The sequence below is a fragment of the Oncorhynchus keta genome, chromosome 17 (assembly GCF_023373465.1).
Source record: "Oncorhynchus keta strain PuntledgeMale-10-30-2019 chromosome 17, Oket_V2, whole genome shotgun sequence".
Lineage (NCBI taxonomy): Eukaryota > Metazoa > Chordata > Actinopteri > Salmoniformes > Salmonidae > Oncorhynchus > Oncorhynchus keta.
This window is the reverse complement of record NC_068437.1, coordinates 47,096,004-47,240,182: the sequence shown is the minus strand read 5'-3', so window position 1 is coordinate 47,240,182 and position 144,179 is coordinate 47,096,004. Positions and strand designations below refer to the sequence as shown.

General features: G+C 42.9%; 1 protein-coding gene and 2 long non-coding RNA genes across 3 annotated transcripts; 1 reads left to right on the top strand and 2 right to left on the bottom strand.

Annotated features, from left to right (window-relative positions):
* Positions 1-27,735: 27,735 nt before the first annotated feature.
* On the bottom strand, positions 27,736-95,391 carry si:dkey-106n21.1 (solute carrier family 23 member 2). Its single transcript, XM_035790292.2, has 12 exons — positions 95,258-95,391; positions 88,367-88,522; positions 81,046-81,203; positions 74,837-75,008; positions 61,440-61,621; positions 46,492-46,609; positions 41,915-42,071; positions 36,675-36,928; positions 36,245-36,409; positions 32,591-32,699; positions 28,307-28,402; positions 27,736-28,151 (listed from the first exon to the last, which is right to left on the bottom strand). The coding sequence occupies exons 1-12, from the start codon at positions 95,327-95,329 to the stop codon at positions 27,973-27,975; spliced, it is 1,818 nt and encodes a 605-aa protein (XP_035646185.1). The 5' UTR covers positions 95,330-95,391; the 3' UTR covers positions 27,736-27,972.
* Positions 35,947-36,845, top strand: LOC118396188 (uncharacterized). The gene is made up of 3 exons (XR_004828155.1): positions 35,947-36,032; positions 36,251-36,465; positions 36,712-36,845. It is a non-coding gene; the product is annotated as an uncharacterized LOC118396188 (long non-coding RNA).
* A 40,681-nt stretch (positions 95,392-136,072) lies between the features above and the next one.
* Positions 136,073-142,136, bottom strand: LOC127908318 (uncharacterized). The gene is made up of 2 exons (XR_008066806.1): positions 141,919-142,136; positions 136,073-136,678 (listed from the first exon to the last, which is right to left on the bottom strand). It is a non-coding gene; the product is annotated as an uncharacterized LOC127908318 (long non-coding RNA).
* Positions 142,137-144,179: the final 2,043 nt, after the last annotated feature.

Sequence of the window (144,179 nt, the reverse complement as noted above, 5' to 3'; positions counted from 1 at the left end):
CTTTCAGTGCAGCAAACTCTCTCCAGAAGTTCAGTGAGGATCTCTGAATGATACAATGTTGACCTAAATGACTAATGATGATAAATACAATCCACCTGTGTGTAATCAAGTCTCCGTATAAATGCACCTGCACTGTGATAGTCTCAGAGGTCCGTTAAAAGCGCAGAGAGCATCATGAAGAACAAGGAACACACCAGGCAGGTCCGAGATACTGTTGTGAAGAAGTTTAAAGCCGGATTTGGATACAAAAAGATTTCCCAAGCTTTAAACATCCCAAGGAGCACTGTGCAAGCGATAATATTGAAATGGAAGGAGTATCAGACCACTGCAAATCTACCAAGACCTGGCCGTCTCTCTAAACTTTCAGCTCATACAAGGAGAAGACTGATCAGAGATGCAGCCAAGAGGCCCATGATCACTCTGGATGAACTGCAGAGATCTACAGCTGAGGTGGGACACTCTGTCCATAGGACAACAATCAGTCGTCTATTGCACAAATCTGGCCTTTATGGAAGAGTGGCAAGAAGAAAGCCATTTCTTAAAGATATCCATAAAAAGTGTCGTTTAAAGTTTGCCACAAGCCACACCAAACATGTGGAAGAAGGTGCTCTGGTCAGATGAAACCAAAATTGAACTTTGGCAACAATGCAAAATGTTATGTTTGGCGTAAAAGCAACACAGCTCATCACCCTGAACACACCATCCCCACTGTCAAACATGGTGGTGGCAGCATCATGGTTTGGGCCTGCTTTTCTTCAGCAGGGACAGGGAAGATGGTTACAATTGATGGGAAGATGGATGGAGCCAAATACAGGACCATTCTGGAAGAAAACCTGATGGAGTCTGCAAAAGACCTGAGACTGGGACGGAGATTTGTCTTCCAACAAGACAATGATCCAAAACATAAAGCAAAATCTACAATGGAATGGTTCAAAAATAAACATATCCAGGTGTTAGAATGGCCAAGTCAAAGTCCAGACCTGAATCCAATCGAGAATCTGTGGATAGAAATGAAAACTGCTGTTCACAAATGCTCTCCATCCAACCTCACTGAGCTCGAGCTGTTTTGCAAGGAGGAATGTGAAAAAATTTCAGTCTCTCGATGTGCAAAACTGATAGAGACATACCCCAAGCGACTTACAGCTGTAATCGCAGCAAAAGTATTAACTTAAGGGGGCTGAATAATTTTGCACGCCCAATTTTTCAGTTTTTGATTTGTTAAAAAAAGTTTGAAATATCCAATAAATGTTGTTCCACTTCATGATTGTGTCCCACTTGTTGTTGATTCTTCACAAACAAATACAGTTTTCTATCTTTATTTTTGAAGCCTGAAATGTGGCAAAAGGTCGCAAAGTTCAAGGGGGCCGAATACTTTGGCAAGGCACTGTATGTATCTACCTCTATCAATCCAGTATCCCTCCACATTGTACTATCATGTTCTTCTTATTTCTCAATGTTATATCTTGTGTGTTTTTGTTCTACCTTGTTATTTTTAGTACTACATTGATATTGATTACTGCATTGTTGGGTTTAGAGCTGGTAAGAAAGGCATTTCACTGTACTTGTGCATGTGACATTACAACTTGAAACTTGGTACGTGTGGCTACTTTCCAACATATGCACTGTGATTATATGGCCAGAAATACATATACTGTATGTCTAGATGCAGGACAACCTAAAGCTTTACCAGACCCTTTAAAATGGATATATCCGTTTTGAAGAGGCTGCACTGTTGTGAACTCCCAAGGTAAACAATGTTCAAGTACTGAATTAAAGATGAGTTCGCCTAAAGCAGACCGATTGGTTAGTGTGAGAACTCGGAAAACAGACAATTGCTAGCAAAAAGATAATGACAGAGAGCCAATGGTGTAATACTCAAGGAAATAGGACTTGTTGCCTTCTCTCTGAATACTTTTTCTACTCTTCAAGGTTTTTTTTATTTTAAATTAATTTTTATTTCACCTTTATTTAACCAGGTAGGCTAGTTGAGAACAAGTTCTCATTTGCAACTGCGACCTGGCCAAGATAAAGCATAGCAGTGTGAACAGACAGCAGAGTTACACATGGAGTAAACAATTAACAAGTCAATAACACAGTAGGAAAAAAAGGGGAGTCTATATACATTGTGTGCAAAAGGCATGAGGAGGTAGGCGAATAATTACAATATTGCAGATTAACACTGGAGTGATAAATGATCAGATGGTCATGTACAGGTAGAGATATTGGTGTGCAAAAGAGCAGAAAAGTAAATAAATAAAAACAGTATGGGGATGAGGTAGGTAAAAATGGGTGGGCTATTTACCGATAGACTATGTACAGCTGCAGCCATCGGTTAGCTGCTCAGATAGCTGATGTTTGAAGTTGGTGAGGGAGATAAGTCTCCAACTTCAGCGATTTTTGCAATTCGTTCCAGTCACAGGCAGCAGAGTACTGGAACGAAAGGCGGCCAAATGAGGTGTTGGCTTTAGGGATGATCAGTGAGATACACCTGCTGGAGCGCGTGCTACAGATGGGTGTTGCCATCGTGACCAGTGAACTGAGATAAGGCAGAGCTTTACCTAGCATGGACTTGTAGATGACCTGGAGCCAGTGGGTCTGGCGACGAATATGTAGCGAGGGCCAGCCGACTAGAGCATACAAGTCGCAGTGGTGGGTGGTATAAGGTGCTTTAGTGACAAAACGGATGGCACTGTGATAAACTGCATCCAGTTTGCTGAGTAGAGTGTTGGAAGCTATTTTGTAGATGACATCGCCGAAGTCGAGGATCGGTAGGATAGTCAGTTTTACTAGGGTAAGCTTGGCGGCGTGAGTGAAGGAGGCTTTGTTGCGGAATAGAAAGCCGACTCTTGATTTGATTTTCGATTGGAGATGTTTGATATGAGTCTGGAAGGAGAGTTTACAGTCTAGCCAGACACCTAGGTACTTATAGATGTCCACATATTCAAGGTTGGAACCATCCAGTGTGGTGATGCTGGTCAGGCGTGCGGGTGTAGGCAGCGAACGGTTGAAAAGCATGCATTTGGTTTTACTAGCGTTTAAGAGCAGTTGGAGGCCACGGAAGGAGTGTTGTATGGCATTGAAGCTCGTTTGGAGGTTAGATAGCACAGTGTCCAGAAATACATCTGATATGTGTGACATGTAAGACTACATTCTTCTGATTAGTATAGGCCCTTGACTGAATTCAAATTCAAATTTGTTTTGTACTGTGTAAGTATTGTTTTGTAGAGTAAATGTGCTTTCCTGCTCTCCACAAACAAGGTTGTTTTTCCACATTCTTTTTATAGGCTTTGATTCAATAAAGTAGTGTACAACCAACAGTCCCTTTATTAATCTATTTACAGTTAGGTTCACTCAGTGTGCTCGGATCAATGCAAATGCCCATGTACACAGAATTTGAACAAAATAATGACTTGTACACATTTGCACATTGTAAAATGTTCTTAATGACCAACATATACCAGCGATTTCTTGTATGGTAATTTATGAGTGCTTGTCAAATGGTCAACTTGTGAAGGATGTTTTCTTTTGTCTTGTATTTTATTAGGATCCCCATTAGCTGTTGCGAAAGAAACATGACATAATACATTAATTTAAAACAAAAGGACAATTTCTGTTCACACATTGTGCTCTCTCTGATCTAACCAAAACTCAATGAGCATCGTTTTGTAATGAAAGTAATAACTTGTACACAGTGTCAAGTCATGCAGTTCTTAACGAACAACATACAGGGCCTATAGAAAGTCTACATCCCCTTGAACTGTTTTCACATTTTGTTGTGTTACAAAGTGGGATTCAAATAGATTTAATTGTCATTTTTTGTCTTTGATCTACACAAAATACTCCGTAATGTCAAAGTGAAAACAAGTTCTACACATTTTTACAAATGAATACAATTAAATAAAACAATAGTTGTTATAGTTATTCAACCTCTTTGTTTAGGCAAGCCTAAATTAGTTCAGAAGTTACATTTAGCTTAACAAATAACATAAGTTATATGGACTCACTCTGTGTGAACTAATAGGGGTTGACATGAGGTTTTAACTACCTCTTCCTCTGTCCCCCATACACACAACATCTGTAAGGTCCCTCAGTCAAGTATTGAATTTCAAGCACAGATTCAACTACAAACACCTTGACAGAGCTTGAGGAATTTTAAAAAGAATACTGGGCAAATATTGCAAAATACAGGTGTGCAAATCTCTTATGAGACTTACCCAAGAAGACTCCAAAGGTGTTTCTTATTTGTATTGACTCAAGGGGGTGAATACTTATCTAATCAAGGTACTGTATATTAGTGTTTTATTTTTTCATTAATCTTTTTTGAAAAATGTTAGAATTTTTCTTCTACTTCGACATTACATAGTATTTTTGTGGATAGTTGACAAAAGAGACAAATCCCTTTTAATCCCACTTTGTAACGCAACAAAATGTGAAGGAAAAAGGGGTGTAGACTTTCTATAGGTGGTTTAGGCCCGAGATTTCTCCACCAGTGTATGTGGTAATATATGCAGGTGTGTCAAATGGTCAGCTTGTGCTTCAGGATAATTTTCCTGCTCCATGTTAGGCTGTGAGCTTCAATGCTCTCCGAGGAGCTATCAGTCCAGGAGAATCTATCATCGGCTGATGTGTGCTGACCTTGCTACCTCATTTATAAGCTGAATCATAGCCTGGTTCCTCTCTAGGTTTCTTCCTAGGTTTTGGCCTTTCTAGGGAGTTTTTCCTAGCCACTGTGCTTCTACACCTGCATTGCTTGCTGTTTGGGGTTTTAGGCTGGGTTTCTGTACAGCACTTTGATGTGTCAGCTGATGTACGAAGGGCTATGTAAATACATTTGATTTGATTTGAATCATTCATTTGTTGTCTTTAAACCTAAAAATAATTTATGACATGAAACGGACTACAGACATGTCCTTGTTTGATGGAAACCTGAATCTCTCCGAACTTTCTCCCTCGCTCAAAATTCTCTCTCCCCTTACCTCTACAGTATGTGATTTAAGTCCTCATTCGGACCTACCAAACAACAAGATATTTGGGTATAACTTATGAGGGCTGTGAAAAACAGGTGTAGTAGACAGTACTAATCAATGCGTATGGGCAGATACTAGCGTGTGAAGGTTTTGGGAGGCGGTAAGAGATTATAGTGTGAATGTAAATCACTGAAACTGTTGGAGCAAAGCCAGATAACATTGTGCCTCTAGTGAAGTGGAAAGTTTCTATTCCACTGGGTGCATGCCAAAAGCCCCGCGTCTATGACACAGAGTGTGTCCCAAATGCACCCTATTTATCATTTAGTGCACAACTTTTTTTTAAACCAGAGCTCTATTGGCCCTGGTGAAAAGAAGTGCACTACAAAAGGAATAGGGTGCCATTTCAGATGCATACCATTTGTGCTGGATGGGTTAGCATTGATTTACAATTGCCCCGAAGTCTAATGTCTTTAAGGTGATGGTAACACAGCTCGTAAACTACGTTAATGTCTTGACACAAGGAGAGATAGTGGAAAGAGTTGCAGCTGGATTTATAGACCCAGTGCAGTCAAAATTCTGTTTTTCCTGTGTTATATATCCTATTGTACAACAGTTGATGAAACTAACACTGTAAAAGTGTGAAAAAAAAGTGTGTCAGTGTTATTTCCTGATAGTTTATGGTTGAAAATACTATATACACAGGTACTTGTAATCAGCTTCGCATGGGCGGGAGGGGCGGGAGTTTCAGTTTTCCATGGTGACATCACCATGCGGTAAATTGGTTAATTTCCCCTTCCCAACTCAGACCTCTCACTATCAACATTCTTGCTTGAGAAATAGTTTTTGGTACTTAATTGTAACCCAGAAGTGATTTGATATTAATACTTATGTATGATCTTAATTGGAGCCAGTTTTCTACAGCAGGAATAGAATCCTGCTGCAACAGGAAATGTGGGAATGTGGATTTTTAGTAGAGGTTGATTATTGTTTTGTTAACAGCAAATTAAGTCCAATATGGAAATTAAACTTTAGAAACCTGTTTAAACCTCAAATAAACTACAAGTTAGCATTTCCTCTCAGCAACCAAAAAAATGCCTTGTTAAATAAAGGTTAAAAAAAAGTAAAAAGAAAAAGAAAAAAAGTGACCTTACTGGTTTAATGGAATGCGATGTACAGTGTAGTTTTTTTAACACGCACATTCAACCCTTGGATTACTCCTTTGCCCTCAGTACACTGGATCAAGGGTTAATTCCATTTGTATGTTGGTGTTCATCATGCACTCTGTTACATCCAAGACTGTAGACTAGATGTGGGTAAAGTAAGAACAGGCAAATCTTGGAGATCTGGTGCATTCCCAAAAATGTAGTCAAAGAAAATGACATTAGCGACATTAATGACATATTCTGTCCCCCGCCTCCCACCAGCTTAAACTTTTAGAGCTTAATTATTGCCAGCTACCTTTGGAAATCCCCACATTTTACATGTTCACATTTTACTCGTTCCGTATAATACCCGTTCTTCCTTTTGGTGAACAGTGGAGTTTTGTCCTCTGCCCAAATCTAATAGGATCACTTACAGACAATTGAAGCCATGCCAGGAGCATCATGACTCGTTTAAGGAAAAAATTCCAGCTGCCAACCTCCAGGCCAGCGGGCAGTAATTCAATATGATGTACCTTTGGGCACAGTAAAGCTGGATAAAGGTGCTTAACATAGCCCAAGAGGTACAGTAGTTAAGCAAAAGCAGCCCAATGTTTTAAGAGTTGTTCTCCTGCCCTGTAAATATGTTGTTAACCTGCATTCGATGGCAGGTTGTCTTTCTCACTGTGGTTTTAGAGACATGTGTAATATGGTTTATGTATGAACTCCTATTTGAATATTTATGAAATGCACATTCTTATAATTGGCAACACGTTTCTTTTTACTTTTGGCTCCAGACCTACTGTATCGCTGCACTAAACGGATGTGGGTGGAGCGATACCTCCTTATGGGTGCAAATAAGAAACACTCAAAAAAGCTCAGACGAATGCCAAGAGGCTGACACATACATTTTTAATAAAATAAGTGATACTAGTAAGAGTAGTGTGCAGGTTTCTCTTTTCTTAGAAGTGGTCCTATGTGTACTGTACATAACAATAAGGTGGAAATGGTAACTTATGTCATGCTCTGTATTATTGATTGGTATGGTATGTAACAATTGTTTGATTGCTGCCATCCCGGAAATAGGTATTTTATATGACAGATATATTTCAATGTAACATATTGAAATTTCTTAATTCAATCTAATATTCATGATGGACTTTCTCTAATACCTCATGTTCCGAACTCCATTTTAATATTGTGGCAGGAGCTTCTTTACTTAATGAACCTATGCATCTGTCGATAGGGCACAATCCTGTACATCTATTTGTGATTAGGATGGCTATAATCCTGTTAGATTTGTGCCAGCACTGCTGGACAAGGCTGGACAACCAGGCACCACCATGAAGTGGAGGTGGCAGTGCTGGGAGCGAGGCTAAGACACACATTAGCTACGTAAATCCAGGCAAATTGCCTAATCTGTATAAGCGTTGCAGAGAAAAGCTGAGCGAACTAAGAGAAGACTGAATCCTAAAATGTGCGTAACTCTAATGTTTGCACCATTTTCCCACAATATCCTGCATAATATACACAAAAGTCAGATACAACACAATAGATTTCTAAATTGTCCAATGTAGCCATTTTTATCTCAATATCAAATCACTTCTGGGTAACAATTAACTACCTTCCTGTGATTGTTTTCAATTAAAATGTTCAAAAATAAACAGAAATATGCTAGGACTGTCTGGGAGTGGTCTGAGAGAGGGGCCTAATTGAAGGAGCCTAATGGGGGGGATGTGTTACCTGAAAATGAGCTGTAATTGGCAGAGAGCAGACTCACTTTTTTTACTGGTCTATGAACTTATACCAGGCAGTCCAAAAACACCAGCCAGCCAAACAAGCTGAAATTTCAGGCAGCCTTTTCAAACGGCTACTGCACTAAAATGGCATAATTTTCACAATTTCACAGTATTATTCCAAACTCATAGTGTGGAAATATATATAAAACACAGAGAAATCATGTTTTTGACTGGACTGCTCCTTTAAACAATGAACTGGCAATGTAAGACCTCACACTTCATCCCTTTGCCAAGCATGCATTACAAAATCAGTGTGTATGCTTTTATGTCAAAACCAATTAAGCAATTTTATCAGTGACCTGGATAAATTGTAGAAGGGTGTGCACTCTTGATTGCATGTTCATTGATATTTTTTGTGCCAGTTTATTCATTGTAAAAGGAATAAGTAAGATATAATAATTGGGTCGCTTATAAGAAATCCCGCTACGACAATCCATTCAACAGGCAAAGCGTCAATAGAGGACTAAGATCGAATCTTATTAAGCTGGCTTTGACACTCAATGGATGTGGCAGGACTTGAAAACTATCACGGATTACAAAGGGAAACCCAGCCGTGAGCTGTCCAGCAATCCGAGCCTACCAGACGAGCTTAATGCCTTCAATGCTCGTTTCAAGCATGAGAGCACTAGCTGTTCCGGATGACTGTGTGATCTTGCTCTCCATAGCCGATGTAAGACCTTTAAACAGGTTCAAATTCACAAGACAGCGGGGCCAGACGGAATACCAGGACGCAAACTCAAAGCATGCGCTGAACAGCTGGCAAGTGTCTTCACTGACATTTTTAACGTATCCCTGATTCGGACTGTAATACCGACTTGTTTCAAGCAGACCACCATAGTCCCTGTGCCGAAGAATGACAAGGTAACCTGTGGCCGCACATGATTCCAACACAATTATCAAGTTGCTGACGATACAACATCGGTAGGAGTGAGCACCGATGATGATGTGGCAGCTAATATAGAGGAGGTCAGAGACCTGGTAGTGTGGTGCCAGTCAACCAACCTCTCCCCCAACGTCAGAAAGACAAAGGAGCTGATCGTGCAATGGAGAGGCAAGCACGCCCACATTCACATCAATGGGGCTTTAGTGGAGCGGGTCGAGTGCTTCAAGTTCCTCAGTGTCCACATCACTAAGGAATTAACATGGTCCACACACCCACACAGTTGTGAACACCGCCTCTTCCCCCGCAGGAGGCTGAACAGATTTGGTATGGGTCCTCAGATCCTCAAAATGTTTTACAGCTGCACCATTGAAAGCATATTGACTGGCTGCATCATCACTTGGCTCTGAGGCCGAGCTCCCTGCCCTCCAGGACCTCTATACAAAATTGTCAAAGACTCCAGCCACCCAAGCCATATCCTGTTCTCTCTGCTACCGCAAGGCAAGCGGTACCAGTGCACCGAGTCTGGAACCAACAGGACCCTGAACAGCTTCTAGCCCCAAGCCATTAGACTGCTAAACAAGAATGCTAAATAGCTAATCAAATGGCTACCCAGACTACCTGCACTGACCTTTTTTGTGCACCAACTTGTGCACAAACAGATCAATAAAAACAATGTTGTCTGATCCATTTAATTGGGCTACAAAAAGGCGATACATAATGGCGAAATAGCCAATCGTTTTTTGGGGGCATCATGTATTAATTGTGATAGGCTCACGTTTTACCAGTACCTCGTTCCCCCCTATTTATTTTGATGGGAGGCCATACCGGACAGTACAGCCTTACTTTCACCCCTGACTAACTCTTGCACTGACTCTATGCACACACACACACACATGCTGCTGCTACTGTCTACTATCTATCCTGTTGCCTAGTGACTTTTCCCCTACTATATGTACAGTACATAACTAACTCAATGACCTGATATCACTACACATCAACTCACACTGGTGCTCCCTGTATATAGCCATGTTATTTGTACTCGTTATTGCTATTCGTTATAGACTCATGTCACTCTTTCTATTTTAATTTTATCTTTGTTGGAAAAGGACCTATAAGTTAGCATTTAATTTAGTCTACACCTGTTGTTTACAAAGCATGTGACAAATCAAATGTGATTTGGTAATTGCATTTTGTAAGATAATTTGTTCCATATCTTCAACACACACATTTTTTCAATTTTTTTTTCACCTTTATTTAACCAGGTAGGCTAGTTGAGAACACCTTTATTTAACCAGGTAGGCTAGTTGAGAACACCTTTATTTAACCAGGTAGGCTAGTTGAGAACACCTTTATTTAACCAGGTAGGCTAGTTGAGAACACCTTTATTTAACCAGGTAGGCTAGTTGAGAACACCTTTATTTAACCAGGTAGGCTAGTTGAGAACACCTTTATTTAACCAGGTAGGCTAGTTGAGAACACCTTTATTTAACCAGGTAGGCTAGTTGAGAACAAGATCTCATTTACAACTGCGACCTGGCCAAGGTAAAGCAAAGCAGTGAGACAACAAACAACATAGAGTTACACATGGAATAAAGAAGCGAACAGTCGATAACACAATAGAAAAAAAGAAAGTCTATATACAGTGTGTGCAAATGGTGTGAGGAGGTAAGGCAATAAATAGGCCATAGTAGTGAAGTAATTACAATTTAGCATTTTTTTTATTGATACCCAATGGTAGAAAGGAACCCCACAAGTGCCAGTAAAAGAATGGAACAGCCTAAAATAACCTGACACTGTATGGTAGATTGTGTGAAGGCTAGAGACCTGTGGGGTTTAAGTCCTGCATAGAGTTCAGTTCACCAGAACAATGTAATGAGGACAGCATGCAGTCAGAAAGATGTTTTGTCATTTGAATTACACTATATATACAAAGTATGTGGACACCCCTTCAAATTAGTGGATTCCAATATTTCAACCACACCCATTGCTGACTGGTGTATACATTCGAGCACACAGCCATGCAATCTCCATAGACAAACATTGGCAGTAGAATGACCTTACTGAAGAGCTCAGTGACTTTCAATGTGGCACCGTCACAGGATTCCACCTTTCCAACAAGTCAGTTCGTAAAATCTGCCCTGCTAGAGCTGCGTCGGGACTACTGTAAGTGATGTTATTTACATTTACATTTAAGTCATTTAGCAGACGCTCTTATCCAGAGCGACTTACAAATTGGTGCATTCACCTTATGAAGTGAAAAGTCTAGGAGCAACAATGGCTCAGCCGTGAAGTGGTAGGTGCGGCGCATAAAAATTGTCTGTCTTCGGTTGCAACATTGACTATCAAGTTCCAAACTGCCTCTGGATGCAACTTCAGCACAAGAACTGTTTGTCGGGCGCATCATAAAAGGGGTTTCCATGGCCGAGCAGCCGCACACAAGCCTAAGATCACCATGCGCAATGCCAAGCGTCGGCTGGAGTGGTGTAAAGCTCAGCTGGCCATTGGAATCTGGAGCCGTAGAAACGCGTTCTCTGAAATTATGAATCACGCTTCACCATCTGGCAGTCTGACCGGCGAATCTGGGTTTGGCGGATGTCACGAAAATGCTACCTGCCCGAATGCATAGTGCCAGCTGTAAAGTTTGATTCAGGAGGAATAATGGTCTGGGTATGTTTTTCATGCCCCTTAGTTCCAGTGAAGGGAAATCTTAACGCTACAGAATACAATGACATATCAGATGATTCTGTGCTTCCAACTTTGTGGCGACAGTTTGGGGAAGGCCAATTCAGCGAGGTCAATACAAATATTGTTTGTTGAGATCAGTGTGGAATAACTTGACTGGCCTGCACAGAGCCTTGACCTCAACCACATCAAACACTTTTGGGATGAATTGGAACGCAGACTGCGAGCCAGGCCTAATTGCCCAACATCATTGCCTTCACAATGTGCCAGCATCTAGCGGAAAGCCTTCCCAGAAGAGTGGAGGCTGTTATAGCAGCAAAGGGGTACCAACGACCATGTGTCCACATACTCTTGGTCATGTAGTGTATCTGTAGGCCCCCGTCTCTCAGGAAATTAGCCTCTGCATGACAGGTTAATTTACAGTAATAGATCCTGCTCCCTGCTGGCTGCATTTCCTCCCTTACTGGTTCCTATTAGCTTGAAAAATGCAAAACCTACAGGAGTAGGTCATAAAGCCTTAGGAAGCAGTAGCTTCTTTAGGAAAGGCAAAACATGACTGAGGAATGGGTGCGTTGTAAGTCAAAAGAAGACAAGTCTACTGATTTCAAACCTTGTAAAACCTTGAGTCGCTAACTTCTCAGGTTTCAGGATGAATCATGTATCTTTTTTGGGTGGTCCAGTGACGTCAAGTGCAAACTTCAAGGACATTTTCACATTTTCTGGAAACAATATAATCATAGTTCTTTTAGAAGATTTTACCTACCTACTTGGGTCTGTCAGAAACCGCTAAATGCTTTTGTTGCTGTTGTTTTATGCGGTCAATGTCAAGAGTAGATATCAGATGCCAGTGCTAGTAGGGCCTGCCTTTTGGGATGTTTGATTAGCTCTATTGATGTTATTATTGTGACCTGACTAACTTTGCTTTGTTACATATCTTCCTGTTATGCCCTATGAATCAACTCTAGTTGAGTTTAGCCTTGTGATACTGGAGGCCTATGCAGGCACCAAATCAGACGAGTCAAGAGACCTTCTAAAAATACAATTGTGCATTTGTCTTGAGACAGAGATGAAAGGTTTTGCAGACTCTCGGATGTCACACTAGATTTTGGGATCAGAGACAAAATATTCCATTGCATCCAAGAGCGCTTGTTTGATACGTAACCTTGCCTAAGAACTGAAGACGTGCGCTAACGCAAACTCGCGCCTTGACATACAGGAGAGCCAAATTCAAATAAGCATTGGCACAATAAGCATTGACACAATACGTTCCATTATTCGTTGAATGTGATTCCCTTTTCCTTTGAAGATGAATAGTTTGGTCCATGGTCCATTTTCACTAACAATAAGGCAAAATATATCGAGACAGTGACAGAAACCAACTGATCTGCCCCCCCACCCCCCACCCCTGTCAAACTGCAGTCAAGCATCATGTCACCAGGATCCGACCATCAATATTTATTGGAAAGGAGCATCAAGGTCACTGTGTACTTTCACCACCCTGTGAATTTCAGCGTAATTTATTTAATCTGTATCCTAATAAACTGCGTGGTTTCCCGAGTCATAGTGGGAGGAGCATACACCATATCATCACATAACTGACTCCAAGTTTACTTGGATATGATGGTTATTATATCAATATTTGTGCATGAAGTCGCTTCTACCGCCATTCCTCGCATAATTAATTTTACTGACACAAAAAGATATTTTGGCATTAATACAATTTTACCAAAACCTTTGGTTTCCATTAAAGCTGTCATGACCTTTTTAAATATGGTATGACTTTAGTCGTATAAAAACTGTGGATGAAAACGTGGATTGTGTCTTCATTATAAGCTAATATAGTTTTGATAAATTGGTACAGTATGTATGATTACTGCATCACAATGCAATATATCAGCACAGATATCCTATTTTATCATAATTCATGTAAAATCATGGCATGATTCTATATGTAATTCTATCCCTATCAGTTTTAAATAAAGCTAGCTTATTCCTATGGTTTACGACTGAACTGCTGACAAGGTAGGACCACTGAATGATGTGTGTCTTGATAAATCCCTGGTTTTCATCCTCCTAACTGTTCCTAAAACCTAATACATTTTGCTAGGCTCATAGGCCCCAAGCCGAGTTGATGGTGCTAGAAGATAAATCCTTTTAAATCCAAACTTCTTCCTGCAGCTTAAAAAGCATTGGAAAGCATGGAAGAAAGTCTTAAATACCTGTGAAGATTGAGGGATGTGACTTGAATGGGCTACATGTTGTAACAAATACTGACATCACCTCATTAATACTTTTCAATGATATTAAACAAGAGTGGCACTTGTCTTTTCTACAGTCTCATGTAAAAAAAGAGATTTGTGAAGAACCCTCGTCATGACATAATGCCAACTCAGTGGCTTTGTGGTTAGAGTGTCTGCCCTGTGATTAGAAGGATGGGAGTTTGATTCATAGCCAAGTTTTTTTATTTATTTTTATTTCACCTTTATTTAACCAGGTAGGCTAGTTGAGAACAAGTTCTCATTTGCAACTGCGACCTGGCCAAGATAAAGCATAGCAGTGTGAACAGACAACACAGAGTTACACATGGAGTAAACAATTAGCAAGTCAATAACACAGTAGAAAAAATGGGCAGTCTATATACAATGTGTGCAAAAGGCATGGGGAGGTAGGCGAATAATACAATTTTGCAGATTAACACTGGAGTGATAAATGATCAGATGGGCATGTACAGGTAGAGATATTGGTGTGCAAAAGAGCAGAAAAGTAAATAAATAAAAACAGTATAAAAACAGTATGGGAATGAGGTAGGTGAAAAAGGGTGAGCTATTTACCTATAGACTATGTACAGCTGCAGCGATCGGTTAGCTGCTCGGATAGCTGATGTTTGAAGTTGGTGAGGGAGATAAAAGTCTCCAACTTCAGCGATTTTTGCAATTGTTCCAGTCACAGGCAGCAGAGTACTGGAACGAAAGGCGGCCAAATGAGGTGTTGGCTTTAGGGATGATCAGTGAGATACATCTGCTGGAGCGCGTGCTACGGATGGGTGTTGCCATCGTGACCAGTGAACTGAGATAAGGCGGAGCTTTACCTAGCATGGACTTGTAGATGACCTGGAGCCAGTGGGTCTGGCGACGAATATGTAGTGAGGGCCAGCCGACTAGAGCATACAAGTCTCAGTGGTGGGTGGTATAAGGTGCTTTAGTGACAAAACGGATGGCACTGTGATAGACTGCATCCAGTTTGCTGAGTAGAGTGTTGGAAGCCATTTTGTAGATGACATCGCCGAAGTCGAGGATCGGTAGGATAGTCAGTTTTACTAGGGTAAGCTTGGCAGCGTGAGTGAAGGAGGCTTTGTTGCGGAATAGAAAGCCGACTCTTGATTTGATTTTCGATTGGAGATGTTTGATATGAGTCTGGAAGGAGAGTTTACAGTCTAGCCAGACACCTAGGTACTTATAGATGTCCACATATTCAAGGTTGGAACCATCCAGGGTGGTGATGCTAGTCGGGCATGCGGGTGCAGGCAGCGATCGGTTGAAAAGCATTCATTTGGTTTTACTCGCGTTTAAGAGCAGTTGGAGGCCACGGAAGGAGTGCTGTATGGCATTGAAGCTCGTTTGGAGGTTTGATAGCACAGTGTCCAATGACGGGCCGAAAGTATATAGAATGGTGTCGTCTGCGTAGAGGTGGATCAGGGAATCGCCCGCAGCAAGAGCAACATCATTGATATATACAGAGAAAAGAGTCGGCCCGAGAATTGAACCCTGTGGCACCCCCATAGAGACTGCCAGAGGACCGGACAGCATGCCCTCTGATTTGACACACTGAACTCTGTCTGCAAAGTAATTGGTGAACCAGGCAAGGCAGTCATCTGAAAAACCGAGGCTGTTGAGTCTGCCGATAAGAATTTGGTGATTGACAGAGTCGAAAGCCTTGGCGAGGTCGATGAAGACGGCTGCACAGTACTGTCTTTTATCGATGGCGGTTATGATATCATTTAGTACCTTGAGTGTGGCTGAGGTGCACCCATGACCAGCTCGGAAACCAGATTGCACAGCGGAGAAGGTACGGTGGGATTCGAGATGGTCAGTGACCTGTTTGTTGACTTGGCTTTCGAAGACCTTAGATAGGCAGGGCAGGATGGATATAGGTCTATAGCAGTTTGGGTCCAGGGTGTCTCCCCTTTGAAGAGGGGGATGACTGCGGCAGCTTTCCAATCCTTGGGGATCTCAGACGATATGAAAGAGAGGTTGAACAGGCTGGTAATAGGGGTTGCGACAATGGCGGCAGATAGTTTCAGAAATAGCGGGTCCAGATTGTCAAGCCCAGCTGATTTGTACGGGTCCAGGTTTTGCAGCTCTTTCAGAACATCTGCTATCTGGATTTGGGTAAAGGAGAACCTGGAGAGGCTTGGGTGAGGAACTACGGGGGGGCGGAGCTGTTGGCCGAGGTTGGAGTAGCCAGGCGGAAGGCATGGCCAGCCGTTGAGAAGTGCTTATTGAAGTTTTCGATAATCATGGATTTATCGGTGGAGACCGTGTTTCCTAGCCTCAGTGCAGTGGGCAGCTGGGAGGAGGTGCTCTTGTTCTCCATGGACTTCAGTGTCCCAGAACTTTTGGAGTTGGAGCTACAGGATGCAAACTTCTGCCTGAAGAAGCTGGCCTTAGCTTTCCTGACTGACTGCGTGTATTGGTTCCTGACTTCCCTGAACAGTTGCATATCACGGGGCTATTCGATGCTATTGCAGTCCGCCACAGGATGTTTTTGTGCTGGTCGAGGGCAGTCAGGTCTGGAGTGAACCACGGGCTGTATCTGTTCTTGGTTCTGCATTTTTGAACGGAGCATGCTTATCTAAAATGGTGAGGAAGTTACTTTTAAAGAATGACCAGGCATCCTCAACTGACGGGATGAGGTCAATGTCCTTCCAGGATACACGGGCCAGGTCGATTAGAAAGGCCTGCTCACAGAAGTGTTTCGGGGAGCGTTTGACAGTGATGAGGGGTGGTCGTTTGTCTGCGGCTCCGTGGCGGATACAGGCGATGAGGCAGTGATCGCTGAGATCCTGGTTGAAGACAGCGGAGGTATATTTGGAGGGCCAGTTGGTCAGGATGACGTCTATGAGGGTGCCCTTGTTTACAGAGTTAGGGTTGTACCTGGTGGGTTCCTTGATGATTTGAGTGAGATTGAGGGCATCTAGCTTAGATTGTAGGACTGCCGGGGTGTTAAGCATATCCCAGTTTAGGTCACCTAACAGAACAAACTCTGAAGCTAGATGGGGGGCGATCAATTCACAAATGGTGTCCTACCAAAGACTGTCAAAATTGTTCCTAATTTGTCTCTTCCTGGCACTCAGCAAAAGGAGATGGATTGGTGGTGTACTTGAACATCATGCTACAGTTGTGTCAAGTTGGCAAGATGTCTTTTGGGTGGTGGACCAATCTTGATTGTAAATAGGCTCTGGCTTGTGCAATGCTACTTACTTACTTTACTTGTCATAACATAAGGAATATATAGTATATCAAGTTTATTGATGACACATGCATTAGTCAACCAATCCCCTTCCATCTTGTTAGTCTCAGTTCAAAAACATATACAAAAGGTAATTTGGAAGAGTAAAGTAAAACGGTATAAGAACTCAACTGTACAAAATAAGCTGCAATGATAAAATCCACAATGATGATGATGGATACAAAGTTGAATGATGATAATGGATACATCTGTCTTCAAGTCACGTAAAAGGCTAAGATTGGTGCATCTAAAATGTGTATTAAGAGTATTCATGTCGAAAAAGGACTTGACATTTGTGTACAGGATGCAAATCCTGACATCTTGGTATTGTTAGAAACTTGTCTAAATTATTCGATCGCTGATAATGACAGTTAATTCTTATAATGTATTTACATGTTACAAGATAAAAAGTGGGTGGAATGTCCATCTACACTAAGTGTACAAAACAAGCTCTGTCCATGACATAGACTGACCAGGTGAATCCAGTTGAAAGCTATGATCCCTTATTGATGTAACCTGTTAAATCCACTTCAATCAGTGTAGATGAAATGGAGGAGACAGGTTAAAGAAGGATTTTTAAGCCTTGAGGCAGTTGAGGCATGGATGTGTACGTGTGCCGTTCAGAGGGTAAATGAGTAAGACAAAATATTTAAGTGCCTTTGAACGGGGTATGGTAGTAGGTGCCAGGCGCACCAGCTTGAATGTGTCAAGAACTGCAACGTTTCTGGATTTCTCACGCTCAACAGTTTCTCGTGTGTATCAACAATGGTCCACCACCCAAAGGACATCAAGCCAACTTTACACAATTGAGGGAAGCATTGGAGTCAACATGGGCCAGCATGCCTCTTGAACGCTATCGACACCTTGTAGAGTCCATGCCCAACAAGTTGAGGCTGTTCTTGGGGCAAAAGAGCGTGCAACTCAATAGTAGCATAGTAGCAAGATGTTCCTAATGTTTTGTTCACTCAGTGTGTTTTATATATTGTTGAGAAAACATTCTGTTAAAGAGGACTGAACTGGCGGATTTAGCCTCCGTTTCAATCATCCTCAATGAGAAATGCGACTGAACGAGATTTGGGACAGTATTTTCTTAAAATTCTCATTAAATGCTTTCAATATTTGTATACGAAATCTTACAATTTATAGTTGGTTTGATGTTTTAATATTGTCCCACGTACATTGTGTAATTTACTGATCGTCCCAAACTAGCCACATAGGGATATCCAAAGTCAAACGAAATTTACCAGGGGCATTACGATCGAGTTGCTTGCAGCTGTGCTCCGAAATCATATCAAAGTTTGTTGGTAACGTTTAGCAGGTGTTATAGTGGGTGCAGCGAAATGCTTATGTTACTAGCTCCTAACAATGTAGAATGTTAAACAAGTACACAAATAATTAAAACGTTACAAAATATATAATACAAAAGAAACAAGAAATCAAGAACGGTGGGACGAATCCAATTAACAAATAACACTGTAGCAGTTGTCAAAATGCAATCTACACATACAGTGGGGAGAACAAGTATTTGATACACTGCAGGTTTTCCTACTTACAAAGCATGTAGAGGTCTCTAATTTTTTAAATCATAGGTACACTTCAACTGTGAGAGACAGTATGATTTTTAAGTAATTAATTTGCATTTTATTGCATGACATAAGTATTTGATACATCAGAAAAGCAGAACTTAATATTTGGTACATACATTTCCTGTAGTTCTTGACCAAGTTTGCACACACTGCAGCAGCTCTCTTCAGGTCATTGACCAGGTTCTGCCGTGTAGTTCTGGCCTGATCCCTCACCTTCCTCATGATCATTGATGCCCTACGAGGTGAGATCTTGCATGGAGCCCCAGACCGAGGGTGATTGACCGTCATCTTGAACTTCTTCCATTTTCTAATAATTGCGCCAACAGTTGTTGCCTTCTCACCAAGCTGCTTGCCTATTGTCCTGTAGCCCATCCCAGCCTTGTGCAGGTCTACAATTTAACCCTGATGCCCTTACACAGCTCTCTGGTCTTGGCCATTGTGGAGAGGTTGGAGTCTGTTTGATTGAGTGTGTGGACAGGTGTCTTTTATACAGGTAGCGAGTTCAAACAGGTGCAGTTAATACAGGTAATGAGTTGAGAACAGGAGGGCTTCTTAAAGAAAAACGAACAGGTCTGTGAGAGCCTGAATTCTTACTGGTTGGTAGTTGATCAAATAATTATGTCATGCAATAAAATGAAAATGAATTACTTAAAAATCATACAATGTGAAATGACGGACCTCTACATGCTTTGTAAGTAGGAAAACCTGCAAAATCCGCAATGTATCAAATACTTGTTCTCCCCACTGTATGTACACCGGGAGAGTTTACACAAGATATACAAAGAATGATAGGTACAGCTACAGTATGTCAAGAATCCAGTATATAAATAAATATGCAGTATAAACAGTGTAACTAAAATAGGACGTACAGTAGTAGAAATATTATAAGCAGCTTTGTCGGGATGGACTATTTCAATACACAATGTGAAACAGGAAGTGTCCAGTAGTTCAATGTCTCTATAATATGTGACACGAGCATCGGCTGTGTGTGTGTGTGTATGTTAGTGTGTGTGTGTGTGTGTGTGTGTGTGTGTGTGTGTGTGTGTGTGTGTGTGTGTGTGTGTGTGTGTGTGTGTGTATATTAGTGTGTTTGGGATTATGAGGTGTGTGTGTGTGATAGCTTGTGTGTTTTGTATGAGTGAGTGTGTATGTTAGTGCGTTTGTGATTAGGAGGTGTGTGTGTATGTTAGTGTGCTTGTGATTATGAGGTGTGTATGTGTGATAGCTTGTGTGTGTGTGTGTTGTGTGTGTGTGTGTGTGTGTGTGTGTGTGTGTGTGTGTGTGTGTGTGTGTGTGTGTGTGTGTGTGTGTGTGTGTGTGTGTGTGTGTGTGTGTGTGTGTGTGTGTGTGTTTGTGATTATGAGGTGTGTGTGTGTGATAGCTTGTGTGTTTTGTGTGAGTGAGTGTGTATGTTAGTGTGTTTGTGATTATGAGGCGTGTGTGTGTATGTTAGTGTGTTTGTGATTATGAGGTGTGTGTGTGTGATAGATTTTGTGTGAGTGAGTGTGCATCACCTGGCTAGTGATGGCTGTTGAAAAGTCTGATGGCCTGATAATAGAAACAGTTTTTTGTCTCTTTGTCTTCGCTCTGATGAACCTGTACTGTCTCCGTCTGTCAGACGGTAGCCGAGTGAACAGTCTGTGGATCAAGTCATTGAGGTCCTTAATGATGTTCTTGGCCTTCCTTTGACATGAGTGCTGTAGATGTCTTGGAGGGCAGGCAGAGTGTTCCTGGTGATGCGTTGAGCTAATGGCACCACCCTCTGGACAGCCATGCGGTTGTGGTCTGTCTACTGTGGTCCACAATAAGCTCCTTTGTTTTGCTGATTTTGAGGGAGAGGTTATTTTCCTGGCACCACTCCGCCAGTGCTCTAACCTCCTCACTGTCATGTCATCAGCAAACTTGATGATTGAGTTGGAGTCGTGCGTGGCTATGAAGTTATGGGTGAAAAAGAAAATACAGGAGGGGGCTAAGCACACACCCCTGGTGGGCCCCCGTGTTGAGGATCAGTGTGGCGGAGGTGTTGTTGCCTAACCTCACCACCTGGGGTCGGCCCGTCAGGAAATCTAGGATCCAGTTGCACAGGGAGGAGTTCAGACCCAGGGTGTTCTTTTACCTATTTCTATTTTCTGTCTGGATAACGCATAGATGGTGGACAATCTATTCCTAGTATTTATGGAATGTCTGTCTCTTACCAACTGAATACCGTTGTGAATAGAACTTTTTAAATTATGTATATGATCAAATAAAATAAATATGTTTTTTTCAATGACCTTGTCGATTGATGACCAACCAAGAACACTGCGCATGACTGCAACAGAAGAACCATATCTCCACCTTAAAACAACCCATGACTGCAACAGAAGAACCATATCTCCACCTTAAAACAACCCATGACTGCAACAGAAGAACCATATCTCCACCTTAAAACAACCCATGACTGCAACAGAAGAACCATATCTCCACCTTAAAACAACCCATGACTGCAACAGAAGAACCATATCTCCACCTTAAAACAACCCATGACTGCAACAGAAGAACCCTATCTCCACCTTAAAACAATCCATGACTGCAACAGAAGAACCATATCTCCACCTTAAAACAACCCATGACTGCAACAGAAGAACCATATCTCCACCTTAAAACAACCCATGACTGCAACAGAAGAACCATATCTCCACCTTAAAACAATCATTGCTGCTTTATTCTGTGCATTCTGCAGCCTCCTAACTTTACTTGATGATGCATTTCCCCAGACCACCGAACAGTAGTTCACCTGACTCTCAATTAATGCTTGTGTTATTTGCTGAATTTTTTTCCCCTGGTAGATATTTAGCTATCCTTCTGATTATGCATGCTGTTTTAATATATATATATATATTTTTACATAAATTAGTTATTTGAGACGACCATGATAAGCAGTTGTCTAGCTGCACTCCCAATAGTTTGGTTTCTGCCACTTCTTCAATTTATACTCCTCCCATACTTAATTGTATCCCATGCTGTTTTGGCCTTTTCCTAGTTGAACAGACCAACATAACTTTGGTTTTCTTGGTGTTTAAAACAAGTGTGTTTTGGCAAACCCACTTCCTGATATTCTCCAAATCTCCTTGTAAAACCTGCTGTACCTGTTGAACTGATTGTCTTGCTGCATAAATTGTAGTATCATCTGCAAATATAGTAGAATGAGTTTCAACCAAGGCATATGGAAGGTTGTTGGTATATATTAAATAGAGAAATGGTCCAAGGCAGCTGCCCTGCGGTATTCCACAGTTTAACATATTAGGGGAAGAAAATGAAAGAAAATGTTTCCTGTCAGTTAGATATGACTGTACCTCCTCAAAACCAAAATGCATTAATTTTGTCTAAATTATTTTGTGATCCACTAAATCAAATGCTGCACTGAAATCCCAAAATAGTACACCTACATAGTACATTTGCCATTATCCATAGCATGGAGCCACTGGTCAGTCATGTCAACCAATGCAGTGGAGGTGGAATAGTTTTTGCGATAAGCATGCTGATTGGCTGTAATCAGATCATTCTTTTCCATGTACTCCCACATTTGTCTACTCATAATACCCTCTAATATCTTACTGAGTGTAGGGAGTAGACTAATTGGTCGACTATTGGCAGGAGTAATGGGTTCTTTGCTGTCTTTCGGAATAGGACACAGTTTCGCATGCTTCCATACATTTGCAAACATCCCCTTTTCCAGTGACCAATTAAATATGTATCTCAGTGGAACTGCAATCTGGGGAGCAGCAGAGCGAAGCAAAAAATTGTCCATAAGACCAGGTGATAGTCATTCAGTTCAGTTATCTTAGCTTCCTTGGGTACAGGAACAATGGTGGCCATCTTGAAGCAAGTGGGGACGACAGACTGGGATAGTAATAGGTTGAAAATGCCCATAAAGCAAAAAGAGGACCGAGCACACTCCCATTCTAATTGACGGGGATGTAGTGGAGCAGGTTGAGAGCTTCCACATTACCAACAAACTAACATGGTCCAAGCACACCAAGACAGTCGTGAAGAGGGCACAGGAGTCCCCTCAGGAGACTGAAAAGATTTGGCATGGTTCCTCAGATCCTCAAAAAGTTATATAGCTGCACCATCGAGAGCTGACTGGTTGCATCACTGCCTGGTATGGCAACTGCTCGGCCTCCGACCGCAAGGCACTCCAGAGGGTACTTCACTGGGGCCAACTTCCTGCCATCCAGGACCTCTATACCAGGCGGTATCAGAGGAAGGCCCTAAAAATAGTCAAAGACTCCAACCACCCTAGTCATAGACTGTTCTCTCTGCAACCGCACGGCAAGTGGTACCGGAGCGCCAAGTCTAGGTCCAAGAGGCTAACCATAAGACTCATGAACATTTAATCAAATGGCTACCCAGACTATTTGCATTTCCCCCCCTCTTTACACCACTGATACTCTCGGTTGTTATCATCACTTTAATAATTCTACCAACATGTACATATTACCTCAATTACCTCAACTAACCGGTGCCCCCGCACATTGACTCTGTACCGGTACCCCCCTGTGTATAGTCTCGCTATTGTTATTTTACTGCTTCTCTTCAATTACTTGTTACTTTAATTTTTTATTCTTAAATCATATATTTTTTTGAACTGCATTGTTGGTTAGGGGCTTGTAAGTAAGCATTTCACTGTTGCATTCAGCGCTTGTGACTAATGAAATTAGATTTGAAACACTCCAGCCAGCCGGTTTGCACATGGTCTGAGAACGCGGCTTGGGATGCCGCCCGGGTTGAGAAAAAGTTGTGCTTGGCAGTGCAGAGGAATGTCGGCGGATGAATTCAGATGGAGACCTTGGAAAAATGATACCCAAAATTATTATTTTTGGATATAAAGACGACACTGTATAAAAAAGAACGTATTGCAACTTGCAAAACATGCGGAAAGAAAATTATAGACGGAGGCGCAACAATTTCTAACTTTGTTCGACATTTGAAGCTGCACAAAGAACGTTAAGTCGTGGCTAATATAACCGACAGCTATATAATTTATAACTTTGCTAGTGCAGCACGTAGGCTAAATCAATGAGCCTCCACACAGTCAGTCAGTGCAGGAATGTGATCATTGCACCCAAGATTGAGCTACAACTGGCTAGGCAGTTGGTAGCCTAAATCCTGCCTGATGTTACTGCTGTTCCTAAAACCATTGACATACGTTAGCCTACTGTAACCACACACAAAGAGTGTGTGTGTGTGTTAAGGTTGGCCGGTTGTGTACAAGCCTACTTCGCCCGATTGCGCCTCATAACGATCCTCGATAGTCGATCACTATTGGGTGGGGGGTAGGGGGTCTTTCTCACGGCTACCCATGTATTTCCATGGAAATATAACATTTATTTGGAAAGTAATAAATATATGGATTTTTTTTTAAAGCATTCATGATTTGAGTAAATGTAATATACTAACTATTACGCTTGTTAAAAATATGAAATGGTATTACATTTGGCGAAGAGCACATTATGACTTGTTTAGGACTCGAAACTCAAAGTTTAGGACTTGATACTTGCCTGTCTTGACTTAGGACTTGAGTGCTAAGACTTGAGACTTCCTTGTGACTTGTAAAACAATGACTTGGTCCCACCTCTGCACTTGTGGGGGATTTACATGGCTTTGACGATAACCGAGGAGAGTTTTCTTGGGAGATAGTACGGTCGACATTGATTGTGAGGAATTCTAGGTCAGGTGAACAAAAGGACTTGAGTTCTTGTATGTTGTTACAATTACACCATGAGTCGTTAATCATGCAACATACACACCTGCCCTTCTTCTTACCAAAGATATGTTTGTTCCTGTCGCATGATGCACTGAAAATCCTGTTGGCTGTACGGACTCCGACTGCATGTCTCCAGCTAGCCATGTCTCCGTAAAAACAGATTATGTTACAATCCCTGAATGCTGGATGTAACTGTGAGCAGGATGCTGGATACTGGGTGTAACTCTGAGCCGGATGCTGAATTTAACTCTGAGCTAACTGCCGGATGCTGGATGTAACTCTACGCTGGATGCTGGATGTAACTCTGATCTGGATGCTGGATGTAACTCTACGCTGGATGCTGGATGTAACTCTGGCTGGATGCTGGATGTAACTCTGATCTGGATGCTGGATTATGGATATAACTCTGAGCCTGCTGCTTGATGCCAGATGTAACTCTGAGCCGAATGTTGAATGCTGGATGTAACTCTGAGCCAGATGCAGGATGTAACGCTAAGCCGGATGCTGGATGTAACTCTGAGCCAGATACTGAATAATGGATGTAACTCTGAGCTGGATGCTGGATGTAACTCTGAGCTGGATGCTGGATGTAACTCTGAGACAGATGCTGGATGTTAATCTGAGCTGGATGCTGGATGTAACGCTGAGCCGGATGCTGGATGTAACTCTGAGCCAGATGCTGAATAATGGATGTAACTCTAAGCTGGATGTTGGATGTAACTCTGAACTGGATGCTGGATGTAACTCTGAGACAGATGCTGGATGTAACTCTGAGCCAGATGCTGAATAATGGATGTAACTCTAAGCTGGATGTTGGATGTAACTCTGAGCTGGATGCTGGATTTAACTCTGAGACAGATGCTGGATGTTACTCTGATCTGGATGCTGGACGTAACTCTGAGCTGGATGCTGGATGTAACTATAAGCTGGATGCTGGATGTAACTCTGAGCTGGATGTTGGATGTAACTCTGGATTTAACTCTGAGCTGGAAGCTGGATGTAACTCTGAGCTGGATGCTGGATGTAACTCTGGATTTAACTCTGAGCTGGAAGCTGGATGTAACTCTGAGCTGGATGCTGGATGTAACTCTGAGCTGGATGTTGGATGTAACTCTGGATGTAACTCTGAGCTGGATGCTGGATGTAACTCTGAGCTGGATGTTGGATGTAACTCTGGATTTAACTCTGAGCTGGATGCTGGATGTAACTCTGAGCTGGATGTTGGATGTAACTCTGGATTTAACTCTGAGCTGGAAGCTGGATGTAACTCTGAGATGGATGCTGGATATAACGCTGAGCCAGATGCTGGAAGTAACTCTGAGCTGGATGCTGGATGTAACTCTGGATTTACCTCTGAGCTGGATGCTGGATGTAACTCTGAGCCAGATGCTCGATGTAACACTGAGCCGGATGCTGAATGTATCTGAGCTGGATGCTGGATTTAACTCTGAGCTGGATGCTGGATGTAACTCTGAGCTGGATGCTGGATGTAACTCTGAGCTGGATGCTCGATGTAACACTGAGCCGGATGCTGAATGTATCTGAGCTGGATGCTGGATTTAACTCTGAGCTGGATGCTGGATGTAACTCTGAGACAGATGCTGGATGTAACTCTGAGCTGGATGCTGGATGTAACTCTAAGACAGATGCTGGATGTAACTCTGAGCTGAATGCTGGATGTAACTCTGAACTGGATGTTGGATGTATCTGAGCTGGATATAGCTCTGAGCTGGATGCTGGATGCTGGATGTAACTCTGAGCTGAATGTTGGATATAACTCTGAGCTGGATGCTGGATGTTACTCTGAGACAGATGCTGGATGTTACTCTGAGACAGATGCTGGATGTTACTCTGAGACAGATAGTGGATGTAACTCTGAGACAGATAGTGGATGTAACTCTGGATGTAACTCTGAGCTGGATGCTGGATGTAACTCTGAACTGTACAAGGCTCTATGTGATCTCTAGTCTGCCTTAAGTGATTTTGAAAAATGATTGACCTTAGAAATCAGCATTGAACGCGGGAAAAACTAGGTATATGTTGTTTTCCGGACCGCATAAAAAATGACAAACTATTATCTCGGATGGTGCCCACTGAGATTGTGTCCTTGCTTACAAATATCTGGGCATCTGGATAGACAACGGGCTGTCTTTTAGAAAGCATATTGATGAGTTAGTGAAGAAATTAAGAATAAAAATGGGCTTCTTCTATATAAATAGGTCCGCCACTCACTTAACAGTAGAAAGAAGGTCATTCAATCAACATTCCAGACGGTTCTAGGCTATGGTGACATCATCTATATGAATGCAGATGCCGCTTCATTAAAGCCATTAGATGCAGTTTACCATAGCACACTTCGTTTTATTAAGGGCGACAAATTCAGTACACATCATTGCATTCTTTACCAAAAAGTAGGCGGGTCCTCTTTGAAGTCACGCAGGCTGTATCACATCCAGTCGTGATTGGGAGTTCCATAGGGCGGCGTACAATTGGCCCAGCGCTGTCCGGGTTTGGCCGGGGTAGGAAATCATTGTAAATAAGAATTTGTTCTTAACTGACTTGCCTAGTTAATAAAGGTTAAATGAAAATACAAAAATCGCCGTCTTTTTATTTAAAAGCGCTCTTACAAAAACTCCTGCCATACCTTAACTCCGTCTATAACCATTAGACATACGAGTTACCATACTCAGTATCAGGGATGGCTAAATCTAGAAAGGCCTCCAGTCTCCTCAGAGTTAGGTGCAACTGCTTTTAATTTCTTTGCACCCCATGTATGGAACAATCTACTGAGTTCCCTACAACTGAATGTTATGGTACCTCGTTGAGAGTTAAAAATGTTGATTGGGGACCTGAATGTGATTGTTTTTCTTTTTTAAATTTTTCTTTTTTTAAATTTGTATTAGCAGGGTGATATAGACCTTGGTCCCAATGGGAATCCCTGTTAATATCAAAGTTCAATTAAATTAAATAAAAAAATGAGTTTAATATTTGAATCAACTGTGTAGTGTCAGGGCAAAATCAGTCTGAGCCCTTTACGTGGTTTGAAGACAGATGGAATATCCATGATCATCATCAAACGTTGATCATCATCAAGCTGGTATGGTATCCAAATGGTATCCATCATCATCATCATCACCCTCATCAAGCTTTGATGATTTGAATCAGGTGTGTAGTGCTAAGGGTCCCCAGGTACAGGGTTGAGAAGCACTATTTAGAAGAATAGCCCTTTATCAGCAAAGTTGATCAATTGCAGAAATAATGTGCAATGTCAAGGTGACTAGTACATATAATATCCACACTAGCATATTACTAAGTATACTTGTCCAACACATCACTTAATACTTTGTAGTGAACGAGTTTGGATATTGTGAGAGAATATTTTTTTTGTGTTTCAGGTTCAACAAGCTTCAGTTAGTTGGCGGACGCCTTCTTTTCACAAAGATTTGGCTGATAAGGCACATTCATCTTTGAGGTATGTGACAACCAACATAACAAAATGAAATTGACAAAGGACCAAAGTCTTGACTTGTAATTTATTGCCAGTGGTGCTAACAGTGTGCTAATCACAAGTTCTTTGTTCTTTATTCTTCAGATCTCCATTAGTTGGCACCTTAGCCACCGCTAGTCTTCCTGGGGTCCAGTTAAGACTGGAGACATTCTTATGTTCTAAGTTCTGGAGACTTGTAAGATGGAAGGAAAGGCAGGTACTGGAAGAACTTGAACCTCTGTAAACAGTTAGTACAAAAAGGTATATCGTAGCAGGACCGTTCTGTCATCGTGCTGCCTTCCTCTGTCACTTTCTTACGCCAACTTTTAATGCCCCTCTCTTTTTCAGTGCCTGTAAAAATTTAAATGATTGCAACTTTCTCATGAATCCATGTAAATCCAATTGTGGCCATAACATGACTGTGAAATCAGTGTCTGGATGAGCGTTTAAGCTTGCACATGTGGAATGTAATTATATGGATGTATACTGTTGTTGTATTGGCTCACCTGGAATCGTATTGTCCAATACAAATCCAAAGAACCCACCGATGAACATGTGCGTAGTGAAGAGAACAACTATAACTTGGTCCAGTTCTTTTACCCCTGTGAATACAAAGATATGGTTATCTACAGTAGAAATACAGTACAAACCAGCTTTGTTTGACCTATCATTGCATGGTTCTCCGCTTTACTGGTTTCAATAGATGATTTTGGAACAAGAGAACCAGGATATTGCTTTGGGGGCATTTGTGCCTTACCTGGAAATCAATCTAGCAGATTGTCTAATATGGACAACATGTACAGTACCTTCAGAAAGTATTCACATCCCTTGAATTTACAGCCTGAATTTCAAATGGATTAAATTGAGATGTGGTGTCACTGGACTACACACAATACTCCATAACGTAAAAGTGTAATTATGTTTTCAGAAATGTTTACAAAATAATGAAATGAAAGCCGAAATGGCAAGCCTAAATAAGTACAGGAGTAAAGATTTGCTTAACAAGTCACATAAGTTGCATGGACTGACTGTGTGCAATAATACTGTCTTAATTAACATGATTTTTGAATGACGACCTAATCTCTGTACCCCACACATACAACTATCTGTAAGGTCCCTCAGTTGAGCAGTGACATTCAAATAGAGATTCAACCACGAAGACCAGGGAGGTTTTCCAATGCCTCGCAAAGAAGGGCACCTATTGGTAGATGGGTAAACATAAATAGAGAAAACATGGAATATTCATTTGAGCATGGTGAAGTTATTAATTACATGTTGGATGATGTATCAACACACTCAGTCACTACAAAGATACAGGCGCCTTTCCTAACTCAGTTGTCGGAGAGGAAGGAAACCACTCAGGGATTTTAAAACTGTTACAGAGTTTATGGCTGTGATAGGAGAAAACTGAGGATAGATCAACAACATTGAGGTTACTCCATAATACTAACCTAAATGACAGAATAAAAAGATGGAAGCCTGTACAGAATAAAATATTCCTAAACATGCATCTTGTTTGCAATAAGGAACTAAAGTAAAACTCAAAAACATGTGGCAAAGAAATTAACTTTATGTCCTGAATACATATAATTGTGTTTGGGGCAAATCCAACACAACACATCCCTGAGTACCACTCTTGATATTCTCAAGCATGGTGGTGGCTGCATCATCTTATGGGTATGCTTGTCATTGGCAAGGACTAGGGAGTTTTGTAGGATAAAAAGAAAAAGAATAGAGCTAAGCATAGGTAAAATCCTAGAGGAAAACCTGATTGTCTGCTTTCCAACAGACACTGGGAGACAAATTCACCTTTAGCCAGACATTAACCTAAAACACAAGTCCAAATATACACTGGAGTTGCTTACCAACATGACATTGAATGTTCCTGAGGCACCTAGTTAGAGTTTTTACTTAAATCGTCTAGAAAACCTATGGCAAGACTTCGCTGTCTAGCAATGATCAACAACCAACTTGACAGAGCTTGAAGAATTATTTTAAGAATAATGTGTAAATATTGTACAATCCTGGTTTTCAAAGCTCTTAGAGACGTATCTAGAAAGACTCACAGTTGTTGCCAAAGGTGATTCTAATATATTGACTCATGGGTGTGAATACTTCTCTATTTAACTTTGAAATCGTTTGTTACCAAAAAAAATGTAAACCATGTTTTTTCTTTGACATTTTGGGTTATTGAGTGTAGATGAGTGAGAGAAAAAACACATCAAACGGACCTGTACAGTAAACAATCATCCGGGAAGGTGGTGAGGCACCAGTCAATAGTTCAGATACACGGCTTAGCTCCTGTAATTCCCAGGGGTGTGCTTTGTGCATGGAACAAGATCCTGTATAATAACCACCATGTTTAACCAATGCAGCAGCTGTGCTGTAAGAATCCTAACAGGATGGTGAAGGGGGAGGGAGGTGAGGACAGGTGAAGTCAATAAGTAGCACTAGTAAGCCGGCTGGTCGTCGTAGCCGACTGTCCAGGTGGAGCCTAAACCGGGTCATCTGCCAGATTTTTGTCACGCAGTGACACTGAGGTTGGCCAAGAGGATTTGAAGGTAAGCAGTCCTGACCTGATGAAACCAGACAAGACTGGTGCGTATGTGTGTCATCGCATACAGTCAGCTTATCCCATATATTAATCCTATATACTACAGTGATAATAGGATGTCCGTAATGAATTGTGCTATTTTGTTCGTTTTTTTGCGATGTTTGTAACTTATTTTTAAACTTATTTTGTACATAATGTTGCTGCTACCGTCTCTTATGAGCAATAATAACTTCTGGACATCAGAACTGGGATTAATCACCACGAACTGGAAGAAGCTTTTTCCTTTAACGAATCCGACGAGAAGGATATACTGCTTTCCTGGGAACAGGCCCAGATCCCCGTTATTTGCGTGAAGAAAAGACGGAGGAAAAGAAGATATCAATCGGGCTGCCTTTTGAGAATCCGTAGGCAAGCAAGTAAACTCCCACTGCTATCAATTCTACTTGCTAACATGCAATCATTAGAAAATAAAATTGACGTCCTACAATTCCGATTATCCTAAAAACGGGACATTAAGAACTGTAATATCTTATGAACGACGACACGGATAATATAGAGCTGGAGGGATTTTCAATGCACCCCCGGTAGAACAGAGAAGCTACGTCTGGTAAAACGAGAGGTGGGGGTTTTCGGTCTTTCTGTCAATAACAGCTGGTGCACGATGTCTAATATTAAAGCATTCTTGAGGTATTGTAGAGTACCTTAAGCTGTAGACCATACTATCTACCAAGAGAGTTCTAATCTATATTATTCGTAGCCATCTATTTACCTCCACAGGCCAATGCTGAGATACCGCACTCAACCAACTCTATCTGACCATAAATCTGACCACAATTCTGTCCTCCCGATTCCTGCTCACAAATAAAAATTAAAGCAGGAAGTACCAGTGACTTGCTTAATACGGTAGTGGTCAGATGACGCGAATGCTACGCTACAGGACAGTTTTGCTACCACAGTCTGGAATACGTTCTGGGATTCATCCAATGGCATTGAGGAGTAAAGTAGTAAAGCAAAGTGTCAATACAGGATTAAGATTGAATCTCACTACACCGGCTCTGACGCTTGTCGGTTGTGGCTGGGCTTGAAAAATATTACGGACTACAAAGGGAAACCCAGACACGAGCTGCCCAGTGACGCGAGCCTACCAGATGAGCTAAATGCCTTTTATGCTCGCTTTGAGGCAAGAAACACTGAAGCATGTACGAAAGCACCAGCTGTTCTGGATGACTGTGTGATAACGCTCTCGGTAGCGAGAGCAAGACCTTTGAACAGGTCAACATTCACAAAGCCAAATGGATTTTCTTTCTTCAACTGACTGAGTTTGACTGAGTCTGTAATACCTACATGCTTCAAGCAGAACACCATAGACCCTGTGCCCAAGGAAGCAAAGGCCACCTGCCTAAATGATAAACCGCCCTGTAGCCATGAAGTGCTTTGGAAGGATGGTCATAGCTCACATCAACAGCATCATCCTGGACACCCTAGACCCACTCCAATTCGCATACCGCCCCAACAGATCCACAGGTGACGCAATCTCAATTGCACTCCACACTGCCCATTCCCAACAGGACAGAATGCTTTTCATTGACTACAGCTCAGCGTTAAACACTGGCAGCTGACCATAAGGTGCTACAGAGGGTAGTGCGTAGAGCCCAGTACATCACTGGGGTCAAGCTTCCTGCAATCCAGGACCTATATAACAGGCAGTGTCAGAGCAAAGCCCATAAAATTGTCAGAGACTCCAGTCACCCAAGTCATAGACTGTTTTAACTGCTACCGCACAGCAAAGCGGTACCGGAGTGCCAAGTCTAGGACCAAAAGGCTCCTTAAAACAGCTACTACCGCCAAGCCATAAGACTGCTGAACAATTAATCAAATGGCCACTGGACTATTACATTGACACCCCCCTCCCCATTTGTTTTGTACACTGCTGCTACTCTCTGTTAATTATCTATGCATAGTCACTTCACCCCTACCTACATGTACAATTTACCTCAACTAACCTGTCCCCCGCACACTGACTCTGACTCTGTATATAGCCTCATTATTGTTATGTTATTGTGTTACTTGTTTTTATTTTTTACTTTAATTTATTGGTAAATATTTTCTTAACTCTTCTTGAACTGCACTGTTGATTGAGGGCTTGTAAGTCAGCATTTCACGGTAAGGTCTACACTTGTTGTAGTCGGCACAAGTGACAAATAAATGTTGATTTGATTTGATGTGACATAATCACCTGTGTCAATGATGCCTGGGTTTGAGTGGAACCAGGTAGGCAGCACCAGGCCACTGAAGGTTGAGAAGCCCAAGATGAGTAAGTTCCTGGAGGAGTTCAGGTCCACGTACTGTGGGGAGCAGAGGAACCCATTAGATTTGTATCTACTTCAACTTTAAGTTAAGTTCTTGAGAAAAATCCTATTCTCTTAAGCAATAACGACTTGACCAAGAGTTGTCTGATTTTACATCAGCCTTATCCTGGCTTCCTGATCATTTCACCACTCTACTGAATTAGTGTCAGGTCAGCTTCTCCGGTATCACTTGTTGTGCGGTAGCAGAGAGAACAGTCTATGACTTGGGAGGCAGTGATGCAACCAGTCAGGATGCTCTCGACGGTGCAGCTGTATAACTTTTGAGGATCTAGGGACCCATGCCAAATCTCCCAAGGGGGAAAAGGTGTTGTCTTGCCCTCTTCACAACTGTCTTGGTGTGTTTGGACCATGATAGTTTGTTGGTGATGTGGACACCAAGGAACTTGAAACTCTCGACCCACTATAGCCCCGTTGATGTTAATTAATCGGGGCCTGTTCAGCCCACCTTTTCCTGTAGTCCACGATCAGTTCCTTTGTCTTGCTCACATTGAGGGAGAGGTTGTTGTCCTGGCACAACACTGCCAGGTCTCGGACCTCCTCCCTATAGGCTGTCTCATACTTTTTTAGTGATCTGGCCTACCACTGTTGTGTCATCAGCAAACTTAATGATGGTGTTAGAGTCGTGTTTGGCCATGCAGTTGTGGGTAAACAAGGAGTACAGGAGGGGACTAAGCATGCACTCCTGAGGGGCCACAGTGTTGAGGATCAGCATGGCAGATGTGTTGTACCACCTGGGGGCGGCCCTTCAAGAAGTCCAGGATCCAGTTTCAGAGAGAGGTGTTTAGTCCCATGTTCCTTAGTTTAGTGATGATCTTTGTGGGCACTATGGTGTTGAACGTTGAGCTGTAGTCAACAAAATTCTCACATAGGTGTTCCTTTTACCGTGGTGTGGAAGGCTGGTGTGGAGTGTGATTGAGAATGCGTCATCTGTGGATCTGTTGGGGCGGTATGCAAAAGTCAGTGGGTCTAGGGTTTCCAGCATGATGTTGTTGATGTGAGACATGACCAGCCTTTCAAAGCACTTCATGGCTACCGATGTGAGTGCTACGGGGCGGTAATCGTTTAGGAAGGTCACATTCACTTTACTGAGCACAGGGACTATGTTGGTCTGTTTGAATCTTAGTCATGTATTTACGCTTTGCCTACTTGATTGTTCGTCTGAGGGCATAGAGGGATTTCTTATAAGCGTCCGGATTAGTGTCCCGCTCTTCTAGCCTTTAGCTCAGTGTGGATGTTGCCTGTAATCCATAGCTTCTGGTTGGGATATGTATGTACAGTCACTGTGGGGATGACGTCATCAATGCACTTATTGATGAAGCCGGTGACTAAGGTGTTATACTCCCCAATGCCATTGGATGAATCCGGGGAACATATCACAGTCTGTGATAGCAAAACAGTCCTGTAGCATAGCATCCACTTCATCTGACCACTTCCGTATTGAGCGAGTCACTGGTACTTATGGTCAGATTTGCCAAATGGAGGTCTAGGGAGAGCTTTGTATGTGTCTCTGTGTGTGGAGTAAATGTGGTCTAGAGTTTTTTATCCTCTGGTTCCACATGTGACATGCTGGTAGAAATGAGGTAAAACAGATTTAAGTTTGCCTGCATTAAAGCCCCCAACCACTAGGAGCACCGCTTCAGGATGAGCATTTTCTTGTTTGCTTATGGCTTTGTATACTGTAGCTCGTGGTGAAGAAGGCGCAACAGCGGCTCTTCAATCTCAGGAGGCTGAAGACATTTGTCTTGGCCCCTAAGACCCTCACAAACTTTTACAGATGCACCGCTGAGAGCATCCTGTCGGGCTGTATCCCCGCCTGGTATGGCAACTGCACCATCCACAATCACAGGGTTCTCCAGAGGGTAGTGCGATCTGCCCAAAGAATAACAGGACATCTACAGCACCCGGTGTTACAGGAAGACCAAGAAGATCATCAAAGACCTCAGCCACCCGAGCAATGGCCTGTTCATCCCGCTACCATCTAGAAGGTAAGGTCAGAACAGGGGCATTAAAGGTGGGACAAAGAGACACTACACTATATGACTAAAAGTATGTTGACACTGGCTCGTCAAACATCGTCAAACATCTCATTCCAAAATCCCCACTTTGCTGCTATAATAGCCTCCACACTTCTGGGAAGGCCTTCCACTAGATGTTGGAACATTACTGCGGGGACTTGCTTCCATTCAGCCACTAGAGCCTCAGTGAGGTCTGGCACTGATGTTGGGCGATTAGTCCTGGCTTGCAGTCTGCATTCCAATTCATCACAAAGGTGTTCGATGGGGTTAAGGTCAGGGCTCTGTGTAGGCCAGTCATACTGAAACAGGAAATGGCCTTCCCCAAACTCACAGTTGTAAGATAGCATTCTCCTGGCATCCGCTAAACCCAGATTCATCCGTCAGGCTGCCAGATTGTGAAGCGTGATTCATCACTCCAGAGAATGCGTTTCCACTGCTCCAGACTCCAATGCTTGGCAAGCTTTACACCACTCCAGCCGACGCTTGGCATTGCGCATGGTCATCTTAGGCTTGTGTGCGGCTGCTCCACCATGGAAACCCATTTCATGAAGCTCCCGACAAGCAGTTATTTGCTGACGTTGCTTCCACAGGCAGATTGGAACTCAGTAGTGAGTGTTGCAACCAAGGACAGATGATTTATATGTGCAACGTGCTTCAGCACTCGGTGATCCCATTCTGTGAGCTTGAGTGGCCTACCACTTCACGACTGAGCCGTTGTTGCTCCTAGACTTTCCACTTCACAATAACAGCACTTACAGTTGACTTGTTGGAAAGGTGTCATCTTATGACAGTGCCACGTTGAAAGTCACTGAGATCTTCAGTAAGGCCATTCTACTGCCAATGTTTGTCTTTGGAGATTGCATGGCTGTGTTCTCGGTTTTATACACCTGTCAGCAATGGATGTGGCTGAAATAGCCGGATCCACTCATTTGAAGAGGTGTCCACATACTTTTGAATATATAGTCGATTTATACTCAGGACTCTGACATTGCCGTCCTAATATTTCTATATTTCTTAATTCCATTCGTTTGCTGTTTAGATTTGTGTGTATTGTTAGATATTGTTAGATATTACTGCACTGTTGGAGATAAGAACACAAGCATTTCGCTAAATATGTGTATACGACCAATACAATTGAGGTGTATACGTGTATGTGTATACGACCTTAAAAATGAGGTAACACGCATGTAAAATCCCTTTGTCATTCATCACCATGGAAAAAGGCAAAGAACTCATAAATGAAAAGAAGGAAGTCACCCCCCTCCACAGACAACATATAATTATGAACACATAAGTTACGGCAAAAACATTTTTAGAATTACAGGACGCCACTGCCTGACAAAGGACAGAAGTCTTGTAGAGATTTATGATAAATAATGATATTTTAAGCATAAACATATATCTATGCAGGTGTATTTTATCCTTGATGATACTTTATCAATACACAGATGTGTTGATCTAAACAGAACTTCAGTCAACCCATTTTTTCTATTACATGTTTTTTACCTGAAGGTTGGAGATTCCCACAGCTGCAATCATTCCAAACATGACGAGGAACATGCCTCCGATGACCGGATCTGGGATGGTGATGAAAACGGCCCCGAACTTCCCAACGAGTCCTAGGATAATCATCAGGAGACCAGCGGTCTGAAGGACCAGTCTGCTGCCAACCTGGCATGATGGGCACAACGAAGAGGGCACAGCATTACAAGTCATTAATCATTAAGGTATGGGGGCTATCAGTCATGATATCTGTGGCAGGCTGACAGGCTGGCAGCCTTATTTGGGCCCTGAGACATCAGGGCCCAAATAAAAAAGCTTAGATAGTCCTGCATGTTTTATCAGCCTCATGTAATTGCTATAGGAGGCTTTACAATAACGTCATCATCACATTCCTATACTGAACGTGGCACAAAATAGTCTATGGAGGACATACTTTAGTGATGCCCAGTGCTGCAATGTTCTGGCTATAGGATGTGGTGCCGTTCCCGCTGCCCCACAGCGCTGCCAGGATGCAGCCAATGCCCTCCACAGCGATACCCCGGTTGATTGCGTGGGTGGGCGGAGGAGGGGCACCGGACAGACGGGCACAGGCATAGTAGTCCCCAATAGACTCCATGGTGGAGGCAAGGACGCCAGCCATCATGCCCAACACCGAGGACACACTCACTGTGGGCATGCCCCATTGGCCTAAAGGGAAAGAGAGTAGACAGATTATCACACACACATTCATCTGCACACACATACACACACAAAATATATATGTTTACAGTTGTCTACAGTTTTTTTAAGAGACTTTCAACATTGTAATGTATTCTTCGACAGGTACAAATGCTACAGTACAGAAGAGGTGAACTGGGAGAGATAAACTATGAATTCCTTGCTCTTTGTGTGGTTTGCTCACAAATTATTTGAGGCTGGGACACATAAACATATACTGCATGCTAATTAAACTGTGTAAACAACTGCCAAATGATGAAAAACAATAATTAGTTGGAAGTCATGTTCTATTAAAAAATGTTGTGGTAGGTGACAAATAGTTTATTTTTGTTCCATCCAATACTTTCATAGCGTTTGTATCACTTGCAGTTGCAGGAATGCCAGTTTAATGAGCTAGGTTATCTTGTTTGGCAGGTTCTAGGTTTGCGTCCAAAATGGCAACCTATTCCCTACATGGTGCCTTACTTTTGACCACTAAGGGCCCTTGTCAAAATTAGTGCAGTATGTAAAGTAAAGGGTAACATTTGGGACACATACCTAGATGAAAGAGGCTAACTCCAGTAGGTGAACTGACAGACAAGCCTCAATTACCTACCCCATTTTATGCAACAATCTCTCACAGTGTCACCGCAGAATTTTTCCTCTCCAGAAGTCAAATTTCGAAGTGTTTTTGACACCCTGGGTTGCTCCCCCTGCTCAGCATCGTTCTGTTTCTCCAAACGTCAAATTTTGAAGTTGCTCCAATCGTGAAATTTAAACGTTTTAAGGTTTAGGATAGGGTTAAAACTTTAAGATTAGGCATTCATCCCGAATGGTTAAAGAAGGTTTAAAGGCCCAGTGCAGTCAAAAACATGATTTCTCCTATTTTACACACTATGCGGTTGGTATAATACTGTGAAATTGTGAAAATTATTATAATGCCCTTTTAGTGTAAGAGCTGTTTGAAAAGTCCACCTGAAATTTCTGCCTGTTTTGGTGGGATAGAGTTTTGGCCTGCCTGGATACATTACCAGGCAATAAAATGCTTAATAGAACAATAAGAAAGTGTTCCAAACTTGCTTGAGAAATTGCTCTTGCTAAGAAGGTATTTTTGCTTCTTTTTGACCAATTTAATTTAAACAGTCACAGTAAAATACTTAATTTTCTATTGAGATTGAAATTAGGCCTTGAAGGTTTGGGATATATATACACACACAAAAGGAGGTCTACCCCAGGGGATGGTAATAGAGGGGAGGTACGTGAGGCGACGTTGACTCTCTCTGCTGGGAATACGGGAGCTGGGCTGCCCGATACAGACAACACTAAGTGGAGGTAATTAGAAGAAAGTGCCAACCAGCCGTGGAAAAGTGATTTTCTTTGTTATGTTTATTTTCTGTCTTAGTAAAGTTGTTTTTGCAGACTAAAACCTTGCTGTCTCTGTGTCAATCTCTGCAAGCTCAACCAAACACCCCACGGTTTACCACATTTGGTGGAGAATGCGGGCATCTCAGTAGCTTCGGGTGCCGTGGGGTTGAGTGTACGGAGATTACCATGGAGGAGCTGGTGGCTCAGTTCATCCTCAGCCAGTAGAAGCAACAGGCTCTCCAGGAGCAAGCACTGGAGGAGCAGCACTAACAAAACTGCAGACTGGTTGCGGAGGTAGCGAGGGCTCAGGAGTCTGGACCGAATCAGTTCCTGGTTCCGTTAAGGGAGGAAGATGACGTGGAGTCATATTTGTGCACCTTCGAGAGGACGGCCCAGAGGGAAGGATGGCCCCAGCCCAAGTGAATCAGCCTGTTGGCAACCTACCTCTCTGGGAAGGCCAAGAAGGCCTACTTTGATTTGAATACTGACCAGGACACAAATTATGAGGGACTCAAATGGGAGATACTGAGCCGTTATGGGTTCAATCTCGCACGCCGTGTACAACTGGCAGAAGTACCGTCCCTCCCGATGCTCGACAAGCTCGTCCTGGATAAATACCTTCGGGTCCTGACATACGAGATGAAGAAGACGGTGAGCATGCAGAACCCCCAGAGCCTGGGGGAATTGCTGACCACTGGAAATTCACCAGAACACCCAGGACCTGCTGAGAGGGGCCCGAGAAGAGAGAGGAGACGCGGCGAGGGGGACGAACAACACAGAGAGGGGTGAGGGGCTGAAGGGGGCCCGGACGGAACCAGCCGAGTCTGTGAAGTAGGAGGGTGAGCAAAACCGATGACGTCGGCAGCTGCTGGACCCAGATCAGAGACGCTGCTATGAGTGCGGTGAGCCGGGTTATGAGTGCATGGAGCTGTCCCGGCCGGGAGGAGGCCATGCCCTCCGCATCCCCCAGCTCTGGGGTAACTCGGATGGCGAGTTACGTCACCTCCTGTTGGGCGCACACAGAGACGGCCCCTCCAATGTTTCCTGTACGAATCGATGGCATCGACACCAGCGCTCTGCTGGACTCCGGCAGAAAGGTGATCCTGGCCCACCCGAGAGGGGAAGGCAGAACCGATGGATTAGGAGGTAACGATGTCCTGTGTACACGGGGACACGAAGAGGTACCCAACGGTGCCAGTGAGGATAACCACCCCAAGGGGGGAGTGCCAGATGAGTGTGGGAACTGCTCCTAACCTACCCGTGTCCATTATCTTCGGTCGAGATTGTCCTCTCTTCTAGGCCCTGTGGAGGAGGGACCTGGGGAGGCGAGCACGGGAGGTGGGAAGAAAAGGAAAAAGGACGGTGGCCTGTGCAACCCAACCCCCGCCACGAGAGGTGTCCACTGGGCCCGAGTCAGACCGGAGGAGGGAGACTACTCCGCTCCGGCAAGCGAGCCACCATGCGAGGAAGACCTCAGGCTCCCCTTTATGGAGGTGGAGGCCCTAGATAGACTTCCTGGAATCCTCACGGGTCAGTTCGGGACGGCCCAGTTAGAAGACCACAATTTCCAGAGCACTAGGGGCCAGGTCATTGCGGTGGATGGCATACTGTTACCTGGGGTAAATGATTGGCACTACCCCCACTTCGCAATCAAGCATAATTTATTGTATCTGGTAGTAAAGCATAGTAGGGAGACAAAAGACTTGTTACTCATACCCAGCCAGTATGTTAGGACTGTGTTGCATCTTGCCCACACCTACCTGCTTGGGGCACACCTGGGGATGGAGAAAACCAGGGAGCGGATCAGGAACCGGTTCCACTGGTCCGGAGTCAAGTGCGCCATGGAGGACTCCTGCCGTAGTTGCCCGGAGTGCCAGATCACAGCTCCTAGGGTGCATTATTGAAACCATTTGATTCCCTTGCCCATTAAAGGAGTGCCATTGGAGCAGGTGGCAATGGATCTGGTGGGTCCGTTGGTGAAGACCGCAAGGGGACACCAATACATCCCGGTCATCGTGGATTACGTCACCCGGTATCCTGAGGCAATCCTGCTACGCACGACGGCAGCAAAAGGTATCGCACGGGAGCGCTTCCATTTATTTAGCCAGGTGGGTGTTCTGTGGGAAATCCTGAAGGACCAGGGCACCGCGTTCATGTCTCGGGTGATGAAAGATTTCTGCAATATGTTACAAATAAAACAGGTGAGGACCAGTGTGTACCATCCACAAACGGATGGGCTGGTGGAACGTTTCACCAAGACCCTAAAACAGATGCTAAATAAGGGAGAGAGAGAGAGATGGGAGGAACTGGGACCAGCTGCTGCCCCACCTGATGTTTTCAGTATGCGAGGTACCCCAAGCATCCACGGTGTTCTCCCCCTTTGAGCTCCTGTATGGCAGTCGGCCCCGCGGGCTGCTGGACCTGGCCAAGGAGGTCTGGGAAGAGCAGCCAACCTCCCTTTATAGCATAGTAGAACATGTTGAGGAGATGAGGGAGAGGATGACGACGATTTGGCCAGTGGTGAGAGAGCACATGGCCCAGGTGCAACGTGCCCAGGAACGTGTCTACAAATGTGGGGCCTAACCACAAGAGTTCCAACCAGGTGAGAAGGTCTTGGTGCTGATCCCTACAATTGAGAATAAATTCCTGGCTACGTGGCATGGGCCCTATGATATCATTGAGCTGGTAGTCGGCTTTACCAGGTGAATTTACTGAAGAAAGGGCATGCATGCGAGTCGCTGTGCATAACGTGGACCTGGCCACAGCAGGGCCCGCCCTCAGTCGAAGTTGCAATGGGGGAAGACCTCAGCCCGACCCAACGACAAGAGCTCAGAGAGTATTTCTTCTCCCTCGGGAGGAGTTTCCTGCTGACGTACATGATGGGGTGCTCCTCGCCTTCCTGCTCTTGGGACAAAACGGCTCCGACAGAGGGTAATGCATACGGCCCAGTACATCACTGGGGCCAAGCTGCCTGCCAAGCTGCCTGCCATCCAGGACCTATATAATAGGCTGTGTCAGACAAAAGCCCATAAAATTGTCAGAGACTCCAGTCACCTAAGCCAAAGATTATTTTCCTTGCTACCGCAATCATGGTACCCATTACTGATTCTAATACAACATATGTCTGTCCTTGAAATCATTATTTTAAAATCGCACACAGAAGAAGTTATAAGGATAATTTAGTTGCTAATGGCAGCCTACAGTACTCTGGTTAACATTCAACGTGAGTTACACAATGAGAGGGGGCAGCACTAAACTAGCCTGCAACAACATTTCCATTTTAACCGACATAATTTGGCTTTTGCGCTATTGCGTTTTCACATAGGGATGAATGGTGTCACATGATCAATGTCTTTGTTTATCCATTCGCTAGCCATATTCAGTCAATGGATTACACCTATCCACCACCCCGTCCATAACGCCCTAGAAAAACCCAAGCCTACTCAATGGTAACAGTGCTTTTCTGATGTTTTGTTTTACATTGTATTGTTTTTTGTGTTACTGGGATTAGGGCAGTATTGGGAATGAAACCCTGGTCTCAATGGGTTTTCCCTGAATAAAGAAAGAATACAAATACAAAATAAAATAATAAATGATATTGCTCCATCTCACCTGGATATGGGACGTGGAACCATGGTGCGCTGGTGATGGCATCCAGGTTCACGTCAGTCCTGGCTGTGTAGCCATACTGGTCCGGTTGAGAGGGAAGGGCTTCAAAGATGGTTAGCAAAAAGCAGACCAACCAGGCACCACACATCCCAAACAAAGCCTGTGGAAACAGAAAGGAGAAATGTATTGTTTAGTTTACTGGTCATGCTCTAGATTGGTTTATAAATTACCTATCAAATCGTACACAATGTGTAATGGCGGATGGTTGTAAATCTGAGTCCATAGAGGTGTACTCAGATGTTCCGCAAGGTTCTATTTTGGGCCCAGTGTTGTTCATTTTGTATATCAATAACATTGGGGATCTTATTGAAACAACGGATATTATTTTTTATGCAGATGATACTGTTCTTTATTCAAGTGGTAGTAGTTTATCTTTAGCTTTTGAAAATGCCCAAAGAGCATTTAACATCATACAACAGAATCTGTATGATTTAAAGCTGATTATAAATTCGGGTAAAACAAAATGCATGGTATTTTCAAATGCCAGGCATCTTACAAATCATGTCATTGCTACATTGGCTGGACATACTATAGCGCAAGTTAAAGTGTACAAATATTTGGGTGTGTGGGTTGATGGTAAGATGAGCTTCACTGTGCATGTAGAGAACTTGACAAGGAAGCTCAAGCTGAAAATAGGATTTTATTACCGGCATAAGGTTTGTTTTTCTTTTGAGGCCAGGAAGGAGCTGGTATGATGTACGTTACTGTCGGTTTTAGATTTTAATGATATATACAGTGGGGCAAAAAAAGTATTTAGTCAGCCACCAATTGTGCAACTTCTCTCACTTAAAAAGATGAGAGATGCCTGTAATTTTCATCATAGGTACACTTCAACTATGACAGACAAAATGAGAAAAGAAATCCAGAAAATCACATTGTAGGATTTTTAATTAATTAATTTGCAAATGATGGTGGAAAATAAGTATTTGGTCAATAACAAAAGTTTATCTCAATACTTTGTTATATACCCTTTGTTGGCAATGACAGAGGTCAAACGTTTTCTGTAAGTCTTCACAAGGTTTTCACACACTGTTGCTGGTATTTTGGCCCATTCCTCCATGCAGATCTCCTCTAGAGCAGTGATGTTTTGGGGCTGTTGTTGGGCAACACGGACTTTCAACTCCCTCCAAAGATTTTCTATGGGGTTGAGATCTGGAGACTGGCTGGGCCACTCCAGGACCTTGAAATGCTTCTTACGAAGCCACTCCTTCGTTGCCCAGGCGGTGTGTTTGGGATCATTGTCATGCTGAAAGACCCAGCCACGTTTCATCTTCAATGCCCTTGCTGATGGAAGGAGGTTTTCACTCAAAATCTCACGATACATGGTCCCATTCATTCCTTCCTTTACACGGATCAGTCGTCCTGGTCCCTTTGCAGAAAAACAGCCCCAAAGCATGATGTTTCCACCCCCATGCTTCACAATAGGTATGGTGTTATTTGGATGCAACTCAGCATTCTTTGTCCTCCAAACACGACGAGTTGAGTTTTTACCAAAAAGTTATATTTTGGTTTCATCTGACCATATGACATTCTCCCAATCTTCTTCTGGATCATCCAAATGCTCTCTAGCAAACTTCAGACGGGCCTGGACATGTACTGGCTTAAGCAGGGGGACACGTCTGGCACTGCAGGATTTGAGTCCCTGGCGGCGTAGTGTGTTACTGATGGTAGGCTTTGTTACTTTGGTCCCAGCTCTCTGCAGGTCATTCACTAGGTCCCCCCATGTGGTTCTGGGATTTTTTTCTCACCATTCTTGTGATCATTTTGACCCCACGGGGTGAGATCTTGCGTGGAGCCCCAGATCGAGGGAGATTATCAGTGGTCTTGTATGTCTTCCATTTCCTAATAATTGCCCCACAGTTGATTTCTTCAAACCAAGCTGCTTACCTATTGCAGATTCAGTCTTCCCAGCCTGATGCAGGTCTACAATTTTGTTTCTGGTGTCCTTTGACAGCTCTTTGGCCTTGGCCATAGTGGAGTTTGGAGGGTGATTGTTTGAGGTTGTGGATAGGTGTCTTTTATACTGATAACAAGTTCAAACAGGTGCCATTAATACAGGTAACGAGTGGAGGACAGAGGAGCCTCTTAAAGAAGAAGTTACAGGTCTGTGAGAGCCAGAAATCTTACTTGTTTGTAGGCGACCAAATACTTATTTTCCACCATAATTTGCATCTCATCATTTTAAGTGGGAGAACTTGCACAATTGGTGGCTGAGTAAATACTTTTTTGCCCCACTGTATATGCAGGCCTCAGCCACTACCCTGAGAGCACTTGATTCAGTGTATCATGCGGCCCTCAGGTTCATTACAAATCAGAAACATCTAACACATCATTGTGATCTCTACAGTGCTGTTGGCTGGTCGTCATTGAACTTGCGTAGGCTTAAACACTGGTATACACTGATTTATAAGGTCATATTGGGTAAAATATGTATCTCTGTTATTTTTTTGTCAGGTCAGTAAATAAATACCAATTACGGTCCCATTCTGACTTGCTTCTAACAGTACCAAAAATGAGAACAGGTCATGGTAGAAATAGCTCTGGTTACTAAGCACCGTGGTCCTGGAATTCCCTCCTGAACATTTTAAAATGTGATGATCTAGTGTTGTTGGTGGAGTTTAAACACTTGATCTATGTATTTATCATAGAAGAGTGTAACTGTTTTTAGGCCAGCTGTTTGTGTTTTTAATGTAATAGGTAATTGTTGTACTATATGTGTATATAGTTGTGTTTAATGTTGTGTTAGTGTATGTAAGTTGTTTTGTCTGAAACGTTGTTTCCCCTGCTGCTATTGGACCAGGTCTCTCTTGGAAAAGAGATAGTATCTCAATGAGAAACCTGTATAAATAAAGGTAAAATAAAATAAATAAATAAAAAAGTTTAAACTTTGTTTCAACATATTGTTTAGTTTCGACATCTCATTAAGACATAATTTAGACACATAATTTAGAAACATCGGTTAGTTTAGACATCTCAATGAGACATATCATTTAAAAACACAATTTAGATACATTGTTTAGACATATCATTTAGTTTAGATGTCGTTTAGAGACATATAGTATTTATGCTGCTACATTGTGGCATGTTTTTGTTTGTTTGTAAAGTGCTGCTAGAATGTAAATGTAAGGTGTGTGCTTGTCTTGACATAGTACCTCTTCCACATTATCACAAGTGAACTCCATAAGTTCCCTAGCTGCAGGGTGGAACATCCTCATTCTGATACTAAACTCTAGTCTTGTTAGGCTCTCTTACAAGCTTTTTGTTGTGATGTTGACACCTGAGTGACACTTCCCAACTGGCAAAATTTTAGTTCTATAGAGGTGTATCGAGGAGTAGATTGTGGTGTGCAAATAAGAATGACTAAACCCTGCTGTGAACTCATTTTCATCTATGGTTAAGCTTTTTTTCTATCCCATAATTTTTTAACTTTCCTTTGGCATAGACTGTCCATTAATGATCACTCCCAAAGGAATGTATTGCTACTAAATTGGTGTTAAAAGAGAAGGCACTGAGAATGACATTCATATTATGCTTGGCTCCAAAAGTGTTATGTTCCTATAGCGCACAGTGGGCCAGTTTCCTGGACCCAGATTAAATGTAGTCCTGGACTAAACAACAAGCTCTCACATCAGAATCAGACATTCATCCATGTTTCTCAAACGTCAAATTTAGACGTTCTTTAAAAACGTCAAATTTCGAAGTGTTTAAGGTTAAGTTTAGGCATTAACTCCACATTTTTAAGGTTAGGGTTAGATTTAGTCATTAACACATATCTTAAGGTTAGGTTTTAAATCAGAATGGTTAAGGTAAGGGTTAAGGTTTAGGATAGGCTTAAACCAAAACTCGACAAAACTACTTTCTATCGCTGGATTTGAACATGCAACTTTTAGCACCAGAGGCAGATGCTTACGCCCATCCGCCACGTCCTAGTAAAACCCAAACCTGCAGTGGTCTAAGGCACTGCATCGCAGTACTAGCTGTGCCAATAGAGATTCTGGGTTCTAGTCCAGGCTCTGTCACAGCCGGCCGCGACCCCATGGGGGGCGCACAATTGGCCCAGCATCGTCCGGGTTAGGGGAGGGTTTGGCCCTGTGGTGGGCCCGTGCACATTGACATGGTCGCCAGGTGTACGGTGTTTCCTCTGACACATTGGTGCGGCTTTGTTGGGTTGTGTTTCGGAGGACGCATGGCTCTCAACCTTCGCCTCTCCCGAGTCCGTACAGTAAGATATTTCTGGTTTAAGTGTACATTTAATTTAGAACAATAGAGTTTTTATGGTAACAGATGTATGAATGGTAACAATGTTCATACATTTTCTTATAAGAAACGCATTTTCTTTAAACAGACGTTGTATACTGCAGGTGTTTACGAAGGGCTACGAAGGGCCACAAAGTACACGCAGTCTGCGTCTGAAACGTTGTAACGTGTGCAGAAGTGTGAAGTGTGGTTTATAAAACGGTGATGTACTGTATATATGAAGCAAGTATCTTTCAGCACAGAAAACAGGTATAGTAACTTACTGAAAACAGCTTAAAGAGAGGATACTGGAACACTTCCCACTTCTTATCCTTGTAAGCAATCAAAGGAACTTCAACTTTGCTCAGGTACTGAGAAAACAGAAGGATGAGGCACACTGTCCTGTGGGAAGGAAAGACAAACACAAGGATTCTCACGCACATTGGACCACCTTAAACTAGTGGTCTAACCCAGGGCCACAATAACTTACACATTTGAGTAATTTAGCAGACACTCTTATCCAGAGAGATTGCAGTAGCAATCGGGGTAAAGTGTCTTGCTCAAGGGCACATCAACAGATTTTTCACCTAATCAGCTCGGGGATTCAAACCAGCGACCTTTCGGTTACTGGCCCAACACTCTTAACTGCTAGGTTACCTGTCACCCCCATATATAGACTTGACATGTTTTCATACACATCAACTTGGGGTGAATTAGCTCGAAGAATAACATGTCATTACATGCGGTTGTGCGAGTGTGATCCCACCCTTTATTTAAGACGTTAAGGCGTTGCTTAAAGCTCACAACAAAAGGGAGATTACGGCTAATCCTGGGTGATAAAACTAACTGAAATTCATAGTGTATTAAAGATAAACCCCAGAACATATTATGACAATCAAATGCATGTTATCTTATGTAATTGTGGGATACTGATGGTAACTATTTGTTGATTGATAACAGCGCTCAGATGAGTGATAACCTGTTCACTAAGTTTGCATCCCAAATGGCACCCTATTCCCTATGCGGTGCACGGGCAAAAGTAGGGCACTATATAGGGAATAGGGTGCCATTTGGGGCATATTTCCTAACACTACACTGCCTGGCCTTGGGTGCTATCGATGCCGTCTGATATTGTGACAGCTGTATGAAGCCGGTCAACGGTGTTCACCACGATGCAGATCCTCTCTTCAACTCCCAGCACTGTTTCCAGGAATAAAGCCTATCTAATTCACTATCAATACATCCAACCATGCAACCACAGTTTTTGCCTCCATAGCAAACTTTCCCAGAACACAGGCTATTGAGACTAAAGTCTCTTTTTAAAAACGAGCACTGGCCTGCGCATTACAAAACAAGTCCATCAATAGGCAAGTATAGATAAGCATAAATATACACAATATACATATTAACATACAAAACATACAAAACACAGTCAATTAAAACAAACACATTCTTGATGATAAAAATCAGTCAGTTGTCAGTTGTCAGATTTGCCTTAGGGACACTGAAGCATCCAGTCGAAACGTACTGTATTTTGGAGAATATTCCAAACAAGGAAATTAAAAGCTGATTTACCTAACACTCTAGACACACCTGTGAATGGGTTTGATAACTTGTAATTTGATGTTAGGTAAATCGGAAGTTTGTGGAGCAGAGCTTTGTAAACAAAAATATCTTGTGACTTTAAAGCGGTCCAGCCAACCTTTGGTAAAGAATGCAGTGATGAGTAATTAAAATGTTTCCTGTGATAAAACAAAGGACGCTATGATAAACAGCATCCAGGGGTTTGAGAGTAGTGGCAGCTTTGCTTCAGAGATTGACAGTTTTCCAGAATTTAGACGGATTCCCCTTACTACCAGAAAGAGTGGTTACATAATAATTTCCACAGCACTAAAGGGCACTTGACAGAGGTTCCAAGGAAGGGTGTGGATGCCTGTCTGCCAGCAGTGGGGGCAGGTGAAGGAAATGAGGATGGCTGGAATGTAATTAATGGAACGGTATCAAATGTAGACATTGGTCTAGAAGCTCAGTGGTCATTTTTGCAGCTTCCATTCATAAACCGGCACTGTCTGGCACAGCAACGACAACAGTGGCCTCCCCGTGACTCGGCTAAGCCCCTGAGCATGCAGGAGGACTCAAGATGGTAGGAGAGAGGGAGGAAAGGGGCACTAGGCTAAGTGGGATGTGGCTGATTAGTAGCCAGACATGGAGACAGGATCCCACAAGATTCTCTCACCGTAGTTATGACATTATCCATAGACGCCCACCCGCCCGCCCCTCTGTAAATAAAGACACATTTCACAGGGGTTGGGGTAGGGTTGGGTGGGGGAGTAAGAGTTGAAGGAGAGGCTGAGCGAGGGGTGCAGTGAGTTTTTATGATCTGAGGCGGTTGGAGCTTTGTCAGATTAACTGGTAGGAAGCAGATGTTGTCCGTTCGCTGGGCAAAGAGCCTGTACAGACGGCCATTTAGGACAACACAGATCAATAAATCGGAAACATTTGCTTAAATTGTCATTTGGGGATGAGAGTTGAATAGCATGACTACTGAAGTCGGGACTGAAGTTGTGTGACTTGAATCAGAACCAACTATTGTGACACAGATAAAGCCTGAACATTGGGTCAATTGAAGCTGTGTCTCCTGGGAAAATCTTTTGTTTTCTCCTTGCTTACTGTGAGTTACCTCTTAGAAGAGACTGTCACATGTTCTACTGGCTTGTTTGTTAGACCACGCTGATCATATTTTGACTCATTTTAGGAAACTACTTCACAGGAGAGGCATTTGGAAGTAAACATTTGTTTATCAAAATGCGTTTTTGGCAGAAATGCCTTCTGGAACATGTGCCTTAAAAGCAAACTTGTATGCCATCTGTAAATACTGTGGTAAACTACGGGGTGTTGGATTTGAACGCACAGGGATGGACACAGAGACAGGGAGATTCTAGTCAGAAAGCACGCCTTTATGACTAGAATCTCAACATAAAACATAAATTTCAACATAAAATAAACGTAACAATAAAATAACTTTCTGGGCCACCTCCTCGTATTTGGTTCCGTGCCCCGGGAGCTTTGTTCCCGCCTCTTGGCTCACTCTCTGCCGCTCTTTTTATCTCCTACGGTGTGCCACGGTGCTCCCTATATGTGGGCTGCACCACAAGTTGGCATTCTCCCCTAATTGCCCCTAATTTGTGCCATCAGCTTAGTGACCTGCAGTGTTTGCCATTATACTGTACCCTGATGAAGACAGCTTGTCTGTAGAAATGTTGGTTATTAGGTTATTCAATTATTGCATCTGAGCTCCTAAAGTGCGCGGCTCACCTTTTCTTTTTTGAGTGTTATACTCCACTAACTAGCACCTTGCCTAAACAGGTGTGCATTTCTTTCGCCTCCAGACCTCCTGGGATACCATAATACGAATAGAATTGTTAAATTATGAGCCTAGTTGGTTTAGCCACGGAAAAAGTCAGGAACCTTCACCCTAGCCATACATGATTGGCTGAGATAATGGATGGGCTGGACATGCCGGGAGATGAGTTCAGATTGGTCTGCCATGTCTATAACATGAGCTGCTCAGTATGTGTAGGTAATCCTTTCTAACACAGCTTTTTTAAAGATATCACAAAGAACTACAAAAAAAACACCTGTCTCCAGATTATATTTATGAACTACGGGCAACCGTGGCATCCGTAACAAAGAGGGAGAAGCGTTCATCCATGTATACAGATAAGAGAGTCTAGTTAGCTACATTTTCAGATATTATACGTTACTACTTTTGCCAGAAAGTTATTTTCTTTGCAGGTTAAGGTGTACTGTTAGCTAGCTAGCTAAAGTTAACTGGCTGGCTGGCTCACTAGCTAACGTTACGTGTATGATCTGTGTAGTAATATTATTCGTATCTCAGAGACATTTGCATTGCTAGTTAAAGCCCAATGTTAGCTAGCTAGCTAACATTGAACCTAGTTGGTTAGCTTTAGCTACCTGTAGATTCATGCATGGTAGTACCGTTATGATTTGGGATTATGGCTCATTGTCTAGCTAGCTATATGTCTAAACAAAAGACCCCACTATGCAAGGAACCATTTCATTGTACAGTTTACGCCTTCTGTGTCCTGTGCATGTTACAAATATACATTGATTTCATTTGATATAGTGTGTGTTTGTCTGGAGAAATAAATGAAAGGTTCCATCGCTGTAGGAGCTGTATCTATTATGCTTTGTTTCGGGGCAAACCAGATCACTCAGAGTTCCATTGCAGCAATTGTGTGACCGTTCCTGGTGCAAAAACAATGTCCTATCCTGGAGCTTGAGTGAATGACATTACAAAGCTGCTCCTGAATGTACCACGTCAGAACTTGGAAATCAATTTTATCGTAGTCCACGTGGGTTTTAATGACATTACGAAGGGCAGCTCTGAACAGTTGAAACTGGATTTGACTCTGCTACTGTAGACACTAATAAAAGACCCATCATATCTGGCCCCGTGCTCTCTCTGAATTGTGGCATTGAACGCTTTAGCGAGATTGTTTCTCTTCCCAACTGGCTGCGTGATTATTGCAGCTCCATGGGTGTAACTTTTGTTGACAATTTTGATACCTTTTGGAAACAAAACACGTCTTATAAGTAGTTTTGGATCCACCTAAATCATTTGGGTTCCTGGATCCTTTCACAGCATTATAGAGACAATGAATGATCAATGAACCGAGCCCAGCTCAGTTAATCCCTATCATTGTGACACTGAGTTGTCATGAATCTTCAGTAAATGTACATTATACCATGGACATTGGTAGACACAATGTAAGTACCCTAATTTATGTCCCTCTAGCTGCCCTGAATGCCTCTGCTGATCCTACAGCTATTGTATGCAATAATCATGTGCCTATGAACCAGATGTATACTGTTAACACTGCGGTGGTGTGCCCTAGTAGGAAGTCCACTGTGTGCAGCTCACCCTGCACGAACATAAATAACATGAACAAATCTACATCTGCTAAGCTTCCTAGTAAAGCAATGAAAACAAGCAAGCATCCCGGAAGAAAAGTGCGCAAAATAGCCCACATTAACACAGCTTAAGAAACAAGGTTCATGAAATCAATTATTTCATAGTAACAGATGAAATTCATATTCTGACTATCTCTGAAACTCACTTAGATAATACCTTTGATACAGTGGTAGCAATACATGTTTATAAGATCTACAGAAATGCCAAAGGTGGAGGTGTGGCCATTTATATTCAGAACCACATTCCTGTAAAGCTTAGAGAGGATTTCATGTTAAATACTGTTGAAGTAATATGGGTACAAGTTTATCTACCTCGCCTAAAACCCATTCTCGTGGGAAGCTGCTATAGGCCACCAAGTGCTAACAGTCAGTATCTGGATAAAATGTGTGAAATGCTTGATAATGTAGGTGATATCAACAGAGAGGTATATTTGCTGGGTAATGTAAATATTGCCTGGTTTTCATCAAGCTGCCCACTCAAGAGAAAGCTTCAAACTGTAACCAGTGCATGCAACCTGGTTCAGGTCATCAGTCAACCTACCAGGGTAGTTACAAACAGGAATGAAATCATCAACATGTATTGATCACATATTTACTAATGCTGCAGAAATTTGCTTGAAAGCAGTTTCCAGATCCATCAGATGTAGTGATCACAATATAGTAGCCATATCTAGAAAAAATACAATTCAAAAGGCTGGGAATAATATAGTGTACAAGAGATCATACAGTAAGTTTTGTAGCGATTCCTATGTTGTTTGTCAAGAATATTTGTTGGTCTGTTGTGTGTAATGAGGAGCAAACAGACGCTGCACTTGACACATTTATGAAATTGCTTATTCCAGTTACACACCCGTTAAGAAAATGACTGTAAAAACTGTTAAATCGCCATGGATTGATGAGGAATTTAAAAATTGTATGGCTGAGAGGGATTAGACAAAAGGAATGGCAAGTAAGTCTGGCTGCACAATGGATTGGCAAACGGATTGCAAATTGAGAAATCATGTGACTAAACTAAATAAAAAGAAGATATTACAAAAAAACTAAGAAACTATGAAACAAAGATAAATTACATAAAGAATGATAGTAAAACACGTTGGAGCACCTTAAAATGACATTTTGGGGAAAAAAGGCAAACTCAGCTCCATTATTCATTGTATCAAATGGCTCATTCGTCACAAAACCGACTACTTTAATGATTTTTTCATTGTCAAGATTAGCAAACTTAGGGATGACATGCCAGCAATGAACACTGACACTACACATCCAAGTATATCTGACCAAATTATGAAAGACAAGCATTGTAATTTTGAATTCCGTAAAGTGAAAAAATTATTGTTTTCTATGAACAATGACAAGCTACCGGGCTCTGACAACTTGGATGGGAAATTACTGAGGAAAATAGCGGACGATATTTTCAATGTAAGCCTACTAGAAAGTGTGTGCCCTCAGGCCTGGAGGGAAGTAAAAGTAATTCCACTACCTAAGAATAGTAAAGCCCCATTTACTGGCTCAAATAGCCGACCAATCAGCCTGTTACCAACCTTTAGTAAACTTTTGGAAAAAATTGTGTTTGAGCAGATACAATGCTATTTTACAGTAAACAAATGTCCTTCCGTTTCAGCATGCTTAAACGGAAGGACATTCAACATGCACAGCACTTACACAAATGACTGATGATTGGCTAGAGAAATTGAAGACAAAAAGATTGTGGGGCTGTTTTTTTATACTTCAGTATGGCTTTTGACATGAATTGATCATAGTTTGCTGATGGAAAAACGTATGTGTTATGGCTTTACACTCCTATCTATCCACTATATTATGGATAGAGAGTTACCCGTCTAAAAAAACACAGATGGTGTTCTTTAATGGAAGCCTCTCCAACATAATCCAGTTAGAATCAGGAATTCCCCAGTAAAGCTGTCTAGGCCCCTTACTTTTTTCAATCTTTGAGTAAAGCCAGTGTGTCTATGAATGCGTATGACTGAACATTATACATTTCAGCTACTACAGCGACAAATGACTGCAACACATAATTAACAAAGAGCTGCAGTTAGTTTCAGAATGGGTGAAAAGGAATAAGTTAGTCCTAAATGTTTCTGGAACTAAAAGCATTGTATTTGGGACAAATCATTCACTAAACCTCAACTAAACCTTGTAATAAATCATGTGGAAATTGAGCAAGTTGAGGTGACTAAACTGCTTGGAGTAACCCTGGATTGTAAACGGTCATGGTCAAAACATATTGATACAATAATATGTCCATAATAAAGCGATGCTCTTCCTTCTTAAAACAGCACTATCAACAAGGCAGGTCATACAGGCCCTAGTTTGGTCGCACTGTTCAGTAATGTGGTCCAGTGCCACAAAAAGGGAGTTAGGAAAATTGCAATTGGCTCAGAACAGGACACCACGGCTGGCCTTTGGATGTGCACAAAGCGCTAAAATTTATTATATGCATGTCAATCTATCCTGGCTCCAAGTGGTGGAGAAGATTGATTGACATGTTGAGTACACCGAGCTGTCTGTTTGAATTAGTGGTGCACAACTCAGACACCCATGCATAGCCTAAAAGACATGCCACAAGAGGTCTCTTCACAGTCCCCAAGTCCAGAACAGACTATGGGAGGTGCACAGTACTACATAGAGCTATGACTACATGGAACTCTATTCCACATCAGGTAACTGATGCAAGCAGTAAAATTTGATTTAAAAAACAGATCAAAATACACGTTATGGAACAGCGGGGACTGTGAAGCAACACAAACATAGCCATAGACACATGATAACACACACACGACAACATACGCACTATACACATATGTAAACATGGATTTTGTATTGTAGATATGTGGTGGGGCAGGGGCCTGAGGGTCCACAGTGTGTTGTGAAACCTGTGAATTTATTTTAATGTTTTTGTAACGTCTGCTTCCAACTCACACCCACAAACACGTAGATCCCCTGAACGCAGGCCACTTTCCAGCCCACTTTCCAGCTCACACTCTCAAACACCTACATCCCCTGAACGCAGCTCACTCGCCAGATCCCAATCACCTGAATTCTAATCACCTGTTCACACACTTGTATGTCATTATCACACCTTATTTAGTTCAGTTCTTTGCACCCCATCACTGAGGTATTGTTTGTTTTGTGACACTTGTCTTTCAGAGCGCTGGGTTTCCTGTGATTTACGCCTATGTATGATAGATTTTGCCTGCCTCACTAATGATGCCTTTTTGCCTATTCCCTGCCTATACTTTAGCCTATTGGATTTCCTGTTATCTTCCTATTGCCTGATCTCCCGGACTACGTTACTGGCATTTTCCCTGCCTGTACTGTTGCCTTTTTGGACCCCCTGTGTATGACCTTCTGCCTGCCCCTGGACCCAGCCACCTGCCCTCTCCTGTGTATGACCTTCTGCCTGCCCCTGGACCCAGCCACCTGCCTTCTCCTGTGTATGACCTTCTGCCTTCCCCTGGACCCAGCCACCTGCCTTCTCCTGTGTATGACCTTCTGCCTGCCCCTGGACTCAGCAACCTGCCTTCTCCTGTGTATGACCTTCTGCCTGCCCCTGGATTCAGCAACCTGCCTTCTCCTGTGTATGACCTTCTGCCTGCCCCTGGACCCAGCTACCTGCCTCCTCCTGTGTATGACCTTCTGCCTGCCCCTGGACCCAGCCACCTGCCCTCTCCTGTGTATGACCTTCTGCCTGCCCCTGGACCCAGCCACCTGCCTTCTCCTGTGTATGACCTTCTGCCTGCCCCTGGACCCAGCCACCTGCCCTCTCCTGTGTATGACCTTCTGCCTGCCCCTGGACCCAGCCACCTGCCTTCTCCTGTGTATGACCTCCTGCCTTCCCCTGGACCCAGCCACCTGCCCTCTCCTGTGTATGACCTTCTGCCTGCCCCTGGACCCAGCTACCTGCCTTCTCCTGTGTATGACCTCCTGCCTTCCCCTGGACCCAGCTACCTGCCTCCTCCTGTGTATGACCTTCTGCCTGCCCCTGGACTCAGCAACCTGCCTTCTCCTGTGTATGACCTTCTGCCTGCCCCTGGATTCAGCAACCTGCCTTCTCCTGTGTATGACCTTCTGCCTGCCCCTGGACCCAGCTACCTGCCTCCTCCTGTGTATGACCTTCTGCCTGCCCCTGGACCCAGCCACCTGCCTTCTCCTGTGTATGACCTTCTGCCTGCGCCTGGACCCAGCTACCTGCCTCCTCCTGTGTATGACCTTCTGCCTGCCCCTGGACCCAGCTACCTGCCTCCTCCCGTGTATGACCTTCTGCCTGCCCCTGGACCCAGCCACCTGCCTTCTCCTGTGTATGACCTTCTGCCTGCGCCTAGACCCAGCTACCTGCCTCCTCCTGTGTATGACCTTCTGCCTGCCCCTGGACCCAGCTACCTGCCTCCTCCTGTGTATGACCTTCTGCCTGCCCCTGGACCCAGCTACCTGCCTCCTCCTGTGTATGACCTTCTGCCTGCCCCTGGACCCAGCTACCTGCCTCCTCCTGTGTATGACCTTCCGCCTGCCCCTGGACCCAGCTACCTGCCTTCTCCTGTGGGCCTTTGCAATAAACACCTACTGCACCCTGCACTTGAAACCAGCTCTCTGTCTCCCCTCTGTGTTTATTACAGTTTTTTTTCTGCTTTACACCGGGAAGAGTAGCTGCCTTGGCAGCAGCAAATGGAGATCCATAATAAATACAAATACCAGAGACGGTAATGTGAAGAACAACATGACCTGCATCAATGACAAATTGGGATATAACGTTAGTCCAACGAGACAGTTTCCAAGTTCTAAAATTCTACAGTAGAAAGCCCTGCTTTCATTTTGTCACACTCTCAACCGTAAAATATTTTCTGTAATTAGCTCGCAATTAACTTGTAAATAATGATCTTGTAGTGAGTTTATTTTCCTGTAATAATGAATACAAATGAGCTAGAGTTAAGACATTGTCAGCTATATGATATAGCCATTATTTGAACTGGCTATCCAGCTAACTTAATGTTGGTTAGCTAGCTAACAAGCTAGAAATAAGCCAAAACATTGTTTAGAAAGTTGCTTTCAGTTACCTGGTTTGCTAGATTTACATAATACTAAATACATTTTTAAACGGATGGGTTTATTGGTGTTAAAATACACCAGTCATGCAATTTTGGACCACCAGGCTGCTGATGTAATGTAGCTTGTTTTTGTGTATAATCTTTCATAACGACAAGTTTGATGTCAATATAATTTTATTTTACTTTTAACTAGGCAAGTCAGTTAAGAATGCATTCTTATTTAACAATGACGGCCTACACTGGCCAAACCCTCCCCTAACCCGGAAGGTGCTGAGTCAGTTGTGCGCCACCTTATGGGACTCCCGATCACAGCCAGTTGTAATACAGTCCGGGATCAAACCAGGGTCTGTACTGACACCTCTAGCACTGGGATGTCGTGCCTTAGACAGCTGCGCCACTCGGAAGCCTTAAAAACATGAATGATGTCACTGAGACAACTGTATACAGACATGTCGATAGACAAAGTATAAACCATTCTTGAAAGCTTTGGTTGTTTAGTGTCACACCCTGATCTGTTTTACCGGGCTTCAAATCATATCCAATTTTATTTGTCACATGCACATGGTTACCAGGCGGTGATACAGCCCGACAGGATGCTCCTGATTGTGCATCTGTAAAAGTTTGTGAGTGTTTTTGGTGACAAGCAAAATTTAATCAGCCTCCTGAGGTTGAAGAGGAGCTGCTGCGCCTTCTTCACCACACTGTCTGTATGTGCGGACCATTTCAGTTTGTCCGTGATGTGTATGCCGATGAACTTAACTTTCCACCTTCTCCACTACTTTCCCATCGATGTGGATAGGGGGGTGTTCCCTCTGCTGTTTCCTGAAGTCCATAATCGTCTCCATTGATTTGTTGACATTGAGTGTGAAGTTATTTTCCTGACACCACACTCCGAGGGCCCTCACCTCCTCCCTGTAGGCTGTTTCGTCGTAAATGATAATCAAGCAAACCACTGTATTGTCATCTGCAAACATGATGATTGAGTTGGAGGTGTGCATGGCCACGCAGTCATCGGTGAACAGGGAGTACAGGAGAGGGCTGAGAATGCACCCTGGGTCCCCAGTGTTGAGGATCAGTGGGGTGGAGGTGTTGTTTCCTACCCTCACCACCTGGGGGCGGCCAGTCAGGACGTCCAGGACCCAGTTGCACAGGGCAGGGTTGAAACCCAGGGTCTCGATCTTAATGACGAGTTAGGAGAATACTATGGTGTTAAATGCTGAGCTGTAGTCAATGAACACCACTCTTACATAGGTATTCCTCTTGTCCAGATGGGTTAGGGCAGTGTGATTGCGGTTGTGTTGTCTGTGGACCTATTGGGGCGGTAAGCAAATTGGAGTGGGTCTAGGGTGTCAGGTAGGGTGGAGGTGATATGGTCCTTGACTAGTCTCTCAAAGCACTTCATGATGACGGAAGTGAGTGCTACAGGGCGATAGTCATTTAGCTCAGTTACCAAGTTACCTTAGCTTTCTTGGGAACAGGAACCATGGTGGCCCTCTTGAAGCATGTGGGAACAGCGGACTGGGATAGGGATTGATTGAATATGTCCGTTAACACACCAGCCAGCTGGTCTGCGCGTATTCTGAGGATGCGGCTATGGATGCCGTCTGGGCCGGCAGCCTTGCGAGGGTTAAACACGTTTAAATGTTTTACTCCCGTTCGCTGAAGTGAAGGAGCATCCGCAGGTTTTGGTAGTGGGCCGTGTCAGTGGCACTGTATTGTCCTCAAAGCGAGCAAAGAAGTTATTTAGTTTGTCTGGGAGCAAGACATTGGAGTTCGCGACGGGGCTGGTTTTCTTTTTGTAGTCCGTGATTGACTGTAGACCCTGCCACATACCCCTTGTGTCTTAGTCGTTGAATTGCGACTCTACTTTGTCTTTATACTGACACTTAGCTTGTTTGATTGCCTTGCATAGGGAATAGCTCCTCTGTTTGTCTTTGGTCATGTTTCCAGTCGCCTTGCCCTGATTAAAAGCAGTGGTTCGCGCTTTCAGTTTTGCGCGAATGCTGCCATCAATCTATGTGGGTACAACATCACCAATGCACTTGCTAATAAACTCGCTCCACGAATCAGCGTATTCATCAATGTTATTTTACGACGATATGCGGAACATATCCCAGTCCAAGTGATCGAAGCAATCTTGAAGCATGGAATCCGATTGGTCGGACCAGCGTTGAACAGACCTGAGCACGGGCGTTTCCTGTTTTAGTTTCTGTCTATAGGCTGGGAGCAGCAAAATGGAGTCATGGTTAGATTTTCCGAAAGGAGGGCGGGGGAGGGCTGTATGCTTCGCGGAAGTTAGAGTAACATTGATCCAGGGTTTTGCCAGCCCGGGTTGCACATTCGATATGCTGATAAAATTTAGGGAGCCTTGTTTTCAGATTAGCCTCCCCAGCTACAATAAATGCAGCCTCAGGATATGTGGTGTCCAGTTTACATAGAGTTTGTCTCCACCCCCCTCCAGGTGTCGCCAATCTTCCTCATTATCCCCCAGTGTATTTATACCCGTGTTCTCTGTTTGTCTGTTGCCAGTTCATTTTTTTTTTCGTGAAACCTACCAGCAGTTTTCCCCTTGCTCCTGTCTGTTCTAGTTCCTGTTTTTCTCGGTTTTGATCATTCTGCCTGCCTGCCTGCTTACTTACTGACTTTAACGTCCCTATAGGGAAATTTTGTTGCAGTGTCATGTACACATTTAAAGTTAAAAACAAAACAAAATTGACAATACAACTTTCATAACAGTTACATAGTAATACAAACATTATATATAATAATAATAATCCAAATTATTTTTTTTTTAAAAAGACTAACCTGGTGGCCTTACGGAGTCGATAGGAACCTTCGCCCGAGCTATTTAGGAGGGATATCACACCTGGCACAAATGATTGTCTAGTTGTGTTTTTCCTGCTGAAGGGTGCCCTATACCTGCACCCAGAGGGGAGTAGTTTAAAGTCCAGGTACAGGGGGTGGCTTGGGTCTAAAATGATTATGTGAGCCTTACGGAGGGCCCTGACCTTAAAGATCTCATCCAGGCCTGACTGTTTGACTCCAATTATCTTGCTTGTTGTGGTAATAATCCTTCTCAAGATATTTATCTGGCTGACAGTGGCATTGCCAAAACAACAAACAATACAAAAGTTAAAATACTCTCAATAAAAGATTTGTAAAACAGAGTCAATATAGTACAGTCTACATTAAAAGATCCCAGCTTGTAGATCAGGTCTGTACATTTACTCCACTGAAGCTTATTGTCCAAAAGCATATCCAGATATTTGTATTCCTCAAAAATGTCAATATTTTGACCTCTGACAGATGTTGCAGAGGTAGGTGTTGTACGCTTCCTGAAGTCTATGCACATCTCTTTGGTCTTGTTGGTATTGAGGACCAAGTGGGATTCCTCACACCACTCTACAAAGTCAACTAGGACCGGGCCATGATGTTCCTTGTCATCATGCAACAGGCTGATCAAAGCAGTGTCATCAGTGAACTTAACAAGGTGTCTGTCAATATGGGAACTGGTACAACTATTAGTGTACAAGATGTACAGGAGTGGGGACAAAACACATCCCTGAGGAGAGCCTGTGTTGGTATTGCATATATCCGACACGTGGGGACCTATTTTGACTCGCTGTGAGCATGGCTCAGGAAGTCCAACAGCCACAAAACCAGCCCCCCATCTAAGGAGAAGTGCCAAATGAGTCACTGTGCCAGAATGTAAGGCTGGTTTGTATTGAAGGCAGAAGAAAAGTTAACAAACAGAATCCTGACATGGGATTTGGTACCCTCTAGATGTCTATAGACCATGTAATGGAGGGTAAGAATGGCATCATCAACTCCTCTGGTAGGCTGATATGCAAACTGAACTGGGTCGAGAAGCTTCTGAGTGACACTGAGAATATGATTTTTCACAATTTTCTCAAGGCATTTCATTACTAAGACTGTCAAGGCGACAGGTCTGTAGTCATTCAGCACAGATGGATTAGATGCTTTAGGAATTTGTATAATTATTGAGATTTTCCACAATACTGGCACATGTTGCTGGTTCTATACTTTGCCACACCACACTAGATTATTGACCCCTGCCTGCTCTGACCTTGAGACTGTCTGCCATTCTGGATCTTTTGCACCCTATCTGGATTACCAACCTCTGCCTGCCCTTGACCTGTCATTTTGCCTGCCCCTGTACTAGTAATAAACTGTTGTTACTCCAACACTGTTTGTATCTGGGTCTTACCTGAAACGCGATAGTTTAGTACACTACCGTACTCACTCTGTTCAGCACATGGCCTTATATGTGAAAGAGATGTGTGGGGTTAAGGCTTAAGAGGGTGTGAACAATTGTCATGCCCTGACCATAGACAGCTGTTTATTCTCTGTTGGTTGGGGCGTGATAGTGACTAGGGTGGGTCATCTAGGTGATTAATGGTTTATGTTGGCCTGGTATGGTTCCCAATTAGAGACTGTTGTTTATCGTTGACTCTGATGGGGGATCATATTTAGGCAGCCATTTCCTCATTGTGCTTTGCGGGATCTTGTCTACAGATAGTTGCCTGTGTGCACACCAGTAGCAGCATGTTTCGTTTGTGCTTGTTTGTTTTGTTAGTGAGTTTCTATTAATTAAAATATGTGGAACTCTATGCACGCTGCACCATGGTCCAATCATTATGACTATCGTGACAACAATGCTGAATAGGTGTAGACAAAGAGCTCTCCAGTAGGTGTACTCAAATATTCACAGGCAATTTTCTCAAAGTTTATCAACCTTTCAAGCAGAATTACTTTCCCATTGTTCCTCAACTGTAGTGTATGATATAACATTTTCTAGCTCTGAGTCTCCACTTTTATCCAATGTAAAAAACACTATTTAAAATGTTACATAAGACAGAATTGAGCCGGCTGGTCACATATTTGGTTTTGCATTCAAAAGGCTACAAAAAACAGAGCTTATATAGATAGACCTACAAGAAGGCTTGGTCATCGTCAGGCCCCTCTTATTATTAATGGTTTGCTCACCTCAAGGTTGCATTGGTCACAGAACAAGTGTCAAATTATCTGAACATTGAGTGCTGTGGCGCCAAGTGAAGCCTCGAGCAACCTGTTCAACCTCTGCACACCTCCATTGAATATGCAACAACAGTGAAAGTCAGTTTTCACAGGAATATTGCAAAATGCCTTTTACTCACAGGGCAGCTATTCCCCAGTGGGCCCCAGATTTCTTCCCGGCTTCTATGAAGAGTGAGAGGCCAATGAGGTTGATGGTGGGAGCGATGGCCAGGGGCCCGATAAACTTCAGCACCAGACCAACTAGACCTGACAAGCCCAGTACTAGCTGGAGCAGGGAAGACACCAAGATGGCCCCCTGGATCTGTGAATGACAAGGCAAAGAGATTAGCGTGAGACTGGATTAGCTTTATTCTCTGAAAGCTAGTGTATTTCCTATGTAAAGAGGGTTGGTTATGTTTCCACTTGCCACTGCAGCAATAAACTTAGTGTACAAAACATTAGAAACACCTGCTTTTTCCATAACATAGACTGACCAGGTGAATCCAGGTGAAAGCTATGATCCCTTATTGATGTCACCTGTTAATCCACCTGTTAATCCACCTGTCACCTGTTAATCCAATGTAGATGAAGCGAAGGAGACGGGTTAAATAAAGATTTTTAAGCCTTGAGACAATTGCGAAATGGATGGTGTACAGTATGTGTGCCATTCAGAGAGTGAATGGACAAGACAACATATTTAAGTGCCTTTGAACGGGTATGGTAATAGGTGCCAGGCGCACTGGTTCGAGTGTGTGAAGAATTGAAAAGCTGCTGGGTTTTTTCCAGCGCAACAGTTTCCTGGTTGTATTAAGTATGGCCCACCACTCACTGGACATTGAGCACTGAGCCAACTTTACACAACTGTGGGAAGCATTGGAGTCAACATTGGCCAGCATCCCTTTGGAACTCTTTCGCCATTGGTCTTGCTTACAGATAGAGGGCGACTGCAAACTTCAATAAATCCCAGTCTGATATTGACATGCAAGTGGTAGGTCATGTTCTAAAATAGTGCATTCTAATGACGTATTGACAATATGTACGAGTTCACCATGTACATGGTGAAGTTATTAATTAGGCCTTGGATGGTGTATCAATACGGGGCGGCAGGTAGCCTAGTGGTTAGAGCATCGGACTAGTAACCAAAATATTGCAAGATCAAATCCCTGAGCCGAAAAGTAAAAAATCTGTCGTTCTGCCCCTGATCAGGCAGTTAACCCACTGTTCCTAGGCAGTCAATGAAAATAAGACTTTGTTCTTAACTGATTTGCCTAGTTAAATAAAAATAAAATACATCTAGTCACTACAAAGATACAGGCGTCCTTCCTACCTCAGTTGTCGAAGAGGAAGTAAACTGCTTTGGGATTTGACCAATGTTGATTTAAAAACAGTTACAGAGTTTAATGGTTGTAATATGAGAAAACTGAGGATGGATCAACAACATTGTAGTTACTCCACAATACTAACCTAAATGACAGATTGAAAAGAAGGAAGCATATACAGACTAAAAATATTCCAAAACATGCATACTGTTTGCAAAAAGGCACTTTTGGCAATACTGAGCAAAATATTGGACAAAGAAATTAACTTTTTGTCCTGAATATGAAGTGTTTTGTTTGGGGCAAATCCAACACAACAAATCACTGAGTATCACTCTTCATATTTTCAAGCACAGTGCTGGCTGCATTATGTTATTTGTATGCCTGTCATCAGCAAGGAATAAGGATTTGTTTTAGGATAAAAAGAAAAAGGAATACAGGTATAAGCACAGGCAAAATCCAAGAGAAAAACATGCTTTCTAACAGACACTGGGAGACTAATTCATCTTTCAGAAGAACAATAACCTAAAACACAACGCCAAATGAACACTGGAATCACTTACCAAGACAACATTGATACCGGAGCGCCAAGTCTAGGACCAAAAGGCTCCTTATAACAGCTAGAACCCCAAAGCCATAAGACTGCTGAACAACTAATCAAATGTCCACTGGACTATTACAGCTCTGTACACTGCTGCTACTCGCTGTTTATTATCTATGCATAGTCACTTCACCCCTACCTACATGTACAAATGACCTCTAACCTTTACCCCGCATACTGAATCGGTACCTGTACCCCCTGTATATGTTCTCATTGATGTTATGTTATTGCGTTACTTTTTATTATTTTTTTTTTTTATTTAGTTTTTTCTTATTTCTTGAACTGCACTGTTGGTTAAATTTACATTTTCATTTAACTCTTATCTTGAACTGACATCCAGTGGAACAGCCACTTGCATCTAAATCTTTTTTTTGTTTAAGGGAAGAGGTGGGGTTTCAGGGGCTTGTATAAGTAAGCATTTCACGGTAAGGTTTACACTTGTTGTAGTCGGCGCATTGTGACAAATACATTTGGATTTTATTTGCTTTTATTTGATTTGAATGTTCCTGAGTGGCCTAATTACAGTTTTGACTTAATTACGTATTGGCAAAACTTGAAAATGGCTGTCTAGAAATGGTCAACAATCAACTTGATGGAGCTTGAAGGATGAGAAATAAGGCTCCAAAAGACTAACAGCAGAAATCAACACCGAAGGTGCTTCTATAAAGTATTCACTCAGGGGTCTTAATAATTATGTAAATGTTCAAACATTTCTAAAAACGTGTTTTCACTTTGTCATTATGGGGTATTGTGTGTAGATGAGTGAGAATTATTATTTTTTTCAATCCATTTTGAATTAAGGCTGTAACACAACAAAATGTGGAATAAGTCAAGGTTGTGGTTTTGTCTCACCAGGGGTGATGGTCGGATTCGCATTTATCGTCAAAGGAATGAGCATTATACCGAGGCCTGTACTCTGAAGCGGGATCGATTTGGAGGTGGAGGGTCCGTCATGGTCTGGGGTGGTGTGTCACAGCATCATTGGACTGAGATTGTTGTCATTGCAGGCAATAGCAACGCTATGCGTTACAGGGAAGACATCCTCCTCCCTCATGTGGTACCCTTCCTGCAGGCTCATCCTGACATGACCCTCCACCATGACAATGCCACCAGTCAATGTAACTATTTGTTCAGCACTTTTGAAATGTAAAAATTATACTAATAATTTAATTTAAGCTATATTTAACTAGGCAAGTCAGTATCTCAGACAACTGAGATAGGAAGGACGCCTGTATCTTTGTAGTGACTAGGTGTATTTATTTTATTTTATTTTAACGAGGCAAGTCAGTTAAGAACAAATTCTTATTTACAATGACAGCCTACCAGTGGAACAGTGGGTTAACTGCTTTGTTCAGGGGCAGAGCAACAGATGTTTACCTTGTCAGCTCGTGGATTCAATCCAGCAACCTTTCGGTTAATGGCCCAATGCTCTAACCACTAGGCTACCTGCCACCCCAAAATGTACAGCGACACTATTTGTACAGTATTCTCCCTGTATACCAAGTCAGAACCATAGGATAAATTAAGGGGGCAAATAAGCAGACCATATTTGATGATGACATTTCTCTAAAACAGATTATAGGCTACATCAAGTCAGAACACTCTGCAAAGTTCTGCGGGGAAAGGGACCAAATTATTAGGGTTAGGCACATGGCCTACTAACATCTTTCTAGACAATATACACTTAGCATTAATTTCTTAGCTACAATATACATATCTCCCTGGCATATTACATAATACACTGCTCAAAAAAATAAAGGGAACACTAAAATAACACATCCTAGATCTAAATGAATGAAATATTCTTAATAAATATTTTTTTCTTTACATAGTTGAATGTGCTGACAACAAAATCACACTAAAATTATCAATGGAAATCAAATTTATCAACCCATGGAGGTCTGTATTTGGAGTGACACTCAAAATTAAAGTGGAAAACCACACTACGGGCTGATCCAACTTTGATGTAATGTCCTTAAAACAAGTCAAAATGAGGCTCAGTAATGTGTGTGGCCTCCACGTGCCTGTATGACCTCCCTACAATGCCTGGGCATGCTCCTGATGAGGTGGCGGATGGTCTCCTGAGGGATCTCCTCCCAGACCTGGACTAAAGCATCCACCAACTCCTGGACAGTCTGTGGTGCAATGGAGTGAGACATGATGTCCCAGATGTGCTCAATTGGATTCAGGTCTAGGGAACGGGCGGGCCAGTCCATAGCATCAATGCCTTCCCCTTGCAGGAACTGCTGACACACTCCAGTCACATGAAGTCTAGCATTGTCTTGCATTAGGAGGAACCCAGGGCCAACCGCACCAGCATATGGTCTCACAAGGAGTCTGAGGATCTCATCTCTGTACCTAATGGCAGTTAGGCTACCTCTGGCGAGCACATGGAGGGCTGTGCGGCCCCCCAAAGAAATGCCACCCCACACCATGACTGACTCACCGCCAAACCGGTCATGCTGGAGGATGTTGCAGGCAGCAGAACGTTCTCTACGGCGTCTCCAGACTCTGTCACGTTTGTCACGTGCTCAGTGTGAACCTGCTTTCATCTGTGAAGAGCACAGGGTGCCAGTGGCGAATTTGCCAATCTTGGTGTTCTCTGGCAAATGCCAAACGTCCTGCACGGTGTTGGGCTGTAAGCAGAGTCTGTTTCTGACCATGGTAGGCTATCCTGCCGCCCCCAGCATGGCCACCGTATTCAACCTTTTCTGGCGCATGGTGTTGCGTGTGAATGTTTATCCTTTTAAGATTGGAAAAAATATCCTTTCAGATAGATGTTTTAAATCCTTTAACCCAAACTTGGAACACACACCCGCTCCACTGAATAGCAGGCATGGGATGCAAAATAGTGATTACTTTGCAACGCTTGCAGTTAGCCACTGTTTCCTTCAAAAACCAATCACTGTTGAATTTGGGATTTCCGATGAGCACCGCTACATTTAATCTAGAATTTATTTTCATATGATAAGGATTGAAAAGGATTTGCCAGTAGATTTGTCAACATGATTCATGATGATAACTGCTTGACTAGCTTGCTAGAGGTTTGAAATATGATGTTGACAAGATCAGTCCAATCAAAGCTACGGTAGATATAACGCGATTTGACAATATTATCTGTGACCAATGACCTTGAGCCTTCTTGGATGGGCACTTCTAACTGTAGATTCTGCAGTGATGTAGTGTCCCCATGAGTGACAGTACACTGCGCCAATCACAGCGCAACTAGTGAAGATTACCAATATATACGCTCTGTATTTTCTGCTGGCTGCCCCTCCACCACAGAAAGCACTGAGAAAAGAGACCATGGTTGTATGAGGCTTTTTTCACTCAATTAATTTGTTTTTACAGTGTTTGCAAACTGATAGGTGACTCATTTATTTAATTTTCTTTAGCTAAACAGGTGGGGCTCTGAATGACGGTTTGCCACTGTATTGGGGGCATCCTGGGATGTGCTTTTGTATGTAATTACTGTAAGAGTAAGTTAGCTAGCACGCTCTAATTGTAATGATCACATTATTTCATATTAGTCAAATTCAACTCCATCTTTCATCAAAACAGATGGATTATTCATCACAAAATTTGATATTTGATGTTGCCATTTATTTTATGATTATTTCATTGGCAAAGTGGGCAAACTTAGGCAGGAAATGCCCACAACGAACAGTAAGCAATTGTATTCATGAGTAAAAAAAACAAATAATGAAAGAAAAGAGTGGTAAAAATTATTGTTGTCGATCAATAGTGACAAACCTTGCATTGGCGACTTAAATGGAAAGCTACTGAGGATGGTAGGTGATTATAGCCACTCCTATCTGTCATATTTTTAGTCTGAGCCTAGAGGAAAGGCTTTGTCCTCAGGCCTGGAGGGAAGCTAAAGTAATTCCGCTACCCAGGAGTGGTAAAGCAGCCTTTACTGGTTCTAACAGCAGACCTATCAGCTTGCTGCCAGCTCTTAGCAAAAAACATTGTGTTTGACCAAATAAAATGCTATTTCTCTGTTTATTTATTTATTTATTTTTATTTCACCTTTATTTAACCAGATAGGCTAGTTGAGAACAAGTTCTAATTTACAACTGCGACTTGGCCAAGATAAAGCATAACAGTGTGAACAGACAACAACACAGAGTTACACATGGAGTAAACAATAAACAAGTCAATAACACAGTAGAAAAAAAGAAAAAGGAGTCTATATACATTGTGTGCAAAAGGCATGAGGAGGTAGGCGGATAATTACAATTTGCAGATTAACACTGGAGTGATAAATTATCAGATGGTCATGTGTGCAAAAGAGCAGAAAAGTAAATAAATATAAACAGTATGGGGATGAGGTAGGTAAATTGGGTGGGCTATTTACCGATGGACTATGTACAGCTGCAGTGATTGGTTAGCTGCTCAGATAGCAGATGTTTGAAGTTGGTGAGGGAGATGAAAGTCTCCAACTTCAACGATTTTTGCAATTCGTTCCAGTCACAGGCAGCAGAGAACTGGACGGAAAGGCAGCCAAATGAAGTGTTGGCTTTAGGGATGATTAGTGAGATAAACCTGCTGGAGCGCGTGCTACGGGTGGGTGTTGCCATCGTGACCAGTGAACTGAGATAAGGCGGAGCTTTACCTAGCATGGACTTGTAGATGACCTGGAGCCAGTGGGTCTGGCGACGAATATGTAGCGAGGGCCAGCCGACTAGAGCATACAGGTCGCAGTGCTGGGTGGTGTAAACAAATTAACAATAGACTTTCAGCATGCTTATTGAGAAGGGCACTCAACATGTACTGCACTGACACAAATGACTGATTATTGGTTGAAAGAAATTGATAATAATAAGATTTAGGGAGCTGTACTGTTAGATTTCAGTGCATCCTTTGAAATTATTGACCATAACCTGTTGTTGAAAAAACCTATGTGTTATGGCTTTTCAAACTCTGCCATGTCGTGGATTCACAGCAATCTATCTAATATAACTCATAGGGTTTTCTTTAATGGATGCTTCTCTAATGTCAAACATGTAAAGTGTGCTGTACCGCAGGGCAGCTCTCTAGGCCCTCTACTCTTTTTTTTTTTTTTACCAATGACCTGACACTGGCATTAAACAAAACATGTGTGTCCATGTATGCTGATGAGTCAACCATAATACACATCAGCAACCACAGCTAATGAAGTTACTGAAACTCTTAACAAAGAGTTGCAGTCTGTTTTAGAATTGGTGGCCAGGAATAAACTGGTCCTGAACATCTCTAAAACTAAGGCCATTGTATTTGGTACAAATCATTCCTTAAGTTCTAGATCTCAGCTGAATATGCTAATGAATGGTGTGGCTGTTGAACAGGTTGAGGAGACTAAATTACTCGGTGTTACCTTAGATTGTAAACTGTCATGGTCAAAACATATAGATTCAATGGTTGTACAGATGGCGAGAGGTCTGGTCGTAATAAAGAGATGCTCTGCTTTTTTGACACCACACTCCAAAAAGCAAGTTCTGCAGGCTCTAGTTTTGTCTAATCTTGATTATTGTCCAGTTGTGTGGTCCAGTGCTGCAAGGAAAGACCTCGTTAAGCTGCATCTGGCCCAGAACAGAGCGGCACATTTTGCTCTTAATTGTAATCAGAGAACTGATATAAATACTGTGCAGGCCAGTCTCTCTTGGCTAAGAGTTGAGGAGAGACTGACTGCATCACTTCTTTTTTTATAAGAAACAGTCATGTGTTGAAAATCCCAAATTGTTTTCATAGTCAACTTACACACCGCTATGACACACACACTTCTCCCACCAGACATACCACCAGGGGTCTTTTCACAGTCCCCACATCCAGAACACATTCAAGAAAGCGCACAGTATTATATAGAGCCCTTTTTGCATGGAACTTCCTTCCATCTTATATTGCTCAAATAAACAGAAAACCTGGTTTCAAAAAACAGATAAAACAACACCTCGCGGCACAACACCTCTCCCCCGTTTGACCTCGATAGTTTGTGTGTATGCATTGATATGTAGGCTACGTGTACCTTTAAAGAAAATGGAAGTAGTTCTGTCCTTAAGCTGTTCTTGACTATTGATGTTCTGTATTATGTCATTTTGTATTATATTTAATGTATTGTGTGAACCCCAGGAAGAGAAGCAGCTGCTATTACAACAGCTAATGGGGATCCTAATAAAATACCTAAATACCAAATCTCCCTGCTAATGCACAGTTATTTCCATGCTAACAGACTAATCATGAATCTACAACCATCAACATACTGTTGTCTAATGTGCCTCCTTGTCAGGTGTTTACATTTATTGTATTTTAAATGTTTTGTCATTGTTATGACATTTGATTACAAAATACCTAGTCTGATATTGACATGGATGCGACGAATCACGAATCTACAGCCATCAACATCCTGTTGTCCTGCACATCTACAGTGCATTTAGAAAGTATTCAGACCCCTTGAATTTTTCCACATTTTAAGTCACAGCCTTATTCTAAAATGTGTTTTTAACTCTACAATCTACACACAATATCCCATAATGAAAATGCGAAAACAGGTTTTTAGAAATGTTTGCAAATGTATTTAAAAAAATAGATACCTTATTTACATAAGTATTCAGACCCTTTGCTATGAGCCTCGAAATTGACCTCAGGTGCATCCTGTTCCCATTGATCATCCTTTAGATATTTCTACAACTTGATTGGAGTCCACCTGCGGTAAATTAAATTGATTGGACATTATTTGGAAATCCACACATCTGTCTATATAAGGTCCCATGATTGACAGTGCATGTCAGAGAAAAAACCAAGCCCAGAGGTCAAAGGAATTGTCCGTAGAGCTCTGAGACAGGATTGTGTCGAGGCACAGATCTGGGGAAGGGTACCAAAAAAGGTCCGTAAGTACACATTCTCCCCAATTTTGATCTTGTCTCATCGCTGCAAATCCCCAACAGGCTCGGGAGGCAAAGGTCGAGTCATGAATCCTCCGAAACATGACCCGCCAAGCCATGCTTCTTAACATTTAATCGAGATGCCAGCCGCACAAATGTGTCGGAGGAAACACCTATCAGTGACGACCGTGGTCAGCCTGCAGGCGTCTGGCCCGCCCCAAGGAGTCGCTACAGCGCGATGAGCCAAGTAAAGCTCCCTGTCCAAACCCTCCCCTAACCCGGATGATGCTGGGCCAATTGTGCACCGCCCTATGAGACTCCCGATCATGGCCACCTAAAGGACTCTCAGACCATGAGAAACAAGAATCTCTGGTCTGATGAAACCAACATTGAACTCTTTGGCATGAATGCCAAGCATCCCATCTGGAGGGAACCTGGCACCATCTCTACGGTGAAGCGTGGTGGTGGAAGCATCATGCTGTGGGAATGTTTTTCAGTGGCTGGGACAGGGAGACTGGTCAGAATCGAGGGAAAGATGAACAGAGGAGAGAGATCCTTGATGATAACCTGCTCCAGAGCGCTCAGGACATCAGACTGGGGCGAAGGTTCACCATCCAACAGGACAACGACCCTAAGCACACAGCCAAGGCAACGCAGGAGTGGCTTCAGGACAAGTTTCTGAATGTCCTTGAGTGGTCCAGCTAGAGCCCAGACTTGAACACAATCAAACATATCTGGAGAGACATGAAAATGGCTGTGCAGCCTTGCTCCCCATCCATCCTGATAGAGCTTGAGAGGACCTGCAGAGAAGAATGGGAGAAACTCCCCAAATACAGGTGTGCCAAGCTTGTAGCTTCATACCCAAGACTCAAGGCTGTAATCGCTGCCAAAGGTGCTTCAACAATGCACTGAGTAAAGGGTCTGAATACTTGTGATATTTAATTTTATAAATATATTTATATATTTGAAAAATGTCCAAAAAATATGTTTGCTTTGTCATTATGGGGCATTGTGAGTAGATTGATGAAGAAAAAAACAATTTAATACATTTCAGTATAACGCTATAACGTAACGAAATGTTGAAATAGTCAAGGGGTCAGAATACATCCCGAATGCACTGTAATGTGCTTCTATTGTCAGAATAAATACCAAGCAACTGGGGCTGCTGGCTAGGCATTGTACGATCACATCTGTTCCACCTATTAAAATCAATCAATATTCCCTATGCACATCCATCAACATTCACTATAAACATCTATGAACATGTTTTAGGGTGAACGTTTTAGGTTGAATGTTTTAGGGTGTGTTGTGAATTGTAAAACAAAAAAAAACACATAAAACCTGTCTTGTCAATGTGTAAAAGATGTATTGGGTGGAATTACTGTCCAGATTTGTCTTCGCTAAACTATCAATGTTTCCCATCAAATATTTTGGGTGAAGCAGTGAACACACAGCCCACATGCACTGAATTGCAAACTATTTAAGGTAATTAATCTTACCTAAGCCCTAAAATCGTCAGTGTCAAGTATATTTGTAAGGGCCTCCCTTGAGGACTAGGTGTAGTTTCTAATGACTTATAAGGCTTATATAAGAGGCAGTGACTCATACCAGGTGGTGAGGGTAGGCAACAACATCTCCTCCCCGCTGATCCTCAACACGGGGGCCCCACAAGGGTGCGTTCTGAGCCCTCTCCTGTACTCCCTGTTCACCCACGACTGCGTGGCCACGCACGCCTCCAACTCAATCATCAAGTTTGCGGACGACACAACAGTGGTAGGCTTGATTACCAACAACGACGAGACGGCCTACAGGGAGGAGGTGAGGGCCCTCGGAGTGTGGTGTCAGGAAAATAACCTCACACTCAACGTCAACAAAACTAAGGAGATGATTGTGGACTTCAGGAAACAGCAGAGGAACACCCCCTATCCACATCGATGGAACAGTAGTGGAGAGGGTAGCTAGTTTTAAGTTCCTCGGCATACACATCACAGACAAACTGAATTGGTCCACTCACACTGACAGCGTCGTGAAGAAGCGCAGCAGCGCCTATTCAACCTCAGGAGGCTGAAGAAATTCGGCCTGTCACCAAAAGCACTCACAAACTTCTACAGATGCACAATCGAGAGCATCCTGGCGGGCTGTATCACCGCCTGGTACGGCAACTGCTCCGCCCTCAACCGTAAGGCTCTCCAGAGGGTAGTGAGGACTGCACAACGCATCACCGGGGCAAACTACCTGCCCTCCAGGACACCTACACCACCCGTTGTTACAGGAAGGCCATAAAGATCATCAAGGACATCAACCACCCGAACCACTGCCTGTTCACCCCGCTATCATCCAGAAGGCGAGGTCAGTACAGGTGCATCAAAGCTGGGACCGAGAGACTGAAAAACAGCTTCTATCTCAAGGCCATCAGACTGTTAAACAGCCACCACTAACAGTGAGTGGCTGCTGCCAACACACTGTCATTGACACTGACCCAACTCCAGCCATTTTAATAATGGGAATTGATGGGAATTATGTAAATATATCACTAGCCACTTTAAACAATGCTACCTTATATAATGTTACTTACCCTACATTATTCATCTCATATGCATATGTATATACTGTACTCTACATCATCGACTGCATCCTTATGTAACACATGTATCACTAGCCACTTTAACTATGCCACTTTGTTTACTTTGTCTACACACTCATCTCATATGTATATACTGTACTCGATACCATCTACTGTATGCTGCTCTGTACCATCACTCATTCATATATCCTTATGTACATGTTCCTTATCCCCTTACACTGTGTATAAGACAGTAGTTTTGGAATTGTTAGTTAGATTACTTGTTGGTTATCACTGCATTGTCGGAACTAGAAGCACAAGCATTTCGCTACACTCGCATTTAACATCTGCTAACCATGTGTATGTGACAAATAAAATTTGATTTGATTTGATTTGATACCTGATGGGGGCTCAAATATTTAAAGTGCTCTGTGACAAGTTGCAGCTGAGGATACATATTGAATTTGTAAAGTCTTACAGTCAGAAGTGTAAGCATGTAAACAACAGAAACTCAGTGAAAGAAAAGATAGTTTGATTTAGAGTCCTGGATTTCTTGGATATGAGTAATTTCAGACAGTTGGTTAGCTTTTTAGCACTCAGTACATACAGAGATGTAGTGGGGGATATACGCAGGGATATTAAGATGTACAGTATACCCCCAAAAATGTCATTGGGCATTGCAAATACTCATACTCATATTCTTAATCTCCACTGATGCGTATACAAGTAGTTTAGCTCCAACTTGAGAAAACGTAGGCAAAACATTCAGTCAATTTAAAATGATGTGTTTGCTCAATTTGTCTCATATGCTCATTCAAATAGAAATTATAATTTGTGAATCTTACCTACAAAAGGCTGTGGAATTAGTTAAACACACACAATGCTTTTAACATATAATGTTTTCAACATACATATTTGACACACGTTAACGTACAGGATTACATTGTGCATGTTCATTTACACACTAACTATTATTCATCATGTCGTCACCTGGGATTTGAACTTCAAACCTCCAGCTACACCACCATGTCTGTGTCAATTATCAGTTAATCTGACTATTCTCTCATCATTGATTTGATTTACACTACCTATTTCAGCTATTTTAGTTTTTTAGTTATGGTTGTCTAATGTTGGTGGGCCATATTACTCTGTTTAAATTGTACTCCTTAATCACAATGATAAATAAAATAATAATGTTGAACATTAATTACTTTATAAATGAACATGCACAATGTAATCATGTAAATTGAAAATGTTGTATGTTATTAATAGCACTGTGTGCTACTTCTGCAGCCTTTTTTAGGTAAGATGCTCAGATAATAATTTTGAGTTAAATGAACATATGAGACAATTTGAGCAAACAATTTTAAGTCGACAGATTTTTCTGCCTATGTTTTCTCAAGTTGGAGCTAAATTTAGGACATATTTTTAGGTAACACTAGGACCAAAAAGTTGAGTAAACAAAAAAAAAGCCTGTGGAACCAGTTACTTAATAATAATTAGTTTAAACAACTACATTGTTTATTTGACATTGGGTGCTGTTTGAGTGAACATTTCTAAAGGCTTTGCCCAAAAATCGTCCCAATTAATTATTGACTGCAAAGTCTATGAATGAAAGTGCACCCAACTATTTTATTTTACTAGGCAAGTCAGTTAAGAACAAATTCTTATTTACAATGATGGCCTACCCCACCCAAACCCACGCTGGGCCAATTGGACCCAGCCAAACCCACGCTGTGCCACGCCAGCCAAGCCCACACTGGGCCATGCTGGAGCAATTGTGCGCCGCCCTATGGGACTCCCAATCACACCCAGTTGTGATACAGCCTGGAATCAAACCAGGGTCTGTAGTGATGCCTCTAGCACTGAGATGAAGTGCCTTAGACTGCTGCACCACTCAGGAGCCTCAGTTTGAGACCGTTGACAATTTCATGCATGGAGAGACATAACATATTCTAACAAGTCATAAGTCAAACCAATATACCTGGATGCTGGATGAAAGGTGCTATCGACACTTAGTACAATTGATTTAGTGTCCTGAGTGGTATGTACATGAGTTCAGACAGTGTGTTAGCAATATATCACTTACTCCCGACAATTTGTATTTATTTAGTACTTCATTTATATTGCTATGTGATTGATATTAGTTCAGGAAGTTTTTTGTATATCACTTGTTGGATCTAGACCGCAAACATACCTCTCTCATGCGTAACTTCCACACCTCATCAGAGTCCATTAGCAGGGAGCCAGTGGCATTTTGAAGCTGCTGGGACATGGCACTGGGGGCAGGGCACTGCCACTTGGGCAGAGCAAGTATGGCCAGAGTGGGGGTGATGAAGCTAAAGGTACCCCCCTGGAGGATTGGCAACCTGTGGAAAGAAACAACAAAAATCTGTAGTGGTGTGGGGGCTGTGCTTTGGCAAAGTGGGTGGGGTTATATCCTTCCTGTTTGGCCCTCGGATGGGGCCACGGTGTCTCCTGACCCCTCCTGTCTCAGCCTCCCGTATTTATGCTGCAGTAGTTTGTGTCGGGGGGCTAGGGTCAGTTTGTTATATTTGGAGTACTTCTCCTGTCCTATTCGGTGTCCTGTGTGAATCTAAGTGTGCGTTCTCTAATTCTCTCCTTCTCTCTTTCTTTCTCTCTCTCGGAGGACCTGAGCCCTAGGACCATGCCCCAGGACTACCTGACATAATGACTCCTTGCTGTCCCCAGTCCACCTGGCCATGCTGCTGCTCCAGTTTCAACTGTTCTGCCTTGTTATTATTCGACCATGCTGGTCATTTATGAACATTTGAACATCTTGGCCATGTTCTGTTATAATCTCCACCCGGCACAGCCCACATAGCCTGGTTCCTCTCTAGGTTTCTTCCTAGGTTTTGGCCTTGCTTGGGAGTTTTTCCTAGCCACCGTGCTTCTACACCTGCATTGCTTGCTGTTTGGGGTTTTAGGCTGGGTTTCTGTACAGCACTTTGAGATATCAGCTGATGTACGAAGGGCTATATAAATACATTTGATTTGATTTGAAAGAAAGAGGCAACCAGTAGCATGCATGGGTTAAGGATGGAATGGTCTGGTTCATCTACCAGTGGTCTGCCTGGTAGCAAATAAGATTTAAGATTAAAAGAGTACAACTACCCTGGGCTTTTTAGAACCAACCTTTGACCTAAAAGTGTATAGATGCAGATTGTCAAAGAAGCTCAAGTTAACTCGATCATGACATACCCAATATTATCCCAATGTCATCTCAATGGCCACGGAATGATTCCTGATATCTGGAGCCAAGAAAGGATGTATGGTAACGATAAGCTTAATTGAAATGGGTAGGTGATTGGGTAGCTAGTAAGGTAGCTGGTTGGGTAGCTAGTAAGGTAGCTGGTTGGGTAGCTAGTAAGGTAGCTGGTTGGGTAGCTAGTAAGGTAGCTGGTTAGGTAGCTAGTAAGGTAGCTGGTTGGGTAGCTAGTAAGGTAGCTGGTTAGGTAGCTAGTAAGGTAGCTGGTTGGGTAGCTAGTAAGGTAGCTGGTTGGGTAGCTAGTAAGGTAGCTGGTTGGGTAGCTAGTAAGGTAGCTGGTTAGGTAGCTAGTAAGGTAGCTGGTTGGGTAGCTAGTAAGGTAGCTGGTTGGGTAGCTAGTAAGGTAGCTGGTTAGGTAGCTAGTAAGGTAGCTGGTTGGGTAGCTAGTAAGGTAGCTGGTTAGGTAGCTAGTAAGGTAGCTGGTTGGGTAGCTAGTAAGGTAGCTGGTTGGGTAGCTACTGTAGGTGCCTATTTGCCTGATTTCTTCCACTGGATGCATCCCTGGTCCAGTAGTTTTAGCCTTATAGCCTTTAGCCTTAACAACAGTTGAGATACACTGAGTGCAAAAAACATTAAGAACACCTGCTCCTTCCATGAAAGACTGACCAGGTGAATCCAGGTGAAAGCTATGATCCCTTATTGATGTCACGTGTTAAATCCACTTCAATCAGTGTAGATGGAGGGGAGGAGACAGGTTAAAGAACGATTGTTAAGCCTTGAGACAATTGAGACATGGATTGTGTATGTGTGTCATTCAAAGGGTGAATGGGCAAGACAAAAGATCGAAGTGCTTTTAGTAAGTTCCAGGCGCACTGGTTTGTATCAAGAACTGCAACGCCATACTAAGAAGGTGTTCCTAATGTTTAGTATACTCAGTGCATATTCAGTGTCATTACTGTATACTACTAGAGGGTACACGTATTAGTTCAAACCAGCTTAAATAAATAAGGTTGCAATTAGGTTATGTTTATGATACATAACTGCTGGGCTGTGATAGACTCATCTGGGTGATTGTCGAGTCTTATAGTGATATAATACCATACTGACCAATCTTGCACCTGGGCTCTTCAGCTCTAACTCATGGAAACTCAACATAAGGCTTTGGACAGGAATCATTCTTAAACTGTGGTAGGCCCAGGCCCTAAACCTGTCTTCACTATACTGTACATTAGGGCATTAAGCTGTCTGGAACTTTACTTTACTTAGAACTGGAGACAGATATTTCCAAAAGGATTACCTAGATGGAAATAAACTCAGCGATTTAAGAAACGTCCCTTTTTCAGGACCCTGTCTTTCAAAGATAATTCATAAAAATCCTAATAACTTCACAGATCTTCATTGAAAAGGGTTTAAACACTGTTTCCCATGCTTGTTCAATGAACCATAAACAATTAATGAACATGCACCTGTGGAACGGTCGTTAACACACTAACAGCTTACAGACGGTAGGCATTTAAGCTCACAGTTATGAAAACTTAGGATACTAAATAGGCCTTTCTACTGACTCTGAAAAACACCAAAAGAAAGATGCCCAGGTTCCCTGCTCATCTGTGTGAAAGGGCAATAAATTGCAATGTCCGTACTGTGAGACGCCTAAGACAGTGCTACGGGGAGACAGAATGGACAGCTGATCGTCCTTGCACGGGAAAACCATGTGTAACAACACCTGCACAGGATCGGTACATCCAAACATCACACCTGCAGGACAGGTACAGGATGGCAACAACAACTGACAGAGTTACACCAGGAACACACAATCCCTCTATCAGTGCTCAGACTGTCTGCAAAAGGCTGAGAGAGGTTGGACTGAGGGCTTGTAGGCCTGTTGTAATGCAGGTCCTTTCCAGACATCATCGGCAACAACGTCGCCTAAGGGCACCAACCCACCGTCGCTGGACCAGACAGGACTGGCAAAAAGTGCTCTTCAATGACAAGTCGTGGTTTTGTCTCACCCAGGTGATGGTCGGTGTCGCGTAAATCGTCGAAGGAATGAGAGTTACACCGAGGCCTGTACAGTATTCTGGAGCGGGATCGATTTGGAGGTGGAGGGTCCGTCATGGTCTGGGGTGGTGTGTCACAGCATCATCGGACTGAGCTTGTTGTCATTGCAGGCAATCTCACTGCTGTGCGTTACAGGGAAGACATCCTCCTCCCTCATGTGGTACCCTTGCTGCAGGCTCATCCTGACATGACCCTCCAGCCCGACAATGCCACCAGCCATACTGCTCGTTCTGTGCGTGATTTCCTGCAAGACAGGAATGTCAATGCTCTGCCATGGCCAGCGAAGTGCCGGGATCTCAATCCCATTGAGCACGTCTGGGATCTGTTGGATCGGAGGGTGAGGGCTAGGGCCATTCCCCCAAGAAATGTCTGGGAACTTGTAGGTGCCTTGGTGGAAGAGTGGGGTAACATCTCACAGCAAGAACTGGTAAATATGGGGCAGTCCATGAGGAGGATATGCACTGCAGTACTTAATGCAACTGGTGGCCACACCAGATATGGACTGTTACTTTTGATTTGGACCCCCCCCCCCATTGTTCAGGGACACATTATTCCATTCCTGATAGTCACATGTCTGTGGAACTTGTTCAGTTTATGTCTAAGTTGTTGAATCTTTTTATGTTCATACAACTATTTACACACAGTTGACAGTGAGAGGACGTTTCTTTTTTTGCTGAGTTTAGAGAAGGATTTATGTTAAGTTCAGATCTCTGTTTGGGTTCAGATGTGTGTTTGGTTTCAGATGTGTGCACGATTGCGTGTCTACTCAAGCATGCATGCACACAGCCTTGTCTGTGTGTTCTTCTAAGCCTCTGTGGGTTTAAAGTAGGCTCCTACATGTGTTTGCATTTATACATCCTTGTGTCTATACACTGAGGCCTATACACTGAGTGTACAAAACATTAAGAACCCCCTCACCCCCCACCCTTTTTGCCCTCATAACAGCCTCAATTCATCGGTGCATGGACTCTACAAGGTGTCGAAACATGGGCCAGCATCCCTGTGGAATGCTTGACTCCAATGCTTCCCACTGTTTCAAGTTGGCTGGTTGTCCTTTGGGTGGTGGACCATTCTTGATACACACGGGAAACTGTTGAGCGTGAAAAAGCCAGCAGGGTTGCAGTTCTTGACACAAACCGGTACGCCTGGCTTCTACTACCATACACATTTCAAAAAGACTTGAATATTTGTCTTGCCCACTCACCCTCTGAATGGCACACATACACCATCCATGTCTCAATGCTTAGCAATCCTTCTTTAATCCGTCCCCTCCTCTACACTGATTGAAGTGGATTAAACAAGTGACATCAATATGAGATCATAGCTTTCTCCTGGATTCACCTGGTCAGTCTAAGTCATGGAATGAGCAGGTGTTCTTTTTAAATAATTTTTATTTATCCTTTATTTAACTCGGCAAGTTATGACAGGTTAGGGTTTCTACATGGAGTGTACTACCTGTGGTTGGCACTGGAGAGCACCAGTGGGTTTCCTCTAGTATCCAGGTGACCCTGAATGGGCTTATTGGGATCACCTGCTTGATGACTATATAGGTTCCTCTGTGGACTGGGCCAGCTGATCAAGTCTCATGTTTTGTTCAGTGTTACCTACCTTGCTTTGTTGTTTTGATATGAAGCCCTTGAGTAAATATTCTGGATTTACCCTTACCTCTGCCTGCTGTGAATCTGTGCCTGGGTCAAAGTTCATACTAGCACTAATGTCAAACAAGTCAGTTAAGAACAAACTCTTATTTACAATTACGGCCTACCCTGGCCAAACCCGGACGATGCTGGGCCAGTTGTGCACTACCCTATGACACTCCCAATCACGGCAGGATGTGATTCAGCCTGGATTTGAACCAGGGACTGTAGTGATGCCACTTACACTGAGATGCAGTGCCTTAGACCACTGTGTCACACGGGAGCCCGAGTGGTGCAGCGGTTTTGTACAATCAGTGTATATATATATATAAGTCGGAAGTTTACATACACCTTAGCCAAAAACATTTAAACTCAGTTTTCACAATTCCTGACATTTAATCCTAGTAAAAATTCCCTGTTATAGGTCAGTTAGGATCACCACTTCATTTTAAAACGGTGAAATGTTGGAATAAAAGTAAAGAGAATGATTTATTTCAGCTTTTATTTCTTTCATCACATTCCCAGTGGGTCAGACGTTTACATACACTCAATTAGTATGTGGTAGCATTGCCTTTAAATAGTTTATCTTGGGTCAAACGTTTCGGGTAACCTTCCACAAGCTTTCCACAATAAGTTAGGTGAATTTTGGCCCATTCCTCCTAACAGAGCTGGTGTAACTGAGTCATGTTTGTAGGCCTCCTTGCTCGCACACGCTTTTTCAGTTCTGCCCACAAGTTTTCTATAGGATTGAGGTCAGGGCTTTGTGATGGCCACTCCAATACCTTGACTTTGTTGTCCTTAAGCCATTTTGCCACTTCTTTGGAAGTATGCTTGGGGTCATTGTTCATTTGGAAGACCCATTTGCGACCAAGATTTAACTGATGTCTTGAGATGTTGCTTCAATATATCCACATAATTTTCCTGCCTCATGATGCCAGCTATTTTGTGAAGTGCACCAGTCCCTCCTGCAGCAAAGCACCCTCACAACATGATGCTGCCACCCTCGTGCTTCACGGTTGGGATGATGTTCTTCTGCTTGCAAGACTCCCCCTTTTTCCTCCAAACAGAACAATGGTCATTATAGCCAAACACCTTTATTTTGTTTCCTCAGACCAGAGGACATTTCTCCAAAAAGTACGATCTTTGTCCCCATGTGCAGTTGCAAACTGTAGTCTGGCTTTTTATGACGGTTTTGGAGCAGTGGCTTCTTCCTTGCTGAGCGGCCTTTCAGGTTATGTCGATATAGGACTTGTTTTACTGTGGATAAAGATACTTTGGTATTACTTGTGTCATGCACAAAGTAGATGTCCTAACTGACTTGCCATAACTATAGTTTGTTAACAAGAAATGTGTGGAGTTGTTGAAAAATGACTTTTAATGACCCCAACCTAAGTGTATATAAACTTCTGACTTCAACTGTATGTGTGTGCCCTTATGTGAAAGGTAAGCTATTAAGGAAATGCCAAGAGGACTAACTACCTGGTTCCGATAGTGGTCTGAAGCAATGTGCACACACCCGACACAAAGAATATGGTGGAGATGAGTAGGCTCTTGGCGGCGTTGTTGTTTCCAATACAGAGAGGCTCGGCCAGGATCAGAGGCACTGCAATTATGCCACCGAATGCCAGGATATAATGCTGTTGACAGAAGCAGAAGAAAGACCGAAAGGCATACGCATGAAATGTCATGGTCCGAGTCACAGTATATTGTAAACAGATAACCATAACAACAGAACAACCCCTGAAAGACACATTGACATACCTGTCATGACTTGATATCACACACAAATACAAATGACAGAACACAGTGTTCTAATACTATTATGATTAGGCTATATTCACCTTTACTATTTTCCCCATTCTTTTTCAGTCCAAACATTTAAAGAGATAGTGACTAAGCCCTTTTTCTACCTAACCAAAGTCATAGTAACTCATGGATAGCATTTATATGTTTATGGTATGTGAAGACTTCCAGCTGTTGTGCTCAAGCTAGTTAGCGATGGCTCACAAAACTACCTCCAAATTCCTTCAATCTGCACTCAATCAGAGACATAAAAATGGTATCCATATGTTCATCTGACTCTGGGTAAGTAGAAAAAGGGCTTCATTGCCTAAATCTATCACTATCCCTTTTAAGCTCTTCACAGGTTTCGGTTTAGCCTAGATCTCCCTTTTAAGCTCTTCACAGGTTTTGGTTTAGCCTAGATCTCCCTTTTAAGCTCTTCACAGGTTTTGGTTTAGCCTAGATCTCCCTTTGCCCAGGCCAAAACCACATTTCGCACAGAACTTTCGCATAATGCGTTCATTGAAGTTGGAAAACACCAACATTGGCCCAGGTCTTAGCTGGCCCTCCTCTCTTCAGTGGTAGCCTTCATCACCCTAAACACCCGCCTGACCTTACAAACACATTGTTGAAATCAGTAGTGTGAAAACATATTTGCTGAATGACTACAGGATATGCATTTAATTGTCCCCTCAGCTCCTCTGTTACTTTCTTTGACATGTTAGCCCTAGGCTTTAAGCATGTAGGTGTGCAAATGCTTGTGTTATACTAGCATAACACAAGCATGGCAAAACATTTTAGTGGCCTCCCTCTTGACGGTGTAGAGATTTTTCTTTTAAATGTTTTACAGTTAATTTCCTGCAATTCTACTCATTTTGCCATGGGGTAGAGAGCAAAAATATGCCGTTTTGCAGGTAATTTCCTGCAATTCTGCACCTTTTGTAATGACTTATGCCATGTTAATATAATATGAGTGAGAATGACTAACAAAATCAATGGGGGCCCCCTGGAGGTTAGGGCCCTGCGTGCCCAGTTGGTATTCGGCCACAAGTTTAGAAAGCTGGCTAGACTAACTACCAATTTAAAAATTGCCAAAACTGCTGATGCACAACCAAATTTGGAATTTGCACCTGGTGTATTCTTACTGCCAAGAGACCCCAACTGGGGCCCTAAGTGACCGATTATGTCGCTTATGCCTGGAACTGGATAGTCCAGTGCTGACACAGTGCAGTGGGAAAATACCCTATTAGTCGATAATGACATTTGGTTTAAAGGGATAGGTCAGCATTTTGGCAATGAAGCTACATTAAGAGCAACAACAAAAATATAAGCACAAAATAAGTTGTTAAATGACTAATAGGCCTATAATTAATATGACTACCGCTACCATTAATAATATAAGTTACTACATACATACAGTGGCGTCCAAACTTATTGACACCCTTGATAAAGATGAACAAAAATGATGTATAAAATAAGTCATTCAAATACTGAGCTATATTGTATGCTAAAAATATATATTATTTTATACTAATATAATTGCTCAGAGAGTCATATTTCTTTTATCAAAAAGGTAGGGTTCAAAATTATTGTCACTCCTGTTTTCAATACCTATCAATGTCTCACCTTGCGAGGATAACGACACTGATACATTTTCTATAATGTTTTATGAGTTGGAGAACACATTGGAAGGGATCTTAAATCATTCCTCCATAGAGAATCCTTCCAGATCCTTGATACCGTTTGTCTGCGCTTATGGACTGTCCTCTTCAATTCAATGGGTTTTAAGCCCGAAAACTGAGATGGACATTGAAAAATTATAATTTTGTTGTCAATTAATCATTTCTTTGTGGATTTCGATGTGTGTTTGGTTTTATTGTCTTGCTGGATGATACTGTTCAATCACAAGTTTCAGCCTCCTGGCTGAGGCAACCAGGTTTTTTGTTAAAATGTCCTGGTACTGGATAAAGTTCATGATGCGGTTGACCTTAATAAGGGCCCGAGGACTAGTGGAAGCAAAATAGCCCCATAACATCAAATATCCACCACTATATTTTACAGTCGGTACGGGGTCATTTTTTGCTCATGCATTCTCATTTCGATGCCAAACCTGCTGCTGGTGTGCATAGCCAAAGAGCTCTATTTTCATGCTGTCCAACAAATGTAAACACCTGGACTTCACTAAACGACATTGGCACTTAGATTGGAACCGGTGCTTTGGTCAGATGACATGAAATTAGAGCTCTTTGGCCACACAAACCAGGTTTGAGTTTGGGGTCAAAATGTATTTTTAAATTTTACCTTTATTTAACAAGGCAAGTCAGTTAAGAACAAATTCTTATTTTCAATGACAGCCTAGGAACAGTGGGTTAACTGCCTGTTCAGGGGCAGAATGACAGATTTGTACCTTGTCAGCTCGGGGATTTGAACTTGCAACCTTTTTGTTACTAGTCCAACACTCTAATCACTAGGCTACCCTGCCGTCCTAAATGAGAAAGTATACGTGTATACGTGGGAAATGAAACCCTACTCCCTACATAGTGCACAGCTTTTGACCAGAGCCCTATAGGGACTCGTCACAAGTAGTGTACTAAAATAGGAATAGGGTGCCAATTGGGCTTTATGGGTCCTGGTTAAAATTAGTACACTACATAGGAAATAGGGTGCCATTTCAGGCCCTATGGGTCCTGGTCAAATGTAGTGCACTACATAGGGAATAGGGTGCCATTTTAGACATCATAGGACCCTCATGGTTTGCGAGATCCACTTCCTCCTTTATGTTTGTGTCTATCTTTTGACTAATCTCTGAAGGCCTTGTTCACAGGTGCCTTCAGAAAGTATTCAGACCCCTTGACTTTTTCCACATGTTATTACATTACAGCTTTATCCTATAATTTATTTAATTGTTTTTTTTACTCATCAATCTACACACAATACCCCATATTGACGAAGCAAAAAATGTTTTTTAGATTTCTTGTATTGAGACCCTTAACTCAGTACTTTGTTGAAGCACTTTCGGCAGCGATTACAGCATTGAGTCTTCTTGGGTATGACGCTATAAGCTTGGCACACCTGTATTTGAGGAGCTTCTCCCATTCTTCTCTGCAGATCTTCTCAAGCTCTATCAGCTTGGATGGGGAGCGTTGCTGCACAGATATTTCAGGTCTCTCCAGAGATGTTCGAACGTGTTCAAGTCTGGGCTCTGGCTGTGCCACTCAAGGACATTCAGAGACTTGTCCCAAAGCCACTCCTGCGTTGTCTTGGCTTTGTGCTTAGGGCCGTTGTCCTGTTGTAAGGTGAACCTTCGCCCTAGTCTGAGAGGTCCTGAGTGCTCTGGAGCAGGTTTTCATCAAGGATTTTTCTGTACTTTGCTCCGTTCATCTTTGCCTTGATCCTGACTAGTCTCCCAGTCCCTGCCGATGGCATCAGTCTGGCTACTCTACCATAAAGGCCTGATTGGGGGAGTATTGCAGAGATGGTTGTCCTTCCTTCTCCCATCTCCACAGAGAAACTCTAGAGCTCTGTCAGTGTGACCATCGTGTTCTTGGTCACCTCCCTTCTCCCCCAATTGTTCAGTTTGGCAGGGCATCCAGCTCTAGGAAGAGTGTTGGTGTTTCCAAACTTCTTTCATTTAAGAATGATGGAGGCCACTGCGTTCTTAGGGATTTTCAATGCTGCAGAAATGTTTTGGTACCCTTCCCCAGATCTGTGCTTCAACACAATCCTGTCTCGGAGCTCTAAGGACAATTCCTTCAACCTCATGACTTGGTTTTTGCTCTGACATACCTTGTCAACTGTGGGACCTTATATACCTTGTCAGCTTGGGGATTCGATCTTTTGGTTACTGGCCCAACGCTCTAACCACTACACTAGGCTACCTAGACAGGTGTGTGCCTTTCTAAATCATGTCCAATCAGTTGAATTTACCACAGGTGGACTCCAATTAAGTTGTAGAAACATCTCAAGGATGATCAATGGAAACAGGATGCACCTGAGCTCAATTTTGAGTCTCATAGTATATATAATATAATAATATATGCCATTTAGCTGACGCTTTTATCCAAAGCGACTTAGAGTCATGTGTGCATACATTCTACGTATGGGTGGTCCCGGGAATCGAACCCACTACCCTGGCGTTACAAGCGCCATGCTCTACCAACTGAGCCACAGAAGGACCACAATAGCAAAGGGTCTGAATACCTATGTAAATAAGGTATCTGTTTTTTATTTATAATAAATTTGAAAAAAAATCTTAAATCCTGTTCTCACTTTGTCATTATGGGATATTGTGTGTAGATTGCTGAGGATTTAATGTAAGGTAACAAAATGTGATAAATTCAAGGGGTCTGATTACTTTCCGAGGGCACTATATACTATATATCCTGACCTTATGGTGAGCCTTTGAGCTTATGCATCCTTGATGTCTGCTCAGGTGTTCCAGAAAGTGCTGGTCGATGCTATACACCAGAACTTCATGTTAATGTTCTGTCCAACCTCCTCATTATGGGAAACCCTATCAGTCCCGAGACCCAAGCAAAAATCTGCTTTTCATTTATCGAGTAATATTTATATTTAGCCTCACAATGAAGTATTTTACCATTTTATTTTCAGGACAACCAGAGCAACATGTAGAACACAGAACAATTTGATACAGACAGTTGCATTAATGAGTGGTATTGACAAATGTCAATTTAACTAATAGGGTCGTCAAAAGCAAAAACCTGATAAGACAATGATTTTATATGAATGCTGTCAGTCTGGGATGGGCGACTGGCGGCACCTCTTTTGTAGGCCTGCAAACCAATGTTTTTTTGTGGGAGGGGGGTACTCAGTCGGTCTAAACTTATTGTTCAGAGCTAAAATAATAGAATACACAAGGTGCAATTTCGAAATGTGTTTATGCATTAGCAGTCACTCAATAGGCCCATGTCAGCTAAATTATTTTAGATAGAGGCCAGCTATCTGAAATTGTAGTAAGCAGAACCGAATTACCGACTGGGGTGGGCCCATTGATCATCAGTTGTCATATTAAAAACCGTAAACATTTTCCTCCACCCCCTATGGCAAAATGTGTAGAATTGAAGGAAATAGTGGCCCCACCCAATAAAACGTTTCCCCTCCCGGCTGGAAGTACAGAATGGTTTGCTCTGTGGGAAATTCATATCCACTGACAACTGTGTGAAGTTTGGAGTTTTGACAGCAACTATGTGAGCTTATTACAGTATTATAGACACAATGTCCTGATCTTCTGATCTTCTGTGTAGAAGAACCTCTTACCTTCTAACGACTATTGTGTAACGTGCGTGTTCGTGAGAGTCTTAGCTTTTCATAGATACAGTGCTGTGAAAAAGTATTTGCCCCTTTCTAATTTTCTCTGTTTTTGCATATTTGTATGATACTAAATGTTGTCAGATCTTCAACCAAAACCTAATATTAGATCAAAGGAACCTGCGTTTACAAATAACAACAACAAGAAATGCATATATTTTTAAATGTAATCAACAAAGTTATGGAGCACTCAATTCCCCTGGGTGAAAAAGTCATTTCCCCCATCTGCTCAATAACCGGTTGTGCCACCTTTAGCTGCAATGACTGCAACCAAATGCTTCCTGTTGATCAGTCTCTCACATCGCTGTGGAGGAATTTTGGCCCACTCTTGCATGTAGAACTGCTTTAACTCAGCAACATTTGTGGGTTGTCAAATATGAACTGCTTGTTTTAAGTCCTGCCACAACATATCAATTGGGATTAGGTCTGAACTATGACTAGATAATTCCACAACTTCAAATGTGTTGCTTTTTAACCATTTTCATGTAGACTTGATTGTGTGGTTTTAATCATTGTTTTGCTGCATTATCCAGCTGCGCTTCAGCTTCAGCTCACAAACGAATGGCCTGACATTCTCCTCTAGAATTCAATGATACAGAGCAGAATTCATGGTTCTTCTATTAAGGCAAGTCATCCAGGTCCCGAGGCAGCAAAACATCCCCAAACCATCACACTACCACCACCATGCTTGACCGTTGGTATGAGGGTTTTACTTTGGAATGCAGTGTTTAGTTTTCGCCAGACATAATGGGACCCATATCGTCCAAAAAGTTGACACAAGATTGCAAAAAAACGCCGGAAAGCACCTGGATGATCATCAAGACTCTTGGAAGAATGTTCTATGGACAGATGAGTTGAAAGTATAGAAGAAAAAAAAGTGCAGCTCAAACCATTCTGACTACAGACGTTTTTGTAAAAAATAACCGTCCCCGGGCTTCTTCGGGGTTCACCCTTGTCTCACAAACATCAGATATAGAAGAAAAAGACCGATCCAATGGTAAAACCCAGAAGTCTGTTGCTCAAGCAAACAATGTTTAAAATGTATACAAGTCTTAAATCACTCCGGCACAATGGTGGTACTTATTCATTAAGATATGGGCTGTTTCCTGTCCATTATGTTTTTTACCTTTGAGGAATGGTGACATCAAATATGGGGTGACTTCGAAGTGAATAAGGAAAGGCAGAGCAGGAGTGGCATGAGATGGGGACTTACAGTATATGACTGCTAGGAACCAGAACTATTTCCAAGAAATGCTAGATGGGAAATGGTTATAAGAGGGAGACTTAACTGTAGACTAAGATATATATATATATATACAGGGGAAGAGGGAGTAGGTAAAGGACATTTACATTTTAGTCATTTAGCAGACAATCTTATCCAGAGCAACTTACAGTGTATTCATCTTAAGGTAGCTAGGTGAGATAATCACATATTACAGTCGTAGTAAGTCCATGTTTCCTCAATAAAAAAAGATGTCTGGTTCACAGCAGGTTTTGGGTCCATCACATTTAAATTCAGTCAATTCAGGAAATAAATTGACATTCCAATTCCAATTTTCCTCTAAGCTTCTTAATTTTCAATTGGAAGGGGGATTTCAGTTCACTTCCTGAATTAATTAAATTAAAATTAAATTGAGCCCAACCCTGGTGGTTAACACAGGGTACAACCTGCACTGTGTTGTTCCCTTACCTGGAAGCCCAGCAGGATGCAGAGATACCATGGTGGCCTATCATTGATGGAGTAGACCAGGTCTAGGCCTTTGTTCTGGTCCTCCTGACCTTCTTCCAGACCCTCTGTGTGAGCCCCATCCATGTCAATCCTCTCTGACTGACCACTGTCTGGGCCCTGTGGAGGAAAACTGTCTTTAGAGGGGAAGTTGACATTTGCGGTTATGTTCGTTGTTCCATATAATTCAGAGCCTAAAATTGACAATCTACAGTTGAAACAATAACAAACTGTTTCCCACCACTATTTCGGTAAAAAGCTGAGGGGTGGGGCTGAAGAAATGATACCACTCTCAAATTCATAGATACAGCTTTGGGTGTAAGGACTGACCATCAATGATATCAAAATGATAGTTTTAACTACGTTTTGAGGCTATATGGTGTTTGTTTATATTTACAAATATTGGAGTAAAACGCGCTTATATTTTTGTATTTATAAGTTATATTCTTCAAGAATCAATACAATACTGTACATACTTTCATAAGCTTACATGGTTTGAAATACATTTTGTGACCTACAAATAACCCTCTGAGGCTACCCGTCAAGCTAGAAAAATAGACATCAAAGTAAATTATTATTATTATCATAAGAAATTCCCAAAACAATCTAAAAATCTACAATTCTTGATGAATTAGTTCACTGACCATTCACTTCCATGACGCCATACAGTACAGTATACTTCAGCAATAAGGCCAGAGGAGGTGTGGTATATGGCCTATATACCACGGCTAAGGGTGTTCTTACGCACATATCACAAACCCCCTCGGTGCCTTATTGCTATTATAAACTGGTTACCAATGAAATTAGAGCAGTAAAAATAAACGTTTTGTCATACCCGTGGTATACCTGGTATACTGTACCACGGCTGTCAGCCAATCAGCATTCAGAGCTCGAACCACCCAGTTTATAATCTTACATATACCATTTCCTGGAGAAGAAAAGATAACGAGAAAAGTATAGTACTCTTCAAAGACTAAGAATAATTTTTAAAGTAAAACATATATCTCAAGATACAGTTTTTAGTGGTTTTCTGAGAAAAACAGAAACAGTCCTACGACAACCACACAGGATTGTGTTACCTCCCTTTAACATTCTTCTCTGATGTCAAATTCATTCTAAAACAACAGTATGCCAAAGACTAAAAGAGAAAACAAGAAACATCTGCCTGTGAAGGAAGGCTAAGTGGTATTCCTACCATCCCAAAATATATTTATTTTACCACAAAGAAAAAGGGTATGTCTAATATGTGCTAGTGCTACTGTGTAATGGCCACAGTACTTGTTCAATCACTGAAATGACCCGTAGGAATCCATATCCATGTCACTATTATGGCCTGAGCTATGGAGTCCATCTTCTGTCCCATGCACCCTGCGACCGTGAAAGGGAAATCTATACGGAGTCTGATGGGAGCATGTGATTGGCGATATGGTAGAAAATGGCACCGGTGTGGGCAGCTAGTAATCCATTCTGACGGTAAACAAGGACATATAGCCCACCGACGCTACTTAAAACCAGTCAGTGTCCTAAAGATAAAGAAGTCAGGTACATGTTAACACGTATCCCACAAGATCTATTACCTTCCCTATGCTCTGTGTGTTCTTCCGCAATGTTTTAACTAATTCACTATGGATTAAATATTGTTTAAAAAGGGGGATATCTTTGTTGACTGAGCTCAAGTAATGTTAGCAATGTTTTAATCGGGCAAGAAGTTGATTTGACCAATTATACAGTAGCAGGTAGATAGATAGATATTCCTTCCATTCTAGAGACACACACATGATAACGCTTATGTTCAGTCATACACCTTATTTGTGTCTACAAACACCTGTATCTACAAACAGCTGTTACATCTTCTTTTGTAACTATTGCTAACATAGCTACCTTCATCATGATGCCTAATCTCTCATTGAGGTAAGGTAAATGATACGTATCAAATGTGTGATATGAATATGTTTTCACTGGCAAGAGGTGGAGAGGAAGCAGATGCTGTATTGGGGAAAAAGGTTCAAGCAGAAATGGATAGCAATATGTTCAACAGGTACAGAAATCTTACAACTGTCACAAGAAAAGCCTTAAAATCACTCTGAAAGCCTTTAATCTGAGAACAGTACCTCCGATGCCTCATCACATGAACACAGTCAAAGAATTCAACAGGATTTCTCAGAACCAATCCATGTGTCTTTGCTTGTTTGAGCCACAAAAGGTAGACTTATCCAACAGCTGGTTTCAGCGGGATGCTTAGGCTACGATCTGCTAATCTTTTGCTGCCACCTAATAGATTTCCCCTCCACCTCCACCATGTGGCCATCCCAAAACCAGGGATGGGCAACACCAGTCCTCAGGGGCCGGAGTGGTGTCACACTTTTTCCCCATCACTCGCAAATACAGCTGATTCAACTAATTGCATTTTAAACTGAAGATCTTGATTAGATGATTATTGGAGTCAGGTCTGCTAGATGGGGCTGGGGAAAAAGTGTGACTCCAATCAGGCCAACGAGGATTGGAGTTGCCCATCCCTGCCATAGACATTGATAGAAATGTTCTAATAGCTTGGTAGAAGGGAGTTTTTCACTGCACGTCTTGGCAATCAGTTACTAATTTGCACCCTTATGAATACAACCAACTATGGATTTTCAACAACCTCAACAACCATATATGGGCAAATTACACTACATGATCAAAAGTATGTGGAGACCTGCTCGTCGCACATCTCATTCCAAAATCATGGGCATTAATATGAAGTTGATCCCCCCTTTGCTGCTATAACAGCCTTCACTCTTCTGGGAAAGCTTTCCACTAGATGCTGGAACATTACCGCGGGGACTTAATTCCATTCAGCCACAAGAGCATTAGCGAGGTCGGGCAATGATGTTGGCCGATTAGGCCAGGCTCACAGGTGTTTGATGGGGTCAGGGCTCTGTGCAGGCCAATCAATTTCTTCCAAACCGATCTCAACAAATAATTTCTGTATGGACCTCACTTTATGTACCATTGGCACCATTGGCATTGTCATGCTGAAAAAGGAAATGGCCTTCCCCAAACTGTTGCCACAAAGTTGGAAGCACAGAATCATCTAGAATGTCATTGTATACTGTAGTGTTAAGATTTCCCTTCACTGGAACTAAGGAGCCTAGCCCGAACCATGAATAACAGCCCCAGACCATTATTCCTCATCCACCAAACTTTACCGTTGGCACTATGCATTGGGGCAGGTAGCGTTCCCGTGCATCCTCCAATTCCAGATTTGTCTGTCGGACTGCCAGATGGTGAAGAGTGATTAATTACTCCAGAGAACGCATTTCCACTGCTCCAGAGTCCAATGGCGGTGAGCTTTACACCACTCCAGCCAACACTTGCCATTGCTCATAGTGATCTTAGGCTTGTGTGCAGCTGCTCGGCCATGGACAACCATTTCATGAAGCTCCCGATAAACAGTTCTTTATCTGACATTACTACCAGAGGCAGTTTGGAACTCAGTAGTGAGTGTTGCAACCGAGGGCAGATGATTTTTACACGCTATGCGCTTCAGCACTCGGTGGTCCCGTTCTGTGAGATTGTGTGGCCTACCACTTCGGGGCTGAGTCGTTGTTGCTCCAAGACTCTTCCAGTTTACATAGCAACACTTACAGTTGACCGGGGCAGTTCTGGCAGAGAAGAAATTTGACGAACTTCCTTGTTGGAAAGGTGGCATCCTATGACGGTGCCACGTTGAAAGTCACTAAGCTCTGGCCATGCTACTGCCAATATCTGTCTTTGGAGATTGCATGGCTGTGTGCTCAATTTTATACACCTGTTCAGCAACGGGTGTGGCGGAAATAGCCAAATCCACTCATTTGAACATACTTTTGTATATATAGTGTATTATGGATATTTCTCTTTTTTAAGTAGACAACATCACTTCCATTTCGGAGCATAGTATTTAGTGCAGAACAGATGTGTAATGCAACAATTATATTCATGTTTAATGCATCATGCTGTTGCTGAATTGATACTGAATACACCATATATGTTTTTTCAAAACTTGGGGACTTGGAGTTTGTCCCCCGGACCATTTTGCTCTAAATGCTGGGATCTATCTCTGACACACAAGCTGTTGGTTCAGATACACTTTCCACTTTGTAATGGTTTTCTAGGTGTGAAGGAGAGTCGGACCAAAATGCAGCGTGTAGATTGCAATCCATGTTTATTCAACTAACGTAACACAAATCTAAATACAAACACTACAAAACAATAAATGTAACAAAAACCGAAACAGCCTAATACTGGTGCACATACACACATAACAAGGACATCAAGACACTAAGGACAATCACCCACGAAACACACAAAGAATATGGCTGCCTAAATATGGTTCCCAATCAGAGACAACGATAAACACCTGCCTCTGATTGAGAACCACTTCAGACAGCCATAGACTTAACTAGAACACCCCACTAAGCTACAATCCCAATACCAACACACCACATACAAAAACCCATGCCACACCCTGGCCTGACCAAATAAATGAAGATAAACACAAAATACCTCGACCAGGGCGTGACACACTTGTTGTCATGAAGTCGGAAAAACATTCCAAACCTTAATTTAAACATTATTTCCAGACAGTCATGGACTCTAGTCATGGTCTCAATATTTATCTTTTACACTTGTGAGACATTTTTACTCTGTGAGATTTTGATCCTGGTAAAAAATATTTGACCAAATGTTATTTATTCACAGCAAAGAGCAAAAGTCATTGTTGGAAATACTGCAGTGGAGATACAGTGTAGGAATTAAAAAACATTCAACGTATAAATTTCTTCATTGTTTTTACTCAGATAATTGTATAATAATGTGCTATTCATTTGATTGATTTAGCTGATTTGACAATGTTAATGTGTGGTACCTGGTCTTAGGGTTATTAACGGTGGGATTTGCCTGTTCTTGGCATTTTCCCAACTCAATGTGCTGGGAAAATACCACGACATGAAGAAATATGTATAACACTGCAGTTTAGTCCACGCATACATTTATCATGAACGTTTGCTTTGGCTCAGCCAATTGTTGCTATTTAGATTTTGTGCAGGCAGCTGTTATTTTAGTTGTCTTGTTAGGTTGAGGAGAAATATGCTTGGGGAGGTGAAAATAAATACATTCTCAATCCAGCTGTGTACACTAAGCGCTCCATTCAGTCTGAAATAAATACAAATTGTAATTCAGCAACATATACTTTAGCTCCATAACTATAATGCCTTATTAAACGATGCCAAAACATTTTAAGACTTGTGTGTCATAAGTACGCACAGTAACCCCTTTATCATGTCTTATCATGTCTGCAATATTGTAATTATTCGCCTACCTCCTCATGCCTTTTGCACACATTGTATATAGACTCCCCTTTTTTTTCTACTGTGTTATTGACTTGTTAATTGTTTACTCCATGTGTAACTCTGTGTTGTCTGTTCACACTGCTATGCTTTATCTTGGCCAGGTCGCATTTGCAAATGAGAACTTGTTCTCAACTAGCCTACCTGGTTAAATAAAGGTGAAATAAAATAAAAATAAAATTATTATCATCTTATAATTAAGCAATAAGGCCTGAGGGATGTGGTATATGGCCAATATACCATGGCTAAGGGGCTGTTCTTATGCACAATGCAACGTGGAGTGCCTGGACACAGCCCTTAACCTCGGAATATTGGCCATATACCACAATAGCCTTACTGCTATTATAAACTGGTTACCAACATAATTAGAGCAGTAAAAATAAATGTTTTGTCATCGACACCTTTGTAGCCTGAATGGAGAAGTTTTTATGTACGAACCGGTCCACAGGGGATACCAGTGTATAGCCGGCTGCATGTATTTCCTTTGGACGTTAAGATGAAACAATTCTATATCACATGCTGCCGGCCTTACGGTTAATTATAAGGATGATTATAAACTAGGTGGTTCGAGCCCTGAATGCTGATTGGCTGACAGCTACTAGCATGGTGGTGGAAAATGGTGTTTCATAAAGAAAGTATGCATATTTCCCAGTTTTTCCCTTCTTCTCACCATTAAATTGAGTAAAGGAAATGAACTCCTTTGCAGCCTGAATGGAGAAGGTTTTATATACGAAACGGTTCATGGAGGATACCGGTGTATAGCCGGCTGCATGCATTCGCTTTGGACGGTAAGATGAAACGACTCAATATAGCTATCTGATGGCCTTTTGTGTACCTTATAATCATCCTCATTGTCATCTTAATTCATCCTGGCTAACTGCTTTTCTGAGTCCGTTTTCTAGACATTGATTACCATTAAGCCTTTGCAGTGGGAGAGAAAACGTACGCATTTAAGTCAATAAAAAGGCCAATTGTATGGAGAGAATATTTATATGATTCCTCAGGAGTCAAACACACAGTTTATAGGTTAGAACTGTGTTATTACCATTTTAATGTCATTTCTATATATATATATTGGTTTTGGATTGCATGACTGTATTTGATAACAACATATCTATGCTACATGCTGTGGTATCAAACAATGTCTTCCATTGAGCTACCCAGTCTGTTCAGTATGCTCTGGGAAAATTACATTCCACAGAAGCTTAAATTCAGCTCTAGTTTCTAAGATGAATAACTCAGCCCTTTGTTTTTCTCCTGCACCGAAGTAAACCAGCATGAATGCAGGGGGGAAAAGTTCCCATATCCCACTAAAATTGTGTTCAATTGAGACCCAACATCATGAAATTCAGCTTAAGAAATCAAAGATTTCAAGGAACCAATGAACACTGAACTGAAGGCATTCACATACATTTGAGATTCTGTGATACTTAAGGCAGTGTGATTTGGCTGTTCTTCAGTTGTTTTGAGAGAGTGATGCAGCACTTACCCCAAAGGCAGGGTTGACTGTCCCCTGATCGCTCAATCCTATCTCAACTTTCGGGTCCTGGGTAAGATGCATGCTGGTGCGTAGGCACAGAGACAGTGGTGGCTGGACGCTGAGGCTCACAGGGACCCCTGAAACTTCTCCACACACTACACACTCACTGGAAAACTCAGAGAAACTCTGGACCTTAGGAAAGCATGAAGAGTCCCGTCATGTTGTCAAGGGAACCACAGTTTAATCACTAGCAAAAAGTTGTTGTATCATCCCTCCAAACGATTTGTTGTTTTAGCCCATGACCTTTTGTCATGTGTCTATTGTGACGTTGTAATGAGTAATATTTGATATATATGCATATTATATACACCTCACATGTGCCTCGTAATAGGACTATTCAATTAATATGTTAACAAAGTCTATTAAATTAAGAATCTGACTCCACCAGATGATCTATCATTATGCAAGAGACTGTAGTGCAGTTACAGTAATAGGCAATCAATAAATGTCTGAGAATGGAATTATAAATACAAGTGTATTTACAAGTGTATTTAATTAATTTGTAAATTGAATGATTACATTTACAAGGCATAAAGCTGAAGTTACAAAGCATTAACAAGCATTACAAAGCATTATTCTAAGCATGACCAGAGTGGGAGAGAGACAAAGAAACCATGGCTTGAGCCATGGCCCATAGCTCATGGGAGAGGGAGAAATAAAGAAAGAGTATCTCACCACAGCAGTTCAGGAACAAAAAAAGAGAAAGATACAATGAATCTGAGACCCCTTTACAACATCTGAGTTGTTGACCAACAGCATTACTGTAAAATTAACCTCCAATCAGATATGAGATGTACAGACCTGTAAAGACAACATAACCTTTGTTACAATAGGGGTTGGTGAGATCAACACTGAGGAATCCTTGCACACAGTGTGATATATCTGCAGACCAAACCCCTTCCTTTAATTCATTGATGTGAGATGATGATACACTACACACAGGCACATGCTAACACATGCCAGAGAGCACACACACACACACACACACACACACACACACACACACACACACACACACACACACACACACACACACACACACACACACACACACACACACACACACACACACACACACACAACACAAGCAGGAGCACATACACAGTCTTGTACAACTAACTTTAGGGACACACACAATTCAGTCCCATTTAAAAACCTATTTTTCCTAACCCTCAACCCTTTCACCATACCCTGAACCTAAACCGTACCCTAAACTTAACTCTAACCCAAAAACCTTAACCCTAACCCTAAACCTAACCCTAGCTTTATAACCTAACCCTAAAACTAACCCTAGCTCCTAACCCTAATTCTAACCCGAACACTAATTCTAACCCTAATTCTAACACTAATCCTAACCCTAACCCTAATTCTAACACTAATTCTAACACTAATTCTAACCCTAACACTAATTCTGACCCTAATTCTAAGACTAATTCTAACCCTAACACTAATTCTAACCCTAACCCTAATTCTAACACTAATTCTAACCCTAACACTAATTCTAACCTGAACACTAATTCTAACCCTAACACCAATTCTAACCCTAACCCTAATTCTAACCCTAACACTAATGCTAACCCTAAACCCACTAGAAATTGAATTTGATCTTGTTGGTCACATTTTTTATTGTTTTTCCTGAAAAACTCCCCAGTCTTTGCTGATGTCAAGCATAACCATACTATGATGCAGTCACCACCATGCTTGAAAATGAGGAGGCAGTTACTCAGTGATGTGTTGTGTTGGATTTGCCCCAAACTCACAGAGTGAACTTATTATGTGATTTGTTAAGCCAAATGTGACTTCTGAACTCATTTAGGCTTGCCTAAACAAAGAAGGTGAATACTTATGCAATGACTATATTTTAGTTATACCATTTTTATTATTTTTTAATATTCACTTTGACATTACGGGATATTTTGTGTAGATCAATGACAAAACATTACAATAAATCTATTTGAATCCCACTTTGTAACACAACAAAATGTGAAAACAGTTCAAGGGGATGTAGACTTTCTATAGGCATACATGTTACTGATATGTTTATACATTCTTGCATGTCAAGCAAGAGACAAAGTTAAGTAGGGAATACAATCAAGATCAAGGTCTCTTTTACAGATGAGCCCTGAATTACATAAATGACAGAAAATACGCATATATAAATACAAAATTCAAGCAGAAAGAAAAACCCAGTAATAAAAAAAAACGCCATCAATAATAAGGTCCTCAATCAGCTTTCGGGATTTCCCTAGAGGGTCCTCAATCAGCTTTCTGAATTTCCCTAGAGGGTCCCCAATCAGCTTTCTGAATTTCCCTAGAGGGTCCTCCATCAGCTTTCTGAATTTCCCTAGAGGGTCCTCAATCAGCTTTCTGAATTTCCCTAGAGGGTCCTCAATCAGCTTTCTGAATTTCCCTATAGGGTCCTCCATCAGCTTTCTGAATTTCCCTAGAGGGTCCTCAATCAGCTTTCTGAATTTCCCTAGAGGTCCTCCATCAGCTTTCTGAATTTCCCTAGAGGGTCCTCCATCAGCTTTCTGAATTTCCCTAGAGGGTCCTCAATCAGCTTTCTGAATTTCCCTAGAGGGTCCTCCATCAGCTTTCTGAATTTCCCTAGAGGGTCCTCCATCAGCTTTCTGAATTTCCCTAGAGGGTCCTCAATCAGCTTTCTGAATTTCCCTAGAGGGTCCTCCATCAGCTTTCTGAATTTCCCTAGAGGGTCTTCCATCAGCTTTCTGAATTTCCCTAGAGGGTCATCCATCAGCTTTCTGAATTTCCCTAGAGGGTCCTCAATCAGCTTTCTGAATTTCCCTAGAGGGTCCTCCATCAGCTTTCTGAATTTCCCTAGAGGGTCCTCAATCAGCTTTCTGAATTTCCCTAGAGGGTCCTCCATCAGCTTTCTGAATTTCCCTAGAGGGTCCTCAATCAGCTTTCTGAATTTCCCTAGAGGGTCCTCCATCAGCTTTCTGAATTTCCCTAGAGGGTCCTCAATCAGCTTTCTGAATTTCCCTAGAGGGTCTTCCATCAGCTTTCTGAATTTCCCTAGAGGGTCCTCCATCAGCTTTCTGAATTTCCCTAGAGGGTCCTCAATCAGCTTTCTGAATTTCCCTAGAGGGTCCTCCATCAGCTTTCTGAAATTCCCTAGAGGGTCCTCAATCATCTTTCTGAATTTCCTTAGAGGGTCCTCCATCAGCTTTCTGAATTTCCCTAGAGGGTCCTCCATCAGCTTTCTGAATTTCCCTAGAGGGTCCTCCATCAGCTTTCTGAATTTCCCTAGAGGGTCCTCCATCAGCTTTCTGAATTTCCCTAGAGGGTCCTCCATCAGCTTTCTGAATTTCCCTAGAGGGTCCTCAATCAGCTTTCTGAATTTCCCTAGAGGGTCCTCCATCAGCTTTCTGAATTTCCCTAGAGGGTCCTCAATCAGCTTTCTGAATTTCCTTAGAGGGTCCTCCATCAGCTTTCTGAATTTCCCTAGAGGGTCTCCATCAGCTTTCTGAATTTCCCTAGAGGGTCCTCAATCAGCTTTCTGAATTTCCCTAGAGGGTCCTCAATCAGCTTTCTGAATTTCCCTAGAGGGTCCTCAATCAGCTTTCTGAATTTCCCTAGAGGGTCCTCAATCAGCTTTCAGGATTTCCCTAGAGGGTCCTCAATCAGCTTTCTGAATTTCCCTAGAGGGTCCTCAATCAGCTTTCTGAATTTCCCTAGAGGGTCCTCAATCAGCTTTCTGAATTTCCCTAGAGGGTCCTCAATCAGCTTTCTGAATTTCCCTAGAGGGTCCTCAATCAGCTTTCTGAATTTCCCTAGAGGGTCCTCAATCAGCTTTCTGAATTTCCCTAGAGGGTCCTCAATCAGCTTTCGGGATTTCCCTAGTGGGTCCTCAATCAGCTTTCGGGATTTCCCTAGAGGGTCCTCAATCAGCTTTCTGAATTTCCCTAGAGGGTCCTCCATCAGCTTTCTGAATTTCCCTAGAGGGTCCTCAATCAGCTTTCTGAATTTCCCTAGAGGGTCCTCCATCAGCTTTCTGAATTTCCCTAGAGGGTCCTCCATCAGCTTTCTGAATTTCCCTAGAGGGTCCTCAATCAGCTTTCTGAATTTCCCTAGAGGGTCCTCCATCAGCTTTCTGAATTTCCCTAGAGGGTCCTCAATCAGCTTTCTGAATTTCCCTAGAGGGTCCTCCATCAGCTTTCTGAATTTCCCTAGAGGGTCCTCCATCAGCTTTCTGAATTTCCCTAGAGGGTCCTCCATCAATTTCTTTCTGAATTTCCCTATAGGGTCCTCCATCAGCTTTCTGAATTTCCCTAGAGGGTCCTCAATCAGCTTTCTGAATTTCCCTAGAGGGTCCTCCATCAGCTTTCTGAATTTCCCTAGAGGGTCCTCCATCAGCTTTCTGAATTTCCCTAGAGGGTCCTCCATCAGCTTTCTGAATTTCCCTAGAGGGTCCTCCATCAGCTTTCTGAATTTCCCTAGAGGGTCCTCAATCAGCTTTCTGAATTTCCCTATAGGGTCCTCCATCAGCTTTCTGAATTTCCCTAGAGGGTCCTCAATCAGCTTTCTGAATTTCCCTAGAGGGTCCTCCATCAGCTTTCTGAATTTCCCTAGAGGGTCCTCCATCAGCTTTCTGAATTTCCCTAGAGGGTCCTCAATCAGCTTTCTGAATTTCCCTAGAGGGTCCTCCATCAGCTTTCTGAATTTCCCTAGAGGGTCCTCCATCAGCTTTCTGAATTTCCCTAGAGGGTCCTCCATCAGCTTTCTGAATTTCCCTAGAGGGTCCTCAATCAGCTTTCTGAATTTCCCTAGAGGGTCCTCCATCAGCTTTCTGAATTTCCCTAGAGGTCTTCCATCAGCTTTCTGAATTTCCCTAGAGGGTCATCCATCAGCTTTCTGAATTTCCTAGAGGGTCCTCAATCAGCTTTCTGAATTTCCTAGAGGGTCCTCCATCAGCTTTCTGAATTTCCCTAGAGGGTCCTCAATCAGCTTTCTGAATTTCCCTAGAGGGTCCTCCATCAGCTTTCTGAATTTCCCTAGAGGGTCCTCAATCAGCTTTCTGAATTTCCCTAGAGGGTCCTCCATCAGCTTTCTGAATTTCCCTAGAGGGTCCTCAATCAGCTTTCTGAATTTCCCTAGAGGGTCTTCCATCAGCTTTCTGAATTTCCCTAGAGGGTCCTCCATCAGCTTTCTGAATTTCCCTAGAGGGTCCTCAATCAGCTTTCTGAATTTCCCCTAGAGGGTCCTCCATCAGCTTTCTGAATTTCCCTAGAGGGTCCTCAATCATCTTTCTGAATTTCCTTAGAGGGTCCTCCATCAGCTTTCTGAATTTCCCTAGAGGGTCCTCCATCAGCTTTCTGAATTTCCCTAGAGGGTCCTCCATCAGCTTTCTGAATTTCCCTAGAGGGTCCTCCATCAGCTTTCTGAATTTCCCCTCAATCAGCTTTCTGAATTTCCCGGGTCCTCCATCAGCTTTCTGAATTTCCCTAGAGGGTCCTCAATCAGCTTTCTGAATTTCCCTAGAGGGTCCTCCATCAGCTTTCTGAATTTCCCTAGAGGGTCCTCAATCAGCTTTCTGAATTTCCTTAGAGGGTCCTCCATCAGCTTTCTGAATTTCCCTAGAGGGTCTCCATCAGCTTTCTGAATTTCCCTAGAGGGTCCTCAATCAGCTTTCTGAATTTCCCTAGAGAGGGTCCTCAATCAGCTTTCTGAATTTCCCTAGAGGGTCCTCAATCAGCTTTCTGAATTTCCCTAGAGGGTCCTCAATCAGCTTTCAGGATTTCCCTAGAGGGTCCTCAATCAGCTTTCTGAATTTCCCTAGAGGGTCCTCAATCAGCTTTCTGAATTTCCCTAGAGGGTCCTCAATCAGCTTTCTGAATTTCCCTAGAGGGTCCTCAATCAGCTTTCTGAATTTCCCTAGAGGGTCCTCAATCAGCTTTCTGGATTTCACTAGAGGGTCCTCAATCAGCTTTCTGAATTTCCCTAGAGGGTCCTCAATCAGCTTTCTGGATTTCCTAGTGGGTCCTCAATCAGCTTTCTGAATTTCCCTAGAGGGTCCTCCATCAGCTTTCTGAATTTCCCTAGAGGGGTCCTCCATCAGCTTTCTGAATTTCCCTAGAGGGTCCTCAATCAGCTTTCTGAATTTCCCTAGAGGGTCCTCCATCAGCTTTCTGAATTTCCCTAGAGGGTCCTCCATCAGCTTTCTGAATTTCCCTAGAGGGTCCTCAATCAGCTTTCTGAATTTCCCTAGAGGGTCCTCCATCAGCTTTCTGAATTTCCCTAGAGGGTCCTCAATCAGCTTTCTGAATTTCCCTAGAGGGTCCTCCATCAGCTTTCTGAATTTCCCTAGAGGGTCCTCAATCAGCTTTCTGAATTTCCCCTCCATCAGCTTTCTGAATTTCCCTAGAGGGTCCTCAATCAGCTTTCTGAATTTCCCTAGAGGGTCCTCCATCAGCTTTCTGAATTTCCCTAGAGGGTCCTCAATCATCTTTCTGAATTTCCCTAGAGGGTCCTCCATCAGCTTTCTGAATTTCCCTAGAGGGTCCTCCATCAGCTTTCTGAATTTCCCTAGAGGGTCCTCCATCAGCTTTCTGAATTTCCCTAGAGGGTCCTCCATCAGCTTTCTGAATTTCCCTAGAGGGTCCTCAATCAGCTTTCTGAATTTCCTAGAGGGTCCTCCATCAGCTTTCTGAATTTCCCTAGAGGGTCCTCAATCAGCTTTCTGAATTTCCTTAGAGGGTCCTCCATCAGCTTTCTGAATTTCCCTAGAGGTCTCCATCAGCTTTCTGAATTTCCCTAGAAGGTCCTCAATCAGCTTTCTGAATTTCCCTAGAGGGTCCTCAATCAGCTTTCTGAATTTCCCTAGAGGGTCCTCAATCAGCTTTCTGAATTTCCCTAGAGGGTCCTCAATCAGCTTTCTGAATTTCCCTAGAGGGTCCTCAATCAGCTTTCTGAATTTCCCTAGAGGGTCCTCCATCAGCTTTCTGAATTTCCCTAGAGGGTCCTCCATCAGCTTTCTGAATTTCCCTAGAGGGTCCTCAATCAGCTTTCTGAATTTCCCTAGAGGGTCCTCCATCAGCTTTCTGAATTTCCCTAGAGGGTCCTCAATCAGCTTTCTGAATTTCCTTAGAGGGTCCTCCATCAGCTTTCTGAATTTCCCTAGAGGGTCTCCATCAGCTTTCTGAATTTCCCTAGAGGGTCCTCAATCAGCTTTCTGAATTTCCCTAGAGGGTCCTCAATCAGCTTTCTGAATTTCCCTAGAGGGTCCTCAATCAGCTTTCTGAATTTCCCTAGAGGGTCCTCAATCAGCTTTCTGGATTTCCCTAGAGGGTCCTCAATCAGCTTTCTGAATTTCCCTAGAGGGTCCTCAATCAGCTTTCTGAATTTCCCTAGAGGGTCCTCAATCAGCTTTCTGAATTTCCCTAGAGGGTCCTCAATCAGCTTTCGAATTTCCCTAGAGGGTCCTCAATCAGCTTTCTGGATTTCCCTAGAGGGTCCTCAATCAGCTTTCTGAATTTCCCTAGAGGTCCTCAATCAGCTTTCTGAATTTCCCTAGAGGGTCCTCAATCAGCTTTCTGAATTTCCCTAGAGGGTCCTCCATCAGCTTTCTGAATTTCCCTAGAGGGTCCTCCATCAGCTTTCTGAATTTCCCTAGAGGGTCCTCAATCAGCTTTCTGAATTTCCCTAGAGGGTCCTCCATCAGCTTTCTGAATTTCCCTAGAGGGTCCTCCATCAGCTTTCTGAATTTCCCTAGAGGGTCCTCAATCAGCTTTCTGAATTTCCCTAGAGGGTCCTCCATCAGCTTTCTGAATTTCCCTAGAGGGTCCTCAATCAGCTTTCTGAATTTCCCTAGAGGGTCCTCCATCAGCTTTCTGAATTTCCCTAGAGGGTCCTCAATCAGCTTTCTGAATTTCCCTAGAGGGTCCTCCATCAGCTTTCTGAATTTCCCTAGAGGGTCCTCAATCTGCTTTCTGAATTTCCCTAGAGGGTCCTCCATCAGCTTTCTGAATTTCCCTAGAGGGTCCTCAATCATCTTTCTGAATTTCCCTAGGGTCCTCAGGGTCCTCCATCAGCTTTCTGAATTTCCCTAGAGGGTCCTCCATCAGCTTTCTGAATTTCCCTAGAGGGTCCTCCATCAGCTTTCTGAATTTCCCTAGAGGGTCCTCCATCAGCTTTCTGAATTTCCCTAGAGGGTCCTCAATCAGCTTTCTGAATTTCCCTAGAGGGTCCTCCATCAGCTTTCTGAATTTCCCTAGAGGGTCCTCAATCAGCTTTCTGAATTTCCTTCCATCAGCTTTCTGAATTTCCCTAGGGTCCTCCATCAGCTTTCTGAATTTCCCTAGAGGGTCCTCCATCAGCTTTCTGAATTTCCCTAGAAGGTCCTCAATCAGCTTTCTGAATTTCCCTAGAGGGTCCTCAATCAGCTTTCTGAATTTCCCTAGAGGGTCCTCAATCAGCTTTCTGAATTTCCCTAGAGGGTCCTCAATCAGCTTTCAGGATTTCCCTAGAGGGTCCTCAATCAGCTTTCTGAATTTCCCTAGAGGGTCCTCAATCAGCTTTCTGAATTTCCCTAGAGGGTCCTCAATCAGCTTTCGGGATTTCCCTAGAGGGTCCTCAATCAGCTTTCGGGATTTCCCTAGAGGGTCCTCAATCAGCTTTCTGAATTTCCCTAGAGGGTCCTCAATCAGCTTTCTGAATTTCCCTAGAGGGTCCTCAATCAGCTTTCGGGATTTCCCTAGAGGGTCCTCAATCAGCTTTCTGAATTTCCCTAGAGGGTCCTCCATCAGCTTTCTGAATTTCCCTAGAGGGTCCTCAATCAGCTTTCTGAATTTCCCTAGAGGGTCCTCCATCAGCTTTCTGAATTTCCCTAGAGGGTCCTCAATCAGCTTTCTGAATTTCCCTAGAGGGTCCTCCATCAGCTTTCTGAATTTCCCTAGAGGGTCCTCAATCAGCTTTCTGAATTTCCCTAGAGGGTCCTCCATCAGCTTTCTGAATTTCCCTAGAGGGTCCTCAATCAGCTTTCTGAATTTCCCTAGAGGGTCCTCCATCAGCTTTCTGAATTTCCCTAGAGGGTCCTCCATCAGCTTTCTGAATTTCCCTAGAGGGTCCTCCATCAGCTTTCTGAATTTCCCTAGAGGGTCCTCAATCAGCTTTCTGAATTTCCCTAGAGGGTCCTCCATCAGCTTTCTGAATTTCCCTAGAGGGTCCTCAATCAGCTTTCTGAATTTCCCTAGAGGGTCCTCCATCAGCTTTCTGAATTTCCCTAGAGGGTCCTCAATCAGCTTTCTGAATTTCCCTAGAGGGTCCTCCATCAGCTTTCTGAATTTCCCTAGAGGGTCCTCCATCAGCTTTCTGAATTTCCCTAGAGGGTCCTCAATCAGCTTTCTGAATTTCCCTAGAGGGTCCTCCATCAGCTTTCTGAATTTCCCTAGAGGGTCCTCCATCAGCTTTCTGAATTTCCCTAGAGGGTCCTCCATCAGCTTTCTGAATTTCCCTAGAGGGTCCTCAATCAGCTTTCTGAATTTCCCTAGAGGGTCCTCCATCAGCTTTCTGAATTTCCCTAGAGGGTCCTCAATCAGCTTTCTGAATTTCCCTAGAGGGTCCTCCATCAGCTTTCTGAATTTCCCTAGAGGGTCCTCAATCAGCTTTCTGAATTTCCCTAGAGGGCCCTCCATCAGCTTTCTGAATTTCCCTAGAGGGTCCTCCATCAGCTTTCTGAATTTCCCTAGAGGGTCCTCAATCAGCTTTCTGAATTTCTCTAGAGGGTCATCCATCAGCTTTCTGAATTTCCCTAGAGGGTCCTCCATCAGCTTTCTGAATTTCCCTAGAGGGTCCTCCATCAGCTTTCTGAATTTCCCTAGAGGGTCCTCAATCAGCTTTCTGAATTTCCCCTAGAGGGTCCTCCATCAGCTTTCTGAATTTCCCAGAGGGTCCTCCATCAGCTTTCTGAATTTCCTAGAGGGTCCTCCATCAGCTTTCTGAATTTCCCTAGAGGGTCTCCATCAGCTTTCTGAATTTCCCTAGAGGGTCCTCAATCAGCTTTCTGAATTTCCCTAGAGGGTCCTCAATCAGCTTTCTGAATTTCCCTAGAGGGTCCTCAATCAGCTTTCTGAATTTCCCTAGAGGGTCCTCAATCAGCTTTCTGAATTTCCCTAGAGGGTCCTCCATCAGCTTTCTGAATTTCCCTAGAGGGTCCTCCATCAGCTTTCTGAATTTCCCTAGAGGGTCCTCAATCAGCTTTCTGAATTTCTCTAGAGGGTCATCCATCAGCTTTCTGAATTTCCCTAGAGGGTCCTCCATCAGCTTTCTGAATTTCCCTAGAGGGTCCTCCATCAGCTTTCTGAATTTCCCTAGAGGGTCCTCCATCAGCTTTCTGAATTTCCCTAGAGGGTCCTCAATCAGCTTTCTGAATTTCCCTAGAGGGTCCTCCATCAGCTTTCTGAATTTCCCTAGAGGGTCCTCAATCAGCTTTCTGAATTTCCCTAGAGGGTCCTCCATCAGCTTTCTGAATTTCCCTAGAGGGTCCTCCATCAGCTTTCTGAATTTCCCTAGAGGGTCCTCAATCAGCTTTCTGAATTTCCCTAGAGGGTCCTCCATCAGCTTTCTGAATTTCCCTAGAGGGTCCTCAATCAGCTTTCTGAATTTCCTTAGAGGGTCCTCCATCAGCTTTCTGAATTTCCCTAGAGGGTCTCCATCAGCTTTCTGAATTTCCCTAGAGGGTCCTCAATCAGCTTTCTGAATTTCCCTAGAGGGTCCTCAATCAGCTTTCTGAATTTCCCTAGAGGGTCCTCAATCAGCTTTCTGAATTTCCCTAGAGGGTCCTCAATCAGCTTTCTGGATTTCCCTAGAGGGTCCTCAATCAGCTTTCTGAATTTCCCTAGAGGGTCCTCAATCAGCTTTCTGAATTTCCCTAGAGGGTCCTCAATCATCTTTCTGAATTTCCCTAGAGGGTCCTCAATCAGCTTTCTGAATTTCCCTAGAGGGTCCTCAATCAGCTTTCGGGATTTCCCTAGAGGGTCCTCAATCAGCTTTCTGAATTTCCCTAGAGGGTCCTCAATCAGCTTTCTGAATTTCCCTAGTGGGTCCTCAATCAGCTTTCTGAATTTCCCTAGGGTCCTTTCCCCTAGAGGGTCCTCAATCAGCTTTCTGAATTTCCCTAGAGGGTCCTCAATCAGCTTTCTGAATTTCCCTAGAGGGTCGGTCCTCCATCAGCTTTCTGAATTTCCTAGAGGGTCCTCATTTCCCCTAGAGGGTCCTCAATCAGCTTTCTGAATTTCCCTAGAGGGTCCTCAATCAGCTTTCTGAATTTCCCTAGAGGGTCCTCAATCAGCTTTCGGAATTTCCCTAGACGGTCCTCAATCAGCTTTCTGAATTTCCCTAGAGGGTCCTCCATCAGCTTTCTGAATTTCCCTAGAGGGTCCTCAATCAGCTTTCTGAATTTCCCTAGAGGGTCCTCAATCAGCTTTCGGGATTTCCCTAGAGGGTCCTCAATCAGCTTTCTGAATTTCCCTAGAGGGTCCTCAATCAGCTTTCTGGGATTTCCCTAGTGGGTCCTCAATCAGCTTTCGGGATTTCCCTAGAGGGTCCTCAATCAGCTTTCTGAATTTCCCTAGAGGGTCCTCAATCAGCTTTCGGAATTTCCCTAGACGGTCCTCCATCAGCTTTCGGGATTTCCCTAGAGGGTCCTCAATCAGCTTTCGGGATTTCCCTAGAGGGTCCTCAATCAGCTTTCTGAATTTCCCTAGAGGGTCCTCAATCAGCTTTCGGAATTTCCCTAGACGGTCCTCCATCAGCTTTCTGAATTTCCCTAGAGGGTCCTCCATCAGCTTTCGGGATTTCCCTAGAGGGTCCTCCATCAGCTTTCTGAATTTCCCTAGAGGGTCCTCAATCAGCTTTCGGAATTTCCCTAGAGGGTCCTCCATCAGCTTTCGGAATTTCCCTAGACGGTCCTCCATCAGCTTTCGGGATTTCCCTAGAGGGTCCTCAATCAGCTTTCGGAATTTCCCTAGAGGGTCCTCAATCAGCTTTCGGAATTTCCCTAGATGGTCCTCCATCAGCTTTCGGGATTTCCCTAGACGGTCCTCCATCAGCTTTCTGAATTTCCCTAGAGGGTCCTCCATCAGCTTTCTGAATTTCCCTAGAGGGTCCTCCATCAGCTTTCTGAATTTCCCTAAAGGCACCACAACATCATATTTAAGAACTGAATAATCTGCTTCCTACTATTTAGCGAGAGGCGAGACCAATTTCTATAGAAGAAGCCCATTTTTATTCTCAACTAACTCATCAATATGCTTTTTAAAAGACAGCTTTTTATCTATCCAGATACGATCAATATGGACAACAACCAAAGTACATATGCTTAAATCATGAGACTTTTTATTTATCTGTTGTTTTACCAGGTAAGTTGACTGAGAAAACATTCTCATTTGCAGCAACAACCTGGGGGATAGTTACAGGGGAGAGGAGGGGGATTAATGAGCCAATTGTAAACTGGGGATTATTAGGTGACCGTGATGGTTTGAGGGCCAGATTGGGAATTTAGCCAGGACACCAGGGTTAACACCCCTACTCTTGCGATAAGTGCAATGGGATCTTTAATGACCTCAGAGAATCAGGACACCCCGTTTAACGTCCCATCCGAAAGACAGCACCCTACACAGGGCAGTGTCCCCAATCATATTTTTTTAGACCAGAGGAAAGAGTGCCTCCTACTGGCCCTCCAACAACACTTCCAGCAGCATCTGGTCTCCCGTCCAGGAACTGACCAGGACCAACCCTGCTTAGCTTCAGAAGCAAGCCAGCAGTGGCATGTAGGGTGGTATGCAGGGTGGTATGCTGCTGGCATAACTTGTTTTTTAACACTCTAGAGAACAACATATACTTAGTTTTACCTGAATTTATTACTAATTCCAGGTCAATAAAGTTTTTCTATTTTACAATGCATGTCACACCTATGAAAAATGGATCCAATAAAATGACACTACATATTGTTGTGAAATTGTTATTTCAACTGATCTCCCAAGATTACAGAATTGACTTTGAATTGACCCCAACCCAGTTTAAGTATATCAATCTGATGTTCATCAAATGGATAACAACCTCATTTGAGCTCACACAAAATACATTGACTTAAACTAGAGCCTAGGCAATGTCAATTTAGCCCTAGCGCTTTGCCTTGGTTTCCAGAAGTTGTCCTCTCTGTTCTGTTGTCCATTGACATTTGGAATAAACACATAATTTAAACTTTGAAATGTTAACAATCAATGATGATGTATCATACCAGTTGTTACTTCTGGGTATTATTCTGACTTAAGATCTGCGCAAACAGCTCGAGACGTTGGCGTTTATTGATCCTGGACGTCAAGCCAGTTTCAGGATTTGGCCTTAAGATACTAAACATAAAATATATTACAACCACCAGTTCTCTAAATAGGCTGGCTTTCCCGGTAAGTACATCCTCTCTTCTTTGCTCTCCTCCAAACCTCCTTGACCCAAAAACACACGTTCCTCCCTCGTGGTTCTCTAGTCACGGATGCTCAAGTATCAGACACGCTTTAGAGAGACATGGATATTAGACAAAGGACTTAGAAACACTATGCATGTGTTCCAAATGGAACCCTATTCACTATATGCAGTAGTGCACTACTTTTGACCAGGCCCCATAGGGCTTTGGTCAAAAGTAGTGTACTATGTAGAGAAATGGGTGGCAATTGGGATGTAGCCTAGATCTAGTATGTTCCACATACCAAACTTGTACGCATTTACTTGAAAAGGGAATGTAAAATCTCTTCACTGCCATGTTAAGATATAGATTGGTGGTCATTGTTCTGAGCTGTGTCGGAAAATTGAGATTAGATCTAGTGAATCATATGAAACTCTCACATGTTTTTGGAGAGCCACACAGATGTGAATACCTTTCAGATGTCTGGAATAGTTGTTTAAAACATTACAACATAATCATTCAAGCATGTGTATGTTGTCTCGTGTGGCTCATTTGGTAGAGCATGGCGCATGCAACATTAGCAGGGTTGGAAATGAACACCCGCCACCAGCCAAATGAGGATTGTTTTTTAAATGAGTGGTAAGAACGCCTATTTCATCAGCCATGTTGGTGGGTGGTCACACAGGGCATTTGGGAACTGTTTTTTATTTTCCAAAGGTCACATGTATAATTTGAGAGTGTGTGTACAGTCAGCAAACAGTTTAGCAGATATACCGTCAGTCCCCAGTGACAATAAATTAATAAAACCAAAAGCTTACTTTGGCTTGGAAGAGTTCCAGTGTTGGATAACCATAGCCAGCTAGCTAACATAGTATCCCTCTCTGTTTGCGCCTGGTGTTTAAGTAGGCTAGAATTTGAATAATTAATGCTATAGGTTCATAATTTATGAAAATGAACCATGTGTCAACATCACAATGTTGCGCAACCACAATATTTTCCCTTACAATATTAATTGGACTAAATTTGATCACATAATAGCTGCATTAACTATCATTTTCTCATCTCACTTTAATGGGAATGTGGTAGGACATCTTCCTCACCCTTTTCAATGACTTCATGCTTAGCCCGACCAATCAGGTTCGCTCCAGCTGTCCTTGTCATGCACGCTCCTCGTGCCTTGATAGAATAAAAGTCTTCATTCTCTTCGCAAATGGAAAACTCATCATGCTTATCACATTTCCATGGCATAAGGTAATTGACCACCAGAATAATAAAGATAAAAACATAAACGCAACATGCAAAAATTTCAAAGATTTTACTGAGTTATAGTACATATAAGGAAATCAGTCAAATTAAATAAATTCATTAGGTCCTAATCTATGGATTTCACATGACTGGGAATACATATACGCATCTTTAAAAAAATGTAGGGCCGTGGATCAGAAAACCAGTCAGTATCTGATCTGACCAAACAAAAAACAAATCAAGCAACACCTCACGGCACAAAGCCTCACCCCCGTGTGACCAACTTGTTGTGTGTATGTACTGACATGTATGTGTAACTGATGCACACACACATGCATGCATGTAATTGTAAAGTATTGTCTGTAATGTATTTTTCGTTTTATGTCGGACCCCAGTAAGACTAGCTGTTGCCATTGGTGTCGGCTAATTGGGATCCTAATAAATCAAATCAAATGTGTCTCATGCAGCTCTTTCGCGTAGAGATAATCAGGCTGTTACTTGTGGATTGTGTAATGTTGTCCCAGTCCTCTTCAACAGCTGTGAGAAGATGCTGGATATTGGCAGGAACTGGAACGCTCTGTCGTACATGTCGATCCAGAGCATCCCAAGCAGGCTCCATGGGTGACATGTCTGGTGAGTATGCAGGTCATGGAAGAACAGGGACATTTTCAGCTTCCAGGAATTGTGTACAGATCATTGTGTCGTGGGGCCGCGCATTATCATGCTGAAACATGAGGTGTTGGCAGTGGATGAATGGCACTATAATGGGCCTCAGAATCTCATCATGGTATCTCTGTGCATTCAGGTTGCCATTGATAATAGTTTATGTCAATAGTTGTCAATAGTTTATGCCTGCCCATAACATAGCCCCACCGCCACCATGGGGAACTCAGTTCATAACGTTGACATCAACAAACTGCTCGCCCATAAAACGCCATACACGCTGTCTGCCATCAGCAGGTACAGTTGAAACCATAATTCCTCCATAAAGAGTGTTAATTTATACAGATATACATTCAATAACGCCTTGAACACTCTTGCCTACATCTTGCTAATCTAGGGTGTAATCATTATTTTAACAGTCGCAAACGAGAGTTTCTATATGACAAATTCAGATATGTTGATCCCTGTTTCGTTCCGTTTGCTTACGTTTAAGAAATGTTTTTCAACAGAATCGTCAGAATGAATACAACCCTGATCACACGCAAACACAGTTCACTTTCATAGCAGCCACATACAAACAGCATGATCACTTTGTTCATTGTATGATTCTTTCTCATATCTACGCGCTCTCTTCCTCTCACCTTTACCCTTTGTTTGTTGACTTCAGTGTGCAACACATCAGCTGTCTGTGACCAGGCAAAAAAACATTTCCAAACCAAACCTTCATATCATACATGTAAGCGCTAACCATTACACACAGCCTACATTGTCGTCACCTTATTAGATAACGTCATAGTCAACATAGCTAATAGAGTTAACGTCATAGTAAACCCTCTACAATAATGCAGTAGAGTGAGTGTACAGTCAGCAAGCAGTTTAGCAGATGCACCGTTGGGCCCCAGTGACAATAAATTAATAAAACAAAAAGCTTACTTTGCTTGGAAAAATTCCAGTGTTGGCTAACCATAGCCAGCTAGCTAACATAGTATCGCTCTCTGTTTGAACCTGGTGATTAAGTAGGCTAAACTATTCACTAGAGGTTAGAGTGTTGGGCCAGTAACCGAATCCCCGAGCTGACAGGGTAAAAATCTGTCGTTCTGCCCCAGAACAAGGTAGTTAACCCACTGTTCTCCGGTAGGCCGTCATTATAAATAATAATTCAAATAAAGAAAAACCCTTGAATGAGTAGCTATGTCTAAGCTTTTGCCTGGTACTAAACTAAACTCAACAAAAGAAAGAAACGTTCCTTTTTCAGGACCCTGTCTTTCAAAGATAATTCGTAAAAATCCAAATAACTTTCCAGATCTTCATTGTAAAGGGTTTAAACACTGTTTCCCATGCTTGTTCAATGAACCATAAATAATTAATGAACATGCACCTGTGGAACGGTCATTAAGACACTAACAGCTTATAGATGGTAGTCATTTAAGGTCACAGTTATGAAAACTTAGGACACTAAAGAGGCCTTTCTACTGACTCTTAAAAACACCAAAATAAATATGCCCGGGGTCCCTGCTCATCTGCGTGAACGTGCCTTAGGCATGCTGCAAGGAGGCATGAGGACTGCAGATGTGTCCATACTGTGAGACAGTGTAAGACAGCGCTACAGGGACACAGGACAGACAGCTGATCGTCCTCGCAGTGGCAGACCACGTGTAACAACACCTGCACAGGGTCGGTACATCAGAACATCAAACCTACGGGACAGGTACAGGAGGGCAACAACAACTGCCCGAGTTACACCAGGAATGCACAATCCTTCCATCAGTTCCCAGACTGTCCGCAATAGGCTGTGAGAGGCTGGACTGGGGGCTTGTAGGCCTGTTGTAAGGCAGGTCCTCACCAGACATCACCGGCAACAACGTCGCCTGTTGGTCACAAACCCACCATCGCTGGACCAGACAGGACTGTCAAAAAGTGTTTTTCATTGACGAGTCGCAGTTTTGTCTCACCAGGGGTGATGGTCGGATTCGCGTAGATCGTCGAGGGAATGAGCGTTACACCGAGGCCTGTACTCTGGATTTTGAGGTGCAGGGTCCTTCATGGTCTGGGACGGTGTGTCACAGCATAATCGGACTGAGCTTGTTGTCATTGCAGGCAATCTCAACTCTGTGTGTTACAGGGAAGACATCCTCCTCCCTCATGTGGTACCACTCTGGCAGGCTCATCCTGACATGACTCTCCAGCATGACAATGCCACCAGCCATACTGCTCGTTCTGTGTGTCAATGTCCAGCGAAGAGCCCAGATCTCAATCCCATTGAGCACATCTGGGACCTGTTGGATCGGAGGGTGAGAGCTAGGGCCATTCCACCAAGAAATGTCTGGGAACTTGCAGGTGCATTGGTGGAAAAGTGGGGTAACATCTCACAGCAAGTACTGGCAAATCCGGTCCAGTCCATGAGGAGGAGATGCACTGCAGTACTTAATACAGCTGGTGGCCACACCAGATACTGACTGTTACTTTTGATTTGGACCCCCCACTTTATTTAGGGACACATTATTCCATTCCTGATAGTCACATGTCTGTGGAACTTGTTCAGTTTGTGTCTCAGTTCTTGAATCTTGTTATGTTCATACAAATATTTACAGATGTTAAGTTTGCTGAAAATGAATGCAGTTGACAGTGAGATGACGTTTCTTTTTTTACTGAGTTAATATATATATATATATATATAAAATATATTTTTCTTCATTATTTCCCCCTTACCCTACCACCCTTCCCCTAATTGGAGTAAACGAATGGACAACGACCCGTAGACTTCTACTTACACCTTTAATATACTATATCCATTTTATGGACACAGTATATTTTACAATCGCTCCACTCAACCCCTCCCATCTTCCATTTTTGATTTCTATTTTTAAACTGTGCTGTGATGTTTCACAAAAGTTCTGAAACGTTCTATTCTCATAGATTCTACATATTGTAATTTAAAGATAAACCTTTTTGCTAATAGTATTTTTATATTATTGATCGATTGACTATGATTTTTTAAATCACCTAGCAGTGGTATTTGCAGAGTTAGCTCCAGGTAATTGTTGGGCGTGTTACTTTGGTCCAGGCTCTCCCCTACTAGTGTGATTTTGTCCTCTTGTTTCTTGGCCAGTTGTATTGTTTTGTTCACACGCTAGGTTGTTTTTCAATGTTTTTCAACTGTCTGCTGTTAGGATGACATCGCAGTCTGAGATGTTTTTTCATCACTGACAAGAAAGTTCCCAAGTTACCACAGTAACGGCCAGTCCCTTAAAGGGGCAGCTGAACATTTTTGTCTCACCTAATGATTGTGCTTGATTGAGCATGGATCACTCCTAAAATCATTTATTCATTAACTTTTAGTCATTATCATTAAGACACTGTAACGGCGTTCTTCGTTTGTCAAAAGAGAGTCGGACCGAAATGCAGCGTGGTGGTTACTCATGTCTTTAATGAAGGAAGAGCGATACAATAAACCCATGTCACACCTTGGCCTGAACAAATAATTAAAGAAAACACAAAATACTAAGACCAAGGCGTGACAGAACCCCCCCTAAGGTGCGGACTCCCGGACGCACCTCAAAACCATAGGGAGGGTCCGGGTGGGCGTCTGTCCATGGTGGCGTTTCCGGCTCGGGACGTGGACCCCACTCATTAATGTCCTAGTTCCTCCTCTTCGCGTCCTGGGATAATCCACCCTCGCCGCCGACCATGGCCTAATAGTCCTCACCCAGAACCCCACTGAACTGAGGAGCAGCTCGTGACTGAGGGGCAGCTCGGGACTGAGGGGCAGCTCGGGACTGAGGGGCAGCTCGAGACTGAGGGGCAGCTCGGGCCTGAGGGGCAGCTCGAGAAGCTCGAGACTGAGGGGCAGCCCGGAACTGAGGGGCAGCCCGGAACTGAGGGGCAGCCCGGGACTGAGGGGCAGCCCGGAACTGAGGGGAAGCCCAGTACTGAGAGAAAGCCCAGTACTGAGATGAAGCTCAGGTAGGTAGCCGGCTCCGGTAGATCCTGGCTGGCTGGCGGATCTGGAAGATTCTGGTTGACTAGCAGATCTGGAAGATTCTGGTTGACTGGCAGATCTGGAAGAGACTGGTTGACTGGCAGATCTAGAAGATCATGGCTGACTGGCGGATCTAGCTGCTTGATGCAGACTGACAGCTCCTTGCAGACTGACAGCTCCTTGCAGACTGGCAGCTCTTTGCAGACTGACAGCTCTGGCTGCTTCATGCAGACTGACAGCTCTGGCTGCTTCATGCAGACTGACAGCTCTGGCTGCTTCATACAGACTGACAGCTCTGACTGCTCCATGCAGGCTGACAGCACCCTGCAGACTGACAGCTCCTTGCAGACTGAGCTCCCTGCAGACTGACAGCTCAGGCTGCTCCATGCAGACTGACAGCTCGGGCTGCTCCGAACAGGCAGGAGGCTCCGGCAGCGCTGTAGAGGAGGAAGGCTCTGATAGCGCTGAACAGGCGGGAGACTCCGACAGCGCAGGAGGGAAGGAAGGCTCTGATAGCGCTGAACAGACAGGAGACTCCAGTAGCGCAGGAGGGAAGGAAGGCTCTGGCTGTGCTGAACAGGTGAGGCGCACTGACGACCTGGTGTGTGGTGCTGGAACTGGTGCTACAGGATCGAGGACATGCACAGGAAGCCTGGTGCGGGGAGCTGCTACCGGAGGACTGGTGTGTGAAGGTGGCACAGGATGGACTGGACTGTGAAGGTGTACTGGAGAGCCTGAGAGCAGGACTGGCACAGGGCGTGCAAGGCTAGGTAGGTACACAGGAGGCCTGGTGCGTGAGGCTGGCACATTTTTCACCAGCCGACTAACACGCACCTCAGGACGAGTATGGAGCGCTGACCCAGGTGCCATTAAATCCCTGACATGCTCCGTCGGACGAATATCGTACCTATAGCACCATACTAGCAACTCCCTCATTACTCTCTCCTCCACTTTCCCCATTAACTCCTTCACAGTCTCTGCTTCGCTCACCTCTAACACCGGCTCTGGTTCTGGTCTCCTCCTTGGCTCCTCACGATAAACAAGGAGAGTTGGCTCTGGATAGACCGGACCGTGCAGTAATACACACATACAGTGCAGTGTCAGTATATGAATGTTTAGCTTATGTGGGGTAACTAGTAGGCTACAGCTGTCAGTGTTCGGGAAGTTAACATTCAGCCATTTGAAATCCATTAATTCAGTTAAATGTTCATACTTGAACTCAAAACGAACAATTGTTATTATCAATTTGTTAACGTTACTCAAAAGATCACCATAATTTGCTGATAGCCAGTTTGCTATCGTAAAGGTGTAAGAACGTATAGCTAGCTAAGTTACTTACTGCAGAGTAGGGCTAGACATGATCTAACTAGTAATTGCGGCTGGTAGTTGATTTTAAGGTACAGTCATGATAATGGGGATTTGTAATTAAGATTGAGATTGGACTAAAATGTGGGTAATTGGATGCTTAGATGTAACCACAGACTGTCTTATTCTTTCATAGGGTCAATTAAACATGAAAAGAAAGGGAGAGATATCAGACTTCTTTTTACAGAAACACAAACAGGCAGATCAGGTGCAAACAGACCCCAGCCCTTGCATCACCACCAGACCCCAAAGTAGCTCCAAACCTGAGGCTAGTCAGAGTCTGTGTGGTCAGACTCTGAAGAGCATTATGGCCTTTCTCTTGCATTTCAAAGATGATGATACAAAAAACTGTTGTTTTTTTCTTTGTATTATCTTTTACCATATCTAATGTGTTATATTCTCCTACATTCATTTCACAATACCACAAACTTCAAAGTGTTTCCATTCAAATGGTACCAAGAATATGCATATCCTTGTTACAGGTCCTGCGCTACAGGCAGTTAGATTTGGGTATGTCATTTTAGGCTACATTTTTTTTTTTAAGGGGCGGATCCTTAAGAAACAGTAGCCATGTAATTGTGACAGTGTTAAAAATATTCTAAGAATAGTGTAATTGACAAATAACTTGCTGTGCATAGATCTCCCCCAAAACATTAATAGTTGAGCCTTCTATATAAACATGTCTAGTTAGATACCTTGCTTTGATGTAGCCCACCTTATCCATTTGATCTCTGATTTATTGAAGGAGGGAATAATTGTATGTTGACAACATGTGACTAACACTTTAGTTCTATGTGGGGGGCTAAGTGCCTTGATCAAGGGTACAACGGCAGAAGGTGGTAGCAGTTTTCCAGTGTCAATAATGGTTACTTGTCATGTAAGCTATAATAATAGTCATGAAGAAATGGAAAATGTGTATAAATCATAAACAGTGAATAATCAGAGGTCTCTAATGTCGTTTGTGAATTTTGGTTAACATAATGTAGTCTTATGGACCGACTTGGAAAAAGACAGCTCCTGCTCTTCTTCCATCCCAAGTCAAGCACTGCTCATTATATACTCCGTGGTTAACAATTAATTAAGAAGGTTTAAGGGAAAGTATTTCTGTCAACCCACAAGTCGGTTATAACATCAACTTGCTACACACAGAGTGATAGACAAACGCACGTGCCACATACAGACATGGGCAATACTGCTGGAAATGAATTGTTAGATTTTGTGTTATGTTTGGCTTTTTAAACCAATTGTGGCTAACCAGGGGTGGGATAATGTGAACGTTGCGTTGATTAGATAGTAGCTGTGAGCTTGCGGAATCTGATGCCTGTGAGATTTGTTTATGGCAGTTTGTGGTGGAACACGTGAAAATTGCATGTGCTTTCAGAATTGTTTGGCGAGCTAGGTACTCATAGGTGGGCTGTGAGCAACTGGTAGCTGGTGATCGACCTATTGGAGACCCTCTGTCTATATAAACTCCATCTTCAAGGAAAATAAACACACAAAATGCTTAAAAAGTAGTGAGATGTTTAATAATTGAATCAGTCCAAGGACAGTCCATTGACATATATACAAAAAATGGCCAAAAGTATGTGAACACCTGCTCATTGAACATCTCATTCCAAAATCATGGGCATTAATATGGATTTGGTCCCCCCTTTGCTGCTATAACATCCTCCACTCTTCTGGGAAGGCTTTCCACTAGATTTTGGAACATTGCTGCGGGGACTTGCTTCCATTCAGCCACAAGAGCATTAGCGAGGTCGGGCACTGATGTTGGGGGATTAGGCCTGGCTCACTGTCGGCGTTCCAATTCATCCCAAAGGTGTTCGATGGGGTTGAGGTCAGGGCTCTGTGCAGGCCAGTCAAGTTCATCCACACCGATCTCGACAAATCATTTCTGTATGGACCTTGCTTTGAGTACCGGGGCATTGTCATTCTGAAACAGAAAAGGCCTTCCCCAAACTGTTGCCACAAAGTTGGAAGCACAGAATCGTCTAGAATGTCATTGTATACTGTAGTGTTAAGATTTCTCTTCACTGAAACTAAGGGACCTATCCCGAATAAGGAAAAGCAGCCCCAGACCGTGAATACTCTTCCACCAAACTTTACAGTTGGCACTATGCATTGAGGCAGATAGCATTCTTCTGGCATCCGACAAAGCCAAATTAGTCCATCGGACTGCCAGATGGTGAAGCGTGATTCATCACTCCAGAGAACGCGTTTGCACTACTCCAGAGTCCAATAGCGGTGAGCTTTACACCACTCCAGCTGACGCTTGGGATTGGCTCCTCAGTAAAGCCATTCTACTGCCAGTGTTTGTCTTTGGAGATTGCATGGATTTGTGCTCAATTTTGTACTCCTGTCAGCAACGGGTGTGGCTGAAGTAGCCGAATCCATTCATTTGAAGGGGTATCCACATACTTTTGAATATTCCGTGTATCAAAGAAAAAAGGAATGTCCGTAACTCTGGCATGCTCCCATGGTGATTTAATGCACCAAAAAGACAACGATCTTCATCAGGTCAAAATCACAAAGGGACTATATTTAGGTTTTAAACACACATGCTCGCTTACTGCTGAAAAAGCCACTAGTTTCTACAGAACCTCTGAGGGCCACTAGTATCACCATGGAATAATAAAATAAGGTGCTACCATATCTACATTCCTCTAGATGGCAGCATAGTCTAAATCCTGAAGTGAAACGTGGACTCAGTCTTGTATTTTTTACACCAATGATGAGAAACCAGCTCATATCGAAGACGTCCATTTATAACAAATGCTATGTTTCTGTGGGTGAAATCACACAAAACATGTACAAAATTCACTTTCAGTTATGTCGTTGTTTGCTTATTAGACTATTTGATTCCTGTTAGTGAAGGTTTCAGAACAAATTCATTTTTAATAATATAATAATTAATAATAATATAATAATATAATAATAATTTAAGAAGAAGATGACTGTATTTAAATGTTATATTCAAGACACGCACTTTATAGAGAGAATACACTCTGACCTGTTAATTCTCCATGTCTATGACATCAGAGGAAGGCCAATAAGGTTGTGACAGACCAATTATGCCAGACTAAAGGAACAGATAAGGACAAGTTTCAGATTGACGCTTCCATTCTGTCTGGTTCCCAAATGGCACCCTGTTCCCTATTTAGAGCACTACTTTTGACCAGGGCCCATAGGATTTAGAGTGCCATTTGGAATGGAGCCTTTCTATGCCTTTCATCAGCAGAGACGAACATAGTGTCCTAGCTTGGCCCTCTGTTAGAAAGTGGGTGGTATTGATTAGAAACTCAGTTCAGGGCTGGTCCCTTGTCTGCCTGAGCAGCTGAGCTCTGTCTCATGCCTGGTCTCCTAGTGGAGAAGGTTATTAATAGCCATAGCACTCATCAGAAAGATGGATGTTATTGAACAAAGAGAAGCGCTATGTGTATTGGTGAAAACACAAACTGTCCACAGTTAATGATTTGTGTCACGAATGTTGTTGAAAAGACAAAGAAACATGCGTGCAGTACACACGCACACACACACACACAAGATTCTGAGAACAGAATATCCTCAGCTGTAACCTATGCACTCAGAAAACACCCACACAAGCTGGCAAGAGTTAATAATTTCGCAAGACTCTTAGCTACAATTACTATCACTAGAAATGTTATTTTCCAATATTTAGGATTTTTGAAATCATGTCTTAGATGGATATTGTTAACAAGGAATCTTATAGACGCATGCTTGTCTGGGCCCATGATGTGAAATGAAGTGATGTAATTGAATTAATCTTTAACCTCGCATTTCTCACTGCTGGAAATTACAGACATATTGTTAAAGACCTTATTGGACTAACTAAAAACCCTAATCCATAAGAGTAAGAATGTAAAGTAAAACTCTTTATGTTATGTTATGTCATTGAGAAAAGTAGGGTACCACTTTCACAGTGGTCCTTGTACATGATTCCTCTACATGGGTACACTCTTAGAATTTGTTTTGCCATCTAGAACCTAAAAGGGTTCTTCGGCTGTCCCCTTAGGATAACCCTTTGAATAACTATTTTGGGCTCCAGTTAGAACCCTTTTGAGTTCCATGTAGAACCCTTTCCACAAAGGGATCTACCTCGAGACAGCCAAACTACCCTTTTGGAACCTTTTTTTCTACAAGTGCCAGTAGGCAAACATGCTGATGAATTCTAAAAGAAATATAAGGAGAGGAAGACGGAGGAGGCAGCAGACGGAGGGGGAGAAGGAAGATGGGAATAAGGTGGGCTGATAATGGAAATAGCAGAGGAGAGGTTCCTTCTGATTGTTCCTGAAGGATTATGTGGTAGGTCTGTGAAAGGATATAGAAAGGCAGAAAGGGTTCTATGGTAAATCACGGATAGACCAGGTTTTACCATCTTGGGTTTTACTAATTTTTTTGATGGGATTGATGCCATACTGTCCCAATTCAATCAATTACAGGAGATGAAATGAACCCCTCACCCTTGGCTTTGCTTTATGTCCACACCCCAGTTAAACCTTAACTCAAGCCTCAGGCCTAACCTTAATCCTAACCCTAACCCTAATCCAATGAAAAACTTCAAAAGGCCTATTTACAGTACTAGCTCTCAAAGGTACACCTGCATACCAAACCTTTGATTTATGAAGAGGACAATAATCCTGCAGCAACAGGAAAAATGAATTATTATGTGGATTATAATTAATGGACGTTTTTGCTGTGGATGATACATATTTCTCTAGGGCAAATCAAGTCGGAAACACACTACAATTTGCATTTCCTGCTGCAAAAATTGTCTGCGACAAGAGAGTGATCAAATTAAGATAGCAGATCTATACCATAAAGACACTGCAAATATCAAACCTTTAAATCATTCTTCCTCCACATGCACCTACTACCCATTTTAAATGGATTCTATGTAGCATAGTACTATATAGAACCGAGACAGACACACAGCATGATACAAAAAGTAAACAGGCCAAATATGTCCAGTAAATATCAAACAGATGTAGCTTACTAAGGCTGTGCTTACACAGGCAGACCAGTTCTCATCTTTTTTTCCACTAAATGGTCCTTGACCAATCACATCTTGTCTTTTTCAGAGCAGATTTGATTGGTCAATAGACCAATTAGTGAAAATAAGATCAGAATTGGGCTGCCTGTGTAAAACACCCATATAAAGTGTGTGTGTGTGTGTGTGTGTGTTATTTGAGCTTTTCTCAGGCTCCACAAGCACAGGAAGTAAAAAGGTGATTTAATGTCAGATCCCCTGTGGACATGCAGTCTTACAGGCATCATGGTGCGTGACTGTTTTGGTTTGTAATTTCGTAATTTTGGCAGACTTATTTTCAGAAAATAGTGTAGAAAGCCAGGCATTGTGTAGACCTACTGTGTAGACATACTTTGAAGACTTTGTAGACCAGTGCTGACACTTTCACTCTAACAAACCAGGTCGATCAGCTTCCTGCTTCCTGTAGAGCCCAGTCAATAGACACACAAAGACAGACAGACAGACAGACAGACAGACAGACAGACAGACAGACAGACAGACAGACAGACAGACAGACACAGACAGACAGACAGACAGAGACACATACACACATGCTGACACAGACACACAATCAATGCCCACTGTGCACTGACACTCTCTCTCTCTCGCTCTCTCTCTCTCTCTCAATTCAATTCAATTCAATTCAATGGGCTTTATTGGCATGGGAAACGTGTTTACATTGCCAAAGCAAGTGAAATGGATAAACAAAAGTAAGAACAAAAAAATATTACACTCACACAAGTTCCAAAATAATAAAGACATTTCAAATGTCATGTAATGTCTATCTATATACAGTGCATGCAATGTGCAAATCAAAGGGAAAGCAAATAAATACGGGTTGTATTTACAATGGTGTTTGTTCTTCACTGGTTGCCCTTTTCTTGTCACAAATCATGCTGTTGTGATTGCACACTGTGGTATTTCACCCAATAGATATTGGAGTTTATCAAAATTGAATTTGTTTTTGAATTTTTTTGTGGGTCTATGTAATACATTTGGCAGGAGGTTAGGAAGTGCAGCTCAGTTTCCACCTAATTTTGTGGGCAGTGGGCACATAGCCTGTCTTCTCTTGAGAGCCAGGTCTGCCTACAGCGACCTCTCTCAATAGCAAGGCTATGCTCACTGAGTCTGTACATAGTCAAAGCTTTCCTTCATTTTGGGTCAGTCACTGTGGTAAGGTATTTTGCCACTGTTCTCTCTGTTTAGGGCCAAGTAGCGTTCTAGTTTCCTATTTTTTTTTGTTAATTATTTCTAATGTGTCATGTAATTATCTTTTTATTTTCTTGTGATTTGGTTGGTTCTAATTGTGTTGCTGTCCTCGGGCTCTGTGGGGTCTGTTTTTGTTTGCATGCAGAGCAGAATTAGGCCGATACCCGCTAATGATCAAAATCTAAAAAAGAGACGTTACATTTTACAACCACCTAAAAGGAAGAGATTCCCAAACCTTCTATAACAAAGCCATCACCTACAGAGAGATGAACCTGGTGAAGAGTCCCCTAAGCAAGCTGGTCCTGAGTAAAGTTACTATTATTACTAATCTCTGTGTCCTGCGCTTGACTCCGCCTTACCCACATCACCTAGACTCTGACATAAACAAATCAAAATATATTTTATATTTTAGAATCTTCAAAGTAGCTACCATTTGCCTTGACAACAGCTTTGCACACTCTTGGCATTCTCTCAACCAGCTCCATGAGGTAGTCACCTGGAATGCATTTCAATTAACAGGTGTGCCGTAAATGGGAATTTGTTGAATTTCTTTCCTTCTTAATGCGTTTGAGTTGTGACAAGGTAGGGGTGGTATACAGAAGATAGCCCTATTTGGTAAAATACCAAGTCCATATTATGGCAAGAACAGCTCAAATAAGCAAAGAGAAATGACAATCCATCATTACTTTAAGACATGAAGGTCAATCAATACAGAACATTTCAAGAACTTTTAAAAGTTTCTTCAAGTGCAGTCGCAAAACAAATCTAGCGTTGTGATGAAACTGGCTCTCACGAGGACCTCCACAGGAAATGAAGACCCAGAGTTACCTCTGCTGCAGAGGATAAGTTCATTAGAGTTACCAGCCTCAGAAATTTCAGCCCAAATAAATGCTTCATGGAGTTCAAGTAACAGACACATCTCAACATCAACTGTTCAGAGAAGACTGTGTGAATCAGCCCTTCATGGTCGAATTGCTGCAAAGAAACCACTACTAAAGGACACCAATAATAAGAAGAGACTTTCTTAGAAACACGAGCAATGGACATTAGACCGCTGTAAATCTGTCCTTTGGTCTGTTGAGTCCAAATTTGAGATTTTTGGTTCCAACCGCCGTGTCTTTGTGATACGCAGAGTAGGTGAACAGATGTGTGGTTCCCATCGTAAAACATGGAGGAGGAGGAGTGATGGTGTGGGGGTGTTTGCTGGTGACACTGTCTGTGATTTCTTTAGAATTTAAGGCATACTTAACCAGAATGGCTACCACAGCATTCTGCAGCGATACGCCATCTTATCTGGTTTGTGGGACTATCATTTATTTTTCAACAGGACAATGACCCAAAATACAACTCCAGTCTGTGTAAGGGTTATTTGACCAATAAGGATAGTGATGGAGTGCTGCATCAGATGACCTGGCCTTCACAATCACCTGACCTTAACCCAATTGAGATGGTTTGGGATGAGTTGGACCATAGAGTGAAGGAAAAGGTGCCAACAGGTGCTCAGCATATGTGGGAACTCCTTCAAGAATGTTTGAAAAGCATTCCAGGTGATGCTGGTTGAAAGAATGCTGTCATCAAGGCAAAGGGTGGCAACTTTGAAGATTCTAAAATATATTTTGATTTGTTAAAAAAATGGTTGCTACATGATTCCACATGTGTTATTTCATAGTTGCGATGTCTTCACTATTATTCTACAATGTAGAAAATAGTAAAAATAAAGAAAACCCCTTGAATGAATAGGTGTGTGCAAACATTTGACTGGTACTGTATGTTGAAGAGAGTAGGCCTTAAGCTGCATCCCAGTTTCACCCCACGGCCCTGTGGAAAGAAATGTGTGTGTTTTTTGCTTATTTTAACCGCATACTTGTTGGTGTACATGGATTTCATGATGTCGTATGTTTTTCCCCCAACACCCCTTTCCATTTCCAACACCCCTTTCCAACACCCCCACCCCTTTCCTTCCCCACCTTCATTTAATCAGGTAGGTGTTGGTTTGTTTGTTTGTCAATTAGGGTGTGCAGGGTGAATACGTGGTCTGTCATACAGCAATTTGGTAAAAAGCCAATTTGACATTTGCTCAATACATTGTACAAGTCTGCTGTACAAGTCTGCTGTTAATGATAATGCAAAGGATTTTCCCAAGGTTGCTGTTGACCCATATCCCACAGTAGTTATTGGGGTCAAATTTGTCTCCACTTTTGTGGATTGGGGTTATCAGTCCTTGGTTCCATATATTGGGGAAGATGCCAGAGCTGAGGATGATATTAAATAGTTTAAGTATAGCCAATTGGAATTTGTGGGCTGTATATTTTATCATTTCATGTAGGATCAACACCACAGGCCTTTTAGGGTTGGAGGGTTTGTATTTTGTCCTGTAGTTCATCCAGTGGGTTCTGGTAGTCTTTAATAGCTGATTCTAAGATTTCTAATTGATCATGTATATGTTTTTGCTGTTGTTATTTGTTATAGAGACAAAAAGATTGGAGAAGGGGTTTATCCACACGTCTCTGTTTTGGATAGATAACTCTTCATGTGGTTGTTTGTTTATTGTGTTACAATTTTCCCAGAAGTGGTCAGATTCTATGGATTGTTGAATTACTTTGAGCTGATTTCTGACGTGCTGTTCCTTCTTTTTCCGTAGTGTATTTCTATATTGTTTTAGTGTTTCACCATAGTGAAGGCGTAGACTCAGGTTTTCTGGGTCTCTATGTTTTTGGTTGGATAGGTTTCTCAATTTCTTCTTCTCAAAGGTTTCAGCAGTCTTCATCAAACCATTTGTCATTGTTGTTAGTTTTCTTCAGTGCTCTGCTTGGAATTTTTAGATTTGATACGGAAGCTGAAAGGTAAAATATACTGGTTAGGCTTTCTACCGCCTAGGTTACACTTTCACTAAGTGTTTTGTCCAGGAAGTTGTCTAAAAGGGATTGAATTTGTTGTTGCCAAATAGTTCTTTGGTAGGTTTCTACACTACTTTCCTTCCAGCTATAGCATTTTTTTATACTGTGCAGTTTCTTTGGCGTTGATGCCTCATAATTGAGTATTTCACTGTTCAGGTAGACTGTGACTTTGCTGCCTGAGAACTCTCCGAGAGACTCTGGGTTGAGGTCAGTACTACTGCCAAGGGATGAGTTCCCCCCCCTCTCTCTCTCTCGCTCACTCTCTCTCACTCATTCACTCTATCACTTTCTTAGCTCACGCACTTACCCACTTTCAGCATCCTACTATTACCGTGGGTATGTGACAAAGAAAACAACAAAAACTAAATCCTATCCATCCAAATGTCTCTAATGGATCCTGTAGTATTCAAACTTTTTCCGCAGGGACCCCATTTATTCCACCGGAATTTATGAGGACTTTTTGATATTTGTTTATTTTTTATTTGCCCACGAACAAAAGAGTGATCAAATTAAGATCTTACATCTGTAGGAAAACAGGTCACTGGAAGGTACCATTATATTATAGGGGAATCCTTCCTCTAATACTTTACTGGTAGAGATCATTATTTAGTATATTATATTTATATCCACAATATTCCACATTTTGGTTCAATAATTTGGTCTGTGTTCTCCCAGTTTCACACTCCTCAGAACCATGTATTGTACTGTATAGCTGTCGTGTATTTATAGACCATATTGCACAGGAAGGGATGATAAGGATGAAAGTCTATTTCCCTCTAGTCCTACAGATTCTCTCTTCTCATTTCAATCTTTCACCCCACCCCGCATAGTCTTTTCATAGCAAGCAACCGCAAAGGAAAAATGCATTGCATCCACTTATTCAAACATATTGCCATAAATGTGCAAGCCTCTTTCTCTCTCTATCTCCATCTTTCTCTATGATGACTGATTTTTTAATGAGCGTATGAGCACATTAACTCAGACAAAGCATTTCTCTGTTAATCCTGAGTCCTGGTGTCGCTCTTACTCTTATCCCGTCTGGTTTTTCATCAATGAACACGTGAGTCCATTCATTTGAATAGCATAGAAGAGAATGGTATTTCATTTGAATATCATAGAAGAGACTGACAATCTATTTCTGCCCTCTTCTACATCCCTATCCTCCCTCTCCTCTCTCCTCCTTCGCTCCTCCTTTTCTCACCTCTTTCTCAGCAGATATGAACACCTTCAAATGCATTTCACAGACATAAAAAATATTTCTCCTCTGCGCATCTCTGTGCATGTACCTTTGCAACTTGTTTACACAAAATTATCTTCCTCTCTTTCTCTGTCAAAATACTCTATATTTCTCTCCCTCTTTCTTTCCCTCTCGCTCTCTTTGGTCATCCTTCCTCCCACCCGGCTGATGTTTTGCTGAATGAATGCTGACATCGTGTGAATCCTGACCTTCCCCGGTGGTGCCACAGCTGTATCCCTCACTCCCCTGATAGAGAGATGATGATGTTATGGAGGGGGAAGATGGGAGGATGATAGAGGAGAGATAGGTGGGGTGAGGGGGGTTTGGTCATTACCGTTGTCATGTCATGAGCCAGCCAGAAACATCCGGATCGCCCTGTCTCACACACACACACACACACACACACACACACACACACACACACACACACACACACACACACACACACACACACACACACACACACACACACACACACACACACTACCAAGGGATTACAGCCCATAATCTGCACAGCAACAGCCCCCTCACCGCTCCATACTGAGCTGATGGGAGAAAAGAAGGGAGGGGGAGGTAAAGAGAGAGCAAACATGGGGACGGAGTGAGGAAAGGCAGAGCGAGACAACATTAAGAATGGCTGCAGATTCATTCAGATCCCCTGTCGGCCAGCGGGCAGCAAGATCTCCCTGTTACGTGAGTGAGGGTTTGAATGAACGAGGGAGGGAGAAGAGAGGAGAAGGAATATGCTATGGTCTCCGCTAGCCTTCTTCTGTCCATCATCACACAGTACAGCCAGTCACCGTGGTCACTTTACACTGTGCCCGATGGTGATGGCGATGATGGTGTCATGGGATGCAGAGAGGGGTGCAGGGAGGCAGGAGGCTGGAGATGAGAGTGTGGTGCGCTGCGTTGCAGAAACAGAACGCCGTGTCCATTTTGACTCAGATGTACACAGCCATACATACCATGATAGAATGCTGTAGTCCAAATGGGTAACACTGCTCAAATATATTGCTATATTTATATTAGGCATTCAGTTAAACACATAATCAATTATTTGATATTGTAATGCCCTCTATATTCTTTTATTATGCATTCAGAATAGAATAATAATAATAATACTAATATTAATAATAAATCATTCTGATTGTGGACCTGCATTCTGCCATCAATGGTAGTCATATTCATTATCAGTAGAGGTTTTCCAGGAAATACCCCTTTTTACCTGTTTTTCTTTTCAAGATGCAATCCGGCAATTTATTTACTTTTCCGGTTGAAAAACAATATCCAAGTATAAATACAGTAATGTACACACACGTAACAGTTAAACAAATACATATTGAGAAAAATTGTCAAGGACTAGGCCATTCAAGGACTAGGCCATTCCAGGAGTAGGCCATTCAAGGACTAGGCCATTCAAGGACTAGGCCATTCAAGGACTAGGCCATTCCAGGAGTAGGCCATTAAAGGACTAGGCCATTCAAGGACTAGGCCATTCAAGGACTAGGCCATTCAAGGACTAGGCCATTCAAGGACTAGGCCATTCAAGGACTAGGCCATTCAAGGACTAGGCCATTCCAGGAGTAGGCCATTCAAGGACTAGGCCATTCAAGGACTAGGCCATTCAAGGACTAGGCCATTCAAGGACTAGGCCATTCAAGGACTAGGCCATTCAAGGACTAGGCCATTCAAGGAGTAGGCCATTCCAGGAGTACGCCATTCAAGGACTAGGCCATTCAAGGAGTACGCCATTCAAGGACTAGGCCATTCAAGGACTAGGCCATTCAAGGAGTACGCCATTCAAGGACTAGGCCATTCAAGGACTAGGCCATTCAAGGACTAGGCCATTCAGGACTAGGCCATTCACCATTCCAGGCCAATTCAAGGACTCATTCCAGGACTAGGCCATTCAAGGACTAGGCCATTCAAAGGACAGGCCATTCAAGTAGGCCATTCCAGGAGTAGGCCATTCAAGGACTAGGCCATTCCAGGAGTAGGCAATTCGCCATTCAAGGACTAGGCCATTCAAGGAGTACGCCATTCAAGGACTAGGCCATTCAAGGACTAGGCCATTCAAGGAGTACGCCATTCAAGGACTAGGCCATTCAAGGACTAGGCCATTCAAGGACTAGGCCATTCAAGGACTAGGCCATTCAAGGACTAGGCCATTCAAGGACTAGGCCATTCAAGGACTAGGCCATTCAAGGGCTAGGCCATTCAAGGACTAGGCCATTCAAGGACTAGGCCATTCCAGGACTAGGCCATTCAAGGACTAGGCCATTCAAGGACTAGGCCATTCCAGGAGTACGCCATTCAAGGACTAGGCCATTCAAGGACTAGGCCATTCAAGGCCATTCAAGGACTAGGCCATTCAAGGACTAGGCCATTCCAGGAGTAGGCCATTCAAGGAGTAGGCCATTCCAGGAGTATGCCATTCAAAGACTAGGCCATTCAAGGAGTACGCCATTCAAGGACTAGGCCATTCAAGGACTAGGCCATTCAAGGACTAGGCCATTCAAGGACTAGGCCATTCAAGGACTAGGCCATTCAAGGACTAGGCAATTCAAGGACAAGGACTAGGCCATTCAATTTCAAGGCCATTCAAGTAGGCCATTCCAGGATTCAAGTAGGCCATTCAAGGACTAGGCCATTCCAGGAGTAGGCCATTCAAGGACTAGGCCATTCAGGAGGGCCAGTAGGCCATTCAAGGACTAGGCCATTCAAGGGCCATTCTAGGCCATTCAAGGAGTACGCCATTCAAGGACTAGGCCATTCAAGGACTAGGCCATTCAAGGACTAGGCCATTCCAGGAGTAGGCCATTCAAGGACTAGGCCATTCCAGGAGTAGGCCATTCAAGGACTAGGCCATTCCAGGAGTAGGCCATTCAAGGACTAGGCCATTCAAGGACTAGGCCATTCCAGGAGTAGGCCATTCAAGGACTAGGCCATTCAAGGACTAGGCCATTCAAGGACTAGGCCATTCAAGGACTAGGCCATTCAAGGACTAGGCCATTCAAGGACTAGGCCATTCCAGGAGTAGGCCATTCAAGGACTAGGCCATTCCAGGAGTAGGCCATTCAAGGACTAGGCCATTCAAGGACTAGGCCATTCAAGGACTAGGCCATTCAAGGACTAGGCCATTCAAGGACTAGGCCATTCAAGGAGTACGCCATTCAAGGACTAGGCCATTCAAGGACTAGGCCATTCAAGGACTAGGCCATTCAAGGACTAGGCCATTCAAGGACTAGGCCATTCCAGGAGTAGGCCATTCAAGGACTAGGCCATTCAAGGAGTAGGCCATTCAAGGACTAGGCCATTCCAGGAGTAGGCCATTCAAGGACTAGGCCATTCAAGGACTAGGCCATTCAAGGACTAGGCCATTCAAGGACTAGGCCATTCCAGGAGTAGGCCATTCAAGGACTAGGCCATTCCAGGAGTAGGCCATTCAAGGACTAGGCCATTCAAGGAGTAGGCCATTCAAGGACTAGGCCATTCAAGGACTAGGCCATTCAAGGACTAGGACATTCCAGGAGTAGGCCATTCAAGGACTAGGCCATTCAAGGAGTAGGCCATTCAAGGACTAGGCCATTCAAGGACTAGGCCATTCAAGGACTAGGCCATTCAAGGAGTAGGCCATTCAAGGACTAGGCCATTCAAGGACTAGGCCATTCAAGGACTAGGCCATTCAAGGAGTATGCCATTCAAGGAGTAGGCCATTCAAGGACTAGGCCATTCAAGGACTAAGCCATTCAAGGAGTATGCCATTCAAGGAGTAGGCCATTCAAGGACTAGGCCATTCAAGGACTAGGCCATTCAAGGAGTAGGCCATTCAAGGACTAGGCCATTCAAGGAGTAGGCCATTCAAGGACTAGGCCATTCAAGGACTAGGCCATTCAAGGACTAGGCCATTCCAGGAGTAGGCCATTCAAGGAGTACGCCATTCAAGGAGTAGGCCATTCCAGGAGTAGGCCATTCCAGGAGTAGGCCATTCAAGGAGTAGGCCATTCAAGGAGTAGGCCATTCAAGGAGTAGGCCATTCAAGGAGTAGGCCATTCAAGGAGTAGGCCATTCCAGGAGTAGGCCATTCAAGGAGTTGGTCTGGAGGTCTGATGTCATCGGCCTCCCCGCTTGCTTGAGGGAAACAATAGAGGCACAATATAATGACAATAGAGGAGTAATAGAGGAACAATATAATGACAATAGAGGAGTAATAGAGGAACAATATAATGACAATAGAGGCACAATATAATGACAGTAGAGGCACAATAGAGGAACAATATAATGACAATAGAGGCACAATAGAGGAACAATATAATTGTCACGCCTTGGTCATTGTATTTTGTGTTTTCGTTATATGTTTGGTCAGGCCATGGTGTGACATGGGTTTATATATTGTATTTTCGTATTGGGGTTTGTAGTATTTGGGGATTGCGGCTGAGTAGGGGTGTTGTATAGGCTTGGCTGCCTGAGGCGGTTCTCAATCAGAGTCAGGTGATTCTCGTTGTCTGATTGGGAACCGTATTTAGATAGCCGGGGTTTCACTGTGTATTTCGTGGGTGATTGTTCCTGTCTCTGTGTAGTTTCACCAGATAGGCTGTAATTAGATTTCACGTTCCGTTTGTTGTTTTGTATTTTGTATAGTTATTTCATGTATCGCGATCCTTCATTAAAGATCATGAGTAACCACCACGCTGCATTTCGGTCCGACTCTCTTTTGACAAACGAAGAACGCCGTTACAATAATGACAATAGAGGAACAATATAATGACAATAGAGGAATAATATAATGACAATAGAGGAATAATATAATGGTCCTTCTGTAGCTCAGTTGGTAGAGCATGGCGCTTGTAACGACAGGGTAGTGGGTTCGATTCCCGGGACCACCCATACGTAGAATGTATGCACACATGACTGTAAGTCGCTTTGGATAAAAGCGTCTGCTAAATGGCATATATTATTATTATTATAATGACAATAGAGGAACAATATAATGACAATAGAGGAACAATATAATGACAATAGAGGAACAATATAATGACAATAGAGGAATAATATAATGACAATAGAGGAACAATATAATGACAATAGAGGAACAATATAATGACAATAGAGGAACAATATAATGACAATAGAGGAACAATATAATGACAATAGAGGAATAATATAATGACAATAGAGGAACAATATAATGACAATAGAGGAACAATATAATGACAATAGAGGAGTAATAGAGGAACAATAGAGGCCAAAATGTATTGCCATGCCTTCTCCAGCATATCACACCATCCCCACAGATAAGCTTTCACTGGCATCATGATTGATAAATTATAAAGTGTGTGTGTGTGTGTGTGTGTGTGTGTGTGTGTGTGTGTGTGTGTGTTCCTAGGCCTAGCGGGTTCAATCCCTGCTCTACATGTACAGGAAGTAAAGTGAGACCCATTTTCTAACTGGGCCATCAGAGAGAAACATGACAGGAGTGTCACCGTTGAGAGAATAGGGGGTGACACTTGTGACGCGTGTGTGTCAAATCAAATCAAAATACAATTGTATTAGTCACATGCTTTGTAAATAACAAGTGTGGACTAACAGTGAAATGCTTACTTACGGGCCCTTCTTTATTATTTTGGTTAGGTCAGGGTGTGACAAAGGGTGATTTATGTGTTTTTTGTCTTGTCTAGGGTTTTTGTATGTTTATGGGGTGTTAACTAGTCTAGGTGTTATGTATGTCTATGGTTGCCTAGATTGGTTCTCAATTAGAAATCAAATCAAATCAAATCAAATTGTATTTGTCACATACACATGGTTAGCAGATGTTAATGCGAGTGTAGCGAAATGCTTGTGCTTCTAGTTCCGACAATGCAGTAATAACCAACAAGTCATCTAACTAACAATTCCTAAACTACTGTCTTATACACAGTGTAAGGGGATGAAGAATATGTACATAAGGATATATGAATGAGTGATGGTACAGAGCAGCATAGGCAAGATGCAGTAGATGGTATCGAGTACAGTATATACATATGAGATGAGTATGTAAACAAAGTGGCATAGTTAAAGTGGCTAGTGATACATGTATTACATAAGGATGCAGTCGATGATATAGAGTACAGTATATATGTATGCATATGAGATGAATAATGTAGGGTAAGTAACATTATATAAGGTAGCATTGTTTAAAGTGGCTAGTGATATATTTACATCATTTCCCATCAATTCCCATTATTAAAGTGGCTGGAGTTGAGTCAGTGTCAGTGTGTTGGCAGCAGCCACTCAATGTTAGTGGTGGCTGTTTAACAGTCTGATGGCCTTGAGATAGAAGCTGTTTTTCAGTCTCTCGGTCCCAGCTTCGATGCACCTGTACTGACCTCGCCTTCTGGATGATAGCGGGGTGAACAGGCAGTGGCTCGGGTGGTTGATGTCCTTGATGATCTTTATGGCCTTCCTGTAACATCGGGTGGTGTAGGTGTCCTGGAGGGCAGGTAGTTTGCCCCCGGTGATGCGTTGTGCAGACCTCACTACCCTCTGGAGAGCCTTACGGTTGAGGGCGGAGCAGTTGCCGTACCAGGCGGTGATACAGCCCGCCAGGATGCTCTCGATTGTGCATCTGTAGAAGTTTGTGAGTGCTTTTGGTGACAAGCCGAATTTCTTCAGCCTCCTGAGGTTGAAGAGGCGCTGCTGCGCCTTCTTCACGATGCTGTCTGTGTGAGTGGACCAATTCAGTTTGTCTGTGATGTGTACACCGAGGAACTTAAAACTTGCTACCCTCTCCACTACTGTTCCATCGATGTGGATAGGGGGGTGTTCCCTCTGCTGTTTCCTGAAGTCCACAATCATCTCCTTACCTTTGTTGACGTTGAGTGTGAGGTTATTTTCCTGACACCACACTCCGAGGGCCCTCACCTCCTCCCTGTAGGCCGTCTCGTCGTTGTTGGTAATCAAGCCTACCACTGTTGTGTCGTCCTCAAACTTGATGATTGAGTTGGAGGCGTGCGTGGCCATGCAGTCGTGGGTGAACAGGGAGTACACGAGAGGGCTCAGAACGCACCCTTGTGGGGCCCCAGTGTTGAGGATCAGCGGGGAGGAGATGTTGTTACCTACCCTCACCACCTGGGGGCGGCCCGTCAGGAAGAGGCAGCTGTTTATCGTTGTCTCTGATTGGGAACCATATTTAGGCAGCCATATTCCTTGGGTATTTCCTGGGTAAATGTCTAGTTGCCTGTACCTGCACTAGTATTATATAGCGTCATGTTCAGTTTGTTGTTTTGTATAGTTTGTTAAGTGTTCTTCGTCTTCATTAAAAAGTATGTATTCATCGTACGCTGCGCCTTGGTCTCCTCCGTACAACGGACGTGACACTCTCTTTCTTTCCTGCATCATCAGGAGGACTCTGCTCGCGTTCCAACGTTCCCTGCTGATGCATTGAGTTGTTTCCATCCCCCATCCTCCAACCCAATACATTGTCTCAGTACTCCCCTCCACCTCATCCTCCAACCCAATACATTGCCTCAGTACTCCCCTCCACCTCATTCCTCCATCCTCCAACCCAATACATTGTCTCAGTACTCCCCTCCACCTCATTCCTCCATCCTCCAACCCAATACATTGTCTCAGTACTCCCCTCCACCTCATCCTCCAACCCAATACATTGCCTCAGTACTCCCCTCCACCTCATTCCTCCATCCTCCAACCCAATACATTGTCTCAGTACTCCCCTCCACCTCATTCCTCCATCCTCCAACCCAATACATTGTCTCAGTACTCCCCTCCACCTCATTCCTCCATCCTCCAACCCAATACATTGTCTCAGTACTCCCCTCCACCTCATTCCTCCATCCTCCAACCCAATACATTGTCTCAGTACTCCCCTCCACCTCATTCCTCCATCCTCCAACCCAATACATTGTCTCAGTACTCCCCTCCACCTCATTCCTCCATCCTCCAACCCAATACATTGTCTACACCTCATTCCTCCATCCTCCAACTACCCTCAGTCCACCTCATTCCTCCATCCTCCAACCCAATACATTGTCTCAGTACTCCCTCCACCTCATTCCTCCATCCTCCAACAAAATACATTGTCTCAGTACTCCCCTCCACCTCATTCCTCCATCCTCCAACCCAATACATTGTCTCAGTACTCCCCTCCACCTCATTCCTCCATCCTCCAACCCAATACATTGTCTCAGTACTCCCCTCCACCTCATTCCTCCAACCCAATACATTGTCTCAGTACTCCCCTCCACCTCATTCCTCCATCCTCCAACCCAATACATTGTCTCAGTACTCCCCTCCACCTCATTCCTCCATCCTCCAACCCAATACATTGTCTCAGTACTCCCCTCCACCTCATTCCTCCATCCTCCAACCCAATACATTGTCTCAGTACTCCCCTCCACCTCATTCCTCCATCCTCCAACCCAATACATTGTCTCAGTACTCCCCTCCACCTCATTCCTCCATCCTCCAACCCAATACATTGTCTCAGTACTCCCCTCCACCTCATTCCTCCATCTCTCCATATTCCTCCCCCGTATCACTTGTGCACGATTACATCTTTCAAACGGTGTCTATCTTTTTTCTTAAATGTTCTTATTTATTTAGGGCATTTCTTCCTCCACGTATGGCTTGTCCTCGTTCTCTCTGCCGTGCTGCCTTTATCTCTCACTCTCGGTCTGAGATTGTTTTGCACGTTCTGTACTTTTCCAGTCCCTGTGAGTTCTTTCCAGGCTGCATGGGACCATGAAAATGTCTCTCAAGGTCTGAATTTTTATCGGTTATAGAATTTATACAAACTAATGAAACTAGACTGAACTGAATGTACACAGTGATCGACAAAACCTTAATTAGTATTTCAACAAAACGGCAACCCCATTTGGTTTGCTCTGGTTTTTCCATGAGACAGAATATATATATATATATATATAAGGTGAAATATATATTTCACCTTTATTTAACCAGGTAGGCCAGTTGAGAACAAGTTCTCATTTACAACTGCAACCTGGCCAAGATAAAGCAAAGCAGTGCGACAAAAACAACAACACAGAGTTACACATGGGATAAACAAATGTACAGTCAATAACATAATAGAAAAATCTATATACAGTGTGTGCAAATGGAGTGAGGTAAGGATATAAATAGGCCATAGTGGCGAAGTAATTACAATTTAGCAAATTAACACGAGTGATAGATATGCAGATGATGATGGGCAACTAGAAATACTGGTGTGCAAAAGAGCAAAAAAGTAAATAAAAACAATATGGGGATAAGGTAGGTAGTATGTTGGATGGGCTATTTACAGATGGGCTGTGTACAGCTGCAGAGATTGGTAAGCTGCTCAGATAGCTGATGCTTAAAGTTAGTGAGGGAGATATAAGTCTCCAACATCAGCGATTTTTCAATTCGTTCCAGTCATTGGCAGCAGAGAGCTGGAAGGAATGGCGGCCAAAGGAGGTGTTGGCTTTGGGGATGACTAGTGAAATATACCGGTTGGAGCGTGTGCTACGGGTGGGTGTTGTTATGATGACCAGTGAGCTGAGATAAGGCGAAGCTTTATCTTGCAAGACTTATAGATGACCTGGAGTCAGTGGGTGTTACGCACGCCTCTATGAAGAGGGAACGCAACACCCTGCTACAACTAAACTCTCCGTGAAGTGAAAAAGGTATGGACTGTAGGTGCGAGTAAGGATGACAACAGACAGAATGTGATACCGTTTACAAGGACTTTATTCCTTCACACGGTAATATGGGGAAAAGGGGCTGGACGGAACCAAAGCAAAGAAAGTAAATCTCAAAGCTCCCCCTCTCCTATCTTACCTGCCTACCCACTACTTACCTAATTTAGCACCACCTGGGGCCCTAACCAAAATACAGGGGGTGGTCCGCCCAGGTCTTACCTAGTGTGCCTAGACAGCGAATATGCTACGGGTATATGTATGCCCGCGGGCCTCTTGCCTAAGCACTCCCAAGGTGCCTTCCACTTCCCCCCCTGGGAACAAATGAAACAGAATATTAAACAATTTCACAAACAAACTAAGGACATCAAATAAGCTCTATCTGAGCAACAAACAGAACATACCAACTCTCAGCAATGAACTCCCAGTAAAATCTCTAGCAAAAACTCTAGCAAAATCTCTTTCCTACAAAAAAAAAAATAATCTCCCTCCTGAACAGAACACTGGCATTTATATATCTTCAGATGGAATGGGTAATTGGAGACAGCTGTCTTGACGAGGGTGCGGGGTCAGCTCTCTCCAATTAGCCATGGAGTCGACCAATCAGCTGCTTGAGGGATTTCAGGAAGCCATTTTCCTGAAATAAACACATGCAAATACACAAACTACAACACACAAACTGGGGAACGTAACAGTGGGTCTGGCGACGAATATGTAGCGAGGGCCAGCCAACGAGAGCATACAGGTCGCAGTGGTGGGTGGTACAGGGATATGGGGCTTTGATGACAAAATGGATGGCACTGTGATAGACTTCATCCAGTTTGCTGAGTAGAGTGTTGGAGGCTATTTTGTAAATGACATCGCCAAAGTCGAGGATCGGTAGGATAGTCAGTTTTACGAGGGTATGTTTGGCAGCGTGAGTGAAGGAGGCTTTGTTTCCAAATAGGAAGCCGATTCTAGATTTAATTTTGGATTGGAGATGTTTAATATGAGTGGAAGGAGAGTTTATAGTCTAGCCAGACACCTTTGTAGTTGTAGTTGTCCATATATTCTAGGTCATAACAGTCCAGAGTAGTGATGCTAGTCAGGCGGGCGGGTGCGAGCAGCTATCGGTTGAAAAGCATACATTTAGTTTTACTAGCGTGTAAGAGCAGTTGGAGGCCACGGAAGGAGTGTTGTATGGCATTGAAGCTCGTTTGGAGGTAGATGTATAGAAAGTTATGTTCTTCAAGAATAAATGCATATCTACAATGCACCTGCAAACAACCTACTTGGAATGTGCCACTGCATTTCTCTTGCGTCTGTACCTGTGGAGACCTATGGGCCCTGGTCAAAAGTAGTGCACCATATAGGGAATAGGGTGCAATTTAGGACGCAACTAGTCTGTTTCTTGCTCAGGAAGCTTCTCAGCACACACAGTGGAATGTGTTTGATGTAATTGCTGGTGTGCTACAGAGACAGATTTTTCTTAGGTACAACTAGGTGCAACAGTTTTTTTTTCAGAAAGCAAGAGAAGAATTTGTCACTGCTATGGTATGCTGGTCTTCTGAGATGAGGTCTCACGAGTCAATGATATGGTATGTTGGTCGTCTGAGGTGAGGTCTCACGAGTCAATGATATGGTATGTTGGTCGCCTGAGATGAGGTCTCATGAGTCAATGATATGGTATGTTGGTCGCCTGAAATGAGGTCTCACGAGTCAATGATATGGTATGCTGGTCTTCTGAGATGAGGTCTCACGAGTCAATGATATGGTATGTTGGTCGTCTGAGATGAGGTCCCACGAGTCACTGATATGGTATGCTGGTCTTCTGAGATGAGGTCTCACGAGTTACTGATATGGTATGTTGGTCGTCTGAGATGAGCGTGCACTGCTATTAATGGAGAGACGAGCGTCAATCTATGGTAAATTACCTCATGTGATCCCATAGTCTTGGCCTGAATTCCATCGTTAAAGGTTCTTACAGTATGTGGAAAGGATGTTTATTATTAGCAACCCAGTAAGAGTAAACAATTGTCAACCAAAACTGAATCTGAGTACTTTAGCCTACCTATAAGCCACAATCATATTTATGCTTTAAAAGTATCCCAACCCACAGTACATTTCCACAGCTTGCTTTTGCCCGTCCTTTGACAGAACCCCAAACACTCTCAAATATACAGCCATGTTGTCCACACACAATAAAGTGGCAGCATTCTCACCCCCGCCCCCACTTTTCATGCCCCACCACCAGAAATCACACGTATGGGCGAAGTGACTGGCAGGCAGGCGGCGGGCGGCGGGCTCCGCTCAGAGAACCTGCCAATAAAACTGCAGGTACACTGACAGGGGAGCTAAGAATAACGCCTCGCTCCTCCAGTGCCATCTCACACCCAACCCCCGGAGTTACTGGGAGCTGGGAGAAGTATGCCACTCAGAGTGTTGGGAAACGAGTGCTGCATCCCATATGATACCCTATTCTCTGAATAGTGCACTACTGTTGACCAGATCCATATGGGCCCTGGTCAAAAGTAGTGCACTATACAGGGTTTAGGGTGCTATTTGGGGACGCAACCTGAGAGTGTTGGTTGAATAAAGAAACAACTGAGATCCTGCTCTCTCAATTAAATTCAAAGGGCTTTATTGGCATGAGAAACATATGTTTACATTGCCAAAGCAAATGTAATAGATAATTAAAAAAGGTGGAATAAACAACCAGAAATGAATATTAAATCTTACACTCACAAAAGTTTCAAAAGAATAGCTACATTTAATACATTTAAGTGTTATATTATCTCACTCAGAAAGTGTGCTGGCTTCCTGTTTTTTTACCCTGGATGTGCCATTTTGGACAGCTCTGAGGCTCAGCGGCCCACTTAACGGCAGCTTTGGGCCTCACAGGTCACACTGATACAAATTCTGGTTGGAAGGAATGTTATTGTTTCACACAATGAGGGATTGGCACTTCACCCACTCTTAAATGTTACACCTCTTTCGCTTGTGGGATTTAATATATGGACTGATAAAGTGTCACTGAACACACTTGAGAATGTCTTACCAATTAAATACTGCTATTTCCTGTGTCATAATATGCAATGTAAGCAGAATTACAATGACTTGTGGGTGACGTCCAATGACGTCACTTTTTTATGCTCAATAGCAAATCAAGTCAAATGTTATTGGTTACATACACATATTTAGCAGATGTTATTGGTTACATACACATATTTAGCAGATGTTATTGGTTACATACACATATTTAGCAGATGTTATTGGTTACATACCCATATTTAGCAGATGTTATTGGTTACATACACATATTTAGCAGATGTTATTGGTTACATACACATATTTAGCAGATGTTATTGCAGGTGTAGTGAACTTCTTGTGTTCCTAGCTCCAACAGCGCAGCAGTATCTAACAATTCACAACAATACACACAAATCTAGTGTAAAAGGTTGGAATTAAGAAATATATAAATATTAGATAGAGCAATGTCGAAGTGGAATTTACTAAAATACAGTAGAATAGAATATAGTATATACATATGAGATGAGTAAAGCAGTATGTAAACATTATTTAAACATTATTAAAGTCACTATTGTTCCATTATTAAAGTGGCCAGTGATTCCTTGTCTATGTATATAGGGCAGCAGCCTCTAAGGTGCAGGATTGTGTAAATGGGAGGAACCCGGCTAGTGATGGCTATTTAACATTCTGATAGCCTTGAGATTGAAGCTGTTTGTCAGTCTCTTGGTCCCAGCTTTGATGCACCAGTACTGACATCGCCTTCTGGATGATAGCATGGTGAACAGGCCGTGGCTCAGGTGGTTGATCTCCTAGGGCAGACCGCACCACCCACTGGAGAGCCCTGCGGTTGCTGGGCAGTAGAGTTGCTGTACCAGGCAGTGATACAGCCCAACGGGATGTTCTCAATTGTGCATCTGTAAAAGTTTGTGAGGGTTTTAGGGGCCAAGCCAAATTTCTTCAGCCTCCTGAGGTTGAAGAGGCACTGTTGCCCTTCTTCACCACACTGTCTGTGTGGTTGGACCATTTCAGATCGTCAGTGATGTGTACACTGAGGAACTTGAAGCTTTGCACTTTCTCCACTGTGGTCCAATCGATGTGGATAGGGGCGTGCTCCCTCTGCTGTTTCCTGAAGTACACGATCAGCTCCTTTGTTATGTTGATGTTGAGTGAGAGGTTATCTTCCCGACAACCACTCTCCCAGGGCCCTCACCTCCTCCCTGTAGGCTGTTTCATCATTGTTGGTAATCAGGCCTACTACTGTTGTGTTGTCTGCAAACTTGATGATTAAGTTAGAGGCGTGTGTGGCCACGCAGTCATGGGTGAACGGTGAGTACATGAGGGGGCTGAGCATGCGCCCTTGTGGGGCCCCTGTGTTGAGGATCTTTCAGTGTGTTCGTATGATTAGAGCGTTGGACTGGTAACCAAAAGGTTGCAAGTTCAAATCCCTGAGCTGACAAGGTACAAATCTGTCATTCTGTCCCTGAACAGGCAGTTAACCTACTGTTCCTAGGCCGTCATTGAAAGTAAGAATTTGTTCTTAACCTCTTCAACCTATGGGGGCGCTATGTCATTATTGGATAAAAAAACGTGCCCGTTTTAAGCGCAATATTTTGTCACGAAAAGATGCTCGACTATGCATATAATTGGCAGCTTTGGAAAGAAAACACTCTGACGTTTCCAAAACTGCAAAGATATTATCTGTGAGTGCCCCAGAACTGATGCAACAGGTGAAACCAAGATGAAACTTCAAACAGGACATTTTTGACTCTCTGTTTTTCATTGTCTCCTTATATGGCTGTGAAAGCGCCACGAATTAGCCTGCCCTTTCTATCGTTTCTCCGAGTTGTCTGCAGCATTGTGACGTATTTGTAGGCATATCATTGGAAGATTGGCCATAAGAGACCACATTTACCAGGGGTCCACCCGGTGTCCTTTGTTGAAATTGTTGCGTAATCTCCAAGCTGCTCGCATTCATCCATGTGATTGAGACAGAGAGGAGACTTCCAGGAATGATATATCATGAAGAGATATGTGAAAAACACCTTGAGGATTGATTCTAAACAACGTTTACCATGTTTCAGTCGATATTATGGAGTTAATGTGGAAGAAAGTTTGGCGTTTGGATGAATTAATTTTTGTTTGTTTTTGGTAGCCAAACTGAACATTTGCTATCTAACTGAGAGTCTCCTCATTGAAAACATCCGAAGTTCTTCAAAGGTAAATGATTTATTGAATGTTTTTGCTGGTTTTTGTGAAAATGTTGCGCTAAATGCTAATGCTAAATGCTAATGCTAAATGCTAAATGCTAGTTTGCTATGGTTGAGAAGCATATTTTTGAAAATCTGCAATGACAGTGTTGTTAACAAACGGCTAAGCATGAGAGCTAGCATATTGATTTCATTTCATTTGCAATTTTCATGAATAGTTAACGTTGCGTTATGGTAATGGGCTTGAGGCTGTAGTCATGATCCCGGATCCGGGTTGGCTCGACGCAAGAAGTTAACTGACTTGCCTAGTTAAATAAAGGTAAAATAAAAAAAGTCTCTGTGAGGCTTTGTGGTTTGAACACACATTTGTCTCTGTTATAGTGTGGACACTATATAAATATATTGAATATGTTATTGTAATTATCTGCAGTATAGTATGATTAGTATTCATGTGTTCATGGTTATTATTGGCATTGGCCTTGACCGTGACCTTTCCCCTTTGATGATGTCTATCACAGTGCCATCTGTTTTGTCACCAAAGCCCCATATACTACCCACCACTGTGACCTGTACGCTCTCGTTGGCTGTCCCTCGCTTCATACTCGTCGCCAAACCCACTGGCTCCAGGTCATCTACAAGTCCTCGCTAGGTAAAACCTCACCTTATCTCAGCTCACTGGTCACCATAGCAGAACCCACCCGTAGCACGCGCTCCTGCAGGTATATCTCACTGGTCACCTCCAAAGCCAATTCCCCCTTTGGCCACCTTTCCTTCCAGTTCTCTGCTGCCAATGACTGGAACGAACTGCAAAAATCACTGAAGCTGGAGACACATATCTCCCTCACTAGCTTTAAGCACCAGCTGTCAGAGCAGCTCCCAGATCACTGTACCTGTACATAGCCCATCTGTAAATCGGCCATCCAACTATCCCATCCCCATACTGTATTTATTTATTAATCTTGCTCTTTTGCACCACAGTATCTCTACTTGCACATTCATCTTCTGCACATCTAATAATAATATAATAATATATGCCATTTAGCGGACGCTTTTATCCAAAGCGACTTACAGTCATGTGTGCATACATTCTACGTATGGGTGGTCCCGGGAATCGAACCCACTACCCTGGCGTTACAAGCGCCATGCTCTACCAACTGAGCTACCATTCAAGTGTTTAATTGGTATATTGTAATTACTTCGCCACCATGGCCTATTTATTTCCTTACCTCCCTTATCTTACCACATTTGCACACAATGTATATAGACTTATTTTTCAACTGTATCTACTGTATGTTTGTTTATTCCATGTGTAACTCTGTGTTGTTGTATGTGTCGAACTGCTTTGCTTTATCTTTGCCAGGTCGCAGTTGTAAATGAGAACTTGTTCTCAACTAGCCTACCTGGTTAAATAAAATAAAATAAAAATGTGTTTTTCAAATGTCATCACCCAGAGTTGTACCACAGGTTGAGTGGGTTGTATCACTTTGCTGTGTTTGTACTGTTTGTACATAGCTGTGCACCTTTTATTTGTTAGGTTGAAAGTAAAGGAAAGTAATATTGAATTGCATGTGGGCATTCCTTGTCAAGTTACTACAGTCTCCAATGCCAATGAGCTCAGACTGTGGAATGGAAGGAAGCTGCCTCACACAAGACCCTCAAGAAAACTGTCATAATGTGTAGCTAATTAGGCTATACTTAAAACCGCACACACACACAAACACAGAGCACGCCACACACACAGTACTGGTAAAGTATTTATGAGAAAATGAGTAAATATTGATATGCAAACTGAGTCACGTTGAAAGTGCAGTAAAGCCAGAACATTACTTATTTACAACATTGTTTGCTTATTCTGAAGGCTTATGTCAACCTGAATGATGCAATGACAACCTATTTACTTCCTGTATGAAGGTAATATGCTATCCAAAGTTCTGCTCAAAGGAAGAGGATTATTTCTCATGTGAACTGGAACCAAATCCTACATTTAAGTACCTTTGGGCGACACAAGGGCACAACCCACAACCCACGGATTCCATCTCCATAGATCTTGCCTGACAGTCAATAATATGAGATCTGGGAAATCCTTTGAGGGTGTGTTGCCACACCTCTGCAGGAGGCTGGGTCCTTTATGTGGGCTACTGAGAACGGTCTCCAGCAAACGAGTCTCCACCCTTTCCCTCTACACCACACCAAACCAAACCACACTGAAGGCCTGACACATCTGCTCTGTCTGTGATGCGGGTTCAGTGTGAAGTATTGGCAGCTTCCCATCTAATCAGCGAACATCCTACACCATTGTGGTGAGACATTTATCATGATGTATCCACTTATCCCTCCCCCAACGCATCATACCCTCATCATACAGGTATACTGATGTATCCACTTATCCCTCCCCAACGCATCATACCCTCATCATACAGGTATACTGATGTATCCACTTATCCCTCCCCAACACATCATACCCTCATCATACAGGTATACTGATGTATCCACTTATCCCTCCCCCAACGCATCATACCCTCATCATACAGGTATACTGATGTATCCACTTATCCCTCCCCCAACACATCATACCCTCATCATACAGGTATACTGATGTATCCACTTATCCCTCCCCAACACATCATACCCTCATCATACAGGTATACTGATGTATCCACTTATCCCTCCCCAACGCATCATACCCTCATCATACAGGTATACTGATGTATCCACTTATCCCTCCCCAACGCATCATACCCTCATCATACAGGTATACTGATGTATCCACTTATCCCTCCCCAACACATCATACCCTCATCATACAGGTATACTGATGTATCCACTTATCCCTCCCCCAACGCATCATACCCTCATCATACAGGTATACTGATGTATCCACTTATCCCTCCCCCAACACATCATACCCTCATCATACAGGTA

Coding starts and splice junctions, on each gene's coding strand:
- si:dkey-106n21.1 (XM_035790292.2), bottom strand. CDS start 95,329: ATGCATCTTACCCAGGACCCGAAAGTTGAGATAGGATTGAGCGATCAG. Junction 88,523..95,257: donor CAGTCAACCCTGCCTTTGGG/GTAAGTGCTGCA, acceptor TTTCCTCCACAG/GGCCCAGACAGTGGTCAGTC. Junction 42,072..46,491: donor CTCTCTTTAAGCTGTTTTCA/GTAAGTTACTAT, acceptor CTGTTTCCACAG/GCTTTGTTTGGGATGTGTGG.